The sequence below is a fragment of the Aegilops tauschii genome, chromosome 4 (genome assembly GCF_002575655.3).
Source record: "Aegilops tauschii subsp. strangulata cultivar AL8/78 chromosome 4, Aet v6.0, whole genome shotgun sequence".
NCBI classification, from domain to species: Eukaryota; Viridiplantae; Streptophyta; class Magnoliopsida; order Poales; family Poaceae; genus Aegilops; species Aegilops tauschii.
Genome location: NC_053038.3, coordinates 223,433,209 through 223,577,387, shown reverse-complemented (window position 1 = coordinate 223,577,387; position 144,179 = coordinate 223,433,209).

Here is a 144,179-nt window from a genome sequence, read left to right as displayed (position 1 = left end):
TTATTATTTGAATCATATTGGTTGGTTCTGAATCTTGCAAGCTGGGAAACACGACATGATGATGTAGAGGACAACAACCATAACTAGTTGTTCAAACTTGGTAGTATTGTCTATGTGAAAGTGCGGCAAATGAGATGATCGTTTGTGTCCTGAGAATGATAATTCTAATTGCTGTGCATGTTGATCCTGTGGCACTGATAGAACGAGCCAATGCTTTGGTCGTTTTAAGAATAAAATTCAATTAAAGCTAATAAAATTTATGTAAAGTGACCACTAACACTTGCTATTACAGTACCAATACAGACCCACTCGTGAACCCGAGGGGGCATGTTCTACCGGGCGTGCAGCGTGCGAGGGAGGTGTAGTAACTGCTGTTGCCTGTACACACTCAGTTTACTGTTGGATGCAGTTCCCCAAGAGCTGAAAAACCAACGACTGTCGCTGCCTACCCACTCGTTCACCGTTGATTGCAGTTCCCCAAGATTGGAAACACGAACTGCTACTGCGCCGGTGCCGCCCCCCAGTACCCTAGTACACGCTGATCGTCTTCATCCCCCTGCCAACAAATCCCCACAAACGAGAACTGCCACATCAACTCCGCATGAGAAGAGACTCCAATGGCGATCCGAGGGGTGAGCCTGCTGGATATGGACTTCAGCAAAGAGTTCACCTTTGAGTTTGCCATTCAGAACCATGGCAGCACCAAGTTGAATGTGATGTGCACCAATGATCTGGACTCGGTGAAGCTCTGCCTCGCCAAGTTCAAGCAGTACCCACAAGAGGAGAAAGTACAAGGTCGTGGGACTAGGACTTGTGCCCATCCATTCATCTCTTGACAGGGACCAGTGGATCACCGTTGCCCAGGTACGCGTGCGGGACGAGGTTCTCGTCTACCACTGCTATATGGCCACCAGAGGTTTTGGAGCATCTGGTGCAACAGGCATGTCGACATCTAGAAGCAATACAAGATCATCGGCAACGGGCAGGAGAAGGACTCCGTGGTTGACCTTCCCGCGACCATCATCAACCCCTGGTACGCCAACATGAAAGAAGATGTTGATACCAAGAACCTGAACATGTGGGAGGTACCTCTGAATCTTGCCTACATAACCTACATGGCCAAGGACGCATACCCATGCTACGACATGTACAGGCGGGTCTTGGACATGAGGGCGTGTCTGCTTCCCGTAACCGACGAGTACACGGACAGCCGCAGCGTCATGATCAAGCATGCCAGGAAGGTCTTGCTGATGTACTTTATCTGTTTAAGAACCATCATCATCTAAGTGTTTCATGCATTAGCCTATGTGTCGTAATTATCTGTTTTCCCTGAAATATTTCTTCTAAGAACCCATTAACCTGTTTGCTTTTTTAGTGGCTATTTGCTCATGTATGTAACTAGTTCACTGGGCTGCCGTGCTTTGAATTTCCTTCCACCCAACATATTCCCCTTCTCAGATGGACCTAGCAGGTCTCGTACACAGACATCTAGGACCAACCACCTATCCATTTGTATTTCTTTATTTTATTCAATCTTTCATCCTCTTCCTACAACAGTCGGCGGCGCTGCCGCACATGCCTCGGTGACTTATCCTACCCTATGGCGCTAGCCAGGCCATCCCTCTACTCCCACACATTCTTCGGTGGCGGCAGCTCCACCGGCCCACCCTGCACGCGAACAAGTCAACCCTCGTACTCCCCTTCGCATGCATATTCCTGATACGTCTCCGACGTATCTATATATTATGAAGTATTCATGCCATGTTTATAACAATTTTATATGGCTTTGGTATGATTTGATTAGAACTAACCCGGACTGGCGCCGTTTTCAGTAGAAGTACCGTGGTGTTGTTTTTTTGCAGAAATAAAAGTTCTCGGAATGGGCTGAAAACTTACGGAGATTTTTTTGGAAAATATAAAAAATACAGGAGCAAAAAGATACCAGAGAGGAGTCCCGAGGCAACCACAAGGATAGGGGCGCGCCACGCCCCCTATCTTGTCACCGCCTCGTGGACCCTCTTGACTTGCCCCCGACGCCAAAAGCTCCTATAAATTGAGGAAACTCCAGAACGAAACCTAGATCGGGAGTTCCGCTGCCGTAAGCCTCTGTAGCCATGAAAAATCCATCTAGGCCCTCTCCGGCACCCTGTCGGAGGGGCCATCATCACCGGAGGCCCTGGAGGAGGATCTCGGAGGGGGCCATCATCACCATGGAGGCCAAGGACCAGAGGGAGAACCTCTCCCCATCTAGGGGGAGGCCATGGAGGAGGAAGCACAAGGGGAAGACTCCCCCCTCGGTGGAGCCGGAGTGCCATCGGGGAACCATCGCCACGGTGATCATCTTCATCAACATCACCATCTTCATCACCATCCTCATCTCTTTTACGCGGTCCACTCTCCCGCACCCGCTGTAATCCCATACTTGAACATGGTGCTTTATGCCACATATTATGATCCAATGATGTGTTTCCATCCTATGATGTTTTGAGTAGATTTATTTTGTTCTTTTTGTTGTTTGATGATCTAGATTGGTTTGAGTTGTATGTTTTATCTTGGTGCTGTCCTATGGTGCCTTCCGTGCCGCGCACACGTGAGGGATTCCCGCTGTAGGGTGTTGCAATACGTTCATGATTCGCTTATAGTGGGTTGCTAGAGAGACATAAGCTTAAACGCGAGTAAGGCGGTTGTTGCATATGGGATAAAGGGGACTTGATACTTTAATGCTATGGTTGGGTTTTACCTTAATGATCTTTAGTAGTTGTAGATACTTGCTAGAGTTACAATCATAAGTGCATATGATCCAAGAAGAGAAAGTATGTTAGCTTATGCCTCTCCCTCATATGAAATTGCAAAGACGACTACCGATCTTGTTAACATTTGCCTAGGACAATTCCGCACACCGATCCATCATTATTCCACACTCCTATTTATAATATATAGTAATATATTCTAACTTTATATTAACAACACCTACTTTTATATCATGCAAAGCTATCCTCTTCATACCCACAACGTAGTTTTATTTCTCCTTTCTAGTTGGAAGCAAACGTTCGATGTACGTAGAGTCGTATCAGTGGCAGATAGGACTTGAGAGAATAATGATCTTACCTTTAGCTCCTTGTGGGTTCGACACTCCATACTTATCACTTCCACCTTTGGAAATTTCTATGATGATTCCTTGCACTTGGGGATTATCAAGCTCTTTCCTAGCGCCGTTGCCGGGGAGGTACAACGTGGGGTTGATATTCTCGCATGTGCTTATTTTCTCTCTTCACTAAGTAGATTTTGTTTTTCCTTTTGTTTTTATTTAATTGTGGGTGAAACAAACAATCTTAAAAAAAATTAAAATACAAAAAAATTACTTGCCTCTTTTTCGTAAATACTTTTTTCAAAAAGCGAAGTGATTGGAAGGTTATGCATTGGAGAAGGGAGGGTCGACCTTGAACACTTGTGTTCATACTCATGGAAACAATGTAGAATTTTTCATGGAAGTTTCTCAAAAATAAGTATCCCCTTGTATATATTCATTGTATTATAAAATTAATGTGCCAAGGTTTGGCTTTAGAATGTTTAAATTGCTTGTTTGGTGTGTGCAGCAGAAAAACAGAAACTTTGGCTGTAGTGTTTAAACTTTTATTTTTTACTGGAGCATGATAAAATCTTGAAATTTTTACACATTACCGCTCTGAAAATTGTTTAGATTTTCCTAATATTTTAGAATTTTTGAAGTTATAGAAGTATACGAAAGTTCCAGATTGCTACAGACTGTCCTGTTCTTGACATATGTTGTTTTCTATGTGTTGTTCACTTATTTTGATGAATCTGTGGGTAGTATCGGGGGGTATGAACGATGGAGAAGTTGGAATACAGTAGATATAATGCTAATATGAAATTGGTATGAGTTTACAATAGTACCTAAAGGTAGTGATTTGCTTTATTATACTAACGGATCTCACAAAGTTTTTTGTTAAGTTTTGTGTGGATGAAGTGTTCGAAGAACGAGGAGTTACCAATATGAGAAGAATAAAGAGAGGCAAGAGTTCAAGCTTGGGGATGCCCAAGGCACCCCAAGTAAATGTTTCAAGGATACTCAAGCATCTAAGCTTGGGGATGCCCCGGTTGGCATCCCATCTTTCTTCTTCAACAATTATCGGTATACCTCGGTTTTTGTTTTGTTCACATGATATGCGTCTTTTGTGTTTATTTCTCTTTCTTTTCCTTTATACTCCATGCTAGTATGAGATAACCCGTCATTGATTTGTAGAATGCTCTTTGTGCTTCACTTAAATCTTTTGAGTATGGCTTTATAGAATGCCCCCCTCCACAACGTAGTTTTATTTCTCGTTTCTAGTTGGAAGCAAACGTTTGGTGTACGTAGAGTCGTATCAGTGGCAGATAGGACGAGAGAATATTGATCTTACCTTTAGCTCCTTGTGGGTTCGACACTCCATACTTAGCACTTCCACCTTTGGAAATTTCTACGATGATTCCTTGCACTTGGCGCCGCAGTCTGTTGTTCCCAATGTGGTCAACAAAATGAGAGGAATCGGGAGAAGACTGTTCGTCGAGAGGCTGACAGTCCTGGGCCCATCAGGTCCATGGCCTAGGTTTTGTTGTTTAACATGCGCATCCCACGACATGCAGACATAGTTGATCCATGTGGTTTCAACTTTTTTTGGGTCCAGCAGGTATCAAGCGGCCTCTGGGCCTCCTAGCCTAGCTTTTCTATAACATCAGCAGCCCAAGTTATGTTTGTTTTTTTCAAGACGACGCACATCTCAGTTCTATTTTTCTATAAAATGTAAAACTGAACCTATGTTTTCCCTTCTATAATAGTATATATATACATATTTATATTTCTATATTATTTTATTACATATATATAATTGAAACAACATAAGGTTCCGTCAAACCTGTCGTTCGTCCAACCATTATATAGACCTTCCCACTTCCTTTCATTTTCGTTTTTATTAATCCTATATCTGAATTTTCTCTCACTTTCTTTTTTGATGTAATCTGAGTTTTCTCCCAGTAATTTTCCCTAGAACCATCTCAACTGTCCCATGTCTAGCCTAAAAGCTAATAACACCCCCCGTCCTATTAACTCATAAAATTAAAATGATATTTTGTTTCGTAAATCGAAAGTTCTTACAAAATAATAATAAAAATTGTTTATATATAACTTGGCATGTTAACTCCTGGTGATTGCGTACATAAGCTTGCAAAGATTTTACTGACCAATGTAGTAATGGACGTGCAATCATGTGTTTATGTTTTTATAACATTTCTCCATCCAGCCCAACATGATATTTTCACCCAGCCCAACAAGTCCATGGATTTCGAGAAAAATGCAAATGGGCATTAAATTATAACATAATATATAAACGGGCTGCATAGACGCTACATCATTGTTTCACCCAGCCCACCAAATGGACTAAAAAACCCAAATGGACTGGCTGGCATGTGGGCCAGTAGGTCGAAGCCTAAGCAATTCCGCAAAAAATAAAAATACAAAGGTCGAAGCCTAAGGAAGGCATTGGATTTACATCCAACGGCCGACATTCTTCTTCAATATCTCGTCTTCTTCCCCCAGCGCAGCTGGGACCGCTTGCTCCAGCCTCCGGCGTCCAGCGGCGCTGTTTTGCATGCCTCGCAGCGAAATGCTACCCCATCGACGGCCAGGCCATCCTTCCACTCCTCTGCACCTCCTGTTATTCTCTGCCGAGTGTAGACCCACCCCGCACCCGAACCAGTCAAGTTTCCCACTCCTTTCCATCTGTGACTCCACTACTGCATCTTCCCCATCTCTGGGGCATTCCAGTCCGGGCCTCGCCATCATCCATCGGCCTTGGTGCGCTCTGCACGGTGTGGTCAACGTGGTCAACAAACGAGAGTCATCGGAAGATGACTCTACGTGGAGAGGCTGACAGTGGGGATGCACCACGCCCATGGATGCATGCACACAACTACATCCTTTTTACCCTGAAAAAAATGTTTTCTCCCCCTGACAGTTGGGACCCACCAGCTACATTTTCGCATGCAAGGAAGTGCATCCTTATTACGGGCAAAAAATGATTCTTCCCCCTGGCAGCTGGGACCCATCATCTATATCTTTGCACGCAAGGAAGTGCGTCCTTATCCTCCCGGACAGCTGGGACCCACCCGGTCGAAGCGTACATAACGTTGTCTGTCTGTTCGCGAATGTGTACATACATACTGGTTGATCGGTTTCTCTGCAGCGATGAACTGTGGCCGAGTAAGGAGTGGCACATGTCCTAGTAGAGGCGCGGACGTAGCATGTCACGCAGTCCCATCTATATCGTGAACATGTACGTACAACCACACTGCAAGAAAGTAAATACAGCTACACACATACGTTCGGGCGTGGTCTCGTACGCAGACAGTGACGTCGTCCTATTCATCGGCAGCCAACCGGCTGGGTCACAACAAAGGAAACAGCATCGTGTTCATCAGGAGGCAATCAACTTGGATGGAACAGCCGAAACAACGTCTGGCGTACAGCAGAACGGAGGAAACGACCTTCTGTTCGACCGCGTACGGTTGAAACAGGGTCATGTTCATCGGGAAGGGTTTGGTGTACCGCAAAACGGAGGAAACAGACTTGTGTTCGAGTTCCTACGGTCGAAACGGGGTCCTGTTGATCGGGAGGGGTGTGGCGTACCGCAAAACGGAGGAAACAGACTTCTGTTGGAGTGCCTACAGTCGAAACGGGGTCCTTTTCATCCACCATCTACTGCCTCGCTCCAGCCTCCACCTGCCACTGTTCATCCACCGTCGACTTCCTCCAGCCTCCACTAGCTACTGTTCATTCACGGGCTACCATTCATCCAGACTTTACCGGCTACTGTTCATATAGCCTCCACGGGGTCCTATTCATCCACCCCCAACCGGCTGGGGTGCGGCGGCCTCCTCGAGGTCATGTTCATCCAGCGTCAACGGCCTACTACCACGGGGTCCTGTTCATCCAACCCCCACCGGGAACTGTTCATCCACAGCCAACCAACCGGCTCAACTAACCGCGTCTCGACTCGTTCTACGTACCACGCGCACGGTAGCAACAGTCACTATTCATCGAGAGGCAACCCAACACCAGCTGGCTACGTCTCGCACAGGGGCTCGATCGGCTTCAGTAAGCAGCAACAGTGATCTATCGCTCGGTTCAGTTAGCAGCAGCAGCGAAGGAATCACTCGGGTCCAGTAAGCAATGAATGAATCGCTTGGGTTCAGTTAACAGCCAAGGGATTGATCACTCGGGTTCAGTAACGTAGCTAGCAGTGCGATCGCTCGGGTTCAGTTAGAGCCCAACGCCTCACCGCACACACGCGTACGTGTACGAGAGAAACGCGCAAACCTCCGTGCATCGCTTGGCCCCAACCACCCACCGTAACCGGGAACTCCCCGATATTTTCCTCGCCCTCGCTTCTACCATGATTTTTTTCCGTCATGGACGGCCCAAAGAATGTCATGCAGGTGCGTCTCCAACACGCCCAGGACGAAAAGCCCATTTTCTGTCATGTTTTTTTTCATAGAAGTAGGATCCCACCACATATATGAGGATACGTGCTTTTGTCACAATTATCATCATAGAAGTGTCATAAGCAGGACATAAATTTTTTCCGTTCGGCCCAAAATGTCACGGATGTGTCTTTTTTTGCACTGCATGTCAATTTCAGAAAGTCCCCATTTGGTACTGTTCAGCCTAAAACATAATTTTAATGTTGTTAAACATGCAAAGTAAATGCACCATGCTAATCTACTCATTTTTCTACCCCATTTACATATAAAGTTCATTTAATTCGGAGCTACGATTATCTAGTTATGAAATAAACCATTTTAGCATGCCATTAATGCAAATTTAATCAAACGGCAAATTTAAACATTTTTAACATGGATGAAAGTTGCAAATTGTGAAACTACATGAAATTCTATACATTTTACATATACGAGATGTTTTATTTGGATGCACGGTTAAATAGTTATTAGCATTTATATCATGGCATTTTGTGAATATGGAAAACAGAAAAAGAAAAGGAAGGAAAACAATAGGGGACATGGTCTGGGCCAGCCACGGTCAATGACGAGGGGGTCCGGGTGCTGAGGTGGCAGGAGCGTCGGTGTGGAGAGGTGTATGTACACAGAGAGGCTGGCAACTGGAGTCCCACTGTCATAGAGAGGAAAAAATAAACAGAAATAAAAGGGTGGTATGGATTGCGCCCGTTGGGGATCGTACCCGGTTCGCTGGTGTAGACAAGTAAGGCTTGAGCCAGTGAGATAGGCTAGGGGGTGTTTGACACAGTGGAGGTAGAGTTTCTCTTGAACCAGTACAAAGCGGAAGCTAGCTTCCTCATTGTTGGCAGAGAAGAAGGCGACGACGCCGGCGAGCAATGGCGGCACAGCAGACCTCATGAGGCAGCAGCGGGGGTGCAGAATAGGGGGCATGTTGAGCCTGGAAGGGCACGGGAGCGAACAGCTGCTGCTAGCCAGTGTCGTGTGCGTGCATGGGCAGCGGAGCAAGGGGTGTTGTGAGTGCGGCGAAGTGAGCACGCGCTCATGCTCATCTCGGCCCATCTCGTCGCTGGCGAACTGAGGCAAGGGTGAGCAGGAGTGGGGGCAAGACAAGCGGGTGCGCATGCGGGTGAGTGTTGTAGCTGCTGCGTGCGCGTGTGGTGCGGGTGTGCCTCAGGCGCAAGGGTCCAAACGGAGGAGTGATACGTCTCCAACGTATCTATAATGTTTGATTGTTCCATGCTATTATATTATCTGTTTTGGATGTTTTATATGCATTATTATGCTATTTTATATTGTTTTTGGGACTAACTTATTAACCCAGAGCCCAGTGCCAGTTTCTGTTTTTTTCCTTGTTTTTGAGTTTTACAGAAAAGGAATATCAAACGGAGTCCAAACGGAATAAAACTTTACGATAATTTTTCTTGGACTAGAAGACAAACGTAGTAATTGGAGAAGTCAAAGGAGTCCCGAGGCGACCACAAGCCTCAGGGGCGTGCCCTGGGGGGGCTGAGGGCTTGTGGGCCCCTCGGAGCTCCTCCAACCCTAATTCTTGGCATATAATTTCAGAAACATTCCCAGACCAATAGAAGCGTCCACCAAAATACTTTCCCATTGCCGCAAGCCTCTGTTTCCGTGAGATCCCTTGGGGCCTTTTCCGGCATCTTGCCGGAGGGGGATTCGATCACGAAGGGCATCTACATCAACTCTATTGCCCTACCGATGAAGCCTGAGTAGTTTACCACAGATCTACGGGTCCATAGCTAGTAGCTAGATGGCTTCTTCTCTCTCTTTGATCTTCAATACAAAGTTCTCCTCGATGTTCTTGGAGTTCTATCCGATGTAATATTCTTTTGCAGTATGTTTGTCGAGATCCAATGAATTGTGGATTTATGATCAGATTATCTATGAATAATATTATTCGAGTCTTCTCTGAGTTCTTATATGCATGATTTGATATCTTTGTATTTCTCTTGGAATTATCGGTTTAGTTTGGCCAACTAGATTGGTTTTTCTTGCAATGGGAGAGGTGCTTAGTTTTGGGTTCAATCTTGCGATGTCCTTACCCAGTGACAAAGTAGGGGTAGCGAGGCACGTATTGTATTGTTACCATCATGGGTAAAAAATGGGGTTTTCATCATATTGCTTGATTTTATCCCTCTACATCATGTCATCTTACTTAAGGCGTTACTTTGTTCTTATGAACTTAATACTCTGGATGCATGCTAGATAGAGGTCGATGTGTGGAGTAATAGTAGTAGATGCAGGCAGGAGTCGGTCTACATGACATGGACATGATGCCTATATTCATAATCATTTCCTTGGATATCGTCATAACTTTGTGCTTCTCTATCAATTGCTCGACAGTAATTTGTTTACCCACTGTTTTATTTTCCTTCAAGAAGGAAGCCTCTAGTGAAACCTATGGCCCTAGGTCTATTTTCCATCATATATTTTCAGATCTATAAACCAAAAAACCAAAAAATACCTTGCGGCAATTTATTTAGTTTTATTTTGTTTTACGTTTTAGTAATCTTTTATATCTATCTCTATTAGATCTCATCCTTGCAAGTGGCCGTGAAGGGATTGACAACCCCTTTATCGCGTTGGGTGCAAGTGTTTGATTGTTTGTGCAGGTGCATAGATTGGAGACTTGCGTGTATCTCCTACTGGATTGATATCTTGGTTTATACTGAGGGAAATACTTATCTCTACTTTGCTGCATCACCCTTTCCTCTTCAATGGAAAACCAACACAAGCTCAAGAAGTAGCAGGAAGAATTTCTGGCGCCGTTGCCGGGGAGATCTACATCAAGCCTACCAAGTACCCACCATAAAATCTCATCTCTTGCATTACATTATTTTCCTCTCCCCCACTTCTAAAAGTTTTCATAAAATACACAATAAGATTTCACTACTACAGGATGGTCCAAATGCGACAGTCGAATCAGAGACCCTTCGACGAACTGTGTGCGATGCATCAATCACAAACGGTGATGTAATAAAACCGTCAAAAAGATGCAAAACGTTTGCGATGGCGGTGGCATCAAACATGGTTCATATTGGAGTTACTTGTGCGATGAGTGGCAAATGTTTAATTCAGAAGAACTGTTTGCGATGATGCAGAAAAACAGAAACGGGCAGCCAGATGAGGGCTTGTGCGATATACGACATACAGTTCACTAGGATGAACTGTGTGTGATTCGGCAACACAATAGAAACGGTGCAACTGAACAAGATGTGTGTGATACGCGGCAGACAGGTCCGTAATAAGAAATGTGTGCGAAGACAAATAATAAGACATACGATTGCTGCTAATAAGCCGTGTGATTTGCTCTGTGTATAGAAGAATTACATAAGTGACTATACATAGAATTCACACACACCTCAATAAACAATTGTATGCATTCTAAACTAGGAGAAACGATCGTCTAGTCATCTACTTCTTGTGATGCACCCGCCACTGCTCTGTGGCTCGATCCCTCATCTGGGGAAGGAAGAAGACACTCCCTCATGTCAATGATCCGCTTGTACATCTTGTAGCTTGTGTACGTGTCCTTGGCCGCGTACATGACGTGTTGTTCATCCAGTCTCTCATGCCAGACATTGTGCCAGGCGTTCTTGTCCTTCTTGCTCTCAACCTTCATCATCATGTAGTAGGGGTCGATGATGGCCGAGGCGAGGTCAACCAGGGAGTTCTTTTTGTTGTTGTCGCTGCCCCAGACCTTGTAGTGGTCCTGGATGTTGACAAGATTCTGACATTTCAAGCCCGAAACCTTGAGCTCTTTTAGATTGTTGGGGTGTCCACCGTAGCGAAATTGTAGTCGGAGCTGTTGATAAACCTGGAGAAACGCTCGCAAGGCCTTGTGGGTAGGTGGTAGTGGTAGACGAGGACGTCATGTCGCACTGACAACTAGGCGACGACAACCTTCTGATCGTGCCCGGCACGACCGATGGTGTACTCGAGGTCGAAGCCGACCACTTGGTACTTGTCCTCGGCAAGGAACTACTCCATAGTTTGGATGGAGCTCTCCATCAAGATTGGATTGTTCGTGTACACCACCGAGAGGGCCTTCCCCCTCACGTGGGTGTCAACTACGTGATGCATGGTGAACTGCCCTCCGTTGTCGTCGTCGGCCACTAGGAGTGCCATTGGAGCCACGGGGATCGCCATTGGAACCGCTGGATGTCCTCTTTGTATGTGTCGTCGTGGGTGTGCTTATTGTGTCATGTGACGCGAGAGATGAAGGCAAATGGCCATAGGAATAAATGGGGGTCGGGTGTAACACCCCGGATGTAACTTGCCATATTTGTAACTCCGACTCTTGCCATTTCCGGCTATGTGTTATGATTTTCCCTCCATTGTCGGGTTTTGTCTTTCGTTTTGTATTTTGTCATGTCATGCATTTTCATATCATATCATCATGTGCATTGCATTTGCATACGTGTTCGTCTCATGCATCCGAGCATTTTCCCCGTTGTCCGTTTTCCAATCCGGCGCTCCTATCTCCTCCGGTGCACCCCTCTTGTTTTCTTTCGTGTGCGTGTGTCAAACTTTCTCGGAATGGACCGAGGCTTGTCAAGTGGCCTTAATATACCACCCGGAGACCACCGGTCAAGTTTCGTTCCATTTGGAGGTCGTTTGGTACTCCAACGGTTAACCGGGCATCCGCAAAGTCCATTTGAGTGTCCAGCAAAACCCCCCTAAAAAACCAGCCCAAAACCCACCAAACTCTCTTCCATGCTCTAGGTCGTTCGATCACGATCGTGTGGGCGAAAACCGCACCTCATTTGGAGCCTCCTAGCTCCCTCTACCTATAAATATATGGGCATCCCGAAATACATCTGCAGTCCAAACCCTACCTTCTTCCACCTTGCGCCCGGACAAAATCCCCCGCCGCCGGACATGTCCGCGCCGCCGTCCCCGGCGAATCCCGTCGCGCCATCTGTCCCTGCCGCCGCCGATCCTGCCGCGGGCCCGCGAGCCCAGATCCGGCCCGCGGGGCCCGAAACCCGCCGCCGCCCGAGGCGCCTGGCCCGCGCCGCTGCCGCGCCCGGTCGCCGGCGCCGCCACGGGCGCCCGCCGCCCGCGTGCTCCGCCGCCACTCGCCGCCTCGGGCCGCGCCCCTCCGCCGGAGCCCGAGCCCCGGCCGGCCTCCCTCTCCTCCTCCGCCGCCGCCACCCCGCCTCCTCTCCTTCCTCTCCGCCGGCGAGCAGCGCCACCGGAGCTCCGGCCGGCCCGAGCACCACGATTCCGATCCAGATCTCGGTAGCCCCGTTGACTTTTTCGTGCCCATATATTTTCTGTCACTGATTTTCTCAGCAATATGCCTCTGTTCGTGATGCTATAACTCCGTGCATGTAGCTCCGATTTGCGCGTGTAATATGTCAAATTGTTCGTCTCGTGATGCTCTCCATTTTGTTCAATTGCACCATGTTCATTAGAGGTCATCTTGATGCCCAAATCTTCGTTGGAATAGGGCTAGTTGCTGTTATTCTCTGGTTCTTGACAGAACTTGGAGATTTGTCATTTTTGTATCATTTAATCTGTGCATCTTATGAGCATGAGCTCTATTTGTGTTTTGAAGTATTCCATGTCTTCTTTCCAAGGGTGTATGCCATGTATTTGTTTGATCTCTGTGGTGACTAGCACAAGCATGCAAAGTAGGCTCCGTAATATTTCTGATTTCAGGGACTTGGTGATTTCTCTAAGTCCTTGTCTGCTGTTATTTTGTTGCCATGTAAACTTGATGCTACAGAGAGATCCATGCATATTTTGGAGATGTTCAGTAAGGATGTTTTGTAGCTATAGTTATAATAGATCCATTCCTGCAATGTTTTGCAATTATGGAGTGCCATAGCATGACTCAATATTGCTCTACTTTTGCTATAAAATATTTCTGGCAGATTCTTAACATGATATGCAATTTTGCCAAGCTTATTGTAGTTGATCCATATATGCTATGTATTTTTTCTTGCCATGGATAGCTTCATAAACATGCCATCTTGATGTAGGTATGCTTGGTTTGTCATGCATTGCTCTGTAGTGAGTGCATCAAGCTCATAAAGAGGCCTACATATTATTATTTCTGCCATGCTCTGTTTTCTGCTGAGTCCAAAACCTGATAACGAAACTTGCTATGTTTACATGCTTGCCATCATATCTTCTGGTCCTTTTTGGCTTATGGTCAGTAAGGGACTTTTGTCATGTGCATTTAGTAGAACACTGCCATGCCTTGTTTTGCGATGTTAAGTTCCTGTAGCATGTCGAGTTCGTGCTCTGAACATTGCTACCTGATGCTGTTTTCTGCCATGTCCAGTTTTTCACCAAGTCTGTGATCCTGTTATCTTTTGCATTTTTGCCATGCTTGTTTGAGCTTGATATGTTGTGATCTAGCCGTAGCTCAGTGTTCATCTTTTGTCAAGAATCTCCTCTAGATTACTGCCATGTGCTTTGTTGCTATGTTGGGGTGCTGTAGCATTGTTGCTTGTTGCATTTTAAGTGCTATCTTGCTGTTTATTGCAGATTCGTGTCATTGTTGTTTTGCTTGCCATTTGCAAACCGTGCATCCGTTTCCGGTGAGCTTTATATCGATTTCGACCGAAATCATCTCATCTTTCCAGTGGCATGCTTGGTTTGCCAAGTTACTGCCATGTTCATCATTTTCCTTCCGGAGCACGCATATGCATCGCATATCATATCTTGCATATCATACATGTTTTGCATCATGTTGCTTGCGCATTTCTCGTTGTTGATTGTGGTTTCGTTTGTTTGTGTTCTTGTCTTGGGTAGAGCTGGGAGACGAGTTCGTGAACGAGGAACCTGTCGAGTACGCTTACGAGGATCACGTTTTCGACAACTCTGAGAACCTTGCAGGCAAGATGACCACCCCTCGAAATCACTTCTATCTTTGCTATGCTAGTTGTTCACTCTATTGCCATGCTCCGCTACCTATCACTTGCTATATCATGTTTCCCATTTTGCCATGTCAGCCTCTAACCATCCTTTCCAGCAAACCGTTGTTTGGCTAAGTTACTGCTTTTGCTCAGCCCTTCTTATAGCGTTGTTAGTTGTAGGTGAAGTTGAAGTTTGTTCCATGTCGGAACATGGATATGTTGGGATATCACAATATCTCTTATTTAATTAATGCATCTATATATTTGGTAAAGGGTGGAAGGCTCGGCCTTATGCCTGGTGTTTTGTTCCACTCTTGCCGCCATAGTTACTGATTTACCGGGATTATGTTCCTTGAGTTTGCGTTGCTTACACGGTCGGGTGATTTATGGGACCCCCTTGACAGTTCGCCTTCAATAAAACTCCTCCAACAAGGCCCAACCTTGGTTTTACCATTTGCCACCTAAGCCTTTTTCCCCCGGGTTTTCGCGAGCCCGAGGGTCATCTTATTTTAACCCCCCCGGGCCAGTGCTCCTTCGAGTGTTGGTCCGAACCGAGCAGCCCGCGGGGCCACCTCGGGGAAACTCGAGGTCTGGTTTTACTCGTAGCTTGACTTATCCGGTGTGCCCTGAGAACGAGATATGTGCAGCTCCTATCAGGATTTGTCGGCACATTCGGGCGGCTTTGCTGGTCTTGTTTTACCATTGTCGAAATGTCTTGTAAACCGGGATTCCAAGACTGATCGGGTCTTTCCGGGAGAAGGTTTATCCTTCGTTGACCTTGAGAGCTTATGATGGGCTAAGTTGGGACACCCCTGCAGGGTATTATGTTTCGAAAGCCGTGCCCGCGGTTATGAGGCAGATGGGAATTTGTTAATGTCCGGTTGTAGAGAACTTGTCACTTGACCCAATTAAAATACATCAACTTCGTGTGTAGCCGTGATGGTCTCTTCTCGGCGGAGTCCGGGAAGTGAACACGGTCTGTGTTATGTATGACGTAAGTAGGAGCTCAGGATCACTTCTTGGTCATTGCTAGATGACGACCGTTCCGTTGCTTCTCTTCTCGCTCTCATTTGCGCAAGTTAGCCACCATATATGCTTTTGCCGCTGCAGCTCCACCTCATTACACCATATTTTCCTACTAGCTTAAATAGTCTTGATCTCGCGGGTGTGAGATTGCTGAGTCCCCGTGACTCACAGATTCTACCAAAACAGTTGCAGGTGCCGACGATGCCAGTGCAGATGATGGGGTCGATCTCAAGTGGGAGTTCGACGAGGAACGTGGTCGTTACTATGTGTCTTTTCCTGATGATCAGTAGTGGAGCCCAGTTGGGACGACCGGGGATCTAGCATTTGGGGTTGTCTTATTTTCATCTGGATTTTGACCGTAGTCGGTCTATATGGTTGTATTTTGGATGATGTATGAATAATATTTATGTATTGTGTGAAGTGGCGATTGTAAGCCAACTCTTTATCCCATTCTTGTTCATTACATGGGACTGTGTGAAGATGACCCTTCTTGCGACAAAACCACTATGCGGTTATGCCTCTAAGTCGTGCCTCGACACGTGGGAGATATAGCCGCATCGTGGGCGTTACAAGTTGGTTATCAGAGCCATCCCCGACTTAGGAGCCCCCTGCTTGATCGAATCGCTGGCGTTGTTGAGTCTAGAACAAAAATGTTTTGAGTCTTAGGAGTATATATATCGGAGAGTAGGATTCTTTTTACTCCTCAGTCTCTTCGTCGCTCTGGTGAGGTCTCCTGACATAGAAGTTTTGACTATTCTCTCCTCAAATTTCACTAAATTTTTTTTAGGATCGTCACAATTTTATCGTTGCAGTTCTGGAATACCTGAGTTTCGCCGACATCGAAATCTCTTTTATGCAGTTGTTGGTGAGATCACCTCGACGCCACCCACTACTGGGGCGGGAGTTCGGTAGTATTACCATAACTTGTATAACGGATGTTTTTCGAAGGTTGAGGTAAACGATTTTCGAAGGTTTCTTGGTTATGTGTTGACGGATGGATACAGCTGGATCTAGGGATTGCTAGTTTGGGTGATATATTTTGTGTCCCCTGTATCCCCTACACCAGATTGCATAACCAGAAAGTTTCGGGAGTTTATAAGTGGGAATTCAAGTAGCCTTAGGATATCTTTCTGACAGACGCATGATATGAGATTGGGGTTCGACGTCTAGTGGTCCACCTGTATACGGTTGATTTTACAGTGGTCTCGTAGTGTCTTAAAGAGTCCATGGCTATGCCGACTCGGGGACGCTTCGTATGTCATGTGCACAGCCTTGTACATGATGGTGTTGTACGATTGAGCCCGTGTGGGCCCCACCATGAAAACTTCGGACGAAATATCTATCATATGTTTGTTCCGGCTTATTCTGCAAGCCAATACTTTGTTTTATTTTGTATTGTGGTATTCGAGTTGCTTCGAATTCATATGTTCATTCCATATCTTTTTCAAGTGGCTTCTCAACTTATGGAAGTGTGATGATTTACTACGGAATTCATTCGTTCATCTTCGTTCGAATGTTTATTGTGAAGACTATATGTTGCAATTTCTATCCGTTGATTCTACTTGTCTATTTGTCTATCAAGATGCTAACGGATGTCACCCTCTTCAGGATGGCTCCGCTAACGCGTCAGAATCCGGATCACAATGAAGGGAGTCAAGCGAACCCTCCGCCACCACCTCCACCTCCGGAGGCATGGCAGGCTATCATGGCAGCCACCAACGCCAATGCTCAGATGATTCTGCAACTCTTGCAAGAACGTACTCAAGGGCAAGGCAATCAAGGCAATCAAGGTCAAGGCAACAATCAGTTTCACTTCGCCACTCTCAAACAGTTTCTCGCAAATCAGCCCAAGTCTTTCAGCTACTGTGCCGAGGCCACGGATGCCGATGATTGGCTCGTGGACATCAACAAGCATTTCGAATGTAGCAATGTCAGGCCTGAGGACTATGTCAAGTTCGCTTCTTTCCAGCTCAAGGACCAAGCTGCTGATTGGTTTCAGCAATACAAAGATTCCAGAGGAGGTCGCGTGATCACTTGGACTGACTTCTGTCGGGACTTCAAAGCGCACCACATTCCACAAAGTGTTGTTGAGAGCAAGCGTGAGGAGTTCCGCAATCTCAAGCAAGGCAACATGTCTGTGTATCAATACAACATTCAGTTTCAGAAACTTGCTCGCTTCGCTAAACAAGACGTTCCTGATGAGAAGAGCATGATCTATCACTTCAGAGGTGTCCTTAAAGAGGATCTGCAGTTAGCTCTCGTTCTTGTTGAGCCTACTCACTTTGATCAATTCTATAATATGGCACTGAAGCAAGAGGCTGCTCAGCTCAAGTGTGAGGCTTCTAAGAAGAGAGTCAGAGATGCAGTTCAGTCTTCTTCTTCCTCACTTGTGACAGCTAAGCAACAGAAGTTCTGGTTGCCTCCTCCTCCTCTGTTTCGCCAGCCTTACCAGCAGAAGAACAAAGGTGGCCATGGTTCTTCCAACTCTGGCTATCAGAACAAGTCTCAGAATCAAGCTCCAAAGTCCAATGCTCCTTATCACCGTCCACTGTCAGAGGTGACTTGCAACAAATGTCAGCAGAAAGGTCACTATGCTAACAAGTGCTTCAACCAAAGGCGTCTTCCTCCTCCTCCTCCTGTCAGATCTTCCAGCAATGCAGTGGTCAAGCATAATCCAAAGTCTGCTAAGGTCAACATGATGAATGCAGCTCAAGCGGAGGAATCTACTGATGTGATAATGGGTAATCTCTCAGTTAATGATATTCCTGCAAAAGTTCTTTTTGATACTGGTGCATTGCATTCTTTCTTGTCATACCCATTTGCATCGAAGCACAATGTTGACACAGAGATTTTATCCAAAGTTATGCAAGTTGTTTCTCCGGGTAAGCTTTTGTCTTCTAGTTTGGTTGCTCCCGATGTTTCCATCAAGATGGGCGACTATAAATTCCAGTCATCTCCAATTGTTCTTGGTGACTCGGATATTGATCTAATTCTTGGGATGGACTGGCTTTCTAAGCACAAGGCTCAACTTGATTGTGCTGCCAGGGAAATTCAATTGACACACTCGTCTGAGGATGTGATTATTTATGCCGCTCGTGATGAAACCATTCGGTTTTTCTCTCTCAATGAGAAGGGCGAATTGAATGCCATCTCTCAAATTCTAGTCGTTTGCGAGTATCAAGATGTCTTTCCAGAAGAGCTTCCGGGTATGCCTCCTCATCGGTCAGTTGAGTTCGTTATCGAACTAGAGCCTGGCACTGAACCCGTTTGCAAGCGTCCATACAAGCTTGGACCTAACGAGCTGAAGGAATTGAAGAAACAGCTCAATGAACAAGAGCGTCTGGGTTTGATCAGACCGAGTTCTTCTCCATGGGGTTGTGGTGTTCTTTTTGTCAAGAATAAGGATGGCACGGACCGACTTTGTGTCGACTACCGTCCATTGAACAAGAAGACAATCAAGAACAAGTATCCACTTCCCAACATCAATGAGCTATTTGAGCAACTCAAGGGTGCTAAAGTATTCTTGAAGCTTGACCTTCGTATGGGTTATCATCAGATTCACATTCGTGAAGAAGATATTCCCAAGACAGCATTCAGAACAAGCTTTGGTTCTTATGAGTATACTGTCGTGTCTTTCGGCCTTGTCAATGCTCCTCCAGTGTTCTCTCGGATGATGAATTTCATCTTCAACCCCTATACCAACGAATTCGTCCTGGTGTATCTCGATGATATCTTGGTCTTCTCCAAGAATAAGCAGGATCATGCCAAACATTTGCGATTGGTGCTCGACAAGCTCAGAGAGTATCAATTCTATGCGAAGTTCTCCAAATGTGAGTTTTGGCTTGATGAAGTTCTTTTCCTTGGTCACATCATCTCTGCCAAGGGCATCGCTGTTAACCCCGAGAAGGTGTCCGCAGTTGTGAATTGGGAACCTCCTCAAAATGTCAAGCAGCTCCGCAGTTTTCTTGGTCTTGCAAGCTTTTGTCGAAGATTTGTTGAGAATTTCTCCAAGATTGCAAAGCCTCTTTCCAACCTCCTTCAGAAGCATGTGAAATATGTCTGGCCTCCTGACTGTGACGTTGCTTTCAACACTCTCAAAGAGAAACTAGTCACAGCTACTGTCTTGACTCCTCCTGATGAATCCAAGCCGTATGAAGTTTTCTGTGATGCTTCTCTCCAAGGTCTCGGTGCTGTGTTAATGCAAGAGAAGAAAGTTGTGGCCTATACCTCTCGTCAGTTGAAGCCCAACGAGAAGAACTACCCCACTCATGATCTTGAGTTGGCGGTAGTTGTCCATGCATTAATAACGTCGAGACATCTCTTGTTGGGAAGACAAGTGGACATTTTCACCGATCACAAGAGTCTCAAGTACATCTTCACTCAGCCCAACCTCAACCTCAGGCAGTCTCGATGGGTCGAAATGATTCAAGAGTACAATCCGAGTATTGAATATACTCCAGGCAAGGCAAATGTCATTGCAGATGCTTTAAGCAGGAAGGCTTATTGCAACAGCTTAATTCTCAAGCCATTCCAACCGGATCTTTGTGAAGCTTTCCGCAAGCTGAATCTCCAAGTTGTCCCTCAAGGCTTTCTTGCCAACCTCATAGTCTCTCCTACTTTGGAAGATCAAATTCGTGAGGCACAACTCCTTGATGCCATGGTGAAGAACGTGAAACGTGGTATCGACAAGGGTCTTTCCAAATACAAGTGCTATCGCATTGATGACAGAGACACTTTATTCTTCGAGGACCGGATTGTGGTTCCTAAAGGTGATCTAAGGAAAGTCATAATGAACGAGGCGCACAATTCTCTTCTGTCCATTCATCCTGGAAGTACGAAGATGTATCATGACCTCAAGCAGTCGTATTGGTGGACTCGAATGAAGTGAGAAATTGCTCAGTTCGTGAATGAATGTGATGTCTGCCGAAGAGTGAAAGCAGAACACCAACGACCAGCTGGCCTCCTCCAACCTCTTGCTATCCCGGAGTGGAAGTTTGATCATATCGAAATGGACTTCGTGACTGGTTTTCCCAAGTCCAAGCGCGGAAATGATGCTATCTTTGTTGTCATTGACAAGCTTTCTAAAGTGGCTCATTTCCTTCCAATCAAAGAATCCATCACAGCAGCTCAGCTGGCAGAGCTTTACACCTCCAGAATTGTCTCCTTGCACGGCATTCCACAATTGATTTCCTCAGATCGTGGAAGCATCTTCACCTCTAAGTTCTGGGACTCCTTCCAGAAGGCCATGGGCACTAACATTCGCTTCAGCACAGCTTTCCATCCTCAAACTAGTGGCCAAGTCGAGCGAGTCAATCAAATTCTTGAAGATATGCTCAGGGCTTGTATTATTTCCTTTGGCATGAAATGGGAAGATTGTCTTCCTTATGCTGAATTCTCCTACAACAACAGCTTCCAAGCGAGTTCGGGCAAGGCCCCATTCGAGATTCTCTATGGCAGAAAGTGCCGTACTCCTCTCAATTGGTCAGAGGCTGGTGAACGCCAACTTCTTGGAAATGACTTAATCACTGAAGCTGAAGAAATGTGTAAAGTCATCCGTGATAATCTCAAAGCCGCGCAATCGCGCCAGAAGAGTTACTATGATAGTAAGCATCGTGATTTGGCTTTCGAGATCGAAGACCATGTCTACCTCCGTCTCTCCAATGAAAGGCACTCGTCGCTTCGGTATCAAAGGGAAGCTTGCCCCTAGATACGTGGGTCCTTTCAAGATCATTGGCAAAAGAGGCGACCTCGCCTATCAACTTGAGCTTCCTTCCAACTTCGCGAACGTGCACGATGTGTTCCACGTGTCACAGCTCCGCAAGTGCTTCAAGACGCCTGAGCGCACTATCAACTTCGAAGAGATTGACCTCCAGGAAGATTTGTCTTATCATGAGCACCCCGTTGCTATTCTTGAAGAAACTGAGCGCAAGACTCGCAACAAGTCAATCAAATTCCTGAAAGTGAAGTGGTCGCACCATTCCGACCGGGAAGCCACCTGGGAACGCGGGGACCATCTCCGTTCCGAATATCCGGAGTTCTTTCAGTCCTAGATCTCGGGACGAGATCCTCTCGTAGTGGTGGAGTGTTGTAACACCCCGGATGTAACTTGCCATATTTGTAACTCCGACTCTTGCCATTTCCGGCTATGTGTTATGATTTTCCCTCCGTTGTCGGGTTTTGTCTTTCGTTTTGTATTTTGTCATGTCATGCATTTTCATATCATGTCATCATGTGCATTGCATTTGCATACGTGTTCGTCTCATTCATCCGAGCATTTTCCCCGTTGTCCGTTTTCCAATACGGCGCTCCTATCTCCTCCGGTGCACCCCTCTTGTTTTCTTTCGTGTGCGTGTGTCAAACTTTCTCGGAATGGACCGAGGCTTGTCAAGTGGCCTTAATATACCACCCGGAGACCACCGGTCAAGTTTCGTTCCATTTGGAGGTCGTTTGGTACTCCAACGGTTAACCGGGCATCCGCAAAGTCCATTTGAGTGTCCAGCAAAACCCCCCTCAAAAACCAGCCCAAAACCCACCAAAATCTCTTCCATGCTCTAGGTCGTTCGATCACGATCGTGTGGGCGAAAACCGCACCTCATTTGGAGCCTCCTAGCTCCCTCTACCTATAAATATGTGGGCATCCCGAAATACATCTGCAGTCCAAACCCTACCTTCTTCCACCTCGCGCCCGGACAAAATCCCCCGCCGCCGGACGTGTCCGCGCCGCCGTCCCCGGCGAATCCCGTCGCGCCATCTGTCCCTGCCGCCGCCGATCCCGCCGCGGGCCCACGAGCCCAGATCCGGTCCGCGGGGCCCGAAACCCGCCGCCGCCCGAGGCGCCTGGCCCGCGCCGCCGCCGCGCCAGGCCGCCGGCGCCGCCACGGCCGCCCGCCGCCCGCGTGCTCCGCCGCCACTCGCCGCCTCGGGTCGCGCCCCCTCCGCCGGAGCCCGAGCCCCGGCCGGCCTCCCTCTCCTCCGCCGGCGCCGCCACCCCGCCTCCTCTCCTTCCTCTCCGCCGGCGAGCAGCGCCACCGGAGCTCCGGCCGGCCCAAGCACCAGGATCCCGATCCAGATCTCGGTAGCCCCGTTGACTTTCTCGTGCCCATATATTTTTTCGGTCACTGATTTTCTCAGCAATATGCCTCTGTTCGTGATGCTATAACTCCGTGCATGTAGCTCCGATTCCCGCGTGTAATATGTCAAATTATTCGTCTCCTTATGCTCTACATTTTGTTAAATTGCACCATGTTCATTAGAGGTCATCTTGATGCCCAAATCTCTATTGGAAGAGGGCTAGTTGCTATTATTCTCTGGTTCTTGACAGAACTTGGGGATTTGTCATTTTTGTATCTTTTAATCTGTGCATCTTATGAGCATGAGCTCTACATGTGTTTTGAAGTATTCTATGCCATATTTCCAAGGGTGTATGCCATTTATTTTTGTGATCTCTGTGGTGACTAGCACAAGCATGCAAAGTAGGCTCCGTAATATTTCTGATTTCAGGGACTTGGTGATTTCTCCAAGTCCTTGTCTGCTGTTATTTTGTTGCCATATAAACTTGATGCTACAGAGAGATCCATGCATATTTTGGAGATGTTAAGTAAAAATGTTTTGTAGCTATAGTTCTAATTGATTCATTCCTGCAATTGTTTGCAATTATGGAGTGCCATAGCATGACTCAATATTGCTCTACTTTTGCTATAAAATATTTCTGGTAGATTCTTAACATGATATGCAATTTTGCCAAGCTTATTGTAGTTGATCCATACATGCTATGTATTTGTTCTTGCCATGGATAGCTTCATAAACATGCCATCTTGCTGTAGGTATGCTTGGTTTGTCATGCATTGCTCTGTAGTGAGTGCATCAAGCTCACAAAGAGGCCTACATATTATTATTTCTGCCATGCTCTGTTTTCTGCTAAGTCTGAAACCTGATAACGAAACTTGCTATGTTTACATGCTTGCCATCATATCTTCTGGTCCTTTTTGGCCTATGTTAAGTTCCTGTAGCATGTTGATTTCGTACTCTGAACATTGCTACCTGATGCTGTTTTCTGCCATGTCCAGTTTTTCACTAAGTCTGTGATCCTGTTATCTTTTGCATTTTTGCCATGCTTGTTTGAGCTTGATATGTTGTGATCTAGCCGTAGCTCAGTGTTCATCTTTTGTCAAGAATCTCCTGTAGATTACTGCCATGTGCTTTGTTGCTATGTTGGGGTGCTGTAGCATTGTTGCTTGTTTCATTTTAAGTGCTATCTTGCTGTTTATTGCAGATTCGTGTCATTCTTGTTTTGCTTGACATTTGCAAACCGTGCATCCGTTTCCAGTGATCTTTATATCGATTTCGACCGAAATCATCTCATCTTTCCAGTAGCATGCTTGGTTTGCCAAGTTACTGTCATGTTCATCATTTTCATTCCGGAGCACGCATATGCATCGCATATTATATCTTGCATATCATACATGTTTTGCATCATGTTGCTTGCGCATTTCTCGTTGTTGATTGTGGCTCCGTTTGTTTGTGTTCTTGTCTTGGGTAGAGCCGGGAGACGAGTTCGTGAACGAGGAACCTGTCGAGTATGCTTACGAGGATCAAGCTTTCGACAACTCTGAGAACCTTGCAGGCAAGATGACCACCCCTCGAAATCACTTCTATCTTTGCTATGCTAGTTGTTCGCTCTATTGCCATGCTCCGCTACCTATCACTTGCTATATCATGTCTCCCATTTTGCCATGTCAGCCTCTAACCATCCTTTCCTAGCAAACCGTTGTTTGGCTAAGTTACCGCTTTTACTCAGCCCTTCTTATAGCGTTGTTAGTTGTAGGTGAAGTTGAAGTTTGTTCCATGTAGGAACATGGATATGTTGGGATATCACAATATCTCTTATTTAATTAATGCATCTATATATTTGGTAAAGGGTGGAAGGCTCGGCCTTATGCCTGGTGTTTTGTTCCACTCTTGCCGCCCTAGTTACTGATATACCGGGATTATGTTCCTTGAGTTTGCGTTCCTTACACGGTCGGGTGATTTATGGGACCCCCTTGACAGTTCGCCTTGAATAAAACTCCTCCAGCAAGGCCCAACCTTGGTTTTACCATTTGCCACCTAAGCCTTTTTCCCCCGGGTTTTCGCGAGCCCGAGGGTCATCTTATTTTAACCCCCCCGGGCCAGTGCTCCTTCGAGTGTTGGTCCGAACCGAGCAGCCTGCGGGGCCACCTCGGGGAAACTCGAGGTCTGGTTTTACTCGTAGCTTGACTTATCCGGTGTGCCCTGAGAACGAGATATGTGCAGCTCCTATCGGGATTTGTCGGCACATTCGGGTGGCTTTGCTGGTCTTGTTTTACCATTGTCGAAATGTCTTGTAAACCGGGATTCCGAGACTGATCGGGTCTTTCCGGGAGAAGGTTTATCCTTCGTTGACCGTGAGAGCTTATGATGGGCTAAGTTGGGACACCCCTGCAGGGTATTATGTTTCGAAAGCCGTGCCCGCGGTTATGAGGCAGATGGGAATTTGTTAATGTCCGGTTGTAGAGAACTTGTCACTTGACCCAATTAAAATACATCAACTGCGTGTGTAGCCGTGATGGTCTCTTCTCGGCGGAGTCCGGAAGTGAACACGGTCTGTGTTATGTATGACGTAAGTAGGAGCTCAGGATCACTTCTTGGTCATTGCTAGATGACGACCGTTCCGTTGCTTCTCTTCTCGCTCTCATTTGCGCAAGTTAGCCACCATATATGCTTTTGCCGCTGCAGCTCCACCTCATTACACCATATTTTCCTACTAGCTTAAATAGTCTTGATCTCGCGGGTGTGAGATTGCTGAGTCCCCGTGACTCACAGATTCTACCAAAACAGTTGCAGGTGCCGACGATGCCAGTGCAGATGATGGGGTCGATCTCAAGTGGGAGTTCGACGAGGAACGTGGTCGTTACTATGTGTCTTTTCCTGATGATCAGTAGTGGAGCCCAGTTGGGACGACCGGGGATCTAGCATTTGGGGTTGTCTTATTTTCATCTGGATTTTGACCGTAGTCGGTCTATATGGTTGTATTTTGGATGATGTATGAATAATATTTATGTATTGTGTGAAGTGGCGATTGTAAGCCAACTCTTTATCCCATTCTTGTTCATTACATGGGATTCTGTGAAGATGACCCTTCTTGCGACAAAACCACTATGCGGTTATGCCTCTAAGTCGTGCCTCGACACGTGGGAGATATAGCCGCATCGTGGGCGTTACACCGGGTGGCCTGGATTCTCGGCGCGTCTGCATGGCAGTTTTTGCAGCGGGTAACTACATTGTCGCGCCGCGCCCGTCGCAATCGCATGCACACGAACGTGCGTGATCATGCACCGGCCCCAAACACTGGCAGCGCGCATGGAGGGACGAGGGCAGAGCACCTGGAGGGACGCGAGAGCAGAGCACGCATGGCCTGACATGAGGAGAGCGCGCCGTGGCCGCCTCAACCGCAAGCAACCACACGCATAGAGCAGTTGAACACACAGGAAATGGTCGCCTACAAACCGTCCGACAGCTGCGTCGCTGCGTAGAGAGCGGCCGTGTGCTACTACCTCCGTCTTGGTCTATAGTCCCCTTTATATTCTGTGCCATACTTTGCCCTCAAATTTCACCAACAAAATGTTAATGCATGTTATAAAAATTATATGATTGGAAACTACGTTCAAATACGAATCCAACTATATATTCTTTGGCGACATGCATTCATATTTTATTATACTTATAAACCAGGACGGGGTATAGTAGGTAATTAAATCGCAAACGTTTTTTTATTAACCATATGTGTATGTGGCCTTTCACCCTCCTCTCACATGTCTTGTCACCCCGCCGCCGCAGACGGCTCACAGCGCAAGCTTGCGCAGCACACGAGGGCATTCTTTTGGCCAAACGGTGGCGCCAATGAATCGTTGGTGAGCCCGTTCCCGCGCAACCTCGCCGGTTCCTGCGCAAGATTCCCGCCTGCCTCAGTGAAATCTCCCAAAATCCCAATGCTTACCGGCCTGCTATATAAACCCTCACGGCCGGCAAGTCCTGCGTCGCATTTTCCCCTCCCTCCCTATAGCTTATCTCGTCTGCTTCTCCCACAATCGCCAATGGTACCGGTCCGTCGTCGTCACTCAGCCACTCCGCTGTCATCAGAAGACAGCTCCAGCTAGGAGGCTACACCGCGGCGGCGGCGCAGTCCCCGGTGTAGTGTAGTGCGCCTGGCGTCCCTGTTGGGTGTGCGCGGAACACCCACCACATGCTCCACCGCCGCTGCCCGTCGCAGCTGTTACTGGCCGCCGTTGCCGCCACACCACCGTCGAAAGCTAGGGCCATCGCCTGCTCTGCCGCCGCGGCCCGAAGGCGGGAGGTGGCCATCGTGCCAGCCACCCCACTGCCGGCCATCACCCACTCCGCCACTGCAGCCCGAAGGCGGGAGGTGGTGGTCGTGGCCGCCACCCCATCATCGGCCGCCGTGGCCGCCAGCCCACCGTCGACCGCCCGGTCGTCACCCGCTCTGCCACCGCCGCCTGAAGGCGGGAGGCGGAGGTGGATGACCACATGTGCGTCAGCGACCTTGCGCGCTACACTGAGTTCCTGCGAGAGGAGGAGGAGTGTCTCGTCGAGCACGCAAAGAGCCTTACCGCCACCATGGCCGCAGCACATGCCGCCTCAGAGGCGAGGAATCAGGAGATCTACAAGGAGAACCACCGCTTCAAGAGGGGTCGTTTGGAGTCGCAGAGGGCATTCAAGGTGAGCGTCGCTGAAGGTGCAGTAGCGGCAGGCATCGTATTGCAGTTGTCCAGCTCGTCGGTAGACTCCTCCTCCTCTACCTCTTACTGAGCGCGCTCGGCAGAGGAGAGGCTACCGGAAGTAGTACAAAGCCCATCCGTAGTAGTAGTATTTAGGGGCTATTTTGTTCAGTTCATCTGACTATAGATGTGGTGGAACTATACAACATACTTAAAATTAGCTAGTATATAAAGTAGAACTAGCTATTTCAGTACATGGTTGGCAACAATTGGTGAAAAGTTTGGTCGGTTGAGCTGTCGAGTTGAACTGTTTGTATAAAGAACAAAATCTGTGCTTAATCTATGAATGAAATCTATGCTTAATTACTGAATTTTAGTTGCAAAAATCGCAGTTATTTTAGCTTCATATTTTCACAAATCGCAGTGTTACAAGGTTGACAAATGGCAATGTTACTAGATCAACAAATGTCAATCTTTCCAGTTTGACAAATGGCAACATACCCAATATGGCAGATGCAAATATTACCAACTTGTTTGTAAGTGGTTGCACACGGGTCATCCAAAAGAATCGTTTGCATTGAAGAGATGCACAAATTATGCTCTCACTTTGCATACGGGTGTTCTATCTAAAACGTTTGCTATCAAGAGCTGCACAAATCCTGCTCGGCACATTTTCCCTTGGCTTCCTGGGGAAGCTGTCGGTTTGCATACGGGTGTTCTAACTAAAACATTTAGGATGAGTGTTTTGTATTTAAAAACCATTGACGTTTTTTCAAAAGAAAATCGTTTGATAAGTCTGTACATTAAGAGAGAAAAATGCAAGTTCACTCAAACCATATCTTTCATTCAGTCATACTGCGAATTTATATTCATATGATCGAGATACAGTATTAAACCCAAGAAAAAAACTATTTCCGGCGGCGGCGGAGGCGGCCTGCCGCGCCGTCGTTGTCGTTGTCGTCCTCCGGGACGTTGTTGTTGAAGTCTTCAATGCAGCACATAATGTTCTTAACTTGTAAATCAAACATCATGTCATCACGCGATCGACGGGCGGGGCGCGGGAGGACGGCAGCTGGCGGCGCTGAGAGGTAGCGGTCGACAGCGGCGTCCCATGCTGCTGAGGGGGCGCGTGCACGGGCACAGGCGCGGCGGGTGCAGCCAAATGCATGGGGACCGGCGCCGCGATGGGTGGAGGGGCGCGCACGAGCACTGGCGCTGGCATGTACACGAGCTTGCGCGGGTCTGCGGAGACCTCGCTGACACCCGTGGATTCCAGCTCTTCGATAGTGCTCGGCGACCAGCCTGTCAATGCTACGGGGATGGTCGCTGACACGGGCGCGGGGTTGGGAGCTGGGACGGGAGCGGGGGCAGCAATCGCCGCGGCCAGCTCGTTTTGGGCCATGTTCGTGAGGTCCCATTCCTCCTTATTTTCTATCTCCTCCGGCTCGAAGTCGACTTCACAAAACTTGAAGACTAGTGGCAGATGATCATTCTGCGCCATGGCGTTGGTGGAGGTCTCGGGAGGGAGGGGAATGGGAGGCGAACAGTAAGGCCGCCCGTATTAAGCAGCGGCTCGGGTGCCATCAATGGAAAGGAAGGCGGGCGGCCATGGAAGCCAAAGGGCTCGCTTCCCAGTGAGCCTGCGCAGCGTACAGCTCGCAGGCTTCCCGGTGAGCCTGCGCATTGGAGGACAGCTTGAAAGCCTCTTGGTCAGCCTGCACACCGGACTGCGCTCGCACGCCTCCCGTTTAGTCAAGTAGCTGTCCGCACGGCACCTCCTATAGCCATTAAAACCAAGACACGTGGTGTCACATGAATGGTTAACATAACACACACGATTTGAATTATACAAACATTTGCGATGTTAGAGTGGCAGCTATTTGTTTCAAAATGCCTTTGTTGGCTATTATTCGAGTGTGCCTTCTCTCAAAATGGACACGAAAAATACCACAACATGTCGGGTGCCATTCCATGATAGCATGCCAAGTTTCATGAATTTCAGATGAGTTTTGGATTTGCTAGAATTTAAAAACAAAGTATCTCAATGTTTTGCCGGCAATCAACGGTGCCCTGGTGTTTGAAATTCAGTCCCATTTCTTGCATGGGACCTAAGCATGCACCCAAGGAGAAAGATCTGATTTTTCAACCAATTTATATGCACTGAAGCATGTGCATGTAGTTCAAATTTGAATTATGCACATAAAATGGCTAGAAAACCAAGTTAATGTATAAAAATGTCCAAACGAACCCCGAAAAATTCCAAAATTTAACACAACACTCCTGTTGTTCTATGTTGACACGAGAATTTTTTTGAAAGCAATCAGAGGTAGCGGATATTGTTACGTCCCCAAAGGTGGCACGTTCCCTACCAAAACCATTAGGCTTGTTGTGAGAAGCTTAAAGCCAAACCTGCCCCAAATGGGACAAAACTTTTACCACGGCATGTTGATGCCGCTCCATGATAGCATACCAAGTTTCAAGAATTTAAAAAATAGGCATCTCAATGTTTGCGGCCAAGTGATGGTGGCGGCGTGCTTGACATTCATCCCCATTTCTTGCATGGGACCTGGGCATGCAACCAAGGACACATATTTCAATTTTCAACCAATTTATATGCATTAGAGCATGTGCATGTAGTTCAAATTTGAATTATGCACATAAATGCATTGAAAACTCAATTAATGCATAAAAATGTTCGAACGAACCCCGAAAAATCCCAAAAATTCACACAACACTCCTGTTGTTCTATGTTGACACGAGAAATTTTTTGAAAGCAATAAGAGGCAATGGATATCATTTCGTCCCCAAAGGTGGGACGTTCCCTACCGAAACCATCATGGTTGCTGTGAGAAGCTCTGGTTTGTGAGAAGCATATACCCAAACCTGCCCCAAATGGGACAAAATTTTTACCACGACACGTTGATGCCGCTCCATGATAGCATGCCAAGTTTCATGAATTTCAGACAAATTTTGGATTTACTAGAATTTAAAAACTAGGTATCTCAGTGGCAGGGTGCTTGACATTCATTCCCATTTCTTGCATGGAGCCTAAGCATGCAACGAAGGACACGGATTTGAATTTTCAACCAATTTAGATGCATTAGAGCATGTGCATGTAGTTCAAATTTGAATTATGCACATAAATGCATTGAAAACTCAATTAATACATAAAAATGTCCAAACGAACCCCGAAAAATCCCAAAAATTGACACAACACTCCTGTTGTTCTATGTTGACACGAGAATTTTTTTGAAAGCAATAAGAGGCAATGGATATTGTTTCGTCCTCAAAGGTGGGACGTTCCCTATCGAAACCATCAGGCTTGTTGTAAGAAGCTCTGGTTTGTGATAAGTATAACCCCAAACCTACCCCAAATGGGAGAAAAAAATTTACCACGGCATGTTGACGCCGCTCCATGATAGAATGCCAAGTTTCATGAATTTCAGACGAGCTTTGGATATACTAGAATTTAAAAACCAGGTATCTCAATGTTTGTGGCCGAGTGACGGTGGCAGGGTGTTTAACATTCATTCTCATTTCTTGTATGGGACCTAAGCATGCAACCAAGGACACATATTCGAATTTTCAACTAATTTATATGCATTAGAGCATGCGCGTGTAGTTCAAATTTGAATTATGCACATGAATGCATAGAAAACTCAGTAAATGTATAAAAATGTCCAAGCGAACCCCGGAAAATCCCAAAAATTGACACAACACTCGTCTTGTTCTATGTTGACACGGGAAACATTTTGAAAGTAAGAAGAGGCAACAGATATCGTTTCGTCCCCCAAGGTGGCACGTACCCTACTGAAACCATCAGGCATGTTGTGAGAGAAGCTCTGGTTTGTGAGAAGGTTATACCCACACCTGCCCCAAATGGGACAATATTTTTTACCCCAGCATGTTGATGCTATTCCATGATAGCATGCCAAGCTTCATGAATTTCAGACGGATTTTGGATTTACTAGAATTACAAAAGAAAGTACCTCAACATTTGCCGGAGAGCCACAGTGTAATGGTGTTCGAAATTCAACCCCTTTTCTTGCATGGGAAATAACCATAAACACATGGACACATATATGATTTTACAACCCATATTGGTGCACCAGAGCATGTGCATGTGCTTTAATTTTGAATTGTGCACCTGAAATGGCTAGAAAACTAATTTAATGTATAAAATTTCCAAATGAACCCTAAACAATTCTAATTTTTTTACAACACACATATAGTTGCATGTTCATTGCAGATAAAAGGTCTAGCAGTTCAAACACCGTCCATTGCCGCCGTGACCCCATTATGTAATTCAAATCAAGATGAAAAATCAAGTAGATCCCACACAGTTTATTATCACCAACCGTGTGAGATGCAGTACAAAATATCCTGGAGCACCGTTGGTGTATAGTATGCCTATGGCTTACGCGAGAAGGTTCGTCAGCTACAGTCCACATCCGGCGTGTCAAGCACACTAGCTCGCTCCCCAAATATCATTTCACTCTTCAATCATCGCCGGTGAAAGATGGGGATGTGGACCCGCGTCGTGAGGGCAACTTCGGTGGCCCACTCCAGTGAGAGCGCGCTCGTAGCCGCCATGCGCGTGCTAACAAGGTGCATGAGCGCGGCTGCAATCTGTGACCGGGCGGCCAAGTCAGCCCAAACGGCTGCTGTTGCTTCTCAGGTGGCGGCAACAACATCTGCCTCGGGGATAGCAACTGGCGAGAGCAGCACAGCAGCTGTCCATTCCGCAGCGGCCGCCTTAGCCCTGATGGAGGCCGCCCACGACCATGTCGAGGCCGCCCACGCCCAGCTCGTGGCAGTCACCGCACAAATCGAACGAAGCTTCTCCGACAATGGTTGGCAACCCACGACTGAAGAGTTGGCAATCGTCGAGAGCGTTCGAGCAGCCGTCCGTTCCTCCGCCGCATACCTGGCGACTTAGGAGCCCGTCCAAGCCCAGATCGCAGCCGCCCACGCGCAGCTCATGGCGGCCTTTTCCAAAGAGATGGCGGACGCGGATGGCGAGATGCTTGCCGAGTATGGTGCGTGGATGCTGATACGTCTCCGGCGTATCTACTTTTCCAAACACTTGTGCCCTTGTTTTGGACTCTAACTTGCATGATTTGAATGGAACTAACCCGGACTGGCGCTGTTTCCCGCAGACTTTCCATGGTGTTATTTATGTGCAGAAACAAAAGTTCTCGGAATGACCTGAAACTCTACGGAACATCTTTTTGGAAAATATTAAAAATACTGGAAGAAAAATCCACGTCAGGGGGCCCACACCCTGTCCACAAGGGTGGGGGGCGCGCCTGCCCCCCCCGGGCGCGCCCCCTACCTCGTGGGCCCCCTGACGCTCCACCGACCTCAACTCCAACTCCATATATTCACTTTCGGGGAGAAAAAAATCAGAGAGAAGGATTCATCGCATTTTACGATACAGAGCCGCCGCCAAGCCCTAAAACCTCTCGGGAGGGCCAATCTGGAGTCCGTTCGGGGCTCCGGAGAGGGGGATTCGTCGCCGTCATCATCATCAACCATCCTCCATCACCAATTTCATGATGCTCACCGCCGTGCGTGAGTAATTCCATCGTAGGCTTGCTGGACGGTGATGGGTTGGATGAGATCTATCATGTAATCGAGTTAGTTTTGTTAGGGTTTGATCCCTAGTATCCACTATGTTCTGAGATTGATGTTGCTATGACTTTGCTATGCTTAATGCTTGTCACTAGGGCCCGAGTGCCATGATTTCAGATCTGAACCTATTATGTTTTCATGAATATATGTGAGTTCTTGATCCTATCTTGCAAGTCTATAGTCACCTACTATGTGTTATGATCCGGCAACCCCGAAGTGACAATAATCAGGACCACTCCCGGTGATGACCGTAGTTTGAGGAGTTCATGTATTCACTATGTGCTAATGCTTTGTTCCAGTACCGTATTAAAAGGAGGCCTTAATATCCCTTAGTTTCCATTAGGACCCCGCTGCCATGGGAGGGTAGGACAAAAGATGTCATGCAAGTTCTTTTCCATAAGCATGTATGACTATATTCGGAATACATGCCTACATTACATTGATGAATTGGAGCTAGTTCTGTGTCACCCTATGTTATGATTGTTACATGATGAGCCGCATCCGGCATAATTCTCCATCACCGATCCAATGCCTACGAGCTTTTCACATATTGTTCTTCGCTTATTTACTTTTCCGTTGCTACTGTTACAATCACTACAAAACACCAAAAATATTACTTTTGCTACCGTTACCGTTACTTCCATATTACTTGCTGCTAAATACTTTGCTGCAGATACTAAGTTATCCAGGTGTGGTTGAATTGACAACTCAACTGCTAATACTTGAGAATATTCTTTGGCTCCCCTTGTGTCGAATCAATAAATTTGGGTTGAATACTCTACCCTCAAAAACTGTTGCGATCCCCTATACTTGTGGGTTATCAAGACTATTTTCTGGCACCGTTGCCGGGGAGCATAGCTCTATTCTTTGAGTCACTTGGGATTTATATCTGCTGGTCACTATGAAGAACTTGAAAGACGCAAAAACAAAAATTTATCCCTCAACTACGAGGGGAGGTAAGGAACTGCCATCTAGCTCTGCACTTGATTCACCTTCTGTTTTGAGTAAGCTTGCGACACCTAAACCTGCTTCTGCTATTCGCTTTGATATGTCGCATGTTATTGATGATGCCACTTCTGCTATGCATGATACTTATGATGAAACTAGTACTATGCTTGATACTACTGTGCCACTTGGTGAATTTCTTGATGAACAACTTGCTAGGGTTTGAGAGAAAGAAATTATTGAAACTAATAATATTGATGAAAGTGATGATGAAGACTCTCCCCCTAATAAATATGAATCGCCTATTATTCATGAGGGTTATGTTTTTGAAAAATAAGTTGCTTTAATTATTTTAGCTTGCAAAGATAGATACGAGCTCAAGAGGTTATTAGCTAAATGGAAGCAGCAATCTCTTAATGCTAGAATGAAACCTGACCCTGCTTTTGCTACTTCACCTATCTATGTTACTGATAAGGATTATGAATTCTCTGTTGATCCTGATGTAATTACTTTGGTTGAATCTGATCCTTTTTATGGCTATGAATCTGAAACTGTTGTGGCACATCTTACTAAATTAAATGATATAGCCACCCTGTTCACTAATGATGAGAAATCTCGCTACCTTTATATCCTTCAAATATTTCCATTCTCATTAAAGGGTGATGCTAAGATATGGTTTAATTCTCTTGATCCTGGTTGTCTGCATAGTCCCCAGGATATGATTTATTACTTCTCTGCTAAATATTTCCCTGCTCATAAGAAACAAGCTGCTTTGAGGGATATATATAATTTTGTGCAAATTGAAGAAGAGAGTCTCCCACAAGCTTGGGGGAGGCTTCTCCAATTACTTAATGCTTTGCCTGATCATCCTCTGAAGAAAAATGAAATACTTGATATCTTTTATAATGGACTAACCGATGCTTCCAGAGATTACTTGGATAGTTGTGCTTGTTCTGTTTTCAGGGAAAGAACACCGGATGAAGCTGAAATTCTATTGAATAATATGTTGACAAATGAAAATAATTGGACACTTCCTGAGCCAGCTCCTGAGCCAATTCCCGAGCCTATTCCTAAACCGACTCCAAAGAAGAGAGGTGTTCTATTTCTCAGTCCTGAAGATATGCAAGAGGCAAAGAAATCTATGAAAGAAAAAGGTATAAAAGCTGAAGATGTTAAGAATTTACCTCCTATTGAAGAAATACATGGTCTTAATCTACCTCCTGATGAAGAACTATATGATCCTAATCCATTACCTATTGAAGAAACTCATGGTCTTGATAACCAGACACAGGTAGTAGAGGTAAATTCTCTCTATAGATTTGATGAAGGTGATATTCCTCACTACAAGTCTGCTAGACAATGCTTAGAAGAGTTTGATAATTTTATTGTCAAACAAGAAAACTTCAATGCTTATTTTGGTAGACAATTGAAATACAATTCCAATACGCTTGAACACTTGGGTGATTATATGTCTAATGTTAAGAGTAAACTTAAACTCATTAGTAAACATGCTTCTATGGTTACCACTCAAGTAGAACAAGTACTTAAAGCTCAAAATGATTTGCTCAATGAATTAAATAGTAAGAATAATGATTATGCTGTTAGAGTGGCTACTAGAACTGGTAGGATGACTCAGGAACCTTTGTATCCTAAAGGCCACCCTAAGAGAATTGACCAAGATTCTCAGAGAAATGATACTAATGCACCTAGTCCTTCTAAAAAGAAGAAAAAGAAAAATGATAGGACTTTGCATGCTTCTAGTGAACCTATTGGTGAACCACCTGAGAATCCAAGCGATATCTCTATTTCTGATGCTGAAACACAATCTGGTAATGAACATGAACCTAATGAAAATGCTAATGATGACGTTCATGATGATGCTCAACCCAGTAATGATAATGATATAGAAATTGAACATGCTGTTGATCTTGATAACCCACAATCAAAGAATCAATGTTATGATAAGAGAGATTTTGTTGCTAGGAAACACGGTAAGGAAAGAGAACCTTGGGTTCAGAAACCCATGCCTTTTCCTCCCAAACCATCCAAGAAAAAGGATGATGAGGATTTTGAGCGCTTTCTAAAATGATTAGACCTATCTTTTTGCGTATGCGATTAACTGATATGCTCAAAATGAATCCTTATGCTAAGTATATGAAAGATATTGTTACTAATAAAAGAAAGATACCGGAAGCTGAGATTTCCACCATGCTTGCTAATTATACTTTTAAAGGTGGAATACCAAAGAAACTTGGAGATCCAGGAGTACCTACTATACCATGCTCCATTAAAAGAAACTATGTTAAAACTGCTTTATGTGATCTTGGGGCCGGTGTTAGTGTTATGCCTCTCTCTTTATATCGTAGACTTGATTTGAATAAGTTGACACCTACTGAAATATCTTTGCAAATGGCTGATAAATGAACTGCTATACCTGTCGGTATTTGTGAGGATGTGCCTGTTGTGGTTGCAAACGTTACTATTTTAACGGACTTTGTTATTCTTGATATTCCCGAGGATGATAGTATGTCTATTATTCTTGGAAGACCCTTTTTGAATACTGCAGGGGCTGTTATTGATTGCAACAAAGGCAATGTCACTTTTCATGTTAATGGTAATGAGCATACGGTACACTTTCTGAGGAAACAACCTCAAGTTCATAGTATCGACTCTATTGGAAAAATTCCATCAATTATTTTTGGAGGTTTTGAATTTCCTCTTCCTGCTGTCAAGAAGAAATATGATATTCTTATTATTGGGGATGTGCATATCCCCGTTGAGGTAACATAGTGTTATTCGAAATTTCTCCGGCCCCATGTTATTCGGAAAGAGTTTGTTAACAAGACTAGATCAACCTTGTTAGTGGATTCCTTTTGGTGAGCATGAGATGGATGAAACTAGAAGGCACAACCTTCCGTACCCTCTTTCTACTTTCTGTTATTTAGTTGAAATAAAGTAAAAATAGTATTTTTCTGTCTGTTTTCTGATTTACCCGTGCAATATAAAAATACCCCGAAAATAAAAGTTCTCCAAATGCCCTGAAATTGAAATATGATTTTTTCTGGAATATTTGAGAATATCTGGCACTGAGAACACAGCAGGAGGGGCAAGCACCTGGCCACGAGGGTGGAGGGCGCGCCCTACCCCCTGGGCGCGCCCCCTGCCTCGTGGGCCCACGGTGGCCCCCTCCACTTATTCCTGCACCCACACACTCCTTCTTCCTCCCAAAAAATCACCATCCAGCTCAAGCACGAGTTCTAGCTCATTTTGCTGCGATTTTCGATCTCCTTGCTCAAAGCACCTCTCACAAAACTGCTTGGGGGGATTGTTCCTTGGTATGTGACTCCTCCATTGGTCCAATTAGTTTTTGTTCTAGTGCTCTATTCATTGCAAAATTGTGCTGCCTAGGTGACCATGTTCTTGAGCTTGCATGTCAAATTGATATGGTTCTAAGTAGTTCTAATGCTTGATATAGGCCCTAGGCACTTGTAGGAGTAGTTGCTATCAATTTTATTGAGCTTGGTTCACTTTTGTTTGAAGTTACTAAAATTTTCAGAAAACAATGAAGAGATTTTTGAGGGGATCATCGAGCCGAAGCTCGAAGGAAAAGCAAAATGAAGAAGCACAGAGGCCCAAATATAATTTGCCTCGCACCGTGAAGGTTCGGCCGTGTGAATGGCCTTCCGATGATTTCTTGAGAGAAGCCGGGATTTATAGTGATTTCTATTCATTGGCTGAGAATGCAGGCCTCACCGACTTCCTCCGCGATCAACGCAACCAGTATCTCTTACTCACCAATACTTTTGTGCAAAACTTCTACTATTATCCTAAGGAAACACCTCCTTCAGTAGAGTTTCATTTATATGATGTTGTTAAGAAGATGCCACTAGATGAATTTTGCAAGGTTTGCAAAATACCTTTTGAGGGTAGTTTAGATGAACCACATCGTAAAGATGTGGACGGGTTTATTGACACTATTACTGTAGGGGAAACCAGGAAGGTTTCCGATGCAAGAATCACTAGCATACATTTTCCTGTTTTACGCTACTTTGCCATATTTGCTAGTCGTTGCTTAATTGGTCGCGGAAACTGTGGAAACCTTAGTGTTCCTGATATTATCATTTTGTTCCATGGTTTATTCCGCGATAACACTGTTAGTATGGACGGAATTATTGCTAAATGGTTAAGCTTGAACCGTACAAAGGGTCCCATCTTTTGAGGTATTTATGCTTCACGCCTTGCTGCACATTATAACATACCTATTAGGCACTATGAAGAAGAAGAAAAATTGCTGCCCAATGCTTATTTAGACTATAAGAGTATGATAGCGCATGACTTTATTGTTAAGAATAGGGAAGGGGCGCTTAAATACAAATTGTTCTTTGATAAGCATCACCCTGAGACTATTACCTTTCCTGCTCCCTCCTTGTTTAATTTATCTACAGGTCCGTATCTCGTTCCGTGGGCGGCCATTCATGCCTACCGGAACCGTACACCAGCCGCAGAGCCGAAACCGCAATTTGAGCCTCCACGATAGTCTAACTACCAGTGGGATTCGGAGATGATTTCCAGCCAGTGGCAATCAGAGTCTTCTTCATCTCAGTATGACCCCGGCTACAACTATGGGTATCCTCCAGGCCATCCGTGGCAATAAAACAACTTAGGCCAAAAGCCTAAGCTTGGGGGAGTACGTATTTCCCACCGACATTACATTCATGTTCACACACACTCATTGCTAGATGTCGGTGCTCATACTTTTTCACTGTAATATCCATGCTAGTTTATTTTCTTTTTCTTGCTTTCTTCTTGTGTGTTTGATAAACCTTAAGAAAAACCAAAAAGATTAGTGTAGCTTTTAGCTACTTTACCTTTCTTGATGTAGTAGTAATAATTAAAAAGAAAACCCAAAAATATTTCCCATTCTTCTTTTGCTTGTTGGGAGCTTTCCCGTGTAAATAGTTTTATTTATTTTCTTTTCTTTGGGGGTCGATAGGAGAAGACTATAATTAAATTGTTGAAGTGGCTCTTATATGCATTATTGTTGATTTAACCAAGAGCCCATATTGCCTTGTCTTCTCCTGTTTATTGAATGCTCGCAGATTCCAGCTTAGTCCAATGCATGTGCACTCTTATTATTATTCACTTCGTTTGGTCGTGCAAGTGAAAGGCAATTATGATGACATATGATGGACTTATTGAGATGAGAGAAGCTGGTATGAACTCGACCTCTCTTGTTTTTGTAAATATGATTAGTTCATCGTTCCTGATTCAGCCTATTATGGATAAACATGTTTGCAATGACAATTAGAGATCATAGTTACTCGTGCCATGCTTGATTAGCTATGAGTTACAATGGTTTACCTTGCGTGCCAACATGCTATTAAAATGGTTGTGATGTGGTATAGTGGGGTGGTATCCTCCTTTGAATGATTTAAGTGACTCGATTTGGCACATGTTCACACATGTAGTTGAAACAAATCAACATAGCCTTCACGATATTTATGTTCATGGTGGATTATATCATACTCATGCTTGTACTCAATGTCTATTAATTTTAATGCATGTTCATGACTGTTGTCGCTCTCTAGTTGGTCGCTTCCCAGTCTTTTGCTAGCCTTCACTTGTACTAAACGGGAATACTGCTTGTGCATCCAATCCCTTAAACCCCAAAGTTATTCCATATGAGTCCACTATACCTTCCTATATGCGGTATCTACCTGCCGTTCCAATTAAATTTGTATGTGCCAAACTCCAAACCTTCAAATGAAATTCTGTTTTGTATGCTCGAATAGCTCATGTATCAACTAGGGTTGTCCGTATCTTCCATGCTAGGTGGGTTATTCTCAAGAGGAGTGGACTCCGCTCCTCATTCATGAGAAAATGGCTGGTCACCGGGATGCCCAGTCCCATGCTTTATGCAAACTAAATCAAAATAATTGCAAACAAAACTTCCCCTGGGACTGTTGCTTGTTGGAGGCACTCGTTGTTTCGAGCAAGCCATGGATTGATGCTTGTTGGTGGACGGGGAGTATGAACTTTACCATTCTGTTTGGGAACCGCCTATAATGTGTGTAGCATGGAACATATCGCCATCTCTTGGTTGTTATGTTGACAATGAAAGTATGCCGCTGAAAATATTATTTATCTCTGCTTTAAAATCGAGCTCTGGCACCTCCACAAATCCCTGCTTCCCTCTGCGAAGGGCCTATCTATTTACTTTTATGTTGAGTCATCACCCTCTTATTAAAAAGCACTAGATGGAGAGCGCAGCTATCATTTGCATTCATTACTATTAATTTATATTGGGTATGACTGGATCTCTTTTACCATGAATTACAATGTCTAGTCAGTCCTTGATCTTTAAAGGTGCTCTGCATTTATGTTTTGCGGTCTTAGAAAGGGCTAGCGAGATACCATCTTGTTATATCATATCATGATTGTTTTGAGAAAGTGTTGCCATCCGAGATTTATTATTATTGCTCGCTAGTTGATTATGCCATTGATATGAGTAAACATGAGACCTAAGAGTTATTGTGAATGTGGTTAGTCATAATCTTTGCTGAAAACTTGAATGCTGGCTTTACATATTTACAACAACAAGAGCAAACAGAGTTTGTAAAAGTTTTTCTTTATCACTTTCAGTTTGTCAACTGAATTGCTTGAGGACAAGCAAAGGTTTAAGCTTGGGGGAGTTGATACGTCTCCGTCGTATCTACTTTTCCAAACACTTTTGCCCTTGTTTTGGACTCTAACTTGCATGATTTGAATGGAACTAACCTAGACTGACGCTATTTTCAGCAGACTTTCCATGGTGTTATTTATGTGTAGAAACAAAAGTTCTCGGAATGACCTGAAACTCTACGGAACATCTTTTTGGAAAATATTTAAAATACTGGAAGAAAAATCCACGTCAGGGGGCCCACACCCTGTCCACGAGGGTGGGGGGCGCGCCCCCTACCTCGTGGGCCCCCTGACACTCCACCGACCTCAACTCCAACCCCATATAATCACTTTCGGGGAGAAAAAAATCAGAGAGAAGGATTCATCGCGTTTTACGATACGGAGCCGCCGCCAAGCCCTAAAATCTCTCGGGAGGGCTGATCTGGAGTCCGTTCGGGGCTCCCGAGAGGGGGATTCGTCGCTGTCGTCATCATCAACCATCCTCCATGACCAATTTCATGATGCTCACCGCCATGCGTGAGTAATTCCATCGTAGGCTTGCTGGACGGTGATGGGTTGGATGAGATCTATCATGTAATCGAGTTAGTTTTGTTAGGGTTTGATCCCTAGTATCCACTATGTTCTGAGATTGATGTTGCTATGACTTTGCTATGCTTAATGCTTGTCACTAGGGCCCGAGTGCCATGATTTCAGATATGAACCTATTATGTTTTAATGAATATATGTGTGTTCTTGATCCTATCTTGCAAGTCTATAGTCACCTACTATGTGTTATGATCCGGTAACCCCGAAGTGACAATAATCAGGACCACTCCCGGTGATGACCGTAGTTTGAGGAGTTCATGTATTCACTATGTGCTAATGCTTTGTTCCAGTACTGTATTAAAAGGAGGCCTTAATATCCCTTAGTTTCCATTAGGACCCCGCTGCCACGGGAGGGTAGGATAAAAGATGTCATGCAAGTTCTTTTCCATAAGCACGTATGACTATATTCGGAATACATGCCTACATTACATTGATGAATTGGAGCTAGTTCTGTGTCACCCATGTTATGATTGTTACATGATGAACCGCATCCGGCATAATTCTCCATCACCGATCCAATGCCTACGAGCTTTTCACATATTGTTCTTCGCTTATTTACTTTTCCGTTGCTACTGTTACAATCACTACAAAACACCAACAATATTACTTTTGCTACCGTTATCGTTACTTCCATATTACTTGCTACTAAATACTTTGCTGCAGATACTAAGTTATCCAGGTGTGGTTGAATTGACAACTCAACTGCTAATACTTGAGAACATTCTTTGGCTCCCCTTGTGTCGAATCAATAAATTTGGGTTGAATACTCTACCCTCGAAAACTGTTGCGATCCCCTATACTTGTGGGTTATCAGATGCCATGGAGCCCCTTCCCCAGGAGACCGTCAGGTGTGAGCTGGACATGGAAGAGGTGGCGGAGATCGACGAGCACCAGCCGTAGTAGTACTGTTTGTTTTGTTTAATTAAGAGCACCGGTCTTTAATTTGTTAGAGTAATGTTTAGGCCAGCTAGCTCTGTCTAATTGCTGAACTTGCTCGATTAAGAAGTGTGGGTGTGCTGTGTACCCAAATTATGCAATGACATGGATGACCACTGTAATCAGGGAAATTGGAACCAACATTTTTGACATTCAAACTCATCACACATGGGTTAAGCTATCTGAATCGTTTGTGATGTTCACATATCATACACAGTTCTGAATAAGGGACCGTGTCTGATGACACTTTGCGCGCCAGTTTTTTCGCTGAACCGATTGAAAATTTTCGGCTTCCGTGGAAATATCTACCTCCTCGCTCCCTCCCCCTTACCAAAATCCACATTTCCCCTGTTTCCCCTTCCTCTCCAAGTTGAAACCTTCACTTCTTTCTTGCAGTGCCTGCTCGCCGGCAATCCTCCTTCACGCTGCTCGGCCTCGTCTATCCAGGCAGGTAATCCACACCCGACCCCCATCCTCCTCCTCCTTCCACATCCCACATGCCCCGACCGTCGGCACAACACCTTCCACCCAAATTACCGACCCCTCCACCAAATAAGCGCCGCCCTAAGCCACGGTGCACACAGTATAGCCAGGAGCTTAAGGAGCATTTGGCACCAGAGAAGCAAATCACGGCCGCATGCGCGGATGAGGTCGCGATGGCTGCCATTCGTGTCGACCCCCAGATCTTGGAGGAGCACCTTGCAATTTGCTAGCTACGCCGGTTAAGCATCCCTACAAAAAAACACATCCGTGATGATACGTGTTTGTCACAGTAGGTCACGTTTTTTGTCATGCATGTACATCCATGACGATTTTATGACAGAATCAAGATAGTCATACTTGTGCTATCGTAGTAGTGTTCCATGACATTACCAAAATTATCATCACGGAAGTGTCCACTTCCATGACGATAAATCGCGTGTCATAGAAGTGTTTTCATCAAGGGTGACTGACACGTGGCATCGACCGTAACGGGTCGTCGTTAAGCTATCGGGTTCTGGTTTGGATCCGATAACCTGTTAACAATGCGGACCACCGGGGATTTTCCACGTGTAAAATTCTCATTGGCCGGCAGATCCACGTGTCGGCCCGACATTCGGACAGTTGTCATCCCTCGAATGGACAGAACACGCCTATGATACGTCGACACTTGTCTCGGCCCAATAGTGGCCCATTCAGGTTTAAAGGCTGGGCCTGCCAAAATAAGCGGGCTGACCCATTAGCGGCCTACTTGAAACAGGCCCATTTACAAGCACGACCCATACAAGTTACACAGAATCGGCCCATCAAAGGCCCATTCAGGATTTGACAATTTCCAGCCCATCATTAGTTTAAGCCCGTTAACGACCTGTTACGTCTTTGGGCCCATTTACGATCCGAGCTTCTTTCGGCCTGTTAGCAGCCCATCGTCAGTTCCAGCCCGTTAACGGCCCGGAACGTCTTTCGGCCTTTTCTCGGCCCACTCTGCAGTTGGGCCAATTCAAGCCCGCTATGACTTTAGGCCTGTCCTCGGCCCATTCGATAAATGGGCCAACTCCTAGCCCATTTTGTCTTTCGTCCTGTTAACGACCCACAAAATAGTTGGGCCTTTGACTTTGGGTCCATTAGGGGCCCACGTTCCGCAGGGCATCATTTCAGCCCAACGCGACTTTTGGCCTGGTGAAAGCCTAGTTTGCAAATTGGGCCTCCTTTGGCCCATAGCACTTTCGGCCTCTTACTGGCCCGTAAAGTAAAAGGGCCGAGACAAAATTGACATGTATTTCGGTCTGCTAGAGGCCCGCGGGCCATTTCCATTTATACAGCCCTATCGAGCTTTTGGCCTATTAACGGCCTGCTAAGAGTCATTGTTACGGTGGGCCACATCATTTGGGATCCACTAAATATTATTTTGACCAGCCCAATTAAGGCCCGCTTTGACTACACATGCTTGTTCGTTTGTATGGCGTCCAGGAAATTTTTGGGCGTGTTGGCCCCCGTTTCAACGATATAGCATATTCAAGAATTATCCTACTCTATACTATCGCCTCTAAAAACATACACTATACAATAAAAAGACTAAGGCATAGAAACGTAGAATAATCCTACACTATACAATAAAGAAATTACAGCCGAATATACCCACTGGGCATTATAGTTCGGCACCAGTGATAATAAAGCGTACACAAACAACAAATTACATACACTGGACAAATAAAGCTCATACATCATGGACACACATCAGCAGACCTTACCATTGGAACTATAATCTCTTCAGGAAATAGGATTGGCCGGATTCAGATAGCACAAATTTTAGTCTGCAAAATCTCCAATTCCTTTGTGGTTACCTCAGTGTCTTGTTTCAGTTTTTTGACTCCTGCATCTAATACATGCAAGTCCAGTCTCAACTTGTTGATTGTACATTGAGAGTCATGTACACGTTGTCTTGCCACCTCTAGTTGATGCTCGAGAACATCAGCACATTCCAATTCCAATCCATAATCATTTGGTAACAGCCATGCCGGACTGCTCGTAGATCTTTGTGTTGATGTCACTTCATCCTGAAATGTTTCTCTAAATACACATGACTAGGGCAAAAATATAGTTACAATAGTGAAGCGAGCAAGACAGACTATTTTGTACATGGCAAAACAGGACTAACAGTAATGTTACACGTCATGAAGCATAAGCAGGTGATATTTTAAAAATTATAAAAATGGTAGTCTGTGCAGCCCGCATACAGAAATCTCTCTTAGCTCACCAGAGGAGCATGATGTTGGGGCCAAATCCAAAACACAGACAAGTTACAAATTTGTACAACACGTTGCGTATAAGTAAGCAAGCAGTTGGCCATTCTGTAGCTCAATTAAAGTCTTAGGGAGCATAAGGAACAGCAGAGGGATTCATACAAACCTACTACAACAATCAAAACTATGCAATCATTAGCCTAGTATAAACTAGATTGTGAGCCTCATGCAGTAATAGTTGGTTAATAGACTTCAAAGCTTCAGACACACTTTGCCAGATTAATTAAATGGTAAGGCCTTTAATTATGTTAACTAATAGTTATACAAGTACCCAACATCAGGCATCATTGTTTGGGCATCTCATTAACTGAGGACAAATAAAGCAATTGAAAAGAGCAAATTAACTATGCCTGAAACAAACAAGCAATTGAACTGTTGAGTTGGATACAATGACTTACCTTAACTGGTTGAATAGGCTCAGCGCTGCTCCTACTTCTCTTGCAAGGCTCCTTCCTAACATCTTGCACTTGGAAATCCTCAATCTTATCTTCATTGCACCCCCTCTGCAAGGTGACACAAACTAGTTACTCGTCTCCTTGGAAGATAAATATGCATACTTTCGAGTCTGTGAACAACACAAAAGGATGAGATTATAACAAAACAACACCACATAATGAAACATGCCACATCTCTTGCACTTGCACACAATGAAATGAGAATTTACTATGTGTACACTATGTAAAAACTAGGCATACCTTCGAACTGGATCTCTAGGTACTCTTGGAGAGCCTACTTTGGTGTACAGCCAAACCTTTATGTCACCTATGAGTTAGACAAGCCCCCACTACAGCAGCCCTTAGTGTTTAAATCGTTGACAAGCTTTGTTAGGTCAAGAAAAAGCAAGTAATCAAAGCAAACAGTCCTAGTATGGCTGGCTGATACAAACAAGCAATTGAACAGATGTGTGAGAAAATCTTACATATCTAGAAAAGAAGAAAAGAAGGAGGCTTAAAGACCATCACTTGACTGACCAGATTTAAGGGGCATTTAAACATCATGTGCAATGTATGAACTAACATAAACATTGCCTATTCCAGATTCTATAATCGAATGCACATGTATTAGGTTATGCCATGTATGATGATGCATAAATGTACACCATAGCAGGCAGGAGTGATTCATCATTGCACGCACAATTGAATTCCAGGTTAAGGGCCAGTTCTATTCCGCCTTTTCAGAGCTTATTAACAAAATAGGCCATAAAAGATGTAAATAAGTCATTTTTGAGTTATGGGTGTCGGCGTCCTGGGAACGGGGGTGCCCAGACTTGCCTGCCTGCGACCCGCGAGCGTGGCTCCGTCAGCGGCCCGGTACGGCCCAGCTTCAGCAGCAACCACTCAAGACCCTCGTGAGGGGCCAAGCCTCGCGAGGCGGACGACGCCAAGACCTCCCTGGGGGCAGTCTCACTAGGCTGGTTCCTGAGGAGCGGAGATATCTATGCGAGGGGCACCTCGCGAGGTTCGCGTGATGTGAGCCATGACGACCAAGGTCAGGCGGGCGCCAGTGGGCGTAGTGTACCCGTTTCCTCTTTGGTGCTAAGGAGAGGCGAGGAGTCCCGAGGCATCAGGCAAAGGTTTCCATATCAGTGCAATAGGACCAAGACCGCCGGGACGGCAGGACGGAGGTCATCGCGGAGCCCACAACAGCGTCTCCACCAGAGCTTTTCGCAGGTGAAGACTAATTTTGTCAGGATAGCTTATACTAGTTGTCCCCCTTCAAACTTGGCCGTTGTGGGATCCCTTCCCGCCGAAACATTTGGGGAAGAGGACCAAGGCCACTATAAATAGGACATAGCCACCACCGTAGCAAGGGGGATCATTCAGATCATCCTCACACCCACCAGCTCATCGAGCCCAAGAACACCTCTCCTCTTGAGGCTGTTCATCCACTGTACTAGTTTATCCTCAACCCCTCGAGGCAATCCGCCACACACTGGAGTATGGTATTACACCGCGAGTTGGCCCGAACCAGTATAAACCCCCGTGTCCCTTGTCCTTTGGGTTCATCGAGCTAGCCTGTGGAATCGTTGAGCGAGCGAGCTGGGGAGAGAGTGTTCTTCGTGCGCACCCCAGAGTTCGAACCTCTCAAGTGTCTGCGGAACCCGTGATACGACATTTGGCGTGCCTGGTAGGGGTGCACGGAAACCTCTCTTCCATCGACCGACGCTCCACCATTTCCATGACTGATGCTTGTCGAGCCCGTGCTGAGCGCCGAGCCGCTCTTAACGCACGCGTCGCCCTGACAGCGCCCATTGGAGGGCCTCCCCGTCGCTCTCCATCACTCCCTGCAAACGCCGCCACCAGCTCGGCAGGGAACGAGCAGCAAGCCTCATCGCTGCACCCCTCCGTGCGGAGGGACGGACGCACTGCCACCCCGTCGCTGACTCCGGCTGGCTCATCGTATCACGCTCATTGCGGGCCCACGGACGCGCAGGCTGTTGTGCTCATGGCGTGCGCGCTCCTGCGCTACTGCCCCGTCGATGACCTCTACGAGGACTGGCTGGACCGTATCGCCGAGCTCGTCAGCGCCGCTGGGGGCTCTCCTGCACCGACCCTTTCACAGCCTCGCCCGCCTCCCGCTGCGGGCGACGTAGCCCATGGAGCGCCTCCACCACCTCCCCGTCAAGATGTCATCCTCGGGCCAAGGTGCGCGGCCCTGCAGCAAAACCCACCAGGCAGGGTGCCCACGCACGAAGAAGGAAGTTGCCGAGAGATCCAGCGGCCGCGAGAGGGTGCTCCCGCGCTCCGTGCACCACCACACAAGGCCTTCGCGCCGCCTGCGGCGGCGGCGCGTGGGAACCAAGAGCAGGCTCCACCTCCACGACGAGCTCCGGTGACCACCGCGGGTTGCCGCGCCTTCACCCCCGAGCCGCGTAGCGTTGTCTGGCCTGGCAAGTTCAAGCCTGACCTGCCTCCGCGCTACGACCGCACCCCCGACCCTGCTGAGTTTCTGCAGCTCTACGAGCTGAGCATCGAGGAGGCCAACGGCGACGAGAAGGTCATGGCAAACTGGTTCCCCATGGCTCTCAAGGACGGCGCACGCTCGTGGCTCCTGAACCTGCCTGCGGGATCGATCTCCTCCTGGGGCGAGATGCACGAGTGTTTCGTCGCCAACATCGAGGGTACTCACGACCGCTCGCCAGCCACAGGCGACCTGCGGCGCATGAAGCAGCAGCCAGGGGAAACCCTGCAGAAGTTCATCCAACGCTTCAACAACGTTCGCCTCAAGATTCCCAAGGTGACGGACGAGGCTATCATCTCAGCATTTTCTGATGGCATCCGTGATGTCAAGATGAAGGAAGAGCTCGCCATACACGAGGACCTGTGCACGGCTCTGGAGATGTTCAACATGGCGACCAAGTGTGCAAGAGCTGAGGAGGGACGCCTCTCCCTCCTCGAGCTTCCAGCTGCAGACCCAGAAGACAAGAAGGCCAAGACCAAGGACGTGAAGCGCAAGGGGGCTGCCGTGCTCGCGGTAGAACCAGAGATGAAGCGCGGCTGCGGTCACCCAGAGTCATCCAAGGCCAACCACCCGTTCCGCGCCTTCCATAACGTACACAGCCAGAACACCAACGACTGTCAGGAGCTCAGGGCCATCCGCGACAGGCGCTTCGGCCGACGCCCCGAGCGCAATGATCGAGGCTACGGTCGCGGAGGAGGCCGAAGTGGAGGACGCTGGGACGACCACGACCCCTGTCAGGAGTGGTGCGGCCAGCCTGGCGAGGACCGCTGGCAGGACCAGCCTCGAGAGGGCGCCTGGAGGGACCAACCTCGTGAGGACCATCCTCAGGGCAAGGCCAGGCTCCCTCCGTTGCCACCACCATCGAGGAGGAACGACAACCATCACCAGAATGAGGGGGCTGGGGGCTTCCAGGAGCCTTGCGCCATAGCCTACATCTTGGGTGGCGCCCAGGCCCCAGCCCCTCATCGCATCTTCTAGCAGTTCGCCTGTGAGGTGAATGCCGCCCTCCACAGGCTCAAGGCCACGCGTCTGCTCAGGTGGTCCAAGTGCACCATCACCTTCAGCTCGGCCGACCAGCTCAAGTGCGCTGCAACCGCTGGCGCCCTCCCGATGCTCTGCTCACCCGTCATCAGCAATGTCCTCATCACCAAGGCCCTCATCGATGGCGGCGCGGGGATTAATGTCATTTCGGTCAAGACATTCAACCGCCTCCAAGTGCCATATGATCAGCTACAGCCCACCAAGCCCTTCTCAGGAGTGACCGATGGCTCCACCACCCCGATAGGGCAGATCCGCCTCCCTGTCACCTTAGGCCGGCGCGACAACTACCGCATCGAGCTCATCGACTTCGACAACGCCCACATTCGCCTTCCATACAACGCCATCCTTGGGTATCCGGCCCTAGCCAAGTTCATGGTGGTGACCCACCATGGCTACAACGTCCTCAAGATGCCAGGACGCTGCGGCGTCATCACAGTCGCTTGCAAGGAGAAGGACATGGTGTGATCCCTCGAGCGCGCTTACCAAGCTGCAGCGATTGAAGACCCGGACAGCGAAGGCGCTATCTACCCTCCTGAGGCTGTCCCCAAGAAGAAGCAGTTGCTTGCTACCTCTTGAGCATGCGTTGGTTTTCCCTTGAAGAGGAAAGGGTGATGCAGCAAAGTAGCGCAAGTATTTCCCTCAATATTGAGAACCAAGGTATCAATCCAGTAGGAGGTTACACGCAAGCCGCCTTGTACCTGCACAAACAAATAAGAACCTTGCAACCAACGCGATAAAGGGGTTGTCAATCCCTTCACGGCCACTTGCAAAAGTGAGATCTGATAGAGTAATAAGATAAATATTTTTGGTATTTTTATGATATAGATTGGAAAGTAAAGATTGCAAAATAAACAACGATAGAAATAGCTAGTTGATAGGAAAATAATATGATGGAAGGTAGACCCGGGGGCCATAGGTTTCACTAGTGGCTTCTCTCAAGATAGCATAATTTACGGTGGGTGAACAAATTACTGTCGACCAATTGATAGAAAAGCGCATAGTTATGAGAATATCTAGGCATGATCATGTATATAGGCATCACGTCCGCGACAAGTAGACCGAAACGATTCTGCATCTACTACTATTACTTCACACATCGACCGGTATCCAGCATCTAGAGTATTAAGTTCATAAGAACAGAGTAACACATTAGGCAAGATGACATGATGTAGAGGGATAAAATCAAGCAATATGATATAAACCCCATCTTTTTATCCTCGATGGCAACAATACAATATGTGCTTTGCTGCCCCTACTGTCACTGGGAAAGGACACCGCAAGATTGAACCCAAAGCTAAGCACTTCTCCCATTGCAAAGAAAGATCAATCTAGTAGGCCGAAGCAAACTGATAATTCGCAGACACTTGCAAAGATAACCAATCATACATAAAAGAATACAGAAGATTCAAATATTGTTCATAGATAAACTTGATCATAAACCCACAATTCATCGGATCTCGACAAACACACCGCAAAAAGAATTACATCGAATAGATCTCCAAGAAGATCGAGGAGAACTTTGTATTGAGATCCAAAGAGAGAGAAGAAGCCATCTAGCTAATAACTATGGACCCGAAGGTCTGTGGTAAACTACTCACACATCATCGGAGAGGCTATGGTGTTGATGTAGAAGCCCTCCGTGATCAATTCCCCCTCCGGCGGAGCACCGGAAAAGGCCCCAACATGGGATCTCACGGGTACAGAAGGTTGCGGCGGTGGAAATAGGGTTTCGTGGTGCTCTCGGATGTTTTCGGGGTATATGAGTATATATAGGCGAAAGAAGTAGGTCGGTGGAGCCACGAGGGGCCCACGAGGGTGGGGGCACGCCTACCCCCCTAGGCGCGCCTCCCTGCCTCGTGGCCGCCTCGTTGCTTCCTTGACGTCCACTCCAAGTCTCCTGGATTGTGTTTGTTACAAAAATAACTCTCCCGAAGGTTTCATTCCGTTTGGACTCCATTTGATATTCCTTTTCTGCGGAACACTGAAATAGGCAAAAAAACAGCAATTTGCACTGGGCCTTCGGTTAGTAGGTTAGTCCCAAAAATAATATAAAAGTGCATAACAAAGCCATTAAATATCCAAAACAGATAATATAATAGCATGGAACAATCAAAAGTTATAGATACGTTGGAGACGTATCAAGCATCCCCAAGCTTAATTCATGCTCGTCCTCGAGTAGGTAAATGATAAAAACAGAATATTTATGTGGAATGCTACCTAGCATAATTATCAATGTAATTTTTCTTTATTGTGGCATGAATTTTTAGATCCGAAAGATTCATGATAAAAGTTTAATATTGACATAAAAATAATAATACTTCAAACATACTAACAAAGCAATCATGTCTTCTCAAAATAACATGGTCAAAGAAAGTTATTCCTACAAAATCATATAGTCTGGCTATGCTCTATCTTCATCACACAAAATATTTAAATCATGCACAACCCCGATGACAAGCCAAGCAATTTTTTCATAATTTTGATGTTCTCAAACTTTTTCAATCTTCACGCAATACATGAGCATGAGCCATGGACATAACACTATATGTGGAATAGAAAGGTAGTTGTGGAGAAGACAAAAAAAGGAGAAGATAGTCTCACATCAACTAGGTGTATCAACGGGCTATGGAGATGCCCATCAATAGATATCAATGTGAGTGAGTAGGGATTTCCATGCAATGGATGCACTAGAGCTATAAGTGTATGAAAGCTCAACAAAAGAAACTATGTGGGTGTGCATCCAACTCGCTTGCTCACAAAGACCTAGGGCATTTTAAGGAAGCCCATCATTGGAATATACAAGCCAAGTTCTATAATGTAAAATTCCCACTAGTATATGAAAGTGACAACATAGGAGACTCTCTATCATGAAGATCATGGTGCTACTTTGAAGCACAAGTGTGGTAAAAGGATAGTAACATTGTCCCTTCTCTCTTTTTCTCTCATATTTTTATTTGGGCCTTTCTCTTTTTTTATGGCCTCTTTTTTTCTTTTCGTCCGGAGTCTCATCCCGAGTTATGGGGGAATCACAGTCTCCATCATCCTTTCCTCACTTGGGACAATGCTCTAATAATGATGATCGTCACACTTTTATTTACTTACAACTCAATACTTAGAACAAAATATGACTCCATGCACTACAAAAAAAGACACATCCGTGACATTTGGGGCCGAACGAAAAAATTTTCTGTCATACATATGACACTTCTATGGCGATAATTGTGACAAAACCCGGTATCATCATAGATGTGGTGGGCTCCTACTTCTATGACAAAAAAACATGACAGAAAATGGGCTTTTCGTCCTGGGCGGGCCGGAGACGCAGCTGCATGACATTCTTTGGGCCGTCCATGACGGAAAAAACCGTGGTAGAAGCAAGGGGGAGGAAAATTTCGGGGAGTTCCCGGTTACGGTGGGAGGTCAGGGGCCGAGCGATGCGCGTTTCTCTCGTACGCGTACGCGCGTGTGTGCGAGGCGTTGGCTCTAACTGAACCCAAGCGAGGCGTTGGGCTCTAACTGAACCCGAGCGATTGCACTGCAGGCTACGCATTACTAAACCCGAGCGGTCGATCGATGGCTGTTAACTGAACCCGATCGAGCGATTCCTTCGCTACTGCTGCTAACTGAAGCCGATCGATTGGATGAACAGTGAGCGTTGTGGGGGGGTGTTGGATGAACAGTGAGCGGTGGCGTTGCCTCTCGATGAACAGGACCCCCGTGGTGTGGAGGGCTGGATGAACAGTAGACGGTGGAGGGGTGCCCATGGAGGGGTGATTGAACAGGACCCCGTGGTGTGGAGGGCTGGATGAACAGTAGACGGTGGAGGGGTGCCCGTGGAGGGCTGGATGAACAGTAGACGGTGGAGGGGTGATTCAACAGGACCCCGTGGTGTGGAGGGCTGGATGAACAATAGACGGTGGAGGGGTGGTTGAACAGTAGCCGGTGGAGTAGCGCGCGGTGGAGGCTGGATGAACAGGAGCCCGTGGAGGCTGGAGGAGGTTGACGGTAGCCCGTGGAGGCTGGAGGAGGTCGACGGTGGAGATGAACAGTATCCCGTGGAGTCCCGTTTTGCGGTACGCCACACCCCTCCCGATCAACAGGACCCCCCTTTTGACCGTAGGAGGTCCGTTTCCTCCGTTTTGCGGTACGCCAGACCCCTCCCGATGAACAGGATCCCATTTCGAACGTGGCCGGTCGAACACAAGGCCGTTTCCTCCGTTTTGCGGTAATCCAGGCCTCGTTTCCATTGCCTGTTCCGTCCAAGCCCTCCCGATGAACATGACCATGCATTCCGTTCTGACCCAGCCGGTTGGCTCCCACGCGTTTCGTTGCCTCCCGATGAACACGACGCATTCCGTTGCCTCCCCATGAACACGACGCATTCCGTTGCCTCCCCATGAACACGACGACGACGTTGTTTCTCCGTTCCGACCCAGCCATGTACACGACCCCTGGCCATACGTATGCGCGAGTAGGCGTTCGAGACCCTGCCCGTATGTACGTACGTGGCCGTATTTTCTTTCTTGCACCCTGGCCGCTGTACGTACGTGTACATGCTACGTGCGCGCCTCTACTACGACACGTACGCGCCTTTACTACAACACGTGCGCGCCTCTATATCGACCAGTATATATGTACGTACACGTTCGCGACCAGAATGACAATGCTACGTACGCTTCGACCAGGTGGGTCCCGACTGTCAGGCACTTCCTTGCCTGTGAAGATGTAGCTGGTGGGTCCCAGCAGTCAGGGGGGCGAATCGTTTTTTTTTTGCCCGGACGCACTTCCTTGCGTGCAAAGGTGTAGCTGCTGGGTCCCAGCAGTCAGGGGGGAATCGTTTTGTTTTTTTGCTCGGATGCACTTCCTTGCATGCGAAAATGTAGCTGGTGGGTCCCAGCAGTCAGGGGGGGCGAATCGTTTTTTTTCGGACGCACTTCCTTGCGTGCGAAGATGTAGCTGGTGGGTCCCAGTAGTCAGGGGAAACATTTTTTTCGCGAAATACGGTGGCCCATCCGGTGGGTCCCCGCTGTCAGGTGGAGGAATAATTATTTTGCGCGTAATAAGGAGGCACTTCCTTGCTGCGGCCGTGGACTCAACTGTCAGCCTCTCCACGTAGAGTCCACGTCCGATGGAAGCCATTCCTTGACCACGTTGACCACGCCGCGCCGAGAGCACCAGGGCGGTGGACGACGGCAAGGCCTAGGAAGGGGACGACGCGGAGCCGGGGAAGACGCGGCAGTGGATGCCCACGCGTAGAGGAGTATGAGGGTTCACTCGTTCGGCTGCGGTGTGAGGCTGCCGTCGCCGCAGAATAACAGGGGGTGTGGGTGCGTAGAGGGATGGCCTGGCCAGCGGTGGGAGTAGTAGGGGGCGGTGAGGCCTCCGTGGCATCACAGCCGGCCACGGCAGCAGGAGCAGGCGGCACGACCGGCGCTGCTTTGGGCGGCTGGAGCAAGAAGACTAGAGGTTGAAGAAGCACTACGGCCGTTGGATGGACATCGTACGGTCACTGGAGCTAGAATCGTTCATATATTGACTAAAGTTGACAAAGGCCTCCGTCCCAGTCAACTTAGTAGGCCCACAAGTCAGCCTCCCACCAAGGTGGGTCCTACCTAGCAGGGGGTATTCATTTTTTATGCGTAATAAGGAGGCACTTCCGGTGGGTCCGAGCTGACAGCGGGGGGTACGTTTTTTTCGCGAAATACGGTGGCCCGTCCTGTGGGTCCCAGCAGTCAGGGGGAAACGTTTTTTTCACGAAATACTGGTGGCCCGTCCGGTGGGTCCCTGCTGTCAGGTGGAGGAATAATTTTTTTCCGCGTAATAAGGAGGCACTTCCTTGTGGCTGCCGTGGACCTAGCTGTCAGCCTCTCCATGTACAGTACTCTTCCGATGGAAGTCGGTCGTTGACCACATTGACCACACCGCGCCGAGAGCACCACGGCGGTGGACGACAGCGAGGCCTAGGAAGGGGACGACGCGGAGCCGGGGAAGACGCGGCAGTGGAAGCCCGCGCAGAGAGGAGTACGATGGTTCATCGGTTCGACTGCGGTGTGAGGCTGTCGTCGCCGCAGAATAACAGGAGGTGTGGGTGAGTAGAGGGATGCCCTGGCCAGCGGTGGGAGTATTAGGGGGCGCTGAGGCATGCGCGACAGCACAGCCGGCCACGGGAGGCGGGAGTAGGCGGTCCCGCCGGCGCTGCTTTGGCGGCTGGAGCAAGAAGATCAGAGATTGAAGAAACACGACGGCCGTTGGATTGACATCCAACGGTTACGTCTGCTAGAATCGTTTGTTGACATATATAATAACTAAAAATTTTTGCATACACGACAACTAAACAGGCCCACAAGTTAGACAACTCCCTCTTTTTTTTAATAATTTATATATAGCTCATGGCAACTTCTTATGCAATTTATTGCAGTCGTTTTTTTGGTTGGCCAGGGCCAATTTCGCATATTTTTGTGGGTTCCAAACTATTTTTAATACCGAAATGTCGAGCCAGATTTGAAGTACTTTGAAGATATATTTAAATTAGGTTAATGCCCAGTGAAATAGGAATCTGAAAATGTGAAAAAATTCAGAAATTATAAAGTAATTGCCAATTTGTCATCTGTTTTTATATTTACAACCCATTTCATATTACTTTCAAGATTTGCACGCGTCTTGAAAGAGTTGCAGCCCATCAGGGCGTAGAAAAATAAGTAGGCCTGGATTGGGTATTCTTCAAAAAAAATAAACTGGGCTCATTTTCACAAAGAAAAAATAGCTGGGCTGGTCACATGGTGAACATAAAATATAAGCTTGGGCTAGACGGGCCACAGCCCAGTTCGAACCTTGCTCCGTCTCAACAATACCAAACAAAAAAAATACTGCTCGAGTAGCTACGTCCCAGGTGTCAGCCGATCTTGTGCTGTTCTCTTGTCTATTGACTATATACGCTCACAATGTCGTGGGTCCCAGATGTCAGGAAAACACTAGGAGGAAGCATTTTATTTTTCCATACGCTGACGTGGTGGGCCCCTACTGTCATCCTCTCCACGTACTTCTGCCGATTCCTGTTGTTTGTTGACCATGTTGACAACGCGAGAGGGCGGCGCCGCGGCGAGTGCACCAAAGCGCGCGGAGGACGTCGGCGTTAACGATTTAGGAGACGGTGGGGCGGCGATGCGTGCGCTGAGGCGCAGCCAGCCGTGGGACGCGGAAGCAGGCGGCCCCGCCGGCGCTGGTTTGGTTTTGGCGGCTGGAGGAAGACATGACTGAAGAAACACGACAGACTGTAAAAGCAGCAGAAGTACTTAACAACCTTAACTGAAACCAGCAGGCGCACTTAACAACCAAAGCTGAAAGCAACGTGGTCAATAAACAGGATATTCGCTTTAGAGCCATGGAAAAGCATGAACATAATCTTCTGTCTTATTCTCCAAGATGGACGGGCCTTCATTATTTGAGACCACCCATGAATAAGTATCTTTTCACCTCCAAGGGGAATTGAGTAGGTCGACATAAACATCATGTTGTGACCAAGCGCAAGTCTGACCCGACCATGGTCAGGCATCTGTATAGGAACAATAGAACTCGGCAGTTCCTGTTTCAAGAAGATCACAGCTATAAAACTGTGTATAAGCAATAGTTTATGAACAACATATATAACAGAAAACAGCTCGTACCATAAGTTTCTCGACACAGTTGGACATGTTCAACGAGTGCAGCAGTGGCACACATATCCCACGTGGCCTTCCACCATTGAAACGCCCCACAAGGACCTCAAGACGATCAATAAAGTGTAGGAACTTGTGGATGTCGATCCAGTCAACTTCAGTGCCATTAGTAATAGCCGAGTTATTACAGAGTAACAAACGAGCAGACTGCTTAACTCTGAAAAAACCTACACGTGCCACCAATTATAAGAAAATATTAGTTAGAAGTAGCATCTTCGTGAGAGATTCGTTGCTACTTCTAAAGTTAAATTGTGATTAGTTAGACAGAATAGGTGGATTAAGAAGTAATCGAGGCAACAAGCAAGAACCAGATACAAAACTAACATGGATGAACAATTGGAACGACGTCGGGGTGGAAGATCGCAGTGAAGATGAGACCAGGTTCTGCTATTTCCATCAACATTCGTGCGCCAACTTTCAGTCTGTAACACTTGAGAAAGTTTATCCAAGTTCAGCCATAAAAAAGCAGCGATCTTCTTGGTTCATGAACCCAACTCGGAACTTATATCCATGGCTTGTCTTCACTGTGACCATTAAACTAGTGTATTCAGTTATGGCAAGGCCGAGCATCTTGAGTACATGTGTTCTGGCAGAGCAAATAATACACTGCAGGAGAAATAATATGAGAACACAACATGTTCAAAAAAATACCCACCCTTCCGGATAGAAAAGAGGATTCTAGGAACACACTATGCGCGTTTCAAAATGCTGTGTTAGGATGAGAAGGAACAAGTGTGGCGTCTCGCCGAGGGCGCAGAAACCTGTAGGGTACTCGCACTTTGGGCACTGCAAATGAAACACACTAGATTCAGTAGGAAGAAAAATGCATCAACGGCGGCGGCTGCCATCCTAGGATTACCTGCGACCAAGGGACTTGGATTTATCGGGGATGGATGAAGAATTCGTACCTGGTTCTCCATGAGAAAACCCTATGCAATCGCCGAGAGGGGGTTTTCTCTGAACAAGCAGACGAGGGAGAAGGGGATTCAGGCCCAATGAAATATTGCCGCTTCGTCCGTCCAGCTTACTGCTAAAGCTGGAAAGGGGGGTTGTGATTTGACGGCTCATTGGGCATTACTGCGGCACTACGACCGGGGTGTGTCTACCGTGAAGTTGTGCACTCTAATTTGTGCATATGGCACGTGGACCCCGTTGCCGGTTGCCCCACATATCAGCGAAAGGAAGTAGAAAGACAGGAGTAACTAGTTACACATAAATATATTTTTTGACAGAGAGATACTCCCTTTGTAAAGAAATATACAAATCTTTTATATCACAGGCTCACCTTGCCGAGAAATATACTCCCTCTACAACGCACGGGCATTATGGGGGTTCAACTTTTTTTATGGGGGTTCAGCTGAGAATATAATACTCAGATAGGCTCACGGTTCTGGACTTTGGGCCGCAGGCCGACCCTGCATGTTTGGGGGCCCATGTGTTCTACCTCAGCGCTTTTCATATTGCAAGCGATTGGTACGACGCTGGTTTTAGATGCAGTCGCAAGGCGAATACACAAAATTGAATAAAGCACGGCAGCTGTTGGAATGAAATCGAACGACAGTTCCTAACCAGCAATCAGAGTTGCAATTCTATCAACGATATACCATGTGATAAATAATACTGTCGTACTACTTATACACACAGGACACTTGTTTCACCATGCCAGATTATTACATCAAAATCTCTCGGAGGATAGATCAGTTCGGCAGTTGCGTGCTGCTACTGAAGAATTTCGAAGTTGATTTGGACCAGCTCTCCTTGCCGAGAAAGTTCGATTTTGACATCATCCCCTACCGCAAGATATGATTTAGATTTGAAGCTTGACCATCCTTTAGCATCAATCATCTTGCGACCATCCTTTGTACTTACGGTATATTGAGCAGGTTCATTCACACCAAGGCTGCGCATGGTATCAGAAACTTGGCCGCGGTCGCCCGGATTGTTGCACGACTCCCTCGTTGCTCTAGGAATTCTCTGTTTGCAAACAAGAAGACACACCCAAACAGTTAGATCAACACAGTGAATCATGTGAAACAACATGGAAAGAAAAAAGAACGAAGCACTTGGGCGGCCAATGCTTACCAAGAAGGTGGACATGTCGGTTTTTGTAAGGACTTTGGTATATGAAGTGCGAACTGCAGCCCAGTCTGTTGCCGGTGCAACTGCACGGGCCGGAGTAGATGCAAGTGCAAGTGTTGGTGTAGGTGCCAAAGCCGCTGCTGCTGCCGGAGATGGTGCTCCTTGTAGAGCTGGTGCCGGTGTCGGAGCAGGTGCCGGTGTCGATGCCCGATCCTCCGGTAGATCAGACTGATCCGCTGACGCGGTCAGTGCCCAATCCTGAGCTGGATCAGACTGAGCTGCTCCCGCTGTCAGTGCTAGAGCAACTGCCGGTGCTCGATCTGTGCGAGACAATGGCGATCGTGTCTAGTCTGCCATGATCAGCTTTCTAACTTTACTAGGATCCGTGACCGTGATCCCGTTTTTTTCTTCATTTCTTTTAAACGCGAGAAGGACTAATTGTGGCGTTTTTGTTAAACCAAACTGCAGTTCATCATAGGGATTCAGCTTGTACTCAGACAACAGACTGATCCAATTTTTTCCAGTAATATAAGTGATGGACAGTGCCTTCGTTACTGACACGACATAAGAAGTGAAACCTGCAAAAATAGCCATCGTAGAGCAAACCAAACGGTTTATTCTGTGATGAATGTCACATGGCAAACCTGCATCGTAAAATTGCAGGAAAAGAAAGAAAACATGAAATTAAATCAATAAGATTTAGACAGTAAATCAATAAGATTTACTTGATGTGACATGAGTGAATCCTTACCAGGAAATCACTATGTTGAAGTACTAAACAGAAGATTGATCGCCCAACTACGCGTGGCATGCAGGGGCCCCGCCTACTCCCACAAGCAGGATAGTCCAAAGGTCGTGACATATCGTATGGACCGAACATCCATGGGACTGGAAATCCTGGTGGGTGCGATAAACCCTGCAATGCATATAGATATTGGAGTGTAACCATAATTGATAAACCGTCCTCACAGAAAATATGATCTGGATACTTCAAAATATACAGACTGAATTGAGTGGACAGACATTACATAGACATTAACATAGACCGTTCACACACCAAAAGCGGCAGTACTAATAAACAATATAGGGTTCACAAACACAAATCAAGTACTGAACAATAGTACTTACTACAGACAAGCAAAGTTGCACTAACTAAACTCTGCAGACTATTTCTTGCCACCGACCTACGGGATGAACCCCGCATAACTGACTAGGCCATGGACTTCGTGTGAGATGTCTACATGCACCATCACCATCTTGTCAACCTTGGAGAACCTAACAGAGTGGTCTTTCCACTCATAAACATGATGATGAAGACAGGCCGCATCAGATTTGTTGGGAAGCTTTACAAGAACCACAGCCTTCATAATCGAAGGCACAACCAGGAAATTGTTGTGGTCAAGTACAGCCTCGAGAACACGCCTGACAACAATGCTACAGGAAAACACTAGTTCAGGACACGTGGCGACAAGGACACAGCAGCTGGATAGTTCAGCAGTAGAACTCATCATCAGGTCTTCCAGTTCACACGGCTTGACTTTGAGAACTTCATCTCCACCACGGACCTGGTTCTAATTCAAACAGAAACCATATTTTATTACTACCTCCGTTCAGAAATATAAGATGATTTTCGATATTATACTCCATATATGACTACATATACGCACAGAAATAAGTGAACAAAGACACTAGAACATGTCTTCGAAGGCATAAGAGCAGAGGGATTACATGCAATATCCATAACACAAGTTACTGAGGCAAATATACCCTCTTAAAAGGTAGCATTGATGTTCATAAAGTACTCCCTCCGTCCCAAAATTCTTGTCTTAGATTTGTCTAGATACGGATGTATCAAGTCGCATTTTAGTATTAGATACATCTGTATCTAGACAAACCTAAGACAAGAAATTTGGGACAGAGGGAGTAGTTGAAAGTAATCTATAAGAAATCAGTGTCAACCTCTCGCATGTTTTGGTAAAAAGAGGAATTTAGAACCGTCATTTGGCACACTAAAATCACATGCAAGATCACCCAGAAAGTTGTACTACCAGTACTAGTACTGCGTGTTAGATGAAAAAACACGATCAAGATCGAGAAAAAGATCGTCAACAAGAGACATTACCTGGACTTGCTTAATGCGGGATCCCAGAGAGGGGGGCTTGGACAGGGCGATGGCTTTGAGCTTGTCTGCGGTAGTCTCGGCGGGGTGCTTGTGCTTCTTCGTACCATGAGCCTCGACGGTTTTGGCCAGAGCCATAGACATCACGTCGGCCGGTGCTCCGGCGTCCATCCAAGAGAGGAAGCTGAGAGAGAAGAGTGAAAGGAGGAACAAGATGAGGGAGAAGCGAAGCGAGTGGGGGTTTTCTTCAAGAGAGGAAGCTGAGAGAGAAGAGTGAAATGATGGTTGCTTCGTCCGTCCAACTTACTTCTAGAAAGGAGGGGGTTTTGTGATTTGACGGCTCATTGGGCATTACTACGGCGGTTCGATCGGGGTAGTCTACCGTCACTCTACTACGGAGTAATTTAGTGCATGGCTGGTGGACCCAGGTGCTGGCTGTCCCACACGTCGGCGAAAGTGAGTAATTTAGTGCATGATTGGAGGAGGATCCGCACGGTAGAGCGTGTCCACTATTTTTCTGAAGAAAAAAATGATTACAGCAAGCGTTTCCACTCTTACGACGGAGGAGTGCGAAACACAGCAGCCACTTGAACATACACAGTGCTCCTACTACTAGGCATGTGCAGTGGTTCATACGTCAGTACTACACAATCTTGTTGCTAGTGTAGTAACATATGAGGATAACAAATGATGTTGTGCGCATGTCAACTACTCCTATATGTAACATAGTACCGCTTTTTCGACTGTCTGGTTGAGAATGAACGGTGAGATCAATGTTAACAGAACTAGGTCCACAGCGCACGGAGAGTACAGTGCTACCGTACTCCATGAAACATGAACTATATGAAGCACGGATAGTGTTAGGCAGGGTGTATGAAGGGTGCACGGGATGGGAGCAAAAGTTCCCTTCTCGACCCACTTTTGGGTGTTTGGCAGAGTGCATGAAGGGTGCATGAGTCCACACTAGTAGGTTGACAAAAATACACGCAGAGGAAACAACTATATTGAGATGAGAATGCAACCAAACACACCCACACGCTTTGTGCTACAGTGATTGATCTGCACCGTCTGAGTTTGATCCAACGGTCATGTTGCGCCGAGACATGGACATGCTCATGCAGAGGGCGCCTAAACACCACCGAAGTCCCTCTGCTCCTCGAGGCGCACGACGTTGGTGATGCAGGGTGCAACCGCCCGCAGAGCCCGCTCCCGGTCGACGGGAGCCAGCTCGTCAAAGACGGTGTCCAATGGCACGAATGGATTCTGGTGACGGGGCCCTGAAAGGATTCGCCCGGCAACGGCGACGGCAGCCCGCAACCCCTCCTTGTCCAGCTCAGCCCCCACCATCGCGCGGAGACAGCTCAGCTCCTCGGAGATATAGGTGCAGAAGGAGACCAGGTCAGGAAGCCGTGGCTCGTTGAAGTCGACCGGGTGGTCGAACGGGTTTAGCCCGATGGCCGGCATCGTCGCGCTGGCACGACGGTAGGCATCGCGCAGCCGAAACACGTGTGTGGCAACTTGGTTCACCAAGTGGATGAGGCGATCCTGGACCTCGTCACGATCGGCCCGCTCGCGCTCCAGCCGGCTCCCCTGACGACCTATCGTATCTCCTGCTTTCTGCAGCAACGCCGCCAACGCCTCGAGCATCTTTGTCGTGGACGCCTGCCGCTTTTGAAGCTCCATGAACTCCCGCACATAACGGAGGAGCATGGCACTCCTCTCCACCTTGAGCTCACGGAGCTCCACGTCCTTGGCCCTGAGCTCCGCATCCTTGACATGGAGCTCCTGTGTCAGGCGCCTCACATCGGACTCCGTGATCTGCTGTGCCGCCATGGCACCAAGTAGAAGCAATGGGGAGAAGAAGCAAAGGGGGCGAAACGGCTGAAAGGCAATGCAATCTACGGGAAGGTGGAGGGAGCGGGGAATATTTTGGTTTTCACCACGGTAAAACACGAGTCGACGATTTCTCACATCAGGGAGCAGTGGGTTTTTACAGGCAGACTCATCGTGACTAACTGCTGCCGCGCCTGCTCCTGTCAATCAAAAAATTAAAAATCCTGCCGCGCCTGCTCCCGTCAATCAAAAAATTAAAAATCCTGCTGCACCCAAACACCAGAGCAACGCCGCGGTGGATATTTAAATTTACCTGCCGGCAAGTAGATAAAAAAAGGGGTGAAAAAACAAATGTGGCGGCGGCCTAGCTAATCGGTCGAACTAGCCCAACTAGCTAGCCACCGTGCTTCACTGATGTACTCGGCGGGAAAGGTGGTCTTTCGTGATTTGATGACTCATTTACTTGCTTCGGCGCTACGACCGAGGAGGAGCAAGAAAACGTGCGGTAGGGCGTCCCACGTCAGGAAGAATATATGCGTGCACCACCCGGGAGGACCACGAAACCGCGCGGTAGGGTGTGCCACGTCTCGGCACGGAGGAAAAATGTGCGTGTAAAAATATACTGTATCAGACGTGGTACCTATGGTTCGACCTCGGGACCCAGCCAGTCGGTCGAAAACACCCCACTAGCCACACAGCTTCATCATGCAAACGTGGCACGGAGGATAGATGTGGTTAGCTCCATCTCGACCAGCCACAACGTCTCTTGTTCTAGGCGATTCTTCTATTTTCCAAACTTTTTTTAGTTGTAATAACACCACGGCAAGCTAGCGCCGCTCTTCGTGTGTGCCCGTGTAAAGGTTAGACGATGGAGAGAAGAAAGATTGAGATCGCACACCTGGGACCCACCAGTAAGTGAGACAACGGTCATGCACGTGTTGACGAGGCACTCCCTCTACTCTACTCAACGCAAGTACTGTATAAAATCAAGTTATGGGACAAAGCCAACAACCGTTCGTTTTTTCAGGCTATCGACTTACGCTTTGTAGTCCAGGTTGCCAGTTCGAATCTCGTCTTTCAGATTTGTTAGTTTTAGGTCCAAATTTGATTAATGACAAGTGGGAACCCCGTGTGTTGTTCCGATATTTCAGTGTAGGATGGTTTTTTTGAACAAACACTTTGCGCGGTTAGACAAGTAACGGCACGAGTTACACGTATTTTGCAAGTTTACGAACAAAAATGACAGCAGCATAGAATATCACATCCACCCCGCAGCTTACATACTATGGTGATACGAGTTTTTACACCGTTGGAAGTGAGATCCAATGGCTTGGGAGTAGTCTTTGTAATTATGTACAATTTCCAAACTCTCCAAAGGTTTTTTTTGCAAATAAAACATTCAAGCCTCGTGTGTGCCGCTGCATCTTCGATCCAACGGCTCCCCGGTGCTCATATTAGGTACTCCCCGTAGCTTAATTACCCGCTACGGTGATATGAGCATCTAGGTCGTATGATCAGTGATCAGATGGCACATGCGTAGTACTTGTACTTTCTGCGCATTTCCCAAACTCTATCAGTCGTATATTGCAAAAACATTCAAACCTCATACTGTGGGCCGTTAGATCTCAGTGAACTCGTATCATCATAGAATCTACGGTGCGGGAGCACCTCTCTCCCGTGCGAGAAAAGATAAGGTGCTATCACAGCTTGGATGCTACGGTGATACGAGCTTGGAGGTCGTTTGATCTGAGATCCAATGGCATCTGAGCAGTCTTTGTGCTTGTAAGCAGTGGCCGAACTCTTTTGGGGCTTTTATGCAAAAAACCATTCAAACCACCGAGGAGGTGTTGGGTCACAAATCCAACGCCTCCGAAGAGCTTGTATCACCAAAGCATCTAAGGTGTGGTAGCACATGATATTCTTACATACAGGAGAATAAGATGTCCTCCTTCATCTTAGATGCTACGGTGATACGAGCTTCGAGGTCGTTGGATATGGGATCAAAGGGCATCTAAGTAGTTTTTGTACAAATTGTGTGCAATTCTCAAACTCATCAAGGTTTCCGGCAAAAATATTAAGACACATCATGTGAGCTGCTATATCTCAAATCTACAAGCTCCAAGCAACTCGTATCGGCATATAGCATCTAAGGTATGGGGGCACATGATATTCTCCCGGGGAGGAGGGGTGTGGGGTGCACAACCAATCGGTGGTTGGGAGGGTGGGGACAAATATAATCTAAACAACCCTAAACAGAGCTCCACAATTTTATCTAAGGTCGAGGGGTTGACCCCCGACAATCATAGCTCCGCCTAAACACAACATTTGCATGTACTGTAGTACTAGACTTAATATTCATGTTTCTGTTTCATGTTCATTTTAAATATTGAATTGAGGACCATGGATGTCTTACATTTTACTCCCTTCATTCCTAAATATTAGTCTTTTTAGAGGCTTCAAATGGACTGGCACATACGGATGTATATAGACATATTTTAGAGTCTAGATTCACTCATTTTGCTCCGTATGTAGTCACTTGTTGAACTCTCTAAAAGACTAATATTTAGGAATAGAAGGAGTATTTTTGAATTCGTGTCATACATGCATGGTTTGGAAAAATAGATGCACTATACTTATTGGATTGTTGTTGTGTTCGTGCGTGTGTGTCTCTGTGTGTGTGTGTGTGTGGTCATATGCTTGATACATACAAAGTTTTCTCACCTCCATATTGTTCATCTTTTAAATTTGAATTTGCATTGGAAAACTTAATAGGGATACCATGAAATGTGAAATCCACGTTGAGATCACTATATCACAAACTCACTCTAATTCAACAACTCGTCATAAATCAATTACCACGTTGAGATTAGTATTTGCAAGGAAAATACGGGTATTGTAATACACATAGATTCGTTCGGCAATTTAAAAGGTTCCTTTCGTATTCTCGAATGGTAGGACCCAACGGCGTACCAGCCAGACCTTGGCTCGTGTTGATCCTAAAAAAACCGGGCTCCTGTCCTTCGGTGGCGTGCGTGGTACACACATTAGGCAACCCCAACCAGTCAAGCCTCAGCGTTTCAAGTCGAAATATCTGGCGGCCAGAATTCCAGCCCTAGGAAATTCCCCTCATGTCCCCGGTCCATCATGACTACCGATGAACAACGGAGGGATGCTTTAGTAACTAGACAACGTTACCTACCGTGCCGAGCACGGTTCAATTCCCTCGGTCGCCGCTCGTCAAGGTCACCCGTCAACTGCATTGCCTAGTACTACTACTACTACTACTACTACTACTACTACTACTACTACTACTACTACTACTACACCAGGATGAGCACAGAATTGAGCCCGTTTGTTCGTGCCTAGTACTTGAGTTAATATATCAGGCAATGCACTGGTACGGAGGGATTATCCTTTTACTCTGCATATATAACTTGTCTAAAGTCTAACTAAGCAAAATGTTTGATCAAATCCTTTCTTAAGAAATACAACAGGACAGATGTACGGCTTGAAAATTTATTGCATGATGCGGGTTATGATATTGTTTCGAATCCTGGATCTTAAATTTCAGAAAATCCAAAAGTGAGCATAAATTCTTGAAACTAGGCATGGTCACGTGATATGGCACAAATATTACTTCGTAAGTTTTTTCTTCAATTTGAGACAAGCTGCTTATGACAAGTTGCACAAATGAAGAGCCAAGGTATTTTGGAACAAAGACCTGTCACGTTAAGGCGAACGCTTTCACTATTGAAACCGTGGGCGTTTACGTGCCGCCGCAAGTCCCCACTTCTCATCGGCAGGTGCCGTCCGAGCAAGCGTGTGAGTCGACGGGAGGCGTGCGAGCAGACCGTTGCGCCGGCTGTCAGGGAGGCGTGCGAGCAGACTGCTGTGCAGGATCACCGGAGGCGAGCCCTTTGACCAGGCTTCGCCGCCCACCGTCGTCCCAACTGCTCCCACCTTTAATGTCGCCGGCGCCGCAGTTTAAAATCAACCCTGCACTACCCGGTATCGCTACAATCCTCTCTCTTCCTCTCCGATTCTCCTGTCGTCTACCTCCAACTAGCCTGACCTAAACATATGCCATGCCGCATCACGATGGTCTGCCCTTTGTGTTCCAGTTTCCTGAGGAAGACACCAAGCCGGAGTCTCAAGAACATAAGGCGCTTTGGGACGAGCTTGAACTGGCCTTGCGGGAAGACGTCGCGCCTGTCCCCGCTCCCGTTCCGGCTCCCGTCGCCCTGACTACGCCAGCGCCCATCCCCGTGGCATTGATGGGCTGGGAGCCGCACATTGTCGCCGAGCTTGATCCCACGGGGTTCCACGAGGTCCCCGCCGACTTTCACGCGCCCGTGCACCTGCCAGCGCATGCGCCTGCACGTGCACTGACGCGCACGCCCGTGCCGGTGCCCGTGCACCTGCCAGCGCATGCGCGTGCACTGACGTGCGCGCCCGTGCCGGTGCCCGTGCACACGAATGTCTCCACCGCGCTGTTGACAGCGCCTGTCCCCGCGCGAGTGCCGGTGCCCCCCTCAGCGGCATGGATGGCCGCCGTCGACCGCTTCCTTGCACCAACGCCAGTCGCCTCCTCCCGCCAGTTGACTCGCTCCGAAGTCCAGAACATTTTGGCCTTCCTTGAAGCTAGGCCAACGTCCAGGAGTACGCCAACAGCGGCGCAAGACGCCGCCGTTGCCGTCGGTCAGTGGCCCGACGACACACAGAGCACGGCAGAGGAGCCGCTTCCCACCGCGAGACGCCCCCGCCACCGCCGCGTAATCTAAATTTGCCATGAAAAACGTTCGGATTGCCATGCTTAAAATCCGAACGTTTATCATTTCCGTTTATTTTATATCGATCGTCGTATAATTTAAAGTCGGAGTCAGACTGAACGAAATGTATGGTTTGATCGACTGAATGTTCTGCTAGAGCCGTATCAAATTAAATATAAAACGTCATCAAGCCACATGTATTCCTTGTCATCCAACGACCTAGACTGCTTCAATGTTGAGCGCTCAACACGTTTAGTGTGCAGTTAATTTCATGCCAAAAATAGTGCTAATCACATGACAACACGCAAATAATATCCTAGTAGTTAATATCCGCATGCACTTAATATACTTCCCAATTAACGTGCATTGCACATACACATTGACTAGTGCTGCTAGTACATGAAACTGGTGCCGTGACTTGTGAACGCGTCTAGATATGGTCAACGGCAACATCGCCCGCGAGTTCTTCCTGTTTGCCCGTGCGTCTAAACGCAGAAGGGGAGGAGAGAGAGAGGGAGAGAGAGAGCACACATGGAACCCACCAGTAAGTGAAGGCGAATAGTACTAAAAATAATATTACATGTTATCCATTAATTAGGATGTGTAATATAAAAACATTATGTGAACAAAGGGGGTACAACAAACATTGCTATTCTACGTATGTTGCCTATTGACGTGCGGCTTGAAGGCCCGATCGCATGTTCGATCCTCGTCCTTTATTTTTTAATTTGTATATGGGTCCAAATTTGTTTCATGACATGTGGGCCCCTCGGTGTGTAGTTTGTAGCACTTTAATTTGTGGGTCGAAATTTGTTCCATTCCAAGTGGATTATCGGTGTGTAGTTTTGTAGCTTATTTATAATAATTAAAGAGAACAACATAGTTTTTGCAATAATACCATGGTGCGACGTTGAAGGCAAGAAAGGACGTGCGAGAGAGCGATGACCGAGCCAGAGGGAAATCAACTAGGGGAGTTGCGTGGGTTGCAACGGTGTTTGGAGTAGTTGTGGGCCGAATGCTGCGAAAATATAATCTAAACCGACCGGAATAAATGCCTACACAAATTAATCCAAGGTTGGAGTGCCCCTGGCAATGTAAATAGCTCTGGCTTTGCGAGGGATGGAGAGGTAGTAGCTTCAACGCGTGGAAGATACGGTGTGAGAAAGCGAGGTCAATCGAGAGACATATAGATAGAGAGACAAAGTGAGTGTGGTCCGACATTCATTGAACAAATATATATGCTCTGGAGAGATATTGTCCGATTGAGCTTTTTGGCAAGGGTGAGGGCTGTAAGATAGAGCTTGAGAGATGATCCAGTCACAGACGTGTTGATATATTTTGTGCGTGGGAGGAAGCAAGGTCAACCGATCACATAGGGTCGCCGTGCGATCAAAAGAGTGAGACGGGTTGGAGAGAGTGACCTAGATAGACGATGTGCGTGAGAGAGTATACAATGTGAATAGGTCGAATTGGGCTCAAACATGGTGATATATCATTTTTGTCCGAGAAAGAGCGAGGTCAATCGAGACATACGGAGAGAGAGAGAGAGATTTAGTGAGCGTGGCCCACCATGAGGTCGAAAGAGTGGCGGCGGCTTGGATGGACTGACCTAGATAGACAATCTGCGTGAGAGAGTATAGAGTGTGTCGATCGAGGCCCGAACAGGGAGATATATCATTTGTGTGTGAAAGAAAACGAGGTTAAATGAGACCCAAATAAAGAGAGCGAGATTGAGCGAGTGTGGCCCGCTATGCGGAAGAAAGAGTGAGACAGTCTCGAGGGAGTGACCTAGATATACAACGTGCGTGCGTGCACACGAGAGGTTGGGGGGCTAGATAGGCAATGCATGTATTTAGCGCGAGAGGGTGAGAGGGAGAGGGGGAGAGTGAGCTCGGCATGGGGTGCAATGGCGGGTGTGTGAGGTAAATACATTTGGTAACAGAGTGGAAAAAGGGGTTGTGTAGTTGAGAGACTTAGAGATCGAAACATGGAGGGAAAGAATGAACGTGTGTTGGAAACCGATAGCTTTCTAAGGTGGTTAGGAGAGGAAGATTGACCGATACAGGAAGTATGTAGCGTTTGTCCGAGGGGGGGGGGCTAAAAACAACATTTGGATGTACATACTACGAGACTTAATATCGATGTTTCAATTCGGTGTACATTGTAAGATTTGAACCGAGGACCAGGCATACGGGTAATTATTTCGAATTCGTGCCATACTAAGTTTCGAAAAGTGACATTGACTCAGTTTGTTGTGCTATTTTGTAGGTCATATGTTTGAATCCATCCAAAAGTTTTCTCACTACCATGGTGTTCATCATATACATATGAATTTGTATTAAAAAGTAGCATGGATACAGTGAAATGCGAAATCCACGTTAGAATTGGAGATCGCTACGTGACACACACTCTAATTCAAATAACTAACTAAGTGACACACACTCTAATTCAAATAACTAATTATGTGACACACACTCTAATCCACGTTAGCGTGGGTACCGTTTCGATTTTTTTCAAATAACTCATCATTAATTAATTTATAGTACTCCCTCTGTTCACTTTTATAAGACCTTGAAGACATTTCAGACAATGTGCAAAACAGTTCATTTTAAGTTGTTTGAAACGACTTACAAAAGTGAACGGATGGAGTATCTCGTTTCGAATGACTAATTATTGCAAGGAAAACACGGGCATGGTAATACATACAGATTCGTTTGCAAATGAAAGAAGATTCGTTTGCATTCTAAAATGTAGGTGCACCAGGAAGACCAGGGTCGTGTCGGGGTGGACGCTGCTTCGGTGCCTTAAAGGCAAATGCCTTTGGGTCACTGACATGTGGGCCAGCCACCTGTTGGGCCCACATGTCATGGACACAAAGGCAGGTGCCTTAAGGCACCGAAGCATAGTCCTGTCGGGGTGGTCGCGTGTGTCGGACGGACGCGTAGCACCCAGCCACCCACCCCCCCCCCCCAAAAGGACGACGACATATAAGTTCGCGCTTCCACGTTTCGGATTGAAATATCTGGCGGCCCCAATTCCAGCCCTGCAAAATCTCTCTTCTCCACCGTCCCCTTCCGCGCCCAGATTGCTCAAATCCCTAATTCGCCGCCAACCCTCGAATCGCCCCTCGTCTCGTCTCATTCCCCACCGTTCCCCACCACTGTGCCGGACGACGACGAAGACGACGGTCGCGCTTCACCACCGCACCGGAGCTGCCTCATCTACGCCCTTGTCCACCGCACCGGGTTGTCCACCGACAACGTCGGCCGCCGCAGCCGACGTGCCTCACAGACACCGAGTTCCACCGCATCAGGTGCGCTTCACCAACGCCGTCTCCTAGCTCACCGGGGCTACTTCACCGAGCACATCGTCGCACCTCGGCCCCCCGAGGCCGTTGGGGCTTCACCAACGGTCTCGTCCACCGCATCGTAGCGCTCCGCTGCCACTCAAGATCTGCATCCGTGCGTGGCCAGCCAACGCCAGTGCATCACCCTCAACGACTCTGAAGTGACCCGCACTCTAGCTAGGCAAGCATGCCCAAACGCCGTCCCATACTAGGTATCCACACATCACTCCCTTGTGCACTGTTCCGACGATGTTTGGATATCCTTTCACTGCTCTCTTAGCTTACATGCCTATGCAACTCTGACTTTAACTCTTATTTCTTCTAGAGATAGCATCTGAAACAAGAAAATCCATTTTTTAGCGAAGCATGACGGCCCTACGGGATCTGGTACACATCCTGCACACCCGTATAACCTTGTAAGTATCTGTCCTCCGGTACAACATCAAGGTCGATTCCTCTTATTTGATCAACCATTCGCCGTGTCAAAAATGCAGAGGGGGATGCAAGGAGCACAAGGCCTGCACATCCAAGCAAGTGGTAACATGGACTTGTACATGGAACATCCCAAGCGCAAGCAGAGCTGCAGTGAGCCTGTACAACGAGCTAGCGTAAGTCCCTACATTTCATTTAATTTGTACTGGCATTCGTGTATGATTTGTGTGCAGTGGCTGATCCACGAATTCAAGTTACTAGGGGCGAACATTTAACTTAAAAAATACGAAGGCACTTGCACTCCGGAAATCAACATAACTTGAGAAATGTGAAGCTACATGCACTTTGAAAACCAGCTAATGATCCAAAGTAGTTCAGATTATAAACACTAAATGATGCATGCACCAAAAAACACAAAATGCAACATGGTGTACAAGGACTACAAACATGGTCTGTACCTGCTTGAATTATTCGTTCTCTGGCTGAAAATATCGAAGTGTAATTGCATGTATAACCAGTGCGCAAACTGCATATCAATATATCTATCCTGCACAAGTATGGCAATAGTTTCAAACAACAGATTAGAAAAGTATTTATGCTATGTTGTCATGATACGGGGACTTTCTGGTAGATGGCCTCGACGTTTCCTCAAGCTATGAAAATGCACTATAATTTGCTTGTCATCAATGCCTGCAAATCTCTGTCTCTCTCAACATAGTAGATCATCATTAGACACTAAATTGTTCAATGAGCTTGCAAAATGCTTGCATTAGATCCCTCATTAGACACTATATGTTCATCACCAGGAGCATGTAAAATGTTTGCATCAAATCCTGCATTAGCAGTCTGTTCATTAGACACTTCAGGCTCAAGAACAACATGAGCTTGTATGTTTGCACCGGAAACTTGATTAGATACATCAGATTCAGTCAGTTCAGTATTGATTGGGGGAGTTATAAAATAAGTAGAAATTGGTTTCATTTTCTCATAGATTCCCTACATACAAGCAGTTTTACAACACCGTCAGGTTTAACTATTGGCCCGAAATTGAAGAGTTGAATTAGATATAATCAGGGATGTGATGTACCTGCTCGTTGCACATGCTACTCTTGCAAGCTGCGACTGTTTGTTTCCGCAAGCTCGATGCCATGCCCGTGCTGCCGCCGCTGCCTCCCACGCAGGCTACACCCAGGGTTGGATCTTCATCTTCTTGTCCTTTCGTTCGCTTGAAGCCCGGCGACCGGCCTCCAACGAGGGAGCAAGGAAGTGTTGTGTCGGTCTGTCCAGCGGCGGCTAGGTTAGGAGCGAACCAGACTGGAGGCTGGAGCGAATGAATTGGGATTTTTCCTCCTGTCGATCGATATGGGAGGCGCTCGTTTGGGCCGCGAGCCTGCTATAGGGCCTGCCTTGCACTTATGTTATTGGCCCATCCAAATTGAAACGTTTTTCTTCATTTTTTACATTGCCTGCTCGTGCGTTGGGACGAACAAAACTAGCATGGGCCAACCTGGACGACTCAAACTAGGTGCACACTTTCCAGCCACCTGAGGCGGCCGCCCATACCAGTCCCTATGGTGGCGTCGCCCCTTTTTGCGTGTATGATTGGATCGTGAAAAATATTCCAGTGGCGCTTTTGATTTACCCACAGAATGGTTGAATTGCTTGTTTCTATGAACTGAGTTCGCCAATAATGTGAAGGATGCCAGTCCTTTCATCCTATTGTAGATTGCTTCGATCTCGATATGCCAAAAGTAATGACATGAAATATACAGTAAAAGCCAGTGTGATGTGTTTGGCTACAACTAGTCTGACTACACGTCCTCATATAACATATCAAGGACGCACCATCTTACCAGATTAACCATTCGACTTACCCATGCAGTGTGGGAAGAAAGAAGTATTGGGACTACGTATCCAAGCAATTGATGCCATGGACTCCTTCGTACAACCTTGTAAGCGAAAAAGAAGTTGCAGTGTGCCTGTACAAAGAACTAGCGTAAGTTCAGTTACCTGCTTCTCGGAATTTTAGTTAGCCACTTATTCCAAAATTGTTCAATTACGTTGCTTGGCTTAATTTAGTTTGCTACTGATTACATAATGGCACAGCCTGTTAATCATATTGTAGACTGCGCCTATCTATGTGTTTGATACTTACTGTTAAGAATTACTTGTTTGCCTTAACTTAAATATCTACTTGTTTGTTTAGCTGCTTTGCTGCTGCAACAGCGGGTTACAATGATGTTAATAACTACTTTTCAGCATCCAATTGAAACTCTTTAATTCCTTGTTTGTTTAACTGGTTTGCTGTTATAACTCCCAGTTGAGATGTTTTGCTAACTTCAACTTTTCTGAATCCAATCGGAACTTTAATGGCAAAACAGGTTAGCCCAAGATCAAAGAGCGAGGTCCCCATGGACGTTGCATCATCCCACAGCAGTGGCACCGGCCTAATCGTGCATTATGAATGGCCAACTTCTGATGCTCTAGAGGCTAAACTAGTTGTAGAAAGAGATTCTGCTTCTGCACTTAGAGATGAAGTTGACATGTTGAGGAAGCAAACAGCACAATCACAAGTAGTACTCAAGACAACCATTAAATATTTGGTGGATTTCAAAATGAAGCAAGCTGAGACTGACCAGATTGTTAAGGTCCTGAAGGAAAAAAGGAAATTAAATTCCTACTTGGTAAATCATAGGTGAAATGTTCTTTCCATAGTTGAATAACCTTTGTGTTGTCTGTTCATGTAATCAATCAAACCATTTGTTTTAGAGATCATGTAATAATTGTTTTTGTTTTGTTTTTTGGTTTGTAATTTTATTTGAGCACAAGTCTGTATCAATTGATAAGACTCGGAGACATTTCATTTGGATTGTTGTGCGAGACCTACAAATATGCCAATCGGGCTGAATGTGCATTCATCAATAGTAGTAGCATAGCTGGACCATAAGTGGTACGCATTGGAAAGGGCCAAGATGCTGGCTAAAAAAAGGATGCTGTTGTAGCCAAAAAAAAGTACAACGGCCTGGCTTATGTATGTTAGTTGATATTATTGATCCATATACTCTATAAGTGTTTATATGTCTGTTAGTTCTGTACATTCTTGGTTGATTGACTCGGTATTTGAATCTTGATACATCGCTTGTGTACATATCTAAATGGGAGTACACATTATGCTGCGTGTGACATTTGAGTTGGACATGAAGTGTTCCAAATATTCGAATTCACCTTAAACTGGATTCTAGTTTCTGAATTTGAGTATCGGCATTTGCAAACCATATTCATATATGACAGTGGAATACATCTTTGTCGTTCTTTTGAAGATATATAAAAACACATAGAATGATTTATAAAGATTCATATAGGAATACAAAATGGATTCGAATTTAGTTGCCAGGGTAAACGTGGATGCTTATTGTCCCAAAATTCGAAAGAAGCAGCAAATTGTCCACTCCCACGTCGGCTGCCCAAAGCCAAGTGTTTGGGAGATGAAAATTACTGTCTGCCCATTACACGGACAATCCATCGGCCCGATTTCCACTGCTCTAAATAGGGGTAGGTTAGTAACTTCAATTAGACGTGACACGACCGCCTCTGAGCCCATTCCGACACGGTGGGCGTCAAACATGGGCGGCAAAACTCATTTGATTCAAGCTCGTCCGAAAGACCTCTGTTTCTCCCTCCATTCCCCATTCATACATGGTGGGCGGCAAAACAAACTCGACTCGGCCGAAATCGATGTAGGCAAATATTTTCAATAGGGGTAGGTTTGTAACTTCACTCAGACGTGACACAACCGCCCTACTTGTCAGCCCCGTTCATACACCGAAATCGCTCTGGGCAAATATTGGCGAGATGCGAGATTACCATCCTATCCCCAACCGACGAGACGTCCAAATTTTAAACGGGGGCTAAGTTCGTAACTTTCCCATATTTCAGACAGGCGCGTCCCAAAAACATGGTTCCCCGTACCTCTCCCTCCATTTTCCCATTCATACACCGTCCGCTCTAGAACACCCCATCCCCACACCAGCCTCCGTCCGCCACCCCATCCATCGCCGCCGTCCTCCACCACATCCATCGCCACCGTCCTCCACCATGTCGGAGCGCCTACCAAGACCGCGTCGTCCACTGCTAGAGATGGACGTTTCTCATCCACGATGATGGACCAATAGCCTTGCATCGCATCCTCTCGCTTCATCGGCGCCGTCGTCCTCTTTGCCGAGGCCGCCCACACGACCTTCTCTTCCACCGCAACAGGACTTATTCCCCGATGCACCCGTCTACCGTTGCAGATCTACTTCAACGCCACCGACAGCCATCGCACCCCGATGCCTACACGGCACCGCAAGAGAGGTGGTACTTCATATCTCCTCAACTCTTTGATCTCAACTAGAAAATAGATCTTAACTTGGGTACTCTACTTTCTTTTCAGCTCTTAGAATTTTGTTCTTAGTTCGAAGCAAACAATGGATGCTAAATATCATTTCTCCGGTTTGCAGCTTCAAATCTGCCATGGCACAGCCATAATACGGTTTAATTGATCACGCTTAGGGTTTAATTGATCATGTTGGTTCCGTGGTGGTTTCTTTAATAGAAGTCGGAGGGGAAACCCTCTTTTGCTAAAAAAAGATGCTTAGAGTTTCCCTCTTTTATGATCACTATACGATCAGAATACGTGCTTCGTGTCATAATAACACTGCTCCACCCATCAAGCTAAACAAGCTTAGTTGTTCAAATACGAATATGATATTATTAAAACAGAGTTGTTTAATTGGTCAGCTAAATGTTCCTAAATTAGTTTCAAAAATGCATGTTCGCCGCTCGGGTGTGTATCTCTACAGGGTGCCCACGGTGGGCCGGCCCACCATTGGATTTTGGGTCGTCTCAGGCCCCGATTCCCCTTTGTTCTACTGCGCGCTTCCGATCTCTACTCGCCCCCAGCCGCCTGCCTCGCCGGCGACTTGCCGTCCCTGGACGGCATGACTCTAGGAGGAGATGCCGGACTAACAGGAGGCCAGGAGCCACTTGCCCAACAGCGTCACCGCTGCCCGGGCGCGCCGCCGTGCCTACCTTCCCAGTCCGTTCAGGGCTCAGGCGTGCAGCACCCACCAAGCCAACCCGATTTATCCTGAGATACATCCTCAACACTCAGCAGCCACTCCTCATCACCCATTTTCTAATTGATTCATTACTCATTAGGCAGGACTGTCATTAGGGTTCGTTGTGTGCTCAGTGCTACCTACACTTAATGGTTCAGATGTATTTCGGTAATCTTTAGTACCTCTAAAGTTCACAGGGTTATCAAAATTCCGGCCCTCGGAACAGAAACTAGTCATTTTGGATTGTTGGTCATAGTGACATTGACCCAGATTACTACTGCAAGCCAGGTTTGTTGACAATTTTACTTGTCTTTCTTACTCATTCGATATAATATCCAATTATTCACGTCGATTAGTTGCAAACAATAAGTTCTAGACAAACTTCTTCATTCAGATTTTGGACGGTCTCTTACTGCAGTTACAATTTTGCATACTTGTCCTAGTAAGCTGACAAGTAAATGATTGATTCACTACATCTATGCTTGCCTTGTCATATTTGTTGTCAATATTCTTTTAGGGTGGACCACCCTGTTTCTAAATACTGGAACCGTAGACATGAGTGAATAGTATTTCTCTATGTGATCTCTTCCATCATGTGTGGGTAACGAACACTGCATTGTATAAAAAGAAAGTGTCATTTCCAGCTTTTACATAGGTTTCGATCTTTTACATGGAATACAATCTGCCTACTTGCTTTGTGTCGCACTACCAACACTCCACCCTTGAAGCTAAACATTACGCCACTCATAATTGCTTAGTTTATTTGTTCAAATACGAATTTCATATGATTCTAATGTTCCTACTTCAGTTTTGAAATGTGTGCCTGCCTGTTATAGAGACATAAGGGGTTTGTATTTCTGTGTGTGGTCTGGTCAGCACGGTTGGGGAGGTGAACTTTGCATTTGCAGGGGTTTATAGGGAGACACTCTCCGAGTTGAATCCGCAATGCATTCCATAGATAATCTGACTACTTTTTATGTTTTCATGAATCTCAGATTCTGAACAGCATCATAATGATTATGAGCTTGCGCGCATGAAAAGAATAAAGCAGAACAATGCCATGGCTGTCAAACTTGGCATTAAGGGACTGAAATCAAGTCTGGATGCAATGCAATGCAAACGATCTCCACCTACAGATTCATGCTCAGAATATGATCCTAACAGTGATTCTGAGCTAGAGGGAGACCTAAGTCAATGTAGCTCCCTAGTGGAGGAGTCAGAGGAAGATGCCCTATCTTATTCACCCATCAAGGTACTTGCTCTAACTTTCCAAGGTTACATTGCTCGCACATATCTTGCAACTGATGCTTTGCATTGCTTCTACTTTGTTGAACTGCCATTAGCTTAGTTTACACATCGTGTATGTGAATACGCCCTGCCTATCCATTTTCAGTACATATTCCATCTGTCATCATACCATATTTATCCATTCGAATGTTGTTCTTGTGTATCAGACGTTCAAAAGGAAGAGGGCGATTGCTGATCGTGGAGGAGCACAAGCAAAGTATTTGGAAAAGGTAGTGGCACCTAATAAATCAAATAGCCCATTAGGTGTAGTTGCAATATCACCTGATGCACAAAATACCCCAACTCTAGCAGACTCCAGCCCTACTACACTAGTCATTTCTGATGCCCCAACTCAGTAGACCCCAACTGCAGCAAACAGTATGATTATGCTAGTTGACATAGCACCAGCTGTACGACGCAAAACCCCCATTCCAGCAAAGAGTACACCAAATCCAGTTGCCAAATCCCTTTTTGAACCAGAGAGAGCCCCAATTGCAGCAAATAGGACCCCTGTTCCATTTCTTCCCAGTTTAGAAGACGAAGCTTATGTTGTTGTCAGGAACTTTGTGCGCATCTTTCCTTCATGGAAAGATTATACCGCAGACACAGAACAATTTCCAGTCTTCCTCCGCAACTTACGCGTAAGTAATGTACTAATGTTATTCATGGTCATTACTGCATATGTTTCTGCTGACAGAAGACACAAGATTTCATTCTTTTAAATAGGCGAGGAGCAAACTGGATTGTGATGACGAGCAAGGGTTGGTTGCGCTTTTCAAGCACTCGTTGATGAAGTATCGTTCCTACCTGAGGCAAGCGCACTTCGATGGCAAGCCTCTGAACGAAATTTCTGTAAAGTCTCCGGTGCTACATTTATCCGACGGTGACTGGAATAATCTTGTTACACATTGGTCTCGGCTGTAGCGTAAGGTACTGTCTATGATATCACATCACAATTTGAACTACATTTCTGCATTTGCCTTAATGTCTCACTTCTACGAAAACTTTTAGCAGAAGAACATTCGTTCTCAAGGGACCACAGAATCTCGCAACTATACTGCACACTGCATTGCTCTTGTGAGTACCTCTTGCCCTGTATGACCAATACTTACTTTCATAGCTGTTTGATTATGTAGCATCACTGCACATGTTAGCCTCGTAATCGTCCATTTGGTGGACATTATAAGATCTGTATGGACTCTTACATAAATTTAGAATCAACCCTATGTTTTTGAAGAGCTTTAGCTCTGCAGTCCTCTTGTAAGGACTGAACGTGGTCTATCACTGTACTTACATCAACAGCTACTCCCTCCGTCCCATAATATAAGAATGTTTTGTACAGTACACCAGTGTTCAAAACCTCTTGTATTATGGGAAGAGGGATTGGTTCATTTTGTAGCATTCTTCATCTTATCTCCCTCGCCCACCATTTACTAAAAAAGATTAGATCTATATTTAATCTTACCAACAAGTAGAATACACAGACAATGCCAGTGCAGAAGTGTAGCCCATTGCTCTTGTCAGTACATTTTGTCCTATAACGCTTGTACTTCCAGGGATTGGTAGTTGATTATGTAGCATCAATCTGCATCTTATCTTCATTATCCTCTATCCCTTCCAGTATTATCATATCTATAATTAGTCTCTACAAAATGTAGAGTACAGGCAATGCTTATGAAGAAGATTCTGTGCTGAAATTCTTGAGTTATCCTTCCCTTGACATGGAGAAGGGCATTATAAAGCCGGTGTTAACTGTTAATATAAGTCAGTCCTTCTAAAGCCTTTACCCTCAATTGCTGTTTAATTTGCTCATACTCCCTATCGTTTACTGCTGTTTAGTTTGCTGTTTCTACCAAAATGCATGTTCGTAAGAACCGTAAGTTCTAAGTTTTACTTGTAAAACCAAATTCCTTATTCATACCATGCACATTACTTAATACTCCCTATATGTATGCTTGTTTTTGTGGATCTATAATCCAGTGTGTGGTGAAGCAGCCCACGTTTGCACGTTGTCATCTCCTGTTTTATCTTGCTGATGTGGCTGATGATATGAACAACATGCCATGCACATTATCCAAAATGGATACAATGATTTTCTTTGCCCTTCATCTATGCTTGTTATGTTGACATGGTAATCTAGTAGTGTGGTGAAGCTCCCCGCATTATGAACAATGCCAAATTATGTTATTGATATTTTGAACTTACTCTTTATTTTCTAATTTGAAATTGGATAGAATTGACAGAACAGTTATCATCTTTGTTTATACACGTGCAAAACCTGTCATCTCTCGGCTTTGTTTCAGGGTGATATGCCTGATGGCATGCACAAGTCTGCTGAAGGCTGTGAGACAAACCCAACATATATTGCAGCAAAGAAGGCAAAACATCTTGAAGATAGCGAGACAACCCCAAAGTCTTGTCTTGATGCAGTGTTCAAGTTACTTGAGACTAACAGTCAGACAAGCTCACAAAATTCATTGTCTGAATCAGTTCGACTTCTTCAGTCCCAAGTTCTAGCAGAAAGGCATTCTGCAACTCAACTTCGACTTGAAGTCCTATCTCTAAGAAAGATTGCGGAGAACACCAATGAGAACCTCATCGCTAAACAGCTACACCTGGAAGCTATGACCGACATGCTAGGCCGGTCTCACAGCCTTGCTCAGCAGCTTGCGCAGCTGTTCCCCCGCAAGTCTAACCTTTCTTGAACTGTCTTGGAAGTGGTCTCGGTTCAGTATTATTTTGTTACGCTGCAATGGTGCCAAGTTTTTGTAATCTGCTTCTTCGTTGCGCTTTATGATCACTGGTGGCGAACTTTGATGCCCAGTGGATGTAATATGTGTAATAGCCGTGATAGCCTAGCATAAGTTGCTTGCTTATTTATTTCCTTGTTGTCTTGTTTATTTGTTTGCTTGTAGTCAGTGCAGTTCTTTTTCCGCGGTTTGCTAGTGGCTGCAATAACCGATTTTTAAAAACTAGGCCACAATAACCATGGGCTAATATTTACTGTAGTGACACTGGGCCTCCTACGGGCCGTAGAAACAGTGGGCCTTCTACGGGCCGTAGAAACAGTAGGCCTTCTATGGGCCATAGAAACAATGGGCCTTCTACGGGCCGTAGAAACAATGGGCCTTCTACGGGCCGTATCATCAATGGGCCTTATACGGGCCGTATGATCGATTGGCCAAACATGGGCCAATAACAGGCCACATTATGGCCGTAAACGGGCTAGAGTTGGAATCGTCCGTTCATGGGCCGACCATAACGGGCCATCGTTAATATGCCGTATTTGATGACGTTATGAAAACGGCCCAACGTATTAACGGACCACAAACGGGCCGACTGTAACCACGGGCTGAATTTGGCCCACAAGCAGAAAATGACAGTAACGGGCCATAAGTAAACGAATGCTGGAAATGAGCCCAAGAATAAATGGGCTCTGGGAAGGCCGAAAGATAACATGGGCTGGAAACAACCCAAGGGAATAACGGGCCGTTAATGGGTATAAAGTGATACACTCTTCATTACGGGCCAGTTTCACCACGGGCCGTTAATGGGTGTAAAGTGATACACTGTTCATTACGGGCTAGTTTCACCACGGGCCGTTAATAGGCCAAGAGTTACATAGGGCCTCATATGGGCCGAAAGACGTCATGGGCCATACATGGGCCAGAAGTGAAAATGGGCTGGAATCATATTGGATGGCCCAGATGACGCTACTGGGCCTAATTCGGATAGGGCGTACGGGCCTTGGGTTAGCGGGCTGTAAATGGGCTATATGCGAACATGCCGTTAACAGGCTTTCCATGGGCCGGCCCGCCACCTTTTGACCAAGTCAAACGGGCTGGCCTTTTCACAGGAATGGGCCTCTGTTGGGCCGTGCCACGTGTCGATGTATCATAGGCGCCTTCTGTCCAATGAGTGGATGACATCTGTCCCAACGATGAGCCGACACGTGTTTCCTCCAGCCAATGATGATTTTACACGTGGAAAATCCCCATTGGTCGGGGCTGTTAACGGGTTATCGGATCCAAAACCCGACCCGATAGCTTAACGGCGTTCCGTTACGATGGATGCCATGTGTCGGTCACCCTTGACGAAAGCACTTCTGTGACGCGCGATTTATCGTCATGGAAGTGGACACTTCCGTGATGATAATTTTGGTAATGTCATGGAACACTTCTACGACAGCACATGTATGACTATCTTGATTCTGTCATAATTTTGTCATGGATGTACATGCATGACAAAAAACGTGACCTACTGTGACAAACACGTATCATCACGGAAGTGTATTTTTTTGTAGTGATGTGAATGCCTCCGGCGGTGTTCCGGCATATGCAGTGAATCAAGAGTGACATGTATGAAAGAATTATAAAGGTGGCTTTGCCACAAATACGATGTCAACTACATGATCATGCAAAGCAATATGACAATGATGAAACGTGTCATAACAATGGAACGGTGGTAAGTTGCATGACAATATATCTCGGAATGGCTATGGAATTGCCATAATAGGTAGGTATGGTGGCTGTTTTGAGGAAGGTATATGGTGGGTGTATGATACCGGCAAAAGGTGCGCGGTATTAGAGAGGCTAGCAATGGTGGAAGGGTGAGAGTGCGTATAATCCATGGACTCAACATTAGTCATAAAGAACTCACATACTTATTGCAAAAATATATTAGTTATCGAAACAAAGTACTATGCGCATGCTCCTAGGGGGATATATTGGGGAAAAGACCATCGCTCGTCCCCGACCGCCACTCATAAGGAAGATAATCAATAAATAAATCATGCTCCGACTTCATCACATAACGGTTCACCATACGTGCATGCTACGGGAATCACAAACTTTAGAACAAGTATTTCTCAAATTCACAACTACTCAACTAGCATGACTCTAATATCACCATCTTCATATCTCAAAACAATTATAAAGAATCAAACTTCTCATAGTATTCAATGCACTTTATATGATAGTTTTTATTATACCCATCTTGGACGTTCAACATATTAGGACTAATTTTATAGCCAAAGCAAATTACCATGCTCTTTTATAAGACTCTCAAAATAATATACGTGAATCATGAGAGATCAATAATTTCTATAAAATAAAACCACCACCGTGCTCTAAAAGATATAAGTGAAGCGCTAGAGCAAAATTATCTAGCTCAAAAGATATAAGTGAAGCGCTAGAGCAAAATTATCTAGCTCAAAAGATATAAGTGAAGCATAAAGAGTATTCTAATAAATTCCGATGCATGTGTCTCTCTCCCAAAAGGTCTGTACAGAAAGGATGATTGTGGTAAACTAAAAAGCAAAGACTCAAATCATACAAGACGCTCCAAGCAAAACACATATCATGTGGTGAATAAAAATATAGCCTCAAGTAGAGTTACCGATAGATGAAGACGAAAGAGGGGATGCCTTCCGGGGCATCCTCAAGCTGAGGCTTTTGGTTGTCCTTGAATTTTACCTTGGGGTGCCTTGGGCATCCCCAAGCTTAGGCTCTTGCCACTCCTTATTCCATAGTCCATCAAATCTTTACCCAAAACATGAAAACTTCACAACACAAAACTCAACAGAAAATCTCATGAGCTCCGTTAGTATAAGAAAACAAATCACCACTTTAAGGTACTGTAATGAACTCATTCTTTATTTATATTGGTGTTAAACCTACTGTATTCCAACTTCTCTATGGTTCATACCCCCCGATACTAGCCATAGATTCATAAAAATAAGCGAACAACACACGAAAAACAGAATCTGTCAAAAACAGAATAGTCTGTAGCAATCAGATTTGTTAGAATACTTCTGGAACTCCAAAAATTCTGAAAAACTAGGACAACCTGAAAAATTTCTATATTGATCTACTGCAAAAAGAATTGGTATTTTATCACGTTCTGGTGAATTTTAACAATTACTTTCGTGAGCGCAAAGTTTCTGTCTTTTTCAGCAAGATCAAACAACTATCACCCAAGAAGATCCTATTGGTTCTACATGGCACAAACACTAATTAAAACATGAAAACACATCCAAACAGAGGCTAGATGAATTATTTATTATTAAACAGAAACAAAAGCAAGAAAATAAAATAAAATTGGGTTGCCTCCCAACAAGCGCTATCGTTTAACGCCCCTAGCTAGGCATACAAGCAAGAATAGATCTAGGTATTATCATCTTTGGTTGGCAATTCTTCAATAGAACACTTATTGATTTGAGATCCGCATTTTCCTTACTAGAAGATTCACCTTTATTTTTAGGCACATACATAAACTTGGCAACTTTAGTAGTAGGAAGATTTGGGGTATTTTTCACGGATGAAAAGGCAGACCCTAAGTTGGTAATAATATCCTCAAGTTTATCAATTCTTGTGGAATCTTGATCAATCTTTTCGTTAAATATGGGTTCCTTTTCTTTAAAAATTTTAAGAGCAACTCCTACCTTAGATCCGTATTGGGTAATTTGGTTGTGGCTCTTTTTAGCCAAATTTTCAATCAACTCTACAGTGGTAACTTTATTTTCAATAATTTCAAGCCTTTGCATCACATGTTCCAAAGTTAAAATAGTTCCATTAACCAAAAGAGGTGGTGGGCCAAACAAATCTAACATAGCATTATAAGAATCAAAAGTATGGCTACCCAAGAAATTCCCTCCGGTAATGGTATCAATAATATATCTGTTCCAAGGAGTGATGCCTACATAAAAATTGCGAAGAAGAACGGAAGTAGATTGCTTCCAAGTAGATCTATTCTGAGCATTGCAAATTCTATGCCAAGCATCTTTTAAATTTTCTCCCTCCCTTTGTTTAAAATTAAGAACTTCATGATCGGGAGTGCTAACAATGATAGAAGGACTAGCCATGACGACGAAACAAACGATCTAACACACGGACACACAAGAAGCAAGCAGAAAGAGACGGGCGAAAAAAGGGCGAATAAAACGGCAAGGGTGAAGTGGGGGAGAGGAAAACGAGAGGCAAATGGCAAATAATGTAATGCGAGGGATAAGAGTTTGTGATGGGTACTTGGTATGTCTTGACCTGTGCATAGATCTCCCCAGTAACGGCGCCAGAAATGGCTAGTTGCTGGGAGATCAAATCTTGACTTGACTTGGCGTAAACCTCCCCAGCAACGGCGCCAGAAATCCTTCTTGCTACCTCTTGAGCATGCGTTGGTTTTCCCTTGAAGAGGAACATGTGATGCAGCAAAGTAGCGTAAGTATTTCCCTCAGTTTTGATATCCAAGGTATCAATCCAGTAGGAGGTTACACGCAAGTCGCCTTGTACCTGCACAAACAAATAAGAACCTTGCAACCAACGCGATAAAGGGGTTGTCAATCCCTTCACGGCCACTTCCAAAAGTGAGATCTGATAGAGATAATGAGATAAATATTTTTGGTATTTCTATGATATAGATTGGAGGGCCATAGGTTTCACTAGTGGCTTCTCTCAAGATAGCATAATTTACGGTGGGTGAACAAATTACTGTCGACCAATTGATAGAAAAGCGCATAGTTATGAGAATATCTAGGCATGATCATGTATATAGGCATCACGTCTGCGACAAGTAGACCGAAACGATTCTGCATCTACTACTATTACTCCACACAACGACCGCTATCCAGCATGTATCTAGAGTATTAAGTTCATAAGAACAGAGTAACGCATTAGGCAAGATGACATGATGTAGAGGGATAAACTCAAGCAATATGATATAAACCCCATCTTTTTATCCTCGATGGCAACAATACAATACGTGCCTTGCTGCCCCTGCTGTCACTGGGAAAGGACATGCAAGATTGAACCCAAAGTTAAGCACTTCTCCCATTGCAAGAAAGATCAATCTAGTAGGCCAAACCAAACTGATAATTCGAAGAGACTTGCATAGATATCAAATCATACATATAAGTATTCAGAGAAGAATCAAATATTGTTCATAGATAATCTTGATCATAAACCCACAATTCATCGGATCTCGACAAACACACCGTAAAAAGAATTACATCGAATAGATCTCCAAGAAGATCAAGGAGAACTTTGTATTGAGATCCAAAGAGAGAGAAGAAGCCATCTAGCTAATAACTATGGACCCGAAGGTCTGTGGTAAACTACTCACACATCATCGGAGAGGCTATGGTGTTGATGTAGAAGCCCTCCGTGATCGATTCCCCCTCCAGCGGAGCGCCGGAAAAGGCCCCACGATGGGATCTCATGGGTACAGAAGGTTGCGGCGGTGGAAATAGGGTTTCGTGGTGCTCTCGGATGTTTTCAGGGTATATGAGTATATATAGGCAAAAGAAGTAGGTCGGTGGAGCCACGAGGGGCCCACGAGGGTGGGGGCGCGCCTACCCCCCTGGGCGCGCCTCCCTGCCTTGTGGCCGCCTCGTTGCTTCCTTGAAGTCCACTCCAAGTCTCCTGGCTTGCGTTTGTTCCAAAAATAACCTTCCCAAAGGTTTCATTCCGTTTGGACTACGTTTGATATTCCTTTTCTGTGAAACGCTAAAATAGGCAAAAAAACAGCAATTTGCACTGGGCCTTCGGTTAGTAGGTTAGTCCCAAAAATAATATAAAAGTGCATAACAAAGCCCATTAAACATCCAAAACAGATAATATAATAGCATGGAACCATCAAAAATTATAGATACGTTGGAGACGTATCATTGCTCCACCAAGAGCCTCGGGAGAGCGGTGTCTCCAGCGGTACCACCTCAGGACCAGCGCCCACGGATGGGGCGCCTCCCTCTCTAGCATAGGAAGGCGTGCTCGGCACCCTCCTCAGGCTAGGCTCGGGGGCTCTCTTCCGGAGGGCCTCGGACTTAGCCAATGTCACGAGGGAGGCGCTCGGGCACCACGTGGAAGCATGCTTCACCGCACGCTTCCATCAAGGCACAAGGCATGGAGTGCGTGGTGCTCAGGAGTTCACCACCAAGGTGACCGAGGAGCTTCAACAGGCGAGAGCCATGCGCGGTGACCGCCGCCCACCACCGGGCGCAGCTCCTTGTCCTGGCGAGGACGACGAGCTGCGCGTCTGCGTCAACATCCCGGGGCTCAACAGGGCCGCATCCCAGGAGCGCTTCTGGCCTTTGCGCGTTGGTCGGTGTGAGGGTCCCCCTCACTGCTACGTTCGCATGCCCTTCGGCCTACCGAATGCGGATGTCACCTTCCAGCGCCACCTGCAGAGCATTCTGGCGGCTCAGGAGGCCAGGCATCACGCAGTCCTGGCGAAGATGGCGACGGTTCTTCATGAGCCTCCCGGGACCCCAAAGCCTCCCGAGGCTCTGGACCCAGGTGGCTCGTGAGGAGCAACTTCTTCAACATGCGTCTTCAGCTGCTTCAACACCTCGTCAGCAACGGTGCCAGGTGACATTTTCTGGTTTGTTCAGTTGGGGGCGCCCCTCGGGCTGCATTATCCCCAAGTCGAACGGGCCTGTCCCTGCGACATGTATCCTTTGCGTCTTTAGCTTACTCTGTTGGGGGCGCCCCTCGGGCTGCATCATCCCCAGGCCGCATGGGTCCGTCCCTGTGGCATGTATCGTTCTTACATCTACATGAACTAGCTTGCCTCCTCCCGTGAGTCATCCTATGATTATCATGCCAGTCCGGCACTTCGATGCCATGAACGTCCTGCGCCCTTGCGAACCCACCCGCGACCACCTCATGATTAAGGGCCGTCACGGCGTTTGTGCTCGGGTCCGTCCCTGCAGCGTCGCTAAATCAAGCGGCTGAGCTCTGGCTCGCGGGCTAGCCCCATGTACGTCACCTCCCATGGGCCTTGGTGCTTGGCTCTCGCATGAGCTAATCACGGGTGGATGAGCTAGGGCGCGCGACCTGGTGCCTCGCCACCACGGGAGTCGCGCGCCGGCTGTCTTTCGTCAGGATTTTTCGCATGAGAACACTAGGCACGGTGTCTGTGCTCGGGTCCGTCCCTGCAGCGTTGATAAACCCAATGATTGAGCTCTGTCTAGTGGGCCGGCCCCGCTCACGTCACCTCCTGGGGTCATTGGTGTTTGGCCTTCTCATGTGTTCGCCTCAGGAGATTCATTCGGCATAGGTTGTCTAACCATCTCGCATGACTACCACAGTTGAACCAAGTACAGGCGCAACCCGCCTTGAGGAAGGGCCCCGTGAGTTCCGCGCTGGCTCACGGGTGCCCAGATACACCTCGTCTGGCCCTGCCGTGCAAGCCACGTGTCAGGGCAGGGTTGTACATGCCCCGGGGGCTCCACCCAGAGGGAGCCCTCACCCAGGCACCAGTGGAAGCACCATGCTCCGTGCTAGCAGTCGACAGGGTCGAGGAGCGGCTATGCCAGTGCAACTGTGGAAGCGCTATGCTCCGCGCTGGTGATAAACAACTGGGGGCGGCCCCATGGCCGCATCAACCTCTGGGAGCCACCAGGCTCAGTGTCCAGCATCATCACAACACTTTCCCCTCGGGAGAGTCGCGCGACGGGGCTGTGCACGGGGGGCTACGCTCAGGTCACGCCTAGCATACGCCACCCTGCCAGGTCCCTTGGACCTGGTAGTCGCGCGCCCCTCCCGAGCGGGACCTCGACGAGGACAGGTATGAAGGTCCGTTCGTACGTCAAGGGGGACTCCTGAGCACCGCGACTCAGGAGCCTAACTGGTCACGTAGCCCCTCACCCCTTGGCCTCGTCCTGGTGATCCGGACGACCCAACGGCGGCTGAGTCATGCGTACGGCCGGGCCCTGCCGACGCAGAACACTGAAGCAACGGGCAGGAAATCACAGAACCTTAACAAATTATTACAAGACATATTGTTCTTCAAATACCAAACACAAGTTTTAACGCCTCCACGAGGCACGGTGCATGTTGCAGGAAATAAATGCGGAGGGAAGCGCCGCCAACAAGCCTTCTCTTCAGCCTTGGGCGCTGCCATCGCCCGCAAGGAGTGCCCCTTCATCGACAACATTGTCGTCGCCCGTGGCGTTCGCCGGGGCCGCAGGGTCGGCGGCACCATCAGCAGAGGGCGCGGGGTCGATGGTGAGGAATTTCTCCAGCAGGGCCTCCACCCGGTCCTTCACGGCTTCAGCAGCAGCCTCGCACTGCTCCTCGTCCACGGGCTCAAGCAGGGTGTCGAGGTCGATGCTGGGGTCGCGAAGATGAAGATGACTGAAGACGCGTGTCAGAGCTGAAGCGGAGAGTGCGCGGGCTTCCCCCTCCACCATGGGACCGATCCCATTAACGATGCCCTCGAGCGCCGTGACAAGATGAGGGAGTAGCTCGGCGAAGCCTTCCTCATCGGTCATCAACGGCTTCTTCAAGCCCTTCCCGTAGAGTTCCCGCAGTGCCTCACAGGACTTCAGCTAAAGGGATTTGAAGGCCGCACGATCTTCAAAAAGAACCTTCGCCTTGGCTTCCAGCTGGGCCTTCTCCGCCTCCACCTTCTTCTCGAGTTCCTCCAGCTGGTTGCGCTCCGTGGCCTGTGCCCGCGCTGACTGCACCAGCTCGGTGTCACGACCAACGACCTTCTCAAGCCTTCATCTTCCCCTCCCACGCCTCGCGCTGACGAGCCTCGACGGTGCGCTCATTGCGCATGGTCTCCAGCTCGGCCTCCGCCAACCGGCAACACTCCTTGGCAGCCTCGGCATCCTTCGGCGCCACGTCACGGGCAGCCATGGCCAGGCCAGTGGCCCACTCACCTTCCTCGAAGGCAGCTAGGGCCTATCTTAATGCCACCCTATGAAAGTGCAACTATCCCTAGGTGGTTTTGGTAATTACTAACAACATATAGCTCATTGAACTAATACTATTTCAAGATGATCATTTCAGAAAGTTCAATGATTGGCATGGCATGGATTAGGAATGTGGACCCCTCAAGATGCTAAGGACTCATATTGGCTCAAGCTCAAGACTCTACATTTTCATTTTAGTGATCCAAGATCACATTGAGTCCATAGGAAAAGCCAATACTATTAAAAGGGGAGGAGGTGTTGCTTAATGGCTTGCTTGCTCAAAATGCTTAGTGATATCCTCCAAAAGCCCTCAACCACTTTCTCATATCCACATATGTCCCAAACCAAAAGTCAAAGTCGGCCCCACCAATTTGATCTATCCGGTGCCACCGAGTTCATTTGACATGGCCACTGCCAGAAACCCAAGTCATTTCGGTCTCACCGATAGGGATCTCGGTCTCACCGAGATGGGTTTGCAAACTCTTTGTTTCCCTTCGTAATGTTTCGGTCCAACCGAGATGCAGCGATCGGTCCCACCAAGTTCGCAATGCAAACTCTCTGTTTCCCTTTCGTAACGTTTCGGTCCAACCGAAATGAGCGAACCGGTCCCACCGAGTTTGCCTGACCAACTCTCTGTTTGCCTATTATAGAAATCGGTCCTACCGAGTTTATGTGATCGGTCTCACCGAGATTATGTTATGCCCTCACCCTAATGAAATCGGTCCCACCGAAAAGCCTAACGTTCACATTTTGAACTAAATCAGTTTGACCGAGTTTCATGATTCGGTCCCACCGAGTTTGGTGAATTGTTTGTAACTTCTAGATTTTTTGTGGAGGCTATAAATACCCCTCCACCCACTCTTCATTCATGGAGAGAGCCATCAGAACGTGCCTACACTTCCAGCATACATTTTCCGAGAGAGAACCACCTACTCATGTGTTTAGACCAAGATATTGCATTCCAACCACAAGAATCTTGATCTCTAGCCTTCCCCAAGTTACTTTCCACTCAAATCTTCTTTCCACCAAATCCAAATCCGCGAGAGAGAGTTGAGTGTTGGGGAGACTATCATTTGAAGCACAGCAAGGAGTTCATCATCAACACACCATCTATTACCTTTTGGAGAGTGGTATCTCCTAGATTGGTTAGGTGTCATTTGGGAGCCTCCGATAAGATTGTGGAGTTGAACCAAGGAGTTTGTACGGGCAAGGTGATCGCCTACTTCGTGAAGATCTACCCTAGTGAGGCAAGTCCTTCATGGGCGATGGCCATGATGAGATAGACAAGGTTGCTTCTTCGTGGACCCTTTGTGGGTGGAGCCCTCCGTGGACTCGCGCAACCGTTACCCTCTGTGGGTTGAAGTCTCCATCAACGTGGATGTACGATAGCACCACCTCTCGGAACGTGTCTACATTGCGTTTGCTCCCTCCAAACTCCTCCCTTTACCTTCATATGCAAATGTCTTACATTCCGCTGCTATACTCTTAGACTTGCATATGTAGGTTGATTGCCTGACTTGTGCTAAGTTGCTAAAATCTACCAAGACTTAAAATTGGGAAAAGGCTAGATTTTTATTTGGTCAAGTAGTCTAATCACCCCCCTCTAGACATACTTTCGATCCTACAAGTGGTATCCGAGATTTGGTCTCCATTTGCCTTGATTTCCATAACTTTATGTGATCATAGCCTTGGTATCACAACCTAGGAGAGTATGGCGTCTAGCGAGGGAAATTACCACTGTAGAGGTCCTTACTTTGATGGTACTAGTTTTGCTAGTTGGAAGCATAAGATAAAAATGCATATTCTAGGACATAACCCCGCCGTTTGGGCTATTGTGTGTATTGGCTTGCAAGGTGAATTCTTTGATGGGAGAGAACCAAACCGTGAAGCTACCGTGGAGGAGTTGAAGATGTTGCAATACAATGCTCAAGCTTGCAATATCCTCTTCAACGGATTGTGCCCCGAAGAATTCAACAAAATCAGCCAACTTGAGAATGCAAAGGAAATTTGGGATACTTTGATTGATATGCAGGAGGGTACCGACTCCGTCAAGGAATCCAAACTGGATGTGCTTCAAAGTCAACTTGACAAGTTCAAAGTGAAGTATGGTGAAGGAGTCACTGAAATGTACTCTAGGCTTGCTCTCATCACAAATGAGATTGCCGGCTTAGGAAGTGAAGAGATGACCGATAGATTCATTATCAAGAAGATCCTAAGATCCTTGGATGGAAAATATGATACCGTGTGCACATTGATCCAAAAGATGCCCAATTACAAAGATCTCAAGCCAACAGAAGTCATTGGAAGAATTGTTGCTCATGAGATGTCACTCAAGGATAAGGAAGAGCTTCACAACAAGTCAAGTGGTGCTTACAAAGCCTCATGTGATACTCCTACATCATCAAGTGAGAAACAAACCTTCAATTAGGAATTGAGCCTAATGGTGAAGAATTTCAACAAGTTCTACAAGATTAGAAGCAAAGAAAGAAGTTGCAAGTCAAGATCCTACAATGACAAAAGATCTTCAAGTCGTTAGCGTAATGGCTACAATTGTGGAAGACCCGAACACTACTCCAATGAGTGTACGACCCCCTACAAAAGAAGATAAGATTCACCCAAAAGGAGAAGTAGAAGAGAAGAATCACCACCAAGAGAGAGGAAGAGTAGAGATGATCGTTATGAACGAAGAACCTCTCGGAGGAGCAAGGATTCGTAAAGGAAGGACAAATCATCAAGGAGCTACATAAAACGAAGACATCAAGCTCATGTTGGTGAATGGGTATCCGGCTCCGACTCCAACTATCACTCCGAAAGAAGTTATCACTCCAACTCCGAATATACTCAAGATGAAGGTGTTGCCGGTCTAGCACTTGCGTCAACCAACTCCCCTGACATATTTGACTCACCAAATGAAGGAATTGGAAGATGCTTCATGTCTAAAGGCCCAAAGGTATCACACCCCGAGTATATTGATTTCAATAGTGATGAAGATGATTTGCTAGGTGATGATGATTTACTTGTTGACAACTCTAGTGATGAAAACTATGATGAACTTGTTATTAATCATGCTAATCAAGATAAAACGAATGATGATGATGATAAGAAGGAGATTGAGCGTCTAACTAAAGAACTAAACACTCTTAAGTTAGCTCATGAAACTACCTTGGAAGATCATCGAGAACTTTAAAACACCCATGAGAAGTTACGCTTTGAAAAGCTCAACCTTGAGCAATACCATGGGTTCTTAAAAGCAATCAATGATGAACTTCGCAAGAAAAGTTCTTCTTACATTGCCAAGCGTTTACTCTCGTCTACTTACATGCCACAAGTAAAATCTAGCAACAAGAGTAAGAAAGATTCTTCTTCTAGTAGTAACAACAATCATGTTAAATCCAATGTTGTTGCCTCTAGTAGTTCTCTTGATTCCACTAATGATTATCTTAGCCAAATTACTCTTGAGCAAGAAAATAGCTTATTGAAGGGAATTATAGAGAAAGGTGTTTAAAAGAGCCTTGCCGGGAGTAAGCAATTTAAGGAAATTATATGCAAGCAAGGAAGGCACCGGAAGAATCAAGGAATTGGTTTTGAACGAAAGTTCAATGCCAATGGAGTTGAATGGGAAGAAGATCAATACCCCAAGACGAAGTTTGTTCCTCAACAAGAGAAGTATGATCCTACTTATTTCCAAGGGACACAAGCTCAAAATGATATTCCACCACAAGACCACAAGCAAAAGGGCAAGGGTAAGCTTCAAGAGGAGATTGATGCATTTGAAGAAGATCCTAAGGCCTTGGTCAAGTGGGTTCCCAAGACTACATCAAGTTCTACTTCATCAAGTACGACTACAACTCCAAGGACTCCCATCGAGATGATGTGGATCCCAAAGAAGAACTAGAGAGTTCTTGAGGGTGACTCCACCAACATACTTCAATCATATCATTTTGGCAAGGACAAGTGCAAACAACTTCTACATCTTGCACTAGTTCAAGGAGTCACAAACCCTCTTGTTGGTAAGACAAGGGACGAGGTAACCTAATGCTTTCATGGACATCATCTTGTGTGAACATCACTCTATGTCTATGGATATCCTTGTTTGTTCCTTGTGGGACTAACCTGTGTAGGTATTGAAAGTGCAACTCACGCCAATGGATTGCTCCGAATGATCTACATCTACATTGAGCATCCACATCTTCAACATCTACATGAAGTCATCATCGACAAAACACATGGTTAGTTCATCCCTCTTAGGGGGATATCACATCTAGGGGGAGCTTTACTCAAATCAATTGAGCTAAGTCAACTCTAATGGTGTGAACACAACAATGCTTTATGTAAAAGTGGTAACCCCACTTGTGCTTAAACGATGAGTGTGACCTATGATCAAATGTTCTCATTTGACTCCTAAGTCAATATACTCATATATAGATGACCTAGTCATCGCCAATTGCTTGATAGATGCTAGAGTGTTTGTGCATGATTTGCCACATATTTCATTTGCCATTTTATTGTGTGAGCATGTTGATTGCATATTTTACTCATTCGAGGACATCCATTTGTTGCTTTGATTGTTTGCCTTTTTCTTTTGCCAAATGGATGGACAAGAATGCCTAAGAACTCCCTCTAGCTATCTATGTGTTTCTCATCTCAAACTCTATTCATGCTACATCACAAAGTTTGATCAAGTCAGATTCGAACCACTCTGTGTGAGGAGCACTCAGAGTCCCCGATTCGTCATAGACTTAAACTTCCAAAACCTCTCTGTGCATTTCGGTATGACCGATCCATCTACTTCGGTCACACCGAGTTCACTGAGTTGATCTAGGTTTTCAATCTCGGTGCAACCGATTTGAACTTTTCGGTCACACCGTGTTGCAGTAACCGCTTGCGATTCTGCATCTCGGTGCCACCGAGTTTTTCAACTCGGTCACACCGACAGGGTCAGGATATATATACTGACGGGTCAGATTTTGGAAATTTCTTCAAAACCCCTCAGCCAGCATGTCCTGCTCTGCCGCCTCGAGTCTCCGGATCGTCTTCTCATCGCCAGCGACCTCCCACCGCTGGTCTCCATCGCCGTCAATGGATTTCTTCCCCGCCGTTGCCGCCGTAGCGAACTCACCACCAAACTAGGGTAGGAGTTCGATCTTTTGTGCTAATTCCTTACTCCGATTCTTAGCACAATGCAATGCCATGTTCTTTACCACGTATGAAATCAATCTATCCAAAGAAAACATCCTTTAGGTTAGGTTTGATTCGAAAATTTAGGGTTAGGTTTCCGCCGAACTCATCTCGGACCGACCGAGTTGTGGAAATCGGTCTCACCGATTTGGCTTAGGCCATTGCACTTGCACTTTTCAGTCTGACCGAAAGTTGCAAATCGGTCCGACCGAGTTCAACTCTCTGTGAAACCCTAGCAATCTCGGAGCCACCAAACCGTGTCTCGGTCTGACTGAGTTCACTAGTTTAGACTCCAAAAGTTGCTTCGGTGTCACCGAGTTTAACAAAATCGGTAGCTCTGAAATGCTTTCTGTGGAAAACTAAAACTAAGTTTAACTCATCTATTTTGCAAAAACTCTGCATTTTGTGATGCTCATCCACTCTACCTCATCTATATCTATTCACAAGGTCTGCTGTTAGTTTGCTTTGCCATTATGTCTGACCAGAGTGATAGCTAGAACAAATCAGAAGAGCAAGTGAACATGAGTGAGGGCACTATTCCCTCTAGCAGCTATGATGAGGGCAGCATGAGCACTCCGAGCAATTTGCCAAAGTCAGCCACTAGATCAAGGAAGAAGAGAACCTCAGAATCAGAGGATGAGGACTATGTGGGTACTGAGGAGGAAGTGAGCTCCAGGAAGAAAGTCCTAAAGAAGGAATACAAGACTGCTGCTGCAACAAAGCCTGGTTTACACAAGAAGGCACCTGCCAAAAGAGTTCCAATGTCTATGGCCAGGGCCTCCTCTTAGGAACCTTCCAAATCAACTGGAGGAGAGGCTGCTGGTGAGGCTAAGAAGAAGAAGAAAAGAGAGAGAAGGCAAAGGCTGAGAAAGCTGCAAAGATGCCGAGTGTTGAGGAGGCATCTCAAGTATTTCTGAAGTCAAAACAAGATCAGCTTGGTTACTAATTCAAGCAACTTTGAGGATTGAGAAGGGCTTGGCCACCCTGACTCAAAATCAGGAGAGCTTGGAGAGGATCATTGAGACGAAATTCTATGATCTTTATCTTAACGTGACTGAGATGCAGACAGCTATTGAGCAGCTCCAGGAGGAAGCAGAGGAGAAGAAAGGGCAGGCTACCACAGATGCCTTTCAGAGAGTGCCTAGAGGTCAGAGGTCTGCTGCAGTGCCCATGGCTGACACTAGAGCAACTACATCTGCACCAGCTGCAACAGCTTCAGTGCCACCTCCAGTTGCCAGTCCACCAGCTCCAACAACACCTACAGATGCCTTCGTCCTTGGAGTCCTATCAACCACCTCCCGAAGACCAAGCTTAGAGAGACGCATAACACTATGCATTTTCGAACTTTTTGGTAACTTGTTGCCAAAGGGGGAGAAATGTATAGATCATAGGCTTCATGAGAGAGTGTTTTGCTTCTTTGTCTCTCTTTCGATGGTTGATACTTTTGTGTGTGCTCATTTAATACTCTTTATGTCTGTGTGTGAGATACTTGTATGATCATGTGTTTGATCATATTCTACCTTAATGCTTGCTTGGACGATATTATCTTTTATATCTCATATATGATCATTCACTTTGCTTGGTGATGAGTGCATGTTTTTAATTCCTATCATTTTGAGTGCTCCACCAAGATGTATGTGACATGGAAGAGTAACCCATGATCCTAATCGATTGTGCATTTGCATTCAAAAGAAAATCTTAAATAATGCACAAATTTAGGGGGGGGGCCTTGATTATCACATACTTCTCAAAGCGACGATGTATTTTAAATCTTATTATCATTTGTCGAAGCTTTGATCTATATGTTGTCATCAATTACCAAAAAGGGGGAGACTGAAAGTGCAACTATCCCTGGGTGGTTTTGGTAATTACTAACAACATATAGCTCATTGAACTAATACTATTTCAAGATGATCATTTCAGAAAGTTCAATGATTGGCATGGCATGGATTAGGAATGTGGACCCCTCATATTGGCTCAAGCTCAAGACTCTACATTTTCATTTTAGTGATCCAAGATCACATTGAGTCGATAGGAAAAGCCAATACTATTAAAAGGGGGTGAGGTGTTGCTTAATGGCTTGCTTGCTAAAAATGCTTAGTGATATGGTCCAAAAGCCCTCAACCTCTTTCTCATATCCACATATGCCCCAAACCAAAAGTCAAACTCGGTCCCAACGATTTGCTCTATCTAGTGCCACCGAGTTCATTTGACATAGCCACTGCCAGAAATCCTAGTCATTTCGGTCTCACAGATAGGGATCTTGGTCTCACCGAGATGGGATTGCAAACTCTCGGTTTTCCTTCGTAACGTTTCGGTCCAACCAAGATGAGCGATCGGTCCCACCGAGTTTGCAATGCAAACTCTCTGTTTCCCTTTCGTAATGTTTCGGTCCAACCGAAATGGGAGAATCGGTCCCACCGAGTTTGCCTGACCAACTCTCTGTTTGCCTATTACAGAAATCGGTCCTACCGATTTTATGTGATCGGTCTCACCGAGATTACGTTATGCCCTAACCCTAATGAAATCGGTCCCACCGAGTTGACATGGCGGTCCCACCGAAAATCCTAACGTTCACATTTTGAACTAAATCGGTCTAACCGAGTTTCATGATTCGGTCCCACCGAGTTTGGTGAATTGTGTGCAACGGCTAGATTTTGTGTGGAGGCTATAAATACCCCTTCACCCACTCTTCATTCATGGAGAGAGCCATCAGAACGTGCCTACACTTCCAGCATACATTTTCTGAGAGAGAACCACCTACTCATGTGTTGAGACCAAGATATTCCATTCCAACCACAAGAATCTTGATCTCTAGCCTTCCCCAGGTTGCTTTCCACTCAAATCTTCTTTCCACCAAATCCAAAGCCATGAGAGAGAGTTGAGTGTTGGGGAGACTATCATTTGAAGCACAAGAGCAAGGAGTTTATCATCAACACACCATCTATTACCTTTTGGAGAGTGGTGTCTCCTAGATTGGTTAGGTGTCACTTGGGAGCCTCCGACAAGATTTTGGAGTTGAACCAAGGAGTTTGTACGGGCAAGGAGATCGCCTACTTCGTGAAGATCTACCCTAGTGAGGCAAGTCCTTCATGGGCGATGTCCATGATGGGATAGACAAGGTTGCTTCTTCGTGGAGCCTTTGTGGGTGGAGCCTTCCGTGGACTCGCGCAACTGTTACCCTCCGTGGGCTGAAGTCTCCATCAACGTGGATGTACGATAGCACCACCTATCGGAACCACGCCAAAAATCTCCGTGTCTACATTGCGTTTGCTCCCTCCAAACTCCTCCCTTTTCCTTCATATGCAAATGTTTTACATTCTGCTGCTATACTCTTAGACTTGCATGTGTAGGTTGATTGCTTGACTTGTGCTTAGTTGCTAAAATCTGCCAAGACTTAAAATTGGGAAAAGGCTAGATTTTTATTTGGTCAAGTAGTCTAATCACCCCCCTCTATACATACTTTCGATACTACACCCTAATAGACGCATCTGATTGCAGCCACCCCGAGATCAACTCAAGGCGCCCTGACGCCAGGCGACAGTCGGTGCCTTGAAGGTCGACCCGAAGCTGGGTCAGCGCGGAAAGAGCCTCCTCCAGAGCATCAGGTGGGGCAGAAGGACCACAGCCCAGCGGCATGATGGGAAGAGGAGGAAGCATCATCGGCTCCAAGGCCTGTGGGTTGGCAGCAGCGGAAGAGGAGGGGGGCTCCTGAGCCTTCAGAGCCTCAGCCGGTGAGCTGGGGGCAGGCGCCTCCGGAGCTGGCGTTGTCGGTGTTCTGGGAACGGGGGTCCCCAGACATGCCTGCCTGCGGCCCACGGCGTGGCCAGGCCAGTGGGCTGTATGGCCAATCTTCATCAGCAAGACATCCAAGACCCTCGCGAGGGGCCAAGCTTCGCGAGGCGGACGACGCAAGACCTCCTCAGGAGTGGCCTAGTCAGGCAGGCTCACGAGGAGCGGAGATATCAAGGCGGGGCGAACCTCACGAGGCTCTCGTGACGTGAGCCATGATGATCGGCACCAGGCAGGCGCTAGCGCGCGCAGCGTCCTTGTTTCCTCTTTGGTGCTAAGGAGGCCAACGCAGGCGAGGAGTACCGAGGCATCAGGCAAAGGTTGCCATATTGGTGCAACGAGACCAAGACCAGAAGGACGGCAAGACGGAGGTCATCATGGAGCCCAAGACGGCGTCACCACCAGAGCCTTTTGAAGGCAAAGACCACTTTTGTCAGGATAGCTTGTACTAGCTATCCCCCTTCAAATTTGCCCGCCATTGTTGGCTCCCTTCCCGCTCAATATTTGGGGAGAGGACCAGGGCCTATATAAGTAGAGCTAGCCACCACAGTAGGGGCAACTCATCTGAGCTTGATCCAATCTGATCGAGAGCCTACCCAAGCACAAGAACACCTCAACCTCAGGAGGCTGTTCTTCCCCTTGTACTGTTCTTCATCAGCCCAAGAGGCAATCCACCACCACCACACTGGAGTAGGGTATTACACCACAACGGTGGCCCAAACCAGTATAAATCTCTTGTCTTTCTGTGTTGCGAGTTCGTCGAGTTCGACCGCGAGATTTTAGCGAGCTAGGGCATAGATCGGTAGGAGGGAAAGACTTCGTGTGCACCCCAGAGTTCGAACCTTAAGGGTTTGCTAGAACCCCACATCCGACATTTGGCGCGCTAGGTAGGGGTGCACCGTAGCTTCCCTGTCGTCGATCAGTCGATCCGTCGCGCCGTCGTCTACATTGCGGACGCTCGCCGTGCTCGAGCTGAGCGTCGGGCTGCCCTCACCGCTCGCGTTGCTCAGACGGATCCCGTCGGCGGGCCACCTCGTCGCTCTCTGTCTCCCGCCGCCAACGCTGCCACCGGCCCGGCGGGGAACGAGCAGCAGGCGTCCTCGCTGCATCCATCGGTATGGCAGGACGGCCACACCGCCACTCCGTCGCTGACCCAGGCCAGTTCTTCGTCTCACATACGCCGCGCTCCCATTGAGGCGCGGGCCGCGCTCCTCGCGGCGAACGAGCTCCTGCGCTACCGCCCGGTTGACGACCTCTACGAGGAGTGGCTCGATCGCGTCGCCGAGCTCGTCCGCGCCGCAGGGGGCTCCCCGGCGCCGTCACGCTCTCTGCCTCACCCTCAGCCAGCCACGGGCGACGAGGCTCATGGCGCGCCTCCGCCACCTCTACCCCAAGATGGTGCCTTGGCACCAAGGCCCGTGTCCTCGCGGCGTGATCCGCCACGCTCGGCGCCAGCGCGCGAAGAGAGAAGCTCCCAAGAAATCCCTCGGCCGCGAGAAGCTGCACCCGCGTTCCCCGCGCCGCCTCGTCAAGACCGCGCATCGCCCGCAGCGGCGCCGCGTGGACCTCGTCAAGACCAAGCTCCACCTCCAAAGCGGGCCCCGGCAACCACGGCTGGCTGCCGTGCCTTCACCCCCGAGCTGTGTAGCGTCGCCTGGCCAGGCAAGTTCAAGCCGGATCTGCCTCCTCGCTATGACGGTACCGCCGATCCCGCGGAGTTCCTGCAGCTCTACGAGCTGAGCATCGAAGCGGCTAACGGTGATGAGAAAGTCATGGCGAACTGGTTTCCCATGGCTCTCAAGGATGGAGCCCGCTCTTCGCTCCTGAACCTGCAGCACGGCTCGATCTCCTCCTGGGACGAGATGCGCGACCGCTTCATCGCCAACTTCCAGGGCACTCGCGACCGCCCGCCGCCCGCAGGTGACCTGCACCGCTTCAAGCAACAGCCAGGGGAGACCCTCCAGAAGTACATCCAGCGCTTCAACAACACTCGCCTCAAGATCCGCAAGGTCACGGACGAGGCCATCATCTCCGCGTTCTCAGACGGCGTCCGTGACGTCAAGATGAAGGAAGAGCTCGCTATCCATGAGGAGCTGCGCACATCTCACGAGCTCTTCAACCTGGCGACCAAGTGCGCAAGAGCTGAGGAGGGGTGCCTCTCCCTCCTCGAGCTGCCAGCCGCGGGAGCAGAAGAGAAGAAAGCCAAGGCCAAGGACGTGAAGCGCAAGGAAGCGGCATTGCTTGCAGCAGAACCCGACACCAAGCGGGGCAGAGATCAGCCCGAGTCATCCAAGAATAGCCGACCGTTCTGCGCCTTCCACAACCTGAACACCCACAACACCAGTGACTGTCAAGAGCTCAGAGCCATATGAGAAGGACGCTTCGGTCGATGCCCCGAGCGTAGTGACCGGGGCTACGGCCGTGGAGGAGGACGTGGAGGCGGACACTGGGACGACCGTGGCCCATGCCAGGAATGGCGCGACAGGCCTCGTGAGGACTGCTGGCAGGACCATCCTCGCGAGGGCGTCTGGAGGGACCAGCCTCGTGAGGATCTCCCTCAGGGCAACGCCGGTCTTCCCCCGCTGCCGCCACCACCAAGAAGGAACGACGATCATCACCAGGACGAGGGGGCTGGGGGCTTCCAGGAGCCGCGTGCAATCGCCTGCATCTTGGGCGGCGCCCAGGCCCCAGCCTCCCAGCGCATCTTCAAAAAGTTCGCTCGCGAGGTGAACGCAGTGCTCCCCAAGCTCGAGGCCACGCGCCCGCTCAAGTGGTCCCAATGCGCCATCACTTTCAACTCGGCAGATCAGCTCAAGTGCGCGGCCACCTTTGGCGCCCTCCCAATGCTGTGCTCCCCAGTCATCAGCAATGTGCAGGTTACCAAGACCCTCATCGACGGCGGCGCAGGGCTCAACGTCCTGTCCGTCGACACGTTCGACAACCTCCAAGTGCCATATGAGCAGCTCCAGCCTACCAAGCCTTTCTCAGGAGTGACCAACGGTTCCACCACACCGATAGGGCAGGTCCGCCTGCCTGTCACCTTCGGAGAGCGCAAGAACTACCGCACCGAGCTCATCAACTTTGACGTTGCGCACATCTGCCTGCCGTACAACGCCATCCTCGGGTATCCGGCCCTGGCCAAGTTCATGGCAGTCACCCATCACGGCTACAACGTCCTCAAGATGCCAAGAAGCGGCGGAATCATCACGGTCCCATGTGAAGAAAGAGATGCGGTGTGCTCCCTCGAGCGCACCTTCTAGGCTGCAGCAATCAACGACCCCGACAGCAGAAGTGAGGGCCCTCCGAAGGCCACCCCAAGAAGAAGCAGCTGGGCCGCGCAGGACCTCAGGAGGATGGCGTCGCGGTAGGAGCCTCATCACGATCAGCGTCCGTCCCAGGGGCGCCTCCCTCCATCGCATAGGAAGGCATGCCCGGCGCCCTCCTCAGGCAGGGCTCAGGGGCTCTCTTCTGGAGGGCCTCAGACCTTGTCAACCTCACGAGGGAGGCGCTCGGGCACCACTTGGAGGCGTGCTTCGCGACACATTTCCCTGAGGAGAACACAGGGCAAGGAGTGCCCACCACTCAGGTGTTCATCGCCAAGACCACTCAGGAACTGCAAGACGCAAGAGCCATGTGTGGCGACAGCCGCACACAAGGCGCAGCTCCCCATCCAGGCGAGGATGCCGGGCTGCGTCTCTGCATCGACGTCCCAGGGCTCAACAGGGTCGCTTCTCAGGAGCGTTTCTGTCCTTCGCGTGTGGGCCGTTGCGAGGGTCCACCGCACAGCTACGTTCGCATGCCCTTCGGCTTGCCGAGCGTGGCGTCAGCTTATCAACGCAACATGCGGCGTGTCCTGGCGGCTCAGGAGGCCAGGTACCACGCCGTCCTGGAGGAAATGGAGACGGTCTTCAGGGAACCTCCCGAGCCCCCAGAGCCTCCCGAGGCTTAGGGCCCTGGTGGTTCGTGAGGAGCCACTCCCTTCGATGCACGCCTTCAGCTGCACCAACTCTACTTCATCTACAGAACCAGGTGACATCTTCCAAGCTCTTTTAGCTGGGAGCGCCCCTCAGGCTGCATTATTCCCAGGCCGCGTGGGTCTGTCCCTGTGGCATGTATCCCTTTTGCTTATGTCTTTAGCTTACCTTGCTGGGGGCGCCCCTCGGGCTGCATCATCCCCAAGCCGCTTGGGCCGGACCCAGTGGCATGTATCTTCCTGCATTTACCCAAGTTGATCTGCTCTCCATGCTTAACCTGCCTACGGTTATCGCTTGCTCGATCGCCACCTGCCACGGGCCCGTTCATCCTGTGCAATTCGCTTGCGCTTTAAAAGGGGGGCTCCTGAGCATCGCGACTCAGGAGCTCTTACTGGCTCTCCAGCCCTCACGACCTGGCATACCAGCGGCGTCTGAGCTCGCTCGAGGGCTGGGACCTGAGGACGTAGAGTGCTTGCACCTAACCGCCTTGCAGGAACACACAGTCACCAAGACTCAAGACCAGGCGCAACCCACCTTGAGGTAGGGCCTCGTGACTCCCGCGCTGGCTCACGAGTGCCCAGATACACCTCGCAGCCCTGCCGTGCAAGCCACGTGTCAGGGCGGGGTTGTACATGCCCCAGGGGCTCCTCACGGAGGGGGCCCTCATCCCACGCACAAGTGGAAGCACCATGCTCCGCGCTGGCCGTCGACACTGCCGAGGAGTGGCTTTGCCCATGCACAAGCGGAAGCACTATGCTCCGCGCTGGTGATAAACAACTGAGGGCGACCCCACGGTCATACCAACCTCAGGGAGCCCAGAGCTCAGCGTCCAGCCTCACCACAACGCCTCCCCTCAGGAGAGCCACGCGAGGGGGCTGGGCATGGGGGCTGCGCTCGGGTCGCGCCCAAGCGCACGCCACCCAACCAGGTCTCCCGGACCAAGGCGTCGCGCGCCCCTCCCGAGGCCTCGGCGAGGGCAGGTATGGAAATTGTTTGCACATCAAGGGGGACTCCTGAGCATCGCGACTTAGGAGCCTAGCTGGTCACGTAGCCCCTCACTCCTTGGTCCGTCCTGGTCTCCGGTCGGCCCAATGGCGGTTGAGGTATGTGCGGGGCCGGGCTCTTCCGATGTAGAACATTAATCTATCCTCGCGTACTCTCCCTATAAGCTGTTTGCGCGTCAAGGGGGACTCCTGAGCATCACGACTCAGGAGCCTAACTGGTCACGTAGCCCCTCACTCCTTGCTCTGTCCTGGTCTTCGGCCGACCCAATGGCGGTTGAGGTATGCGCGGGGCCGGGCTCTGCCGACACAGAACACAAAGCAGATAGGAAGAAAATCGCAAAATCTCGAAGCAAATATTACAAACATATTGTCCTCACAATATCAAATGAAAAGTCTAAACGCCTTCACGAGGCCTGATGCATGGTGCAGGAACAAAACAGGAAACTAGCTGCAGGTCACCCCTGGACATTGCCGTCGCCTGCAGAAGGTGCTCCATCCTGGGTAGCGACGCCTTCACCTGCACCACCAGCCGCAGGATCGGCGGCATCGCCAGACAAGGGTGAGGAGGCAAAGCCGCGGAACTTCTCCAGCAGGGCCTCCACCTGACCTTGCACAGCTGCACCGGCGGCCTCACAGTCATCCTCAGCCATGGGCTCCAGCAGCTCCTCAAGGCGAGCGTTGGGGTCGCGAAGGTGCAAGTGGCTGAAAACGCGGGTCAATGCAGCTGAAGATAGGACGCGAGCCTCTGCCTCCGCCATAGGACCGACGCCGTCAACGACTTCCTCGAGTGCCTTCACTAAGAGAGGAAGCAACCGGGCGGGGTCGACCTCGTCGGTGGCCAGCGAATTCTCCAGGCCGTGCTCGTAGAGCGTCTTCAGCGCCTTGCAAGATCTCTTCTCGAGATCGGCGAAGGCCACACGGTCTTCGGCCAGGACTCGCGCCTTGGCATCAAGATCGGCCTCCCTCGCCTCCATCTTCTGCTCCAACTCTTCCAACCGGTTGCGCTCGGCGGCCTGTGTCTTCCCCAACTCCGCCAGCTCAGCATCACGGTTCTTGACGGCGTCCTCCCGGGCCTTCATCTCCTCGTCCTTCGCTTGGCGGCAGCGTGCTTCTTCGGCGTGCTTGTCGCGCAGGCTCTGCAATTCGTCCTCCAGCACTTGGCAGCGGTCATGGGCGGCCTTGGCGTCTTTCAGTGCGATCTCACGATCGGTTGCGGCGTTGGCGGCACTTTGCTTCTCCTTCTCGAAAGCCACAGCGGCCTGGCCCAGCGCCGCGAGAACCGCCAGGCCGGAATGAAGCCAGCAAGAGGCCAGCTCCAGGCGCTCGGCCACCAGGCGTGGGTCCGCGCCCAGGAGATCTGCCTGCAACTGGGTCATCTCCGAAAGAGCACGTTCCAGAACAACAGCAGGAGCAGAAGAACGAGGGCTGTGGAGGTGCAGCAGTGGGAGGACGCGACATCGTCACCAGGGCCTGGGAGATCGCGGGTTCCGGAGCGGCTGGGACCTCATCAGACGCACCAGGCGCCGGCCCTTCCGGAGCCAGCGGGGCCATGGGGGTTGATTCCCCGCGGCGATGTTTCTCTTGGCCCCGCGAGGACGACCGGGCTGGAGAGATGTGGGTGCTGCTACCTGCTTTCTCTGCGGAGGGAGGCACAGCCGCCGCATCCTCCTTCCTCTTCTTCGCCGAAGATGTCGGCCTGATCAACCAAGGGCGAGCATCAGGAAATAACGAGCACAAAAAGGGACAAGGCGAAGCTTAAGACACTTACTGATCCACCGCGACATACTTCCGCTTGGGGAGCTTGAAGCCTGACAGCATCGGGACCTGAGGAGCTGGCGTTCGGGTTCCAGCGGCGGCAGGCGGTGCGGAAGCAGAGCCGGAGCCAGCCCTAGGAGGTGTCAGGATGGAGGCGGCATCACGAGGCACCAGCGACGACCTACTCCTTGTCGGGATGAGGGGCTGCTCCCCCTCCTCCTGGCGGGCGTCGGCCTCGGCATCGTCAGGAAGAGCGCGGAGGATCTCGGCCTTTCTCAGAGGGGAAGTCTCCCCCACCTCTTCAAGAGTCTTCTCCGAGTCCACCTCATCTTCCCCCTCCCCACGGGACTCGTCAGAGGACACCTCCACCGGTTTCAGTGCCGCAGGAACCCCCGGGAGCGTCGACGGGACCAGCCCGCGTGCGTCAAAGGTCGGCCTGGAGGCGACGAATTCCTCCCAGTCCCTGCGTTGGAACAGGGGAACAAATGCGCTTGGCGGGTACTCCTGGTTGTCTCCAACTATGAGACGCAGAACAGCGGCCAATTCATCGTCAGGCAGGGCCCCCGGCCTCAGGCGGGTCTTGCTTCCCTCTTCTTCAAGCTCCCACAGGGGGTGGGCGCGCGCCTGGAGCGGGGCAAATCGCAGCATCAAGAACTCCCTCAGGAGCATGACCCCCGTCACTTTGGCCGCCTTCGCGTTGCCCGATTTCAAGTCGGTCATCATCTGCCCCAACACTAACGATGCCCGCTCATCGGCAAGCTCCGCCTTGGGCCACCCCCTGTTGGAAGAGGGCGCCACCGTTGGCAACACCAGACGTGGATCGGCGCGCTTGGCGTCCATCATGACCCATTTGGATCGAATGTTGTCGGCCCTCTTCCCGGTGCTCGAGATCGAGTTGGCCTTGCCGGACGCGACGAAATTAACGCATCCGGAGATGTGACCCTCGCTGACATGGAGGAAGAAGAAATGGCGTAGGAGCGCCACGGATGGCATCACGCCCAGGTACACCTCACAGTAGTAGGTGAAGATGGACAGGAGGAGGACAGAGTTGGGATGGAGATGCAACGCCTATAGCCCATAGTGGTCGAGGACTTCATAAAAGAAATCGGAGAAGGGAGGAACCAACCCGACGGCAACACTGCTCGAGAAGAAGGGGAAGAAGGTGCTTTCCTCAGGCTCCGGCACGTCGGAGGCAAGCCGGAGCTCGGTCTCCCCCCACTCATTGCTCTCACCCGCCGTCACCAGGAACACGGAGGCGAGGCTCTTCTCCGTGACGGTGGGCGCCTCAAGGGCTGGCTCATACCAAGCTGGTGCTGAGGAACTCTTGTCTTTGCGCGGCGCCATGGATCGCAGATGCAGGATGAGATTGGAGCAGATCTGGAGGTAGCGGTGGCGAGGAGCAAGAAAGGGGATCTGGAGCGAGGCGAGGAATAAGCAATGAAGGCAAGTACTGCCTGCGCCAGCCTTTTTTCAGGTCAAGCAGTTGCCGAGGCAGCGTGGGGAAGCGGAGACGCCCACGTCCAATCAACCGCCACGCGTCAACCGAGGCCACAGGCTTTTGGGGCCCGCGGCACTCCGTACTTGACCCGTGGCCCCGCCGCGAAGCCAAGCCCGAGCGCACCTTGGGCCCGGGGGCTACTGTCGGTATTCTGGGAACGGGGGTCCCCAGACTTGCCTCCCTATGGCCCACGGCGTGGCCAGGCCAGTGGGCTGTACGGCCCATCTTCATCAGCAAGACATCCAAGACCCTCGTGAGGGGCCAAGCTTCACGAGGCGGACGACGCGAGACCTCCTCAGGAGTGGCCTAGTCAGGCAAGCTCACGAGGAGCAAAGATACCAAGGCAGGGCGAACCTCACGAGGCTCTCGTGACGTGATCCATGACGATCGGCACCAGGCAGGCGCCAGCGCGCGCAGCGTCCTTGTTTCCTCTTTGGTGCTAAGGAGGCCAGTGCAGGTGAGGAGTACCGAGGCATCAGGCAAAGGTTGCCATATCGGTGCAACGAGACCAAGACCAGAAGGACGGCAAGATGGAGGTCATCATGGAGCCCAAGACGGCGTCACCACTAGAGCCTTTTGCACGCGAAGACCACTTTTGTCAGGATAGCTTGTACTAGCTGTCCCCTTTAAAATTTGCCCGCCGTTGTTGCCTCCCTTCCCGCTCAATATTTGGGGAGAGGACCAGGGCCTATATAAGTAGAGCTAGCCACCACAGTAGGGGCAACTCATCTGAGCTTGATCCAATCTCATCGAGAGCCTACCCAAGCACAAGAACACCTCAACCTCAGGAGGCTGTTCTTCCCCTTGTACTATTCTTCATCAGCTCAAGAGGCAATCCACCACCACCACACTGGAGTAGGGTATTACACCACAACGGTGGCCCGAACCAGTATAAATCTCGTGTCTTTCTGTGTTGCGAGTTTGTCGAGTTCGACCGCGAGATCTTAGCGAGCTAGGGCGTAGATCGGTAGGTGGGAAAGACTTCGCGCGCACCCCAGAGATCGAACCTTAAGGGTTTGCCGGAACCCCACATCCGACAGGCTTGGCCATGGAGATCGCCTTCTCCTGAGGCCGGGCCCCTGAATCTCGCGAGGACAACCCGACCGCTGAGGTGTAGGAATCGCCACCATCTTTTCGCACCGGAGGTGGCACGGCCACGGCAGGCTGTTGGGCCCCGGGGGTCGCCACCGTCTCCTTCTTCTTATTCACCACCGGCATTGGCCTGATAGTGCAAGGGAGAAGCATCAAGGAACAACAGCAAGGACAGGAACAAAAGATCAAGACGGAGCACTTACTGGTCCACGGCGGCATACTCCCTCGCCCTCTTCTGAAGCACCAAGCCCGAAGGCTTCGTGAGCTGAGGCACCGGCGCGCGAGCCCTAGGGGCAGATGAAGGTACGACGGTCGGATCTGCAGCACCACCAGCAGGCGGCGAGGCGGAGGCGCTGCCTCGGGAGATCAGCACTGATCTGCTCTTCTTCAAGACCCCGAACGGCGGCTTCTTCGGGGGCGGGGGGTGCCCCTGGACCTCGTGGTGACCCCAGCAGGGCTCGGCGTCTCCCTCACCGGGTGCTCGCCGACCTTGTCATCATCGGGGAGGGTGCGGAGGAGATCTTCCACGCGTGGAGGAGAAGTCTCACCCCGCCCCCTCCCGGGTCGCCTCAGAGTCCGACCCCTCCTCCTTGTTGGACTCACCGGAGGACACCACCACCGGGGCCCCGCTGGGCGCGGGCGGAACGAGCCCGCGCTCGTTGAAGACGGGCATGGCGGCGGCAATCTCTGCTCCGTCTAGGCGGCGATACAGCGGAAGATGGGTGTCTTGCGGGTACCCCTGGTCTACCCCAACCAGGAGATGGAGGGCCTTGACCAGCTCCTCGTCTGACAAGGCGTCCAGGCTCAGACGGAGGTCGCTTCCCTCTTCCACGAGCCTCCGCATGGGGCGCGAGCGTGCCTGGAGTGGAGGCAAGCGCTGCGATAGGAACTTCTTGACGATCATGGCCCTCGCCAGTTTCTCCGCCTTCGGGTCGTTAGGCTTCAGGTCGGCAGCCATCTTCTCCAGCACCTGCTTCGCCCGGGGGTCGGCAAGCTTCGCGCTGAGCCATCCCTCGTGAGGCGAAGGCATCCCCGTCGGCAGCTCCAGCTGAGGTAGGAGCTCTTGGCATCCATGAGGACCCACTTGTTCCTGAAGCCCTCGACCTTCTTTCTGGCTCTTGAGATTGCATTGGTCCCATTGGCCGCAACGAAATTGGTGCACCCCAAGCACTGGCCCTCCTTGTTCCGGAGGTAGAAGAAGTGGCGAAGCAGCGCCACGGATGGCATCACCCCCACGAATGCCTTGCAATAAAAGGCAAAGATCGACAGGAGGAGGAGTGAAGATGGAGGGCGTGGAGATTGTAGTGCGTGAGGACGACATAGAAGAAGTCGGAGAGAGGGGGACCAGCCCCGCGAAGACGCTGTGCATATAGAAATGATAGAAGGTACTGCTTGAAGCCTCCGGCTCGGCGGAACCGACCCGGAGAGCGGTCTCTTTCCCCTCATTGCTGCCGCCCGCCGCCATCAGGAGCGTGGCAGCAAGGTTCTTCTCCGAGACCATGGGCGCGCTCAGGGCAGGCTCGTACCAAGAGTGCGAGTGCGCGGCCTTCGCCTTGGCGGGCACCATTGGCTGTAGGCTCGGAGAGGAGTTCAGGCAGATCTGGAGCCTCTTGGGGCGAGAATAGGAAAGGGGATCTGGAGCAAGACGAAGGAAGGCAATGAAGGCCCTGTAGCGTGCGCCAGCCTTTTGTCAGGTGAGTGCGGTTGCCAAGGCAGCGTGGGGAAGCGGAGGCGCCCATGTCCCGTCAATCACCACGCGTCAACCAGGGCCTCAGGCGGTTGGGGCCCGCGGAGCTCCGCACTTGCCTTTTGGCTTCGCCTTGAAGCCAAGTTCGAGCGTGCCTTGGGCCCGGGGGCTACTGTCGGCGTCCTGGGAATGGGGGTGCCCAGATTTGCTTGCCTGCGGCCCGCGAGTGTGGATCTGTCAGCGGCCCCGTATGGCCCAGCTTCAGCAGCAACCAATCAAGACCCTCGCGAGGGGCCAAGCCTCGCGAGGCTGACGACGCCAAGACCTCCCTGGGGGAAGTCTCACTAGGCTGGCTCCCGAGGAGCGGAGATATCTATGCGAGGGGCACCTCGCGAGGTTCGCGTGACGTGAGCCATGACGACCAAGGCTAGGCGGGCGCCAGCGGGCGCAGTGTACCAGTTTCCTCTTTGGTGCTAAGGAGGCAAGCGCAGGCGAGGAGTCCCAAGGCATCAAGCAAAGGTTTCCATATCGGTGCAACAAGACCAAGACCGCCAGGACGGCAGGACGGAGGTCATCGCGGAGCCCACAGTAGCGTCACCACCAGAGCCTTTGGCAGGCAAAGACTACTTTTGTCAGGATAGCTTGTACTAGTTGCCCCCCTTCAAACTTGGCCATTGTGGGATCCCTTCCCGCCTAAACATTTGGGGAAGAGGACCAAGGCCACTATAAATAGGACCTAGCCACCACGGTAGCAAGGGGGATCATTCAGATCATCCTCACACCCACTAGCTCATCGAGCCCAAGAACACCTCTCCTCCTGAGGCTATTCATCCACTGTACTAGTTCCTCCTCAGCCCCTTGAGGAAATCCACCACACACTGGAGTAGGGTATTACACCGCGAGGTGGCCCGAACCAGTATAAACCCTAGTGTCCCTTGTTCTTTGGGTTCATCGAGCTAGGCCGTGGAATCGTTGAGTGAGCGAGATGGGGAGAGAGTGTTCTTTGGGCGCACCCCAGAGTTCGAACCTCTCAAGGGTCTGCGGAACCCGTGATCCGACAATGGGCTTGGGCTTAACTTATTTCGCTTTGGAGGGGGTGTTTAGGGTAGAAGCTCACTAAAAATTGAAGGGAAGGGGAATAGTGAAATGACTCTGTTGTCTGCCTATATTACACTCAAAATGCCACTGCTCACGCCCGCGTCACACCAGACCCTCAAGTAAAAACAAACACAAAAGTGTTCATTGCCCTGCCCACTTGCATCTCCTCTCCCCTTTCCCTCTACCTCGATCCCCTGCCTATAGCGCTAAGGTTCCTCCAGCGAGCCGTCGGCACTGGTCCCATCTGGCCTGGTCCTCGACAATGCTCTGTCTAGCTAGGCTACATGGCCGGCGGGTAGGGCCAAATCTCCCTAGCTACTCCTCCCTCTAGCGCCACCCCTCATTCTCATGGTCTCCAACAACTGCTCCACTATGGTCCGTCCAACGCACTACTCCGGCTGGCGCCGCACAACTACGGCTGATGCCACACTACGGCAGAAGGCACCTTATTCCACCTCCCCTCCTCCTAGGTTGTGGCCTTGAGGTGCTATGGAAGGATGAGCTCATCCACCAAGGTGAGGATCTCCTCTGATTTGTTTGCCAAATTTTAATTCTGATGCACTGTACGATGAATTGCTATGAGCTGCTTTTGCTGCTGCTATATGATGCACTGCTATGAGCTGCTCCTGCTGCTGCTATATGATGAATTGCTATGAGCTGCTGCTGCTACATGATGAATTGCTATGAGCTGCTGTTCCTAAATATATGTCTTTCTAGAGATTCTAGTATGGACCACATACATATGTATATAGATGCATTTTCGAGTGTAGATTCACTCATTTTGCTCTGTATGTAGCCTATAGTGGAATCTCTAGAAAGACTTATATTTAGGAACGGAGGTACGAGGTAGTATCATGTATGGCATCTACATATCTAATTTAGCAGCCAGTAGTAGAAATCATTGTCTGCACAAAGGGATTACTGGTCGAAAATCCTAGCAAAGCACGCTAGCAGGCACACAACAATATAAGTGAGAGAGAGGCGCACTTAAAAGATCATAGCAATGCCTCAGTCTAGGATCTTCGTTGGCCAAGCTGTTAGATCCAGAAGAAACATCGTCCTTATAGTTTTTGCCAGCTACATAACATGTAACAGCGACCTGTTAGTATATTTGAAGTACATCGGGCAGGTGATGCTGGACGGGTTTAAAGGTGAGAAGTACCTAGGCCGTGGCGGGTGCTTGGCATCTTGCCAGACGGTGGGAATCAAGTTAGAAACATCAAGGGTGGTGACGCTGCGCTGGCTGTCAGGGTCCGGTAACGAGATCTAGAACCGTCGAGTAGGGTGTTTGTGGAGCGGCTCCGGTAGGGTGGACTAGGTGTGTGTGAAGCGGATCTGAGGCCGTGGAAGAGGGTGTCGGTGAAGCTGCTCCGGTGGTAGGGTTCAAGATGGTGTCGACGATGCGGATCTGCGGCCTTGGACGGGGCATCATAAGCTGCTCCGGTAGGTTGGACGAGTGTGCGACGAAGCGGATCTGAGGCCGTGGACTTGTGAGTTGGCAAAGCGGCCCCGGTATGGTTGAGAATGGTATAGGCGAAGCTACTCCGGTAGGGTTGACGATGGTGTCGCGAAGCGGCTCCGGTAGGGTTGAGGAAGGTGTCGGCGAAGAGGATCAGAGGCCGTCGACGGGGGCGGCTCCGGGGGGTATGGACGAAGCATCTCCGGTGGGGAGTATGAAGGAGCCGCTGCAGATGCCCTGCGGTTGATGAGAGTACCAGCAAAGCAGATCTGGCGCCGTGGACAAGGCCGACACTGAATGGGCTATGGTACAGTGGTGGATGAGCAGTCTACTTGTTTCTAGGGGAGGTGGGAGGGGTAGATGCGGCCACAGAAGCAGATCCGGCGAGGCGGACACTGCTGGCAGTGAATGGGCTCTAGTACACCGATGGATTATCTGTCTAGGGTTTCGAGAGGGGAGGGGTAGAAAGGCCGATGAGTAGGGATGGCGTGATGTAAGATGCTCTGGTGCTGTGAGTTAGTCGTTTTTGCGAGAGGGGTAGAGGAAATGGGGGTGCCGTGTGGTGGGTGGAACCAGAAGTTACCAAAGCATCCCCGACCTATTATGTAGATGAGGCCGGTATTGTAACTATTGTTCTCCGTGAACCAAGGACAAAAGGGGAATTTCGCATGCTAAAGACTAGGTGGCGGAAATTTTAGAAGGAGGCGGGAGATTTTGCCGCCCGCGGGATCGTTCGTATCCAGTTTCAACTAATTTTGGACCGTGCTAGCGGGAAGGTCATTTGAGACTACATGGGTGTAACGCCCACGATGCGGCTATATCTCCCATGTGTCGAGGCACGACTTAGAGGCATAACCGCATAGTGGTTTTGTCGCAAGAAGGGTCATCTTCACACAATCCCATGTAATGAACAATAATGGGATAAAGAGTTGGCTTACAATCGCCACTTCACACAATACATAAATATAATTCATACATCATCCAAAATACAATCATATATAGACCGACTACGGTCAAGATCCAGATGAAAATAAGACAACCCCAAATGCTAGATCCCCGATCGTCCCAACTGGGCTCCACTACTGATCATCAGGAAAAGACACATAGTAACGACCACGTTCCTCGTCGAACTCCCACTTGAGATTGACCCCATCATCTGCACTGGCATCGTCGGCACCTGCAACTGTTTTGGTAGAATCTGTGAGTCACGAGGACTCAGCAATCTCACACCCGCGAGATCAAGACTATTTAAGCTTATAGGAAAGGATGGTGTACTGAGGTGGAGCTGCAGCGGCAATAAGCATATATGGTGGCTAACTTACGCAAAAGAGAGCGAGAAGAGAAGCAATGGAACGGTCGTCTTCTAGCAATGACCAAGAAGTGATCTTGAACTCCTACTTACGTCATACATAACACAGACCGTGTTCACTTCCCGGGCTCCGCCGAGAAGGGACCATCACGGCTACACACGCAGTTGATGTATTTTAATTGGGTCAAGTGACAAGTTCTCTACAACCGGACATTAACAAATTCCCATTTGCCTCATAACCGCGGGCACGGCTTTCGAAAGATAATACCCTGCAGGGGTGTCCCAACTTAGCCCATCATAAGCTCTCACGGTCAACGAAGGATAAACCTTCTCCTGGAAAGACCCGATCAGTCTCGGAATCCCGGTTTACAAGACATTTCGACAATGGTAAAACAAGACCAGCAAAGCCGCCCGATGCGCCGACAAATCCCGATAGGAGCTGCACATATCTCGTTCTCAGGGCACACCGGATGAGACATCCTACGAGTAAAACCAGACCTCAAGTTTCCAGGAGGGGACCCCGCAGTCTACTCAGTTCGGACCAACACTCGAAGGAGCACTGGCCCGGGGGGGGGGGGGTTAAAATAAGATGACCCTTGGGCTCGCGAAAACCCGGGGGAAAAGGCTTAGGTGGCAAATGGTAAAACCAAGGTTGGGCCTTGCTGGAGGAGTTTTATTCAAGGCGAACTGTCAAGGGGGTCCCATAAATCACCCGACCGCGTAAGGAACGCAAACTCAAGGAACATAATCCCGGTATAATAGTAACTAGGGCGGCAAGATTGGAACAAAACACCAGGCATAAGGCCGAGCCTTCCACCCTTTACCAAATATATAGATGCATTAATTAAATAAGAGATATTGTGATATCCCAACATATCCATGTTCCGACATGGAACAAACTTCAACTTCACCTGCAACTAGCAACGCTATAAGAAGGGCTGAGGAAAAGCGGTAACTTAGCCAAATAACGGTTTGCTAGGAAAGGATGGTTAGAGGCTGACATGGCAATATGGGAGACATTATATAGCAAGTGATAGGTAGCGGAGCATGGCAACAGAGCGAACAACTAGCATAGCAAAGATAGAAGTGATTTCGAGGGGTGGTCATCTTGCCTGCAAGGTTCTCAGAGTTGTCGAAAGCTTGATCCTCGTAAGCGTACTCAATAGGTTCCTCGTTCATGAACTCGTCTCCCGGCTCTACCCAAGACAAGAACACAAGCAACGGAACCACAATCAATCACGAGGAATGCACAAGCAACATGATGCAAAACATGTGTGATATGCAAGATATGATATGCGATGCATATGCGTGCTCCGGAAGGAAAATGATGAACATGGCAGTAACTTGGCAAACCAAGCATGCCACTGGAAAGATGAGATGATTTCGGTCGAAATCGATATAAAGATCACCGGAAACGGATGAACGGTTTGCAAATGGCAAGCAAAACAAGAATGACACGAATCTGCGATAAACAGCAAGATAGCACTTAAAATGCAACAAGTAACAATACTACAACACTCCAACATAGCAAACAAAGCATATGACAGTAATCTACAGGAGATGCTTGACAAAAGATGAACACTGAGCTACGGCTAGTTCACAACATATCAAGCTCAAACAAGCATGGCAAAAGTGCAAAAGATAACAGGTTCACGGACTTAGTGAAAAGCTGGACATGGCAGAAAAAAGCATCAGGTAGCAATGTTCAGAGCACGAAATCAACATGCCACAGGAACTTAACATAGCAAAACAAGGCATGGAAGTATTCTACTAAATGCATATGACAAAAGTCCCTTACTGACCATAAGCCAAAAAGGACCAGAAGATATGATGGCAACATTGTAAACATAGCAAGTTTCGTTATCAGGTTTCAGACTTAGCAGAAAACAGAGCATGGCAGAAACAATAATATGTAGGCCACTTTGTGAGCTTGATGCACTCACTACAGAGCAGCTCATGACAAAACTAGCATACCTACAGCAAGATGGCATGTTTATGAAGCTAACCATGGCAAGAACACAAGCATAGCATGTATGGATCAACTACAATAAGCTTGGCAAAATTGCATATCATGTTAAGAATCTGCCAGAAATATTTTATAGCAAAAGTAGAGCACGATTGAGTCATGCTAATGTACTCCATAATTGCAAACAAGGGCAGGAATGTATCAATTACAACTATAGCTACAAAACATCCTTAATGAACATCTCCAAAATATGCATGGATCTCTCTGTAACATCAAGTTTACATGGCAACAAAATAACAGTAGATGAGGACTTTAGATAAATCAGTCCCTGAAATCAGAAACATTACGGGGCCTACTTTGCATACTTGTGCTAGTCAGCACAGAGATCACAAAAATACATGGCATACACCCTTCGAAAGATGGCATGACATACTTCAAAACACATGTAGAGCTCATGCCCATAAGATGCACAGATTAAATGATACAAAAATGACAAATCTCCAAGTTCTGATAAGAACCAGCAGATAACAGCAACTAGCCCTCTTCCAACAGAGATTTGGGCGTCAATATGACCTATAATGAACATGGTGCATTTAAACAAAATGTAGAGCATCACGAGACGAACAATTTGACATATTATACGCGCGAATCGGAGCTACATGAAAGAAGTTACGCACTGAGGAACATAGGCACTTGCTGTAAGAAATCAATGACAAAAAAAACAGGGGACGGGGGAAAGTCAACGCGTACAGTGCGGATCTCAGATCCGATCGAGGAGGGCTCGGGCCGGGGCGGTGGAGCCCGCCGGCGTCGCGGGCGTCCTTCGCCGGAAAGAGGAGGGAGAGGAGGAGGCGAGGCCGGAGGAGGACGGAGGGGCGCCGGCGGCGGAGGGGGCCGGAGGAGGCGCGGTGGCGCCGGCGCCGGCGGCCGTCGGCGGCGCGGCGGTGGGCGCGGGACCGGCCGGCGGGGAGCCGCGGCGAGGAGGAGGAGAACGGCGGCTCGGGGCCCGTGCGGGGGCGCGGCGACGGCGCGGGCCGGGAGGGCCGGCGTTGGGCCCGCGGGCTCCGGCGGCGGCGGCGACGGGCTTGCCACGTGGTAGCCGCGGGGTGGCCGCGGGGGCGGCGGCGACTTGTCCGGCCGGAGCGGACGCGTCCGGCGGCGGCGGCGACGGGCTTGCCACGTGGCAGCCGCGGGTTGGCCGCGGGGGCGGCGGCGACTTGTCCGGCCGGAGCGGACGCGTCCGGCGCGGCGCGGAGGGATTTTAGGGTTACGGGAGACTGCGAATGTAATGTCGGGATGCCCACATATTTATAGGTAGAGGGAGCTAAGAGGCTCCAAATGAGGTGCGGTTTTCGCCCACACGATCGTGATCGAACGACCTAGAGCATGGAAGAGAGTTTGGTGGGTTTTGTGCTGGTTTTAGAGGGGGTTTTCGCTGAACACTTAAATAGACTTTCCGGATGCCCGGTTAACCGTTGGAGTACCAAACGACCTCCAAATGGAACGAAACTTGACCGGTGGTCTCCGGGTGGTATAATAAGGCCACTTGACAAGCCTCGGTCCATTCCGAGAAAGTTTGACACCCACACACGAAAGAAAACAAGAGGGATGCGCCGGAGGAGATAGGAGCGCCGGATTGCAAAACGGACAACGGGGAAAATGCTCGAATGCAAGAGACGAACACGTATGCAAATGCAATGCACATGATGACATGATATGAAATGCATGACATGAAAAAATACAAAACGAAAGACAAAACCGACCAGGGAGGAAATAACATAGCACATAGCCAAAAATGGCAAGAGTCGGAGTTACAAATATGGCAAGTTACATCCGGGGTGTTACAACACTCCACCACTACGAGAGGATCTCGTCCCGAGATCTAGGACTGAAAGAACTCCAGATATTTGGAACGGAGATGGTCCTCGCGTTCCCAGGTGGCTTCCCGGTCGGAATGGTGCGACCACTTCACTTTCAGGAATTTGATTGACTTGTTGCGAGTCTTGCGCTCAGTTTCTTCAAGAATAGCAACGGGGTTCTCATGATAAGACAAATCTTCTTGGAGGTCAATCTCTTCGAAGTTGATAGTGCGCTCAGGCGTCTTGAAGCACTTGCGGAGCTGTGACACGTGGAACACATCGTGCACGTTCGCGAAGTTGGAAGGAAGCTCAAGTTGTTAGGCGAGGTCGCCTCTTTTGCCAACGATCTTGAAAGGACCCACATATCTAGGGGCAAGCTTCCCTTTGATACCGAAGCGATGAGTGCCTTTCATTGGAGAGATGCGGAGGTAGACATGGTCTCCGATCTCAAAAGCCAAATCACGATGCTTACTATCATAGTAACTCTTCTGGCGCGATTGCGCGGCTTTGAGATTATCACGGATGACTTTACACATTTCTTCAGTTTCAGTGATTAAGTCATTGCCAAGAAGTTTGCATTCACCAGTCTCTAACCAATTGAGAGGAGTACGGCACTTTCTGCCATAGAGAATTTCGAACGGGGCCTTGCCCGAACTCGCTTGGAAGTTGTTGTTGTAGGAGAATTCAGCATATGGAAGACAATCTTCCCATTTCATGCCAAAGGAAATGACACAAGCCCTGAGCATATCTTCAAGAATTTGATTGACTCGCTCGACTTGGCCACTAGTTTGAGGATGGAAAGCTGTGCTGAAGCGAATGTTAGTGCCCATGGCCTTCTGGAAGGAGTCCCAGAACTTAGAGGTGAATATGCTTCCATGATCTGAAGAAATCAATTGTGGAATTCCGTGCAAGGAGACAATTCTGGAGGTGTATAGCTCTGCCAGCTGAGCTGCTGTGATGGATTCCTTGATTGGCAGGAAATGAGCCACTTTAGAAAGCTTGTCAATGACAACGAAGATAGCATCATTTCCGTGCTTGGACTTGGGAAAACCAGTCACGAAGTCCATTTCGATATGATCAAACTTCCATTCCGGGATAGCAAGAGGTTGGAGGAGACCAGCTGGTCGTTGGTGTTCTGCTTTCACTCTTCGGCAGACATCACATTCATTCACGAATTGAGCAATTTCTCACTTCATTCGAGTCCACCAATACGACTGCTTGAGGTCATGATACATCTTCGTACTTCCAGGATGAATGGACAGGAGAGAATTGTGCGCCTCGTTCATAATGACTTTCCTTAGATCACCTTTAGGAACCACAATCCGGTCCTCGAAGAATAAAGTGTCTCTATCATCAATGCGATAGCAGTTGTACTTGGAGAGACCCTTGTCGATACCACGTTTCACCTTCTTCACCATGGCATCAAGGAGTTGTGCCTCACGAATTTGATCTTCCAAAGTAGGAGAGACTATGAGGTTGGCAAGAAAGCCTTGAGGAACAACTTGGAGATTCAGCTTGCGGAAAGCTTCACAAAGATCTGGTTGGAAAGGCTTGAGAATTAAGCTGTTGCAATAATCCTTCCTGCTTAAAGCATCTGCAATGACATTTGCCTTGCCTGGAGTATATTCAATACTCGGATTGTACTCTTGAGTCATTTCGACCCATCGAGTCTGCCTGAGGTTGAGGTTGGGTTGAGTGAAGATATACTTGAGACTCTTGTGATCGGTGAAAATGTCCACTTGTCTTCCCAACAAGAGATGTCTCCACGTTATTAATGCATGGACAACTGCCGCCAACTCAAGATCGTGAGTGGGGTAGTTCTTCTCGTTGGGCTTCAACTGACAAGAGGTATAGGCCACAAATTTCTTCTCTTGCATTAACACAGCACCGAGACCTTGGAGAGAAGCATCACAGAAAACTTCAAACGGCTTGGATTCATCAGGAGGAGTCAAGACAGGAGCTGTGACTAGTTTCTCTTTGAGAGTGTTGAAAGCAACGTCCCACTCAGGAGACCAGACATACTTCACATGCTTCTGGAGGAGGTTGGAAAGAGGCTTTGCAATCTTGGAGAAATTCTCAACGAATCTTCGGCAATAGCTTGCAAGACCAAGAAAACTGCGGAGCTGCTTGACATTCTGAGGAGGTTCCCAATTCACAATTGCGGACACCTTCTCGGGGTTAACAGCGATGCCCTTGGCAGAGATGATGTGACCAAGGAAAAGAACTTCATCGAGCCAAAACTCACATTTAGAGAACTTCGCATAGAATTGATACTCTCTGAGCTTATCGAGCACCAATCGCAAATGTTTGGCATGGTCTTGCTTATTCTTGGAGAAAATCAAGATATCATCGAGATACACCAGGACGAATTCATTGGCATAGGGGTTGAAGATGAAATTCATCACCCGAGAGAAAACTGGAGGAGCATTGACAAGGCCGAAAGACACGACAGTATATTCATAAGAACCAAAGCTTGTTCTGAATGCTGTCTTGGGAATATCTTCTTCACGAATGCGAATCTGATGATAACCCATACGAAGGTCAAGCTTCGAGAATACTTTAGCACCTTTGAGTTGCTCAAATAGCTCATTGATGTTGGGAAGTGGGTACTTATTCTTGATTGTCTTCTTGTTCAATGGACGGTAGTCGACACAAAGTCGGTCCGTGCCATCCTTCTTCTTGACAAAAAGAACACCACAACCCCATGGAGAAGAACTCGGTCTGATCAAACCCAGATGCTCTTGTTCATCAAGATGTTCCTTCAATTCCTTCAGCTCGTTGGGTCCAAGCTTGTATGGACGCTTGCAAACGGGTTCAGTGCCAGGCTCTAGTTCGATAACGAACTCAACTGGCCGGTGCGGAGGCATACCCGGAAGCTCTTCTGGAAAGACATTTTGATACTCGCAAACGACTGGAATTTGAGAGATGGCATTCAATTCGCCCTTCTCATTGAGAGAGAAAAACCGAATGGTTTTGTCACGAGCGGCAAAAATAATCACATCCTCAGAAGAGTGTGTCAATTGAATTTCCCTGGCAGCACAATCAAGTTGAGCCTTGTGCTTAGAAAGCCAGTCCATCCCAAGAATTAGATCAATATCCGAGTCACCAAGAACAATTGGAGAAGACTGAAATTTATAGTTTCCCATCTTGATGGAAACATTCGGAACCATAGAGCTTGCATTCATGAATTTACCCGAAAAGACAACTGATAACGGTCTAGGCAAATCTTGATAAACCAACTCATGCTTAAATGCAAATGGTCTTGATAAGTATCAAAAAGAACTTTTGCAGGAATATCGTTAACAGGAAGATTACCCATTATCACATCAGTAGATTCCTCCGCTTGAGCTGCATTCATCATGTGCACCTTTGCAGACTTTGGATTATGCTTGACCACTGCATTGTTGGAAGATCTGACAGGAGGAGGAGGAGGCAGACGCCTTTGGTTGAAGCACTTGTTAGCATAGTGACCTTTCTGCTGACATTTGTTGCAAGTCACCTCTGAGAGTCGACGGTGATAAGGAGCATTGGACTTTGGAGCTTGATTCTGAGACTTGTTCTGATAGCCAGACTTGGAAGAGTTGGAAGAACCATGGCCACCTTTGTTCTTCTGCTGGTAAGGCTGACGAAACGGAGGAGGAGGAGGCAACCAGAACTTCTGTTGCTTAGCTATCACAAGTGAGGAAGAAGAAGACTGAACTGCGTCTCTGACTCTCTTCTTGGAAGCCTCACACTTGAGCTGAGCAGCCTCTTGCTTCAGTGCCATATTATAGAATTGATCAAACTGAGTAGGCTTAACAAGAACGAGAGCTAACTGCAGATCCTCTTTAAGGCCACCTCTGAAGTGATAGATCATGTGCTTTTCATCAGGAACGTCTTGTTTAGCGAAGCGAGCAAGTTTCTGAAACTGGATGTTGTATTGATACACTGACATGTTGCCTTGATTGAGATTGCGGAACTCCTCACGCTTGCTCTCAACAACACTTTGTGGAATGTGGTGCGCTTTGAAGTCCCGACAGAAGTCAGTCCAAGTGATCACACGACCTCCTCTAGAATCTTTGTATTGCTGAAACCAATCAGTAGCTTAGTCCTTGAGCTGAAAAGAAGCGAACTTGACATAGTCCTCAGGTGTCGTGGAATTGTCACGGCAGATGTCCTCAAGCTAGGACTTTGTCGTGGAGCCATCGCCGCTAGGAAGCTTGAAGGGGTTAACGGGACAAGGAACACGAGGGTTTATACTGGTTCGGCCCCTTACGGTGAAGGTAAAAGCCTACGTCCAGTTGAGGTGGTATTGATTAAGGTTTCGATGACCAGGGAGCTTAACTGCTGTGCCTGGCTCTCGATCAGATCTTTCTTCTCCCTAAACCGCTGCCGGGTCGTCCCTTTATATAGGGAGGCTGACGCCCAGCAGCTCTCAGAGTCCCGGCCGGCTCATAAGAGTGTCCGGCTCGTACTCTCAGCTATTCTTGCCGTACACTACAAGTTCTACCATAATAATAATTGTAACTACGGGCCTTAAGCCATATCCGGGTCTTAAGCCCATCTTTGGCCCACCGTCTTTAAGCTTGGCGCCGGGCTTCTGGCAATGACCATTATGAGTAACCCGGCCCCTCCTGGCGGGTGACTCTAAGGTCTATATCCTCAACATTAGGCCCCAGATTGATTTGAGCCGGCTCATGTCAATCTTCAATCCTTTCGACAGAAAAATCTCCGGCTTACAATTGTGTGAAGGCCATAACCCGGTGTGACGTCATCCTCTGGACTCCGGGTGATCCGCTGTGACGTCATCTTCCATTAAGTCCGTTTTTTACTCCGCCAGATCCGCAACGGATCTTATCTTTACTGCCATCCCGAAAATCAAGGCGTTTCATGGGGAGATAACCACACCGTGGTCTCCTCGTTTCTCGCGCCCACTTATGAGCTCGCCCTTATAAATAGCCCGGCCCGACGGGCCTTCAGCCACTCGTCTTCCTCCTCGCGCCACTGTTCCTCCGCTCGAGCTCCGTTGCTGTCGCCGCCGCGGGTCTCCTCCTCCTCACCAACTCCGGCCGCTGCATCAACCTGTTGTGTCCAGAGAAAACGGCGGCGACCTCCGCAACTCACCAGCACCTGTAAGTTCTGACTGCCCCGTAGAACAGATCTGCAGTAGGTTCGTCCTGTTCTTCCGTGTTCTTCGCCGCCGCCCATGAGTTCTTGGTAGTTTTCCTTTTTGCTGCCTCTTTTTGATCTTAGGATAGTATAGAACCAGTGCGGCGGCTGTTTAGTACTCATGTCAAATGCAAGTAGACCTCTTTTTACTGCATAAAGGCCTCGTTCGAGCTCAAGAACTCCCCTGCGTCTGTTTTTAGGTATAGAAACTTTCCTTTTGTCCTACCATTTTGATCCAAATTATTTACTGCAATGTGTGAAACCTGTTTTCACCGCACTTAGTAAAAAACTGCACTCATTGAGCCATGGCGGTTTACATTTCCGGTTTAAAGAAACCACGCGTCGTAGAACCTTCCGACTCAAAGGAGACCATGCGCCATAGAATTTTCCGGCTCATCTGTGATAAGGCCGTAGACAATCGAATTACTCTCAATACCTCGGGCGGCTTAAATAACCCGATGCACCTAGATATATGTCATTAGTCCCCTCCATAAGCCGCCACTTTAACATTGAACTGTAAATCTCCTCCGGCTTATAATTAAACCGGACGTTTCCTTTTATCATAGGCTGCCGACTTTCACCATGCCTCCCAAAGCTCCTAAAGCCTCCATCACTTGCAATTGGATGAGGTCCAATGTCACCAACGAGACTTTAGCGGAGTTTGTCAAGTCAGGTTACCTGCCCAAGAAGGACATCATGTCCTACCGTGCCCCCGACCCATCAGAGGAGAGACCACAGCCCAGGGACGGGGAGGCGATCATTTTTGCGGATCACATGAGCCGGGGCTTCGCACCGCCCGGCTCAAAGTTTTTTAGAGACGTACTGAACTTCTTTGACCTGCGGCCACAAGATATAGGACCCAACTCGGTGTCCAACATATGCAATTTCCAAGTGTTCTGGGAGGTTTATCTTGGAGAAGAGCCCAGCCTGCTGCTCTTCAGAGAGCTCTTCTATGTGAACCGCCAGAACGAGTGCGCCAACGGGCTAAGTTTGGAACTCGGCGGAATCTCCATTCAGCGATGGAGAGACTGCCTCTTCCCTTGCGCCGAGCCGCCGAGTCACCCAAAAGACTGGAACCAGACGTGGTTCTATTGCCAAGACACGTCGCCGGCTGACGAGAGCCCGCTGCCCGGCTTTCGCCCTTCACGTCTGGAACCAACTCACCCTCTGTCGGACAAGTTGACTCAGGCAGAGCGCCAACCTCTGCTCCCCACCATAAACAAGATCAAGGCTCTCCTGGGCAATGGTCTCAACGGAATCGATCTGGTTCGAGTCTGGATCTCCTGGCGGGTGATCCCATTGAGCCGCCGCCCCGGCTTAATGTGCGAGTACACGGGCCGAAAGGATGACCCCCTGAGACACAGCCGCAATGATCTTCCTGAAGGCGTTGCTGAGGATATGACCAAGGCTCTCTTGAACGAGAGCTTGGCAGACTGCGGGAGGATCGGGTTAGCCCCCTTCTGCAAGATCAACCCAGCCCCAGCAGTAAGCCGCTGATTTGAACATTTTATCTTCGTCTGCAGATAACCTTCATCTGAAACTTTAAGAAATCATCATTGTATTTTTCAGGCTGATGACAAATTCTGGAAGGTCAAATATGACCATGAGGCGGCCAAGAAGGCCAGGAAAGCGAAGAAAGCCGCCAAGAAAGCCGCTCCCCGCAAGAAGGGAAGTAGGCCTACTGCTTCAGAGCTGATGCAATTAAGCAACAGCTCCGAGTCAGAGGTAACCCCTGAACCTGTAAACTCTTGTTATATCTGCTATTTATTTCAGTCCACCTTACCAATACTGTTCATCAACAGGATGACACCGGAGCAAGTAACCCGGTGGTTGAAGAGGTAATGTCACTTTCCTCCGACTCGGAGCCCTTGCCAAGGCTGAAAATCCGAAGGGTAACCCGGAAAGTAAGCTTTTCACATCCTTTAGCTTATCAAGACCCTCAATTTATTTTGAAGCGACAGGTTCATGAAAGCCGGCGGCACACCTGGACCAACAAAGACACTGACCTCTCCTCCGGGTTACCTGACGCATCGAGGAAACGCCGGACTGAGGTGATCTCAAAGTTCTACCCTTTTCATCCTTTGGCAGGTGTTATACGTCAACCGCTCAACTCTTCTGACTCAAATTATCAGGAAACTTCCCCCTCTTCTGGCGACTCTATGCAGTCGAATCTGCCGGCTTTCAAGACCGTGCCCGGGTAATGACAATCATCTCATGTTATACTTTGTCTGTACTTACACTTTTGTGCTTAACCTTTCTGTCTTTTCAGTGCCCAAGCAAAACTCAGCAAAAGGGCGAAGAAGAACAAGCCGGCCGATGAGCCGGACTTGCCTGAGCAGGAGGTAGCCGCTCAAGAACCGCCAGCTGCCTCTGCTCCTGAGGCCGCTGCTCCAACCAACAAGCCCATAGCAGAAGCTTCTGCTAACCCGGAGGCCTCCAGCTCGGCTCAACCAGCTGATGACCCGGATGTGGTAATCACCCGGACGGAATATGTTGAGCCGGGGAGGCCTACTGCGCTGGCCAAGTGCTTCGCTAAGGAGGAGTTGTTAGGGCGCCACCGGGCCAATCTGGACCTCACCGACTATGGCAATCTGAGCATCGGAGAGATCATTTCCGGCTATATCAGCCAGGTGCACAAGAGCCGGGATGTAGAGATTGCCATGGTGAACCAGATTCAGCAGAAGTCTGAGGTATCACTCTTCTTTCTTCTTACTTACTGCATAGTTATCTTGTTATTCTTATCATGCTCTAGCCCCCAAGTCTACTATTTATGAGAGAATATGTTGTAGACTTAAGTTCCGGCTTACTCGTTTAAACCAGTAACTTGTAAACAGAAACGTTCGATATGCATTAGCCCCCAAGTGCCAAGTGTCTTTGCTTGGAAAGTGCTTGGGACTTTTAAGATTGCATAGTAACTGTTCATCTTATGACCCGGAAATTATGCAGGCTACTGGCAAGAAATTTGAAGCTGACATCTCTGATCTCAAGACCCGTCTGAAGACGCAAGAGACTGAGACCCGGAAAGCAAATGCCAAATTTGTGTCCAGTATTGCGGCGCAAGAAAAGCTGAAGACAGACTTTGATGCTGAACGGAGAGCCTGGGCCGAAGAGAAGGCCACTTTGGTGAACCGGGCCGAACAGGCGGAGAAGGCTCTCTCAGAGAAGACCGCCGAACTCTCCGGCTTAAAGCGCCAAGTGTCCCAGATGGTTACCACAATCTTCGGTAAGTCACCTCACCGGCTTTCATCAAGTTTAGAATATGTATATCTCATAACTCATCCTTGTCGGCGGCTTATATTATTCTGTTAAACAGGTCCCAGAAGCGCCAACCTCAACCAAAGCGTGGTAACCAAGCTGAAGGCCGTGTACACCCTGGTGGAGCAACTCTACAACGGGTCACAGCATGCTCTGGCTGTGGTGGCCCTATCCAACGAGGTGCCGACTCACCTGGCGGAAGTTCTTCGCCGGCTCGCCGTTCTTCCTCAACGCATCCAAGAGCTGCGACGGGCCTCTGCAAGAGCCGGAGCCATAGCGGCTCTAAGCCGGGCTAAGGCGTTCCTTCCAGAGCTAGACCTGGCGGACATCGCTCTGGGCTACCCCAGTTTGAAGGAAGACAGCACTGCCTTTGACCAGAAGGACTTCGCAGCTTGCGTGAAGATCGTACGCCCGGTGGCCACTCTGATTGGCAATGATATAGATTTGACTAAGTATCAGCCGGGTTACGATGCAGAGAATCAGAGGATCCCCACTCCGCGCTATGAAGCCCTCAGCTTGATCCCGCCAACTCGCAAGCACACCTTCGCCCCGGAGATTGACCCGGCGGGGTTAATTGACGAGGAAGCTCAATTTGAAGCTCTGAGCGGCATCGACTGGAAGTCGTCGACTTTCCAGGCCTTAGGAACAGCCGGAGGAGAAGAGAGGGATGAGCCGGAGACTTCAACCCAGCAAGCGTCGTAACTCTGTAGACGGTTTATGTGAAACAATGCTTCACCCTTTCGGACTCAACGAGTCTTGTAATAGAATAGGGTCAATACTTTAACTGTGCCGTGCCATCGTGCACGTGTTTGAATGCTGACTCCTTATGAAAGTTGCTTCCTTATATGTCTCTGGGTTACAGTTGATCAGTCATGCTCCTTAAGCTTAAATAGTTGTTTTTAACTATCCTGCATAAAAAGACAAATCACAAGTCTCGAGGCGGCTTACCGCATGGAGAATCATAGTCTTATGCCTATAACCCGGAATATGATTCACCAAAGACTGGCCCTCAAAGATGTCCTTGATATAATCGTAACAACACACTTACCAGCCTGCAAGCACACTGCCGGCTTAGATAACCCGGGCTATGAGGTTGGTACCTCAATTCCGGTTTACCAGTCTTAATAACGCCAATTGTGTTCGATTAGCACTGTAAATCAAAGTTAAGCCGGCAAATTGAGACCCGGCCGTGCATACTTGACATAATCAGAAGAATTCGCTATAAGTCAGAAAAACTTAGGGGCTTCCAGTTCGAATATGACCAGAGACCCGTCCCAAAGGGGTTATGTTAGGATTCGAATGCGATCATATAGCCCCCAGTGGGTGTGGCGATGCCAATCAAGAGGGTACCGACAGCTATGTTTTCTTTGGTTCGAATACGACCCATGTTTGAACAGGAAGCCCCCAAGTGGTTTAAGAATTGTTTAACGACGCTGATTCGAATACGATCCACGTCGGTTCCCAAAGGGGTTAAACTAAGATTCAAATATGATCAAAGAAAACTCCCCAATGAGCTCGGCACTTTGCCAATCAAATGGGTATCGACAGCTATGTTCTCTTTGGTTCGAATACGACCTATGTTTGAACAGGAAGCCCCCAATTGACCTTATTGCCTACGACTAGATTCGAATACGATCATAAGCCGGATCCTCCTTCAAGTTATCATGTAATCTTGCAATGAAAACAACACGTGCACATTTGGAGGAGAAAAAAGGACAGAGGTCCTGCTTTATTGCTTATCATAATATATACATGGCTTAGAGAAATATGTACATTATGAGAGCCGGTGGCTCAAGTGTAGTAAGGCCGAAGCTGAGCTATGTTTCATGGCCGACGGGTCTCTTCCTCCGACTTACGTGAATCTTTGTGCTCCCGAATGTCAATGAGGTAATATGACCCGTTGTGCAAATTCTTGCTGACCACAAAGGGCCCTTCCCAAGGCGAGGATAGCTTGTGCGCATCTGTTTGATCTTGTTTGAGCCGGAGCACGAGATCGCCTTCCTGGAAGAGCCGGGATTTAAACCGGCGACTATGATAACAGCGCAGGTCTTGTTGGTAAATCGCTGAGCGAGCTGCTGCCACATCAGGTTGTTCGTCCAACAAGTCAAGAGCATCTTGGCGCGCCTGTTCATTATCCGCCTCAACATAAGCCGCCACTCAAGGCGAGTCATAACGGATGTCACTTGGGAGGACTGCTTCTGCCCCATAAACCATGAAGAAAGGCGTGAAACCTGTAGACCTGTTAGGAGTAGTGTTGATGCTCCATAACACGGAGGGCAACACCTCCACCCAACAACCCGGCGTCCGTTGCAAAGGGACCAAAAGTCGGGGCTTGATGCCCTTCAGAATCTCCTGATTAGCTCTCTCAGCTTGACCATTGGATTGAGGATGAGCCACTGAGGAAACAACAAGTAGGATATGCTCTCGTTAACAAAACTATTCCATGGCGCCCTTTGATAGATTGGTGCCATTGTCAGTTATAATGTTGTGCGGAAAGCCAAAGCGAAAAATCACCTTTTTCATAAATTGAACCACCGTGGCTGCATCACACTTGCTAACTGGCTCCGCTTCAACCCACTTGGTAAATTTGTCAACTGCCACCAAGAGGTGGATCTTCTTATCCTTGGACCTTTTAAAAGGCCCAACCATATCAAGCCCCCAGACCGCAAAGGGCCAAGTAATTGGGATCATCCTCAGCTCCTGAGCCGGCACATGAGCCCGTCGCGAGAACCTTTGGCAACCATCACATTTACTGACCAAGTCCTCCGCATCAGCATGAGCCGTCAGCCAATAAAAACCATGACGAAAAGCCTTGGCCACAAGAGATTTTGAGCCGGCGTGATGGCCACAATCCCCTTCATGAATCTCAGGCAAGATCTCTTGACCTTCCTCAGGGGAGACACAACGCTGGAACGCTCCCGTAACACTGCGGCGATGCAACTCACCATTGATAACAATCATTGACTTAGACCGCCGGGTTATTTGTCTGGCCAAAGTTTCATCCTCAGGCAAGTCTCCCCGGGTCATGTAAGCCAGATACGGCATTGTCCAGTCTGGTATGATGTGGAGAGCCGCCACCAGTCATGCCTCCGAGTCAGGGACAGCCAAGTCTTCCTCTGTAGGCAACTTAACAGAAGGGTTATACAGGACATCCAGGAAAGTATTAGGCGGCACCGGCTTTCGCTGAGAGCCCAGCCGGCTTAAAGCATCAGCCGCCTCGTTCTTCCTGCGATCAATGTGCTCTACTTGGTAACCCTAAAAGTGCCCAGCAATGGCATCAACTTCGCGGCGATAAGCCGCCATGAGAGGGTCCTTAGAGTCCCACTTGCCTAATACTTGTTGAGCCACCAAGTCTGAGTCACCGAAACACCTTACCCGGCTCAAGCTCATCTCCTTAGCCATCCGAAGACCGTGGAGCAAGGCCTCGTACTCAGCTGCGTTGTTGGTACAAGGAAACATCAATTGTAGCACATAATGGAACTTATCACCCTTAGGGGAAGCCAACACGACTCCAGCCCCCAAGCCCTCCAACTGCCTGGACCCATCAAAGTGAATAGTCCAATATGTGTTATCCGGCTTTTGCTCGGGCACTTGTGACTCTGTCCAATCATTGATGAAATCCACCAAGGCCTAAGATTTAACAGCAGTGCGTGGCACGTATTTCAGACCATGAGGTCCGAGCTCTATGGCCCACTTAGCCACTCTTCCTGTGGCCTCTCTGTTTTGAATGATATCACCAAGAGGGGCAGAACTGAGCACAGTGATGGGATGACCCTGGAAATAATGCTTAAGCTTCCGGCTCGCCATGAACACACCATAAACAAGCTTCTGCCAATGTGGATAGCGCTGTTTGGACTCGATGAGCACTTCGCTGACATAATAAACTGGCCGCTGAACCGGATGCTCCTTACCCTCTTCCTTGCGCTCCACCACCACAGCCACACTGACGGCTCGTGTGTTCGCCGCCACATATAGTAATAAGGGCTCCTTATCAACCGAAGCAGCAAGGACTGGGGGCTCTGCCAGCTGCTTCTTCAAATCCTCAAAAGCAGTATTAGCTGCATCATTCCAGACAAAGTTATCAGTTTTCTTCATCGACTGATATAATGGCATGGCCTTCTCACCCAAACGGCTTATAAACCGGCTTAAAGCAGCGATGCGACCCGCCAAGCGCTGAACGTCATTTATACACGCCGGCTTAGCCAGGGAGGTGATGGCCTTGATCTTCTCCGAGTTAGCTTCAATGCCTCTGTCAGAAACCAAGAAACCCAAGAGTTTGCCTGCAGGAACACCAAAAACACACTTGGCCGGGTTAAGCATCATCTTGTAAACCCGGAGATTATCAAAGGTTTCCCTCAAATCATCTATCAGGGTTTCCTCCTTTATGGATTTAACCACAATATCGTCCACATAAGCATGGACATTACGCCCAATCTGGTTATGAAGACAGTTATGCACGCAACGCTGATAAGTCACTTGTGCACACTTGAGTCCAAAGGGCATAGACACATAGCAGAAGGCCCCAAAGGGAGTGATGAACGCCGTCTTCTCCTGGTCCTTAACTGCCATTTTGATATGATGATATCCAGAATAAGCATCCAAGAAACTTAGGCGCTCACAACCCGCCGTAGCATCAATAATTTGATCAATACGGGGAAGGGCAAAAGGATCAGCCGGACACGCCTTGTTCAAGTCCGTGTAGTCCACACACATCCGCCAGGTGCCGTTCTTCTTGAGTACGAGGACCGGGTTAGCTAACCACTCTGGGTGAAAGACTTCAACAATAAACCCGGCCGCCAAGAGCCGGGCCACCTCTTCACCAATAGCTTTCCGCCTCTCTTCATTAAACCGGCGAAGGAACTGCCTGACCGGCTTAAATTTCGGATCAACATTGAGAGTGTGCTCAGCGAGTTCTCTAGGTACACCTGGCATGTCAGAAGGTTTCCATGCGAAGATGTCCCTATTCTCACGGATGAACTCGATGAGTGCGCTTTCCTATTTTGGATCCAGATTGGCACTGATGCTAAACTGCTGAGATGAGTCACCTGGAACGAAATCAACAAGTTTAGTCTCATCAGCCGACTTAAATTTCATTGCCGGCTCATGCTCCATAGTCGGCTTTTTCAGAGAGGTCATATCTGTTGGGTCAACATTGTCTTTGTAAAACTTCAACTCCTCCGTTGCACAAACAGATTCTGCATAAGCTGCATCACCCTCCTCACACTCCAGGGCCACCTTTCGGCTGCCGTGAACCGTAATGGCCCCATTATGACCCGGCATCTTGAGCTGTAAATACACGTAACACGGCCGTGCCATGAACTTGGCGTAAGCCGGCCGCCCAAATATGGCATGGTACGGACTTCGTATCTTGACCACCTCAAAGGTCAATTTTTCCACCCTGTAGTTGTGCTCATCCCCAAAGGCCACTTCCAACTCGATCTTGCCGACTGGATAAGCCGACTTACCAGGTACTACACCATGGAAGATAGTGTTTGACTGGCTGAGATTCTTATCAATCAACCCCATACGACGGAACGTCTCATAATAGAGGATGTTGATGCTGCTGCCTCCATCCATGAGCACTTTAGTGAACTTATATCCTCCCAACTGAGGAGCCACCACCAAGGCCAAATGACCCGGATTGTCCACCCGGGGAGGGTGATCCTCCCTACTCCACACTATAGGCTGCTCAGACCACCGCAAGTAGCGTGGAACCGCCGGCTCAACAGCATTCACAGCCCTCTTAGGAAGCTTCTGATCTCGCTTACACAGACTAGTGGTAAATACATGATATTGTCCACCGCTAAGCTGCTTTGGATTGGTCTGATAACCCCCCTGCTACTGTTGATGACCCTGGCCAGACTGCTGATTAAAGGCCCCTTGACCGTTCTGATGATTAGAATTTGAGCCGCCGCCCGGGCCATGAAAGCCGCCGGCGCCTGAGCCGCCGCCCGGGCCATTGTAATTCTTAAAGGCCTTCATGATTGCACAATCCTTCCATAGATGGGTAGCTGGCTTCTCTCTAGAGCCATGCCTTGGACAAGGCTCATTCAACAGCTGCTCCAGCGTCGGGCCTGACCCGCCGGCTCGGGGAGGGGGTCTCCCCTTGCGTCGCTGGTTATTACCCTGTGAGCTGGCGTTGGCTACGAACTCTAGGCTGCCATCGGCCTTGCGCTTGCCACCTCCTTGGTTCCCCAGGTTATGCTGAGGACCCTTGCCATTGCCGTTCTTCTTTCCCTTCCCTGTCCTTTCATCATCTGAAGCGGGGTCCTTGGTACCATCAGAATCGGCGTACTTGACAAGAGCCGCCATCAGTGTACCCATATCATTACAGTCGCGCTTAAGCCGCCCGAGTTTCATCTTCAGGGGCACAAAATGACAATTTTGTTCCAACATTAAAACTGCAGAACCGGCATCCATCTTATCAGAGGAATGTATTATCTCCTTAACCCGGCGAACCCAATGTGTCGTAGACTCACCCTCCTGCTGCTTACAGTTAGTCAAATCCACAATTGACATAGACTGCCTACAGGTATCCTTGAAGTTTTGGATGAACCGGGCCTTCAGCTCAGCCCAAGACCCAATGGAATTTGGTGGTAGCCCTTTCAACCAAGTGCGGGCAGTCCCATCCAACATCATGGTGAAGTATTTGGCCATTGCCGCTTTAGTGACCTCCAGCAGTTCCATGGCCATCTCCTAACTCTCGATCCAGGCTGCGGGCTGTAAGTCGGCCGTGTAATTAGGCACCTTCCTAGGGCCTTTGAAGTCCTTGGGTACACGTTCATTGCGGATAGCTGGCACTAAACAAGGGACACCCCCAGTCCTGGTAGGGATACCCACGTCGACAGAAGTCGTCGGATAAGCCGGGGGAGTCTGGTAAGCCGTCAACTGAGGCACCTGCTCTGCCTCTTGCCGCGCTCTGTCTTGGTCTGCTGCGTGAAAGGCTCCGTTATGAACCGGGCCATGGCCAGGGGGCGGGTCATGGCGTCGGACGTTACTTGAGCCGGTCGCTGAGACCATGTGTCTGCTATAACTCGGGCTCCGGCCTGGACGAGGGGTCGAGTGGATCCTGTCCCGGCTGTAGGAGTACGCCTCTTGTTGCGCCAGTGCTGTCTGAAGGAGTTCCCTGACCCGGCGGGTTTCAATAGCTGTCGGAGAGTTGCCGTCAATTGGGAGAGCCGCCAGCCGCGCTGCCGCGGCGACCATGTTCTCCAGCGGGTTAGCATAATGACCCGGTGGTATTGGTACGTACTGAGGCGGGGCAGGGGGCACCTGGGGAGGACCCATCACTTGTGGCTGAATAGGGGTCCCAGACCCGGGCACTATGACCCCTCGCGGGTTACTAGACCCTGCACCTAGCGTGTTGAAGAGGTTTCATGGATCGTAAACCGGAGGGAGCCGAGATTGGGCCTTTTGATGCCTCCTTCTCATGACCTCATTGGACGTGTTCTGATCCATCGTGAGCCGGAAGGACTGCGCCTGGATCAACTGAGTTTGGGCGTCGAGAGCCGCCCTCTCCGCAGCCATCCTGATCCCTTCCGCTGCCAGATCCTCCTTAGCTTTCACTAAATCTAACTTTAATTGTGCCACCTCTGAATCATGCTGAGCTTGATCCGCTGGGTCAACCGCGGCAGTTAACAGGGCCGTCATCTTGTCCGTGAGATCCATCAGCACCTGAGCCGGCGAGGGCACCGGGTTTCCCGCTCCAGCAGCAGGGTTCTGAACAGGCTGCGCACTAGCCATGAAGATTTCAACCCGGCTTGGCGGCTCAAACGAGTCCGGAATACTGTCACCATCGAAACAACCCATGAGCCTGCCATCTTGAAGTTGATACAACGAATTTGACTCATCGGTGGACGACTCGCCGTCAGAGCCGGCGGCCGTCTCATCACCGGATCCAGATCTATCAGAGTGCCCTCCATGGACACATCCCACGAAGGCATGCCTCAAAGCAGGCTGGGCCCGGGTGGATCGTAAGCGCGGAGCCGTCTCGACGAGATCGGCGCAGAGATCCGGCTGAGGGCCCGGCTCACCAATCTTGCCAATGAAAACATGAATTCCGCCGAAGGGGACCCGGTACCCGTACTCAATTGAGCCGGCGTTGGGGCCCCAGTTTGCATCGTCGATGTAGAGCTTGCCGCGATGACTCTTGGTCATCCGGCCCACAGCGTATCCCTTGAGCCCTTCGAAGCTGACCTTCAAGAACTCAAATCCACCGTGCGCTGGCCCCACGGTGGGCGCCAACTGTTGTGGAATTGTCAGGGCAGATGTCCTCAAGCTAGGACTTAGTCGTGGAGCCATCGCCGCTAGGAAGCTTGAAGGGGTTAACGGGACAAGGAACACGAGGGTTTATACTGGTTCAGCCCCTTACGGTGAAGGTAAAAGCCTACGTCCAGTTGAGGTGGTATTGATTAAGGTTTCGATGACCAGGGAGCTTAACTGCTGTGCCTGGCTCTCGATCAGATCTTTCTTCTCCCTAAACCGCTGTCGGGTCGTCCCTTTATATAGGGAGGCTGACGCCCAGCAGCTCTCAGAGTCCCGGCCGGCTCATAAGAGTGTCCGTCTCGGACTCTCAGCTATTCTTGTCGTACACTACAAGTTCTACCATAATAATAATTGTAACTACGGGCCTTAAGCCATATCCGGGTCTTAAGCCCATCTTTGGCCCACCGTCTTTAAGCTTGGCGCCGGGCTTCTGGCAATGACCATTATGAGTAACCCGGCCCCTCCTGGCGGGTGACTCTAAGGTCTATATCCTCAACTTCAGGCCTGACATTGCTACATTCAAAATGCTTGTTGATGTCCACGAGCCAATCATCGGCATCCATGGCCTCGGCACAGTAGCTGAAAGACTTGGGCTGATTTGCGAGAACTGGTTGAGAGTAGCAAAGTGGAACTGATTGTTGCCTTGACCTTGATTGCCTTGCCCTTGAGTATGTTCTTGCAAGAGTTGCAGAATCATCTGAGCATTGGCGTTGGTGGCTGCCATGATAGCTTGCCATGCCTCCGGAGGCGTAGGTGGTGGCGGAGGGTTCGCTTGACTCCCTTCATTGCGATCCAGATTCTGACGCGTTGGCGGAGCCATCCTGAAGAGGGTGACATCCGTTAGCATCTTGATAGACAAATAGATAGGTAGAATCAACGGATAGGAATTGCAACATATAGTATTCACAATAAACATTCGAACGAAGATGAACGAATGAATTCCGTAGTAAATCATCACACTTCCATAAGTTGAGAAGCCACTTGAAAAAGATATGGAATCAACATATGAATTCGAAGCAACTCGAATACCACAATTCAAAATAAAACAAAGTATTGGCTTGCAGAATAAGCCGGAACAAACATATGGTAGAGGTTTCGTCCGAAGTTTTCGTGGTGGGGCCCACACGGGCTCAATCGTACAGCACCATCATGTACAAGGCTGTGCACATGACATACGAAGCATCCCCGAGTCGGCATAGCCATGTGAAGGAAATATGCCCTAGAGGCAATAATAAAGTATTATATATTTCCTTATATCATGATAAATGTTTATTATTCATTCTAGAATTGTATTAACCGGAAACATAATACATGTGTGAATACATAGACAAACAGAGTGTCACTAGTATGCCTCTGCTTGACTAGCTCGTTAATCAAAGATGGTTATGTTTCCTAGCCATAGACATGAGTTGTCATTTGATTAACGGGATCACCTCATTAGGAGAATGACGTGATTGACATGACCCATTACGTTAGCTTAGCACCCGATCGTTTAGTATGTTGCTATTGCTTTCTTCATGACTTATACATGTTCCTATGACTATGAGATTATGCAACTCCCGTTTACCGGAGGAACACTTTGTGTGCTACCAAACGTCACAACGTAACTGGGTGATTATAAAGGTGCTCTACAGGTGTCTCCAAAGGTACTTGTTGGGTTGGCGTATTTCGAGATTAGGATTTGTCACTCCGATTGTCGGAGAGGTATCTCTGGGCCCACTCGGTAATGCACATCACTATAAGCCTTGCAAGCATTGTGACTAATGAGTTAGTTGCGGGATGATGTATTACGGAACGAGTAAAGAGACTTGCCGGTAACGAGATTGAACTAGGTATCGAGATACCGACGATCGAATCTCGGGCAAGTAACATACCGATGACAAAGGGAACAACGTATGTTGTTATGCGGTCTGACCGATAAAGATCTTCGTAGAATATGTGGAAGCCAATATGGGCATCCAGGTCCCGCTATTGGTTATTGACCGAAGAGGTGTCTCGGTCATGTCTACATAGTTCTCGAACCCAAAGGGTCCGCACGCTTAAAGTTACGATGACAGTTTTATTATGAGTTTATATGTTTTGATGTACCGAAGGTTGTTCGGACTCCCGGATGTGATCACGGACATGACGAGGAGTCTCGAAATGGTCGAGACGTAAAGATTGATATATTGGACGACTATATTCGGACACCGGAAGTGTTCCGGAGAAGTTTCGGATTAAACCGGAGTGCCGGAGGGTTACCGGAACCCCCGGGGGAAGTATTGGGCCTTAGTGGGCCTTGAGGGGAGAGAGAGGGCAGCAGCCAGGAGGTGGTGCGCCCCCTCCCAGGAGGAGTCCTAGTTGGACTAGGAGAGGGGGGCGCAGCCCCCTTTCCCTCTCCCTCTCCCTCTCTTTCCTTCCCCCCTTCTTTTCCTAGTAGGACTAGGAAAGGGGAGTCCTACTCCTAATAGGAGGAGGACTCCCCCCCTCTCCTTGGCGCGCCCATAGGCAGCTGGCCTCCCCCTTGCTCCTTTATATACGGGGGCAGGGGCACCTCTAGACACACTTGATATACGATATTTTAGCCGTGTGCGGTGCCCCCCTCCACCAGATTACACCTCGATAATACCGTCGCGGAGCTTAGGCAAAGCCCTGCGTCGGTGGAACATCATCATCGTCACCACGCCGTCGTGCTGACAAAACTCTCCCTCAACACTCGGCTGGATCGGAGTTCGAGGGACGTCATCGAGCTGAACGTGTGTAGAACTTGGAGGTGCCGTACGTTCGGTACTTGATCGGTCAGATCGTGAAGACGTACGACTACATCAACCGCGTTGTGATAACGCTTCCGCTCTCGGTCTACGAGGGTACGTGGACAACACTCTCCCCTCTCGTTTCCTATGCATCACCATGATCTTGCGTGTGCGTAGGGAAATTTTTGAAATTACTATGTTCCCCAACAGTGGCATCCAAGCCAGGTTTTATGCGTTGATGCTATGCACGAGTAGAACACAAGTGAGTTGTGGGCGATATAAGTCATACTGCTTACCAGCATGTCATACTTTGGTTTAGCGATATTGTGAGATGAAGCGGCCCGGACCGACATTACGCGTACGCTCACGCGAGACTGGTTTCACCGTTCGGAGCACTCGTTGCTTAAAGGTGACTGGCGGGTGTCTGTCTCTCTCACTTTAGTTGAACCGAGTGTGGCTACGCCCGGTCCTTGCGAAGGTTAAAACAGCACCAACTTGACAAACTATCATTGTGGTTTTGATGCGTAGGTAAGAACGGTTCTTGCTAAGCCCGTAGCAGCCACGTAAAATATGCAACAACAAAGTAGAGGTCGTCTAACTTGTTTTTGCAGGGCATGTTGTGATGTGATATGGTCAAGACATGATGTGATATAATGTGTTGTATGAGATGATCATGTTTTGTAACCGAGTTATCGGCAAATGGCAGGAGCCATATGGTTGTCGCTTTATTGTATGAGATGCAATCGCCATGTAATAGTTTTACTTTATCACTAAGCGGTAGCGATAGTCGTAAAAGCAATAAGTTGGCGAGACGACAACGATACTACGATGGAGATCAAGGTGTCGAGCCGGTGACGATGGTGATCATGACGGTGCTTCGGAGATGGAGATCACAAGCACGGTGCTTCGGAGATGGAGATCACAACCACAAGATGATGATGGCCATATCATATCACTTATATTGATTGCATGTGATGTTAATCCTTTATGCATCTTATCTTGCTTTGATTGATGGTAGCATTATAAGATGATCTCTCACTAAAATTTCAAGATAAAAGTGTTCTCCCTGAGTATGCACCATTGCAAAAGTTCTTCGTGCTGAGACACCACGTGTTAATCGGGTGTGATAGGCTCTACGTTCAAATACAACGGGTGTAAAACAGTTGCACACGCGGAATACTCAAGTTAAACTTGACGAGCCTAGCATATGTACAGATATGGCCTCGGAACACAGAGACCGAAAGGTCGAGCGTGAATCATATAGTAGATATGATCAACATAGTGATGTTCACCATTGAAAGTACTCCATCTCACGTGTTAATCGGACATGGTTTAGTTGCTTTGGATCACGCAATCACTTAGAGGATTAGAGAGATGTCTATCTAAGTGGGAGTTCTTAAGTAATATGATAACTTAAATTTATCATGAACTTAGTACTTGATAGTATCTTGCTTGTCTATGTTAATTGTAGATATATGGCCCGTGCTGTTGTGCCGTTGAATTTTAATGCGTTCCTTGAGAAAGCTAAGTTGAAAGATGATGGTAGCAATTACACGGACTGGGTCCGTAACTTGAGGATTATCCTCATTGCTGCACAGAAGAATTACGTCCTGGAAGCACCGCTAGGTGCCAGGCCTCCTGCAAGAGCTACGCCAGAAGTTATGAACGTCTGGCAAAGCAAAGCTGATGACTACTCAATAGTTCAGTGTGCCATGCTTTACGGCTTAGAACCGGGACTTCAACGACGTTTTGAACGTCATGGAGCATATGAGATGTTCCAGGAGTTGAAGTTAATATTTCAAGCAAATGCCCGGATTGAGAGATATGAAGTCTCCAATAAGTTCTATAGCTGCAAGATGGAAGAGAATAGTTCTGTCAGTGAGCATATACTCAGAATGTCTGGGTATAATAATCACTTGATTCAACTGGGAGTTCAACTTCCGGATGATTGCGTCATTGATAGAATTCTTCAATCACTACCACCAAGCTACAAAGCTTCGTGATGAACTATAACATGCAAGGGATGGATAAGACGATTCCCGAGCTCTTCGCAATGCTAAAGGCAGCGGAGGTAGAAATCAAAAAGGAGCATCAAGTGTTGATGGTCAGTAAAACCACTAGTTTCAAGAAAAAGGGCAAAGGGAAGAAGAAAGGGAACTTCAAGAAGAACAGCAAGCAAGTTGTTGTTCAGGAGAAGAAATCCAAGTCTGGACCTAAGCCTGAAACAGAGTGCTTCTACTGTAAGCAGACTGGCCACTGGAAGCGGAACTGCCTCAAGTATTTGGCGGATAAGAAGGATGGCAAGGTTAACAAAGGTATATGTGATATACATGTTATTGATGTGTACCTTACTATTACTCGCAGTAGCACCTGGGTATTTGATACTGGTTCTGTTGCTAATATTTGCAACTCGAAACAGGGGCTACGGATTAAGCGAAGTTTGGCTAAGGACGAGGTGACGATGCGCGTGGGAAATGGTTCCAAAGTCGATGTGATCGCCGTCGGCACGCTACCTCTACATCTACCTTCGGAATTAGTTTTAGACCTAAATAATTGTTATTTGGTGCCAGCGTTGAGCATGATAATTATATCTGGATCTTGTTTAATGCGAGACGGTTATTCATTTAAATCAGAGAATAATGGTTGTTCTATTTATATGAATAATATCTTTTATGGTCATGCACCCTTGAAGAGTGGTCTATTTTTAATGAATCTCGATAGTAGTGATATACATATTCATAATGTTGAATCCAAAAGATGCAGAGTTAATAATGACAGTGCAACTTATTTGTGGCACTGCCGTTTGGGTCATATCGGTGTAAAGCGCATGAAGAAACTCCATACTGATGGAATTTTGGAATCACTTGATTTTGAATCACTTGGTACTTGCGAACCGTGCCTTATGGGCAAGATGACCAAAACACCGTTCTCCAGAACTATGGAGAGAGCAACAGATTTGTTGGAAATCATACATACAGATGTATGTGGTCCGATGAATATTGAAGCTCGTGGCGGATATCGTTATTTTCTCACCTTCACAGATGATTTGAGCAGATATGGGTATATCTACTTAATGAAACATAAGTCTGAAACATTTGAAAAATTCAAAGAATTTCAGAGTGAAGTTGAAAATCATCGTAACAAGAAAATAAAATTCCTACGATCTGATCGTGGAGGAGAATATTTGAGTTACGAGTTTGGTCTACATTTGAAACAATGCGGAATAGTTTCGCAACTCACGCCACCCGGAACACCACAGCGTAATGGTGTGTCTGAACGTCGTAATCGTACTTTATTAGATATGGTGCGAACTATGATGTCTCTTACTGATTTACCGCTATCGTTTTGGGGTTATGCTTTAGAGACGGCTGCATTCACTCTAAATAGGACACCATCGAAATCCGTTGAGATGACGCCTTTTGAACTATGGTTTGGCAAGAAACCGAAGTTGTCGTATCTTAAAGTTTGGGGTTGCGATGCTTATGTGAAGAAACTTCAACCTGATAAGCTCGAGCTTAAATCAGAGAAATGTGTCTTCATAGGATACCCAAAGGAGACCGTTGGGTACACCTTCTATCGCAGATCTGAAGGCAAGATATTTGTTGCTAGAAATGGATCCTTTCTAGAGAAGGAGTTTCTCTCGAAAGATGTGAGTGGGAGGAAAGTAGAACTTGATGAGGTAACTGTACCTGTTCCCTTATTGGAAAGTAGATCATCGCAGAAATCAGTTTCTGTGACACCTACACCAAGAAGTGAGGAAGTTAATGATTATGATCATGAAACTTCAGATCAAGTTATTACTGAACTTCGTAGGTCAACTAGATCAAGATCCGCACCAGAGTGGTACGGTAATCCTGTTCTGGAGGTCATGTTACTAGACCATGGCGAACCTACGAACTATGAAGAAGCGATGGTGAGCCCAGATTCCGCAAAATGGCTTGAAGCCATGAAATCCGAGATGGGATCCATGTATGAGAACAAAGTATGGACTTTGGTTGACTTGCCCGATGGTCGGCAAGCCATTGAAAATAAATGGATCTTCAAGAAGAAGACTGACGCTGATGGTAATGTTACTGTCTATAAAGCTCGACTTGTTGCGAAAGGTTTTCGACAAGTTCAAGGAATTGACTACGATGAGACCTTCTCACCCGTAGCGATGCTTAAGTCTGTCCGAATCATGTTAGCAATTGCCGCATTTTATGATTATGAAATTTGGCAAATGGATGTCAAAACTGCGTTCCTGAATGGATTTCTGGAAGAAGAGTTGTATATGATGCAACCGGAAGGTTTTGTCGACCCAAAGGGAGCTAACAAAGTGTGCAAGCTCCAGCGATCCATTTATGGACTGGTGCAAGCCTCTCGGAGTTGGAATAAACGCTTTGATAGTGTGATCAAAGCATTTGGTTTTATACAGACTTTTGGAGAAGCCTGTATTTACAAGAAAGTGAGTGGGAGCTCGATAGCATTTCTGATATTATATGTGGATGACATATTACTGATTGGAAATGATATAGAATTTCTGGATAGCATAAAGGGATACTTGAATAAGAGTTTTTCAATGAAAGACCTCGGTGAAGCTGCATATATATTAGGCATTAAGATCTATAGAGATAGATCAAGACGCTTAATTGGACTTTCACAAAGCACATACCTTGACAAAGTTTTGAAGAAGTTCAAAATGGATCAAGCAAAGAAAGGGTTCTTGCCTGTACTACAAGGTGTGAGATTGAGTAAGACTCAATGCCCGACCACTGCAGAAGATAGAGAGAAAATGAAAGATGTTCCCTATGCTTCAGCCATAGGCTCTATCATGTATGCAATGCTGTGTACCAGACCTGATGTGTCCCTAGCTATAAGTTTAGCAGGGAGGTACCAAAGTAATCCAGGAGTGGATCATTGGACAGCGGTCAAGAACATCCTGAAATACCTGAAAAGGACTAAGGATATGTTTCTCGTATATGGAGGTGACAAAGAGCTCATCGTAAGGGGTTACGTTGATGCAAGCTTTGACACTGATCTGGACGATTAGAAATCGCAAACCGGATACGTATTTACATTGAACGGTGGAGCTGTCAGTTGGTGCAGTTCCAAGCAAAGTGTCGTGGCGGGATCTACGTGTGAAGCGGAATACATAGCTGCTTCGGAAGCAGCGAATGAAGGAGTCTGGATGAAGGAGTTCATATCCGATCTAGGTGTCATACCTAGTACATCGGGACCAATGAAAATCTTTTGTGATAATACTGGTGCAATTGCATTAGCAAAGGAATCCAGATTTCACAAGAGAACCAAGCACATCAGAAGACGCTTCAATTCCATCCGGGATTTAGTCCAGGTGGGAGACATAGAAATTTTCAAGATACATACGGATCTGAATGTAGCAGATCCGTTGACTAAGCCTCTTCCACGAGCAAAACATGATCAGCACCAAGACTCCATGGGTGTAAGAATCATTACTATGTAATCTAGATTATTGACTCTAGTGCAAGTGGGAGACTGAAGGAAATATGCCCTAGAGGCAATAATAAAGTATTATATATTCCCTTATATCATGATAAATGTTTATTATTCATGCTAGAATTGTATTAACCGGAAACATAATACATGTGTGAATACATAGACAAACAGAGTGTCACTAGTATGCCTCTGCTTGACTAGCTCGTTAATCAAAGATGGTTATGTTTCCTAGCCATAGACATGAGTTGTCATTTGATTAACGGGATCACCTCATTAGGAGAATGACGTGCTTGACATGACCCATTACGTTAGCTTAGCACCCGATCGTTTAGTATGTTGCTATTGCTTCCTTCATGACTTATACATGTTCCTATGACTATGAGATTATGCAACTCCTGTTTACCGGAGGAACACTTTGTGTGCTACCAAACGTCACAACGTAACTGGGTGATTATAAAGGTGCTCTACAGGTGTCTCCAAAGGTACTTGTTGGGTTGGCGTATTTCGAGATTAGGATTTGTCACTCCGATTGTCGGAGAGGTATCTCTGGGCCCACTCGGTAATGCACATCACTATAAGCCTTGCAAGCATTGTGACTAATGAGTTAGTTGCGGGATGATGTATTACGGAATGAGTAAAGAGACTTGCCGGTAACGAGATTGAACTAGGTATCGAGATACCGACGATCGAATCTCGGGCAAGTAACATACCGATGACAAAGGGAACAACGTATGTGGTTATGCGGTCTGACCGATAAAGATCTTCGTAGAATATGTGGGAGCCAATATGGGCATCCAGGTCCCGCTATTGGTTATTGACCGAAGAGGTGTCTCGGTCATGTCTACATAGTTCTCGAACCCAAAGGTTCCGCACGCTTAAAGTTACGATGACAGTTTTATTATGAGTTTATATGTTTTGATGTACCGAAGGTTTTTCGGAGTCCCGGATGTGATCACGGACATGACGAGGAGTATCGAAATGGTCGAGACGTAAAGATTGATATATTGGACGACTATATTCGGACACCGGAAGTGTTCCGGAGAAGTTTCGGATTAAACCGGAGTGCCGGAGGGTTACCGGAACCCCCCAGGGAAGTATTGGGCCTTAGTGGGCCTTGATGGGAGAGAGAGGGCAGCAGCCCGGAGGTGGTGCGCCCCCTCCCAGGAGGAGTCCTAGTTGGACTAGGAGAGGGGGGCGCAGCCCCCTTTCCCTCTCCCTCTCCCTCTCTTTCCTTCCCCCCTTCTTTTCCTAGTAGGACTAGGAAAGGGGAGTCCTACTCCTACTAGGAGGAGGACTCCCCCCCTCTCCTTGGCGCGCCCATAGGCAGCCGGCCTCCCCCTTGCTCCTTTATATACGGGGGCAGGGGGCACCTCTAGACACACTTGATATACGATATTTTAGCCGTGTGAGGTGCCCCCCTCCACCAGATTACACCTCGATAATACCGTCGCGGAGCTTAGGCGAAGCCCTGCGTCGGTGGAACATCATCATCGTCACCACGCCGTCGTGCTGACGAAACACTCCCTCAACACTCGGCTGGATCGGAGTTCGAGGGACGTCATCGAGCTGAACGTGTGTAGAACTTGGAGGTGCCGTACGTTCGGTACTTGATCGGTCAGATCGTGAAGACGTACGACTACATCAACCGCGTTGTGATAACGCTTCCGCTCTCGGTCTACGAGGGTACGTGGACAACACTCTCCCCTCTCGTTTCCTATGCATCACGATGATCTTGCGTGTGCGTAGGGAAATTTTTGAAATTACTACGTTCCCCAACACCATGGACTCTTTAAGACACTACGAGACCACTGTAAAATCAACCGTGTACAGGCGGACCACTAGACGTCGAACCCCAATCTCATATCATGCGTCTGTCGGAAAGATATCCTAAGGCTACTTGAATTCCCACTTATAAACTCCCGAAACTTTCTGGTTATGCAATCTGGTGTTGGGGATACAGGGGACACAAAATATATCACCCAAACTAGCAATCCCTAGATCCAGCTGTATCCATCCGTCAACACATAACCAAGAAACCTTCGGAAATCGTTTACCTCAACCTTCAAAAAACATCCGTTATACAAGTTACGGCAATACTCCCGAACTCCCGCCCCAGTACTGGGTGGCGTCGAGGTGATCTCACCAACAACTGCATAAAAGAGATTTCGATGTCGGCGAAACTCAGGTATTCCAGAACTGCAACGATAAAATTGTGACGACAACACCTCGGAGCTCAACTCCCCGGGACACTGCCACAACCCCTAAATGTCAGGAGGCACCAAGAACAATGTTCTCGTCACAAAACCATCGGAACGATTCCAAGATACCCGCGTAAATCCTAATTTTTTTTAGTGAAATTTGAGGAGAGAATAGTCAAAACTTCTACGTCAGGAGACCTCACCAGAGCGACGAAGGGACTGAGGAGTAAAAAGAATCCTACTCTCCGATATATATAATCCTAAGACTCAAAACATTTTTGTTCTAGACTCAACAACGCCAGCGATTCGATCAAGCA